Source organism: Rattus rattus, chromosome 15, assembly GCF_011064425.1.
Source record: "Rattus rattus isolate New Zealand chromosome 15, Rrattus_CSIRO_v1, whole genome shotgun sequence".
Classification (NCBI taxonomy): Eukaryota; Metazoa; Chordata; class Mammalia; order Rodentia; family Muridae; genus Rattus; species Rattus rattus.
In genome coordinates, this window is record NC_046168.1 from 40096100 (window position 1) to 40240278 (window position 144179).

Genomic DNA, 144179 nt, shown 5'->3' on the forward strand with positions numbered 1-144179 from the left:
TCTCCAACAACCTCAAGGTCTGTATCCCACCATGCTCCCTACCATGATAGCAATGGACTAAATGTCTAAAATGGTAAGGCAGCTCCAATTAAATGCTTTCCTTTGTAAGAGTTGTGATGGTCATGGTGTTTCTTCATAGCAACAGAGCACCAACTAAGACAATAGCTAAGATGGTGTTGTATAGGCTTATAGGTAAAAGTGGCTGTACTTTATTGATTAGAAAGAAGATATAAGAATGCAGAGGGTTTTAAATCTCTTCTTTGTGAGAGTTTGCTAATTTTTTTTCCGTGGAATTTAATCATGCCTTTCAATGTTCTAACTCATTTCTCTTATTTGCCTGTAATATCACTGTGCTGTCATTTGTGCAGTCACCTTTTCTACCTATCACACCATTTATTTATGTCTTATTTCAGACACTTTTCATTCTAAAGAGAGTGAACTTCTTGGCTCTTGTCCTTTTTTATCTTTCTTTGTTCCATGTCTTATACGTCTACGAACATTCATAACATTTTCATATTCTGCTGTACTTCTGATGTTCTGCTCTCATAAGATCTGGCCTTAGCTCATTGCTTTTCATTCCTCTGCTCTCTCCCTAGTGGTACTACAAAAATAACCATTGTAGGCCCGCTAGCCCTACTCTCTTTTTTCAACATTTCTCTCTTATATGCATAAAATGAACATGTCCAACAGATGGTGCAAAAGCCCTAGTCCAGAAAGGAGATAAATTTTCAGTGGCTGTGGTGGAACGGAGACCCTATGCATTAAAACTAAAATAGCTTCAAAGTAAAACAGACTCCTCGCTATTTTAAGGGTTTACCATTAGGGAAGGGTATGTTTCTGAAAGACCAGGAATATGTCAACATGTACACAGTTAAGAAATGCCCATCCCAGTTGGGGATTTAGCTCAGTGGTAGAGCGCTTGCCTAGCAAGTGCAAGTCCCTGGGTTCGGTCCTCAGCTCTGGAAAAAAAAAAAAAAAAAAGGACAAAGTAACAAAAGAAATGCCCATCCCTGACAGGTAAGATTCATTAGCCTGTTATTGTACAGTTAAAGAGGAGACATTCTAAAATAAGTACAGAATATGTGTAATAAAGCCAGAGGAGGCTTCAGAGTGACATATCTGCATAGCGGAATAACGGGGGCAAACCAGAAAATTGAACATTTCACCATGAGCTACTGTCCCATCTTAGTCAAAATTCGACTTACTATCATAAAATTAGATGACAAATGGGAGCAAGGGTGCATGGAAAGATGAGTCTTACATACCGCTGGTGGTAAAATAAACTGAGGTAGTCACAATATAAGTCAATATGGAACTTCCATATGTCTCAGTTATAGCACAGTTTGATATACCCCCAAAGACCAAGTCAACATACTACAGAAATACTTATACATTCATGTTTATAGTATACTATCTGTAACAGCCAGGAAATCAAACCAACTAAGATGTCCATCAGCATATCGAATTGTTTGTAGCCATAAATAAAGACATATTCATTCAAAGAGTTAGACAGAACAATTTGCAAATTCATCTGGAATAACAAAAAACCCAGGATAGCTAAAACTATTCTGAACAATAAAAGGACTTCAGGGGGAATCACTATCCCTGAACTCAAGCAGTATTACAGAGCAATAGTGATAAAAACTGCATGGTATTGGTACAGAGACAGACAGATAGATCAATGGAACAGAATTGAAGACCCAGAAATGAACCCACACACCTATGGGCACTTGATTTTTGACAAAGGAGCCAAAACCATTCAATGGAAAAAAGATAGCATTTTCAGCAAATGGTACTGGTTCAACGGGAGGTCAACATGTAGAAGAATGCAGATCGATCCATGCTTATCACTCTGTACAAAGCTTAAGTCCAAGTGGATCAAGGACCTCCACATCAAACCAGATACACTCAAACTAATAGAAGAAAAACTAGGGCAGCATCTCGAACACATGGGCACTAGAAAAAATTTCCTGAACAAAACACCAATGGCTTATGCTCTAAGATCAAGAATTGACAAATGGGATCTCATAAAACTGCAAAGCTTTTGTAAGGCAAAGGACACTGTGCTTAGGACAAAACGGCAACCAACAGATTGGGAAAAGATCTTTACCAATCTACAACAGATAGAGGGCTTATATCCAAAATATACAAAGAACTCAAGAAGTTAGACCACAGGGAGACAAATAACCCTATTAAAAAATGGGGTTCAGAACTAAACAAAGAATTCACAGCTGAGGAATGACGAATGGCTGAGAAACACCTAAAGAAATGTTCAACATCTTTAGTCATAAGGGAAATGCAAATCAAAACAACCCTGAGATTTCACCTCACACCAGTCAGAATGGCTAAGATCAAAAACTCAGGTGACAACAAATGCTGGCAAGGATGTGGAGAAAGAGGAACACTCCTCCATTGTTGGTGGGATTGCAGACTGGTACAACCATTCTGGAAATCAGTCTGGAGGTTCCTCAGAGAATTGGACATTGAACTACCTGAGGATCCAGCTATACCTCACTTGGGCATATAACCAAAAGATGCCCCAACATATAAAAAAGACATGTGCTCCACTATGTTCATAGCAGCCTTATTTATAATAGCCAGAAGCTGGAAAGAACCCAGATGCCATTCAACAGAGGAATGGATACAGAAAATGTGGTACATCTACACAATGGAATATTACTCAGCTATCAAAAACAATGACTTTATGAAATTCATAGACAAATGGTTGGAACTGGAAAATATCATCCTGAGTGAGCTAACCCAATCACAGAAAAACACACATGGTATGCACTCATTGATAAGTGGCTATTAGCCCAAATGCTTGAATTACCCTAGATGCATAGAACACATGAAACTGAAGATGGATGATCAAAATGTGAATGCTTCACTCCTTCTTTAAAAGGGGAACAAGAATACCCTTGGCAGGGAATAGAGAGGCAAAGATTAAAACAGAGACAGAAGGAACACCCATTCTGAGCCTGCCCCACATGTGGCTCATACATATACAGCCACCCAATTAGACAAGATGGATGAATCAAAGAAGTGCAGGCCGACAGGAACCGAATGTAGATCTCTCCTGAGAGACACAGCCAGAATACAGCAAATACAGAGGCGAATGCTAGCAGCAAACCACTGAACTGAGAACGGGACCCCCGTTGAAGGAATCAGAGAAAGGACTGGAAGAGCTTGAAGGGGCTTGAGACCCCATATGAACAACAATGCCAAGCAACCAGAGCTTCCAGGGATTAAGCCACTACCCAAAGACTATACATGGACTGACCCTGGGCTCCAACCTCATAGGTAGCAATGAATAGCCTAGTAAGATCACCAGTGGAAGGCGAAGCCCTTGGTCCTGCTAAGACTGAACCCCCAGTGAACTTGATTGTTGGGGGAGGGCGGCAATGGGGGAGGATAGGGAGGGAACACCCTTAAAGAAGGGAGGGGAGGGATCAGGGGATGTTGGCCGGAAACCAGGAAAGAGAATGACATTCGAAATGTAAATAAGAAATACTCATGTTAATAAAAAAAGAAAAGAAAAAAAAAGAAAGACATATTCATGATATTTGCTAGAAAATATATGGAAATTAAAATAATTCAGTTAGGTGAAATAAGTCAGACTCAAAACTACATATAGAAGCTGGATTTCTCTCATAGAGAAAGCATGAATTTAAAAAAGGTGTGTGTGTGTGTGTGTGTGTGTGTGTGTGTGTGTGTATGTGTGTGTGTGTGTTGAAACTAGAAAGGAGACCATTCGAGGAGAAGGGAAGATCATAAGGGAAAAGGGGAAAGAGAGAGTAAGCGTATAAGAACAATGGGGGGTCCTTGTGGCAAAGGCTTTCTTTCTTGCTCAGATAGTCTTTCACTCAGAGTCATTGCTAGACACACAAAACATACAGGAAATCCAGGACACAACGAGAAGATCAAACCTAAGGATAATAGGTGTAGAAGAAAGCAAAGACTCCCAATTTAAAGGGCCAGTAAATATCTTCAACAAAATTATAGAAGAAAACTTCCCTAACCTTAAGAAAGAGATGCCCATAAATATACAAGAAGCCTACAGAACTCCAAATAGATTGGGCCAGAAAAGAAATTCCTCCCATCATATAATAGTTAAAACACCAAATGCACAAAAAAAAAAGAAAAAAAAAGAAAGAATATTAAAAGCAGTAAGGGAAAAGGGTCAAGTAACATATAAAGGCAGACCTATCAGGATTACACCAGACTTCTCACCAGAGACTATGAAAGCCAGTAGATCCTGGGCAGATGTCATACAGACCCTAAGAGAACACAAATGCCAGCCCAGGCTAATATATCCAGCAAAACTCTCAATTAACATAGATGTAGCAACCAAGATATTCCATGACCAAACCAAATTTACACAATATCTTTCTTTCTTTTTTTTTTTTATTAACTTGAGTATTTTTTTTTTTTTTTTTTTTGGTTCTTTTTTTTCGAGCTGGGGACCAACCCAGGGCCTTATGCCTAGGCAAGTGCTCTACCACTGAGCTAAATCCCCAACCCCAACTTGAGTATTTCTTATATACATTTTGAGTGTTATTCCCTTTCCCGGTTTCCGGGCAAACATCCCCCTTCCCCCTCCCCTTCCTTATGGGTGTTCCCCTCCCAACCCTCCCCCCATTGCCGCCTTCCCCCCAACAGTCTAGTTCACTGGGGGTTCAGTCTTAGCAGGACCCAGGGCTTCCCCTTCCACTGGTGCTCTTACTAGGATATTCATTGCTACCTATGAGGTCAGAGTCCAGGGTCAGTCCATGTATAGTCTTTAGGTAGTGGCTTAGTCCCTGCAACCTCTGGTTGCTTGGCATTGTTGTACATATGGGGTCTCGAGCCCCTTCAAGCTCTTCCAGTTCTTTCTCTGATTCCTTCAACGGGGGTCCTATTCTCAGTTCAGTGGTTTGCTGCTGGCATTCGCCTCTGTATTTGCTGTATTCTGGCTGTGTCTCTCAGGAGCGATCTACATCCGGCTCCTGTTGGTCTGCACTTCTTTGCTTCATCCATCTTGTCTAATTGGGTGGCTGTATATGTATGGGCCACATGTGTGGCAGGCTCTGAATGGGTTTCCTTCAGTCTCTGTTTTAATCTTTGCCTCTCTATTCCCTGCCAAGGGTATTCTTGTTCCCCTTTTAAAGAAGGAGTGAAGCATTCACATTTTGATCATCCGTCTTGAGTTTCATTTGTTCTATGCATCTAGGGTAATTCAAGCATTTGGGCTAATAGCCACTTATCAATGAGTGCATACCATGTGTGTTTTTCTGTGATTGGGTTAGCTCACTCAGGATGATATTTTCCAGTGAACCCCATTTTTTAATAGGGTTATTTGTCTCTCTGCGGTCTAACTTCTTGAGTTCTTTGTATATTTTGGATATAAGGCCTCTATCTGTTGTAGGATTGCTGAGGATCTTTTCCCAATCTGTTGGTTGCCGTTTTGTCCTAAGCACAGTGTCCTTTGCCTTACAAAAGCTTTGCAGTTTTATGAGATCCCATTTGTCAATTCTTGATCTTAGAGCATAAGCCATTGGTGTTTTGTTCAGGAAATTTTTTCCAGTGCCCATGTGTTCCAGATGCTTCCCTAGTTTTTCTTCTATTAGTTTGAGGGTGTCTGGTTTGATGTGGAGGTCCTTGATCCACTTGGACTTAAGCTTTGTACAGAGTGATAAGCATGGATCGATCTGCATTCTTCTACATGCTGACCTCCAGTTGAACCAGCACCATTTGTTGAAAATGCTATCCTTTTTCCATTGAATGGTTTTGGCTCCTTTGTCAAAAATCAAGTGCCCATAGGTGTGTGGGTTCATTTCTGGGTCTTCAATTCTATTCCATTGGTCTATCTGTCTGTCTCTGTACCAATAGCATGCAGTTTTTATCACTATTGCTCTGTAATACTGCTTGAGTTCAGGGATAGTGATTCCCCCTGAAGTCCTTTTTATTGTTGAGGATAGTTTTAGCTATCCTGGGTTTTGTTATTCCAGATGAATTTGCAAATTGTTCTGTCTAACTCTTTGAAGAATTGGTTTGGTATTTTGATGGGGATTGCATTGAATCTGTAGATCGCTTTTGGTAAAATGGCCATTTTAATATATTAATCCTGCCAATCCATGAGAATGGGAGATCTTTCCATCTTCTGAGGTCTTCTTCAATTTCTTTCTTCAGTGTCTTGAAGTTCTTATTGTACAGATCTTTTACTTGCTTGGTTAAAGTCACACCGAGGTATTTTATATTCTTTGGGACTATTATAAAGGGTGTCGTTTCCCTAATTTCTTTCTCGGCTTGTTTCTCTTTTGTGTAGAGGAAGGCTACTTATTTATTTGAGTTAATTTTATACCCAGCCACTTTGCTGAAGTTGTTTATCAGCTTTAGTAGTTCTCTGGTGGAACTTTTGGGATCACTTAAATATACTATCATATCATCTGCAAATAGTGATATTTTGATTTCTTCTTTTTCCGATCTGTATCCCTTGACCTCCTTTTTGTTGTCTGATTGCTCTGGCTAGAACTTCAAGAACTATATTGAATAAGTAGGAGAGAGTGGGCAGCCTTGTCTAGTCCCTGATTTTAGTGGGATTGTTTCAAGTTTTCTCCATTTAGTTTAATGTTAGCTACTGGTTTGTTGTATATGGCTTTTACTATGTTTAGGGATGGGCCTTGATTTCCTATTCTTTCCAGGACTTTTATCATGAAGGGGTGTTGAATTTTGTCAAATGCTTTCTCAGCATCTAATGAAATGATCATGTGGTTTTGTTCTTTCACTTTGTTTATATAATGGATCACATTGATGGTTTTCCGTATATTAAACCATCCCTGCATCCCTGGGATGAAGCCTACTTGATCATGGTGGATGATTGTTTTGATGTGCTCTTGGATTCGGTTTGCCAGAATTTTATTGAGTATTTTTAAGTGATATTCATAAGGGAAATTGGTCTGAAGTTCTCTTTCTTTGTTGGGTCTTTGTGTGGTTTAGGTATAAGAGTAATTGTGGATTCATAGAAGGAATTCGGTAGTGCTCCATCTGTTTCAATTTTGTGGAACAGTTTGGATAATATTGGTATGAGGTCTTCTATGAAGGTCTGATAGAATTCTGCACTAAACCCGTCTGGCCCTGGGCTCTTTTTGGTTGGGAGACCTTTAATGACTGCTTCTATTTCCTTAGGAGTTATGGGGTTGTTTAACTGGTTTAACTGTTCTTGATTTAACTTCGGTACCTGGTATCTGTCTAGGAAATTGTCCATTTCCTGCAGATTTTCCAGTTTTGTTGAATATAGGCTTTTATAGTAAGATCTGATGATTTTTTGAATTTCCTCTGAATCTGTAGTTATGTCTCCCTTTTCATTTCTGATTTTGTTAATTTGGACAGACTCTCTGTGTCCTCTCAATAGTCTGGCTAAGGGTTTATCTATCTTGTTGATTTTCTCAAAGAACCAACTTTTGGTTCTGTTGATTCTTTCTATGGTCCTTTTGTTTCTACTTGGTTGATTTCAGCTCTGAGTTTGATTATTTCCTGCCTTCTACTCCTCCTGGGTGTATTTGCTTCTTTTGTTCTAGAGCTTTTAGGTGTGCTGTCAAGCTGCTGACATATGCTCTTTCCTGTTTTTTCTTTCAGGCACTCTGCCATGAGTTTTCCCTTAGCACAGCTTTCATTGTGTCCCATAAGTTTGGGTATGTTGTACCTTCATTTTCATTAAATTCTAAAAAGTTTTTAATTTCTTTTTTATTTCTTCCTTGACCAGGTTATCATTGAGTAGAGCATTGTTCAATTTCCATATGTGGGCATTCTTCCTTATTGTTATTGAAGACCAGTTTTAGGCCGTGGTGGTCCGATAGCACGCATGGGATTATTTCTATCTTTTCTGTATCTGTTGAGGCCTGCTTTTGACCAATTATATGGTCAATTTTGGAGAAAGTACCATGAGGAGCTGAGAAGAAGGTATATCCTTTTGCTTTAGGATAGACTGTTCTACAAATATCTGTTAAGTCCATTTGGCTCATGACTTCTCTTAGTCTGTCACGTCTCTGTTTAATTTCTGTTTCCATGATCTGTCCATTGATGAGAGTGGGGTGTTGAAATCTCCTACTATTATTGTGTGAGGTGCAATGTGTTTTGAGCTTTAGTAAGGTTTCTTTTACGTATGTAGGTGCCCTTGTATTTGGGCATAGATATTTAGGATTGAGAGTTCAGCTTGGTGATATGAAGTGTCCTTCCTTATCTTTTTTGATGACTTTTAGTTGAAAATTGATTTTATTTGATATTAGAATGGCTACTCCAGCTTGCTTCTTCTGACCATTTGCTTGGAAAGTTGTTTTCCAGCCTTTCACTCTGAGGTAGTGTCTGTCTTTGTCTCTGAGGTGTGTTTCCTGTAGGCAGCAAAATGAAGGTCCTCGTTGCGTATCCAGTTTGTTAATCTATGTCTTCTTATTGGGGAGTTGAGGCCATTGATGTTGAGAGATATTAAGAAATAGTGATTATTGCTTCCTGTTATATTCATATTTGGATGTGTTATGTTTGTGTGCTTTTCTTCTCTTTGTTTTGTTGCCAAGACGATTAGTTTCTTGCCTCTTCTTGGGTATAGCTTGCCTCCTTATGTTGGGCTTTACCATTTATTATCTTTTGTATGGCTGGATTTGTAGAAAGATATTTGTAAATTTGGTTTTGTCATGGAATATCTTGGTTTCTCCATCTATGTTAATTACGTAGTTTGCAGGATACAGTAACCTGGGCTGGCATTTGTGTTCTCTTAGGGTCTGTATGACATCAGTCCAGGATCTTCTGGCCTTATAGTTTCTGGCTTAAAAAGTCTGGTGTGATTCTGATAGGTCTGCCTTTATATGTTACTTGACCTTTTTCCCTTACTGCTTTTAATATTCTTTATTTTGTGTGTTTGGTGTTTTGACTATTATGTGACGGGATGTTTCTTTTTTGGTACAATCTATTTGTAGTTCTGTAGGCTTCTTGTATGTTTATGGGCATCTCTTTCTATAGGTTAGGGAAGTTTTCTTCTATGATTTTGTTGAAGATATTTACTGGTCCTTTGAGTTGGGAGTCTTCACTCTCTTCTACACCTATTATCCTTAGGTTTGATCTTCTCATTGAGTCCTGGATTTCCTGTATGTTTTGGACCAGTAGCTTTTTCCGCTTTACATTCTCTTTGACAGTTGAGTCAATGATTTCTATTGAATCTTCTGCTCCTGAGATTCTCTCTTCTCATCTCTTGTATTCTGTTGGTGAAGCTTGTATCTATAGCTCCTTGTCTCTTCTTTTGGTTTTCTATATCCAGGGTTGTTTCCATGTGTTCTTTCTTGATTGCTTCTATTTCCATTTTTAATTCCTTCATCTGTTTGATTGTGTTTTCCTGGAATTCTTTCAGGGATTTTTGTGTCTCCTCTCTATGGGCTTCTACTTGTTTATTTATGTTTTCCTGGAATTCTTTCAGGCATTTTTGCGATTCCTCTCTGTAGGCTTCTACTTGTTTATTAATGTTTTCCTGTGTTTCTCTAAGGGAGTTCTTCATGTCTTTCTTGAAGTCTCCAGCATCATGATCAAATATGATTTTGAAACTAGATCTTGCTTTTCTGGTGTATTTGGATATTCTATGTTTGTTTTGATGGGAGAACTGGGCTCCGATGGTGCCATGTAGTCTTGGTTTCTGTTGCTTGGGTTCCTGCGCTTGCCTCTCGCCATCAGATTATCTCTAGTGTTACTTTGTTCTGCTATTTCTGACAGTGGCTAGACTGTCCTATAAGCCTGTGTGTCAGGAGTGCTGTAGACCTGTTCTCCTGTTTTCTTTCAGCCTGTTATGGGGACAGAGTGTTCTGCTTTCGGGCGTGTAGTTTTTCCTCTCTACAGGTCTTCAGCTGTTCCTGTGGGCCTGTGTCTTGAGTTCACCAGGCAGGTCACTTGCAGCAGAAAAGTTGGTCTTACCTGTGGTCCCGAGGCTCAAGTTCGCTCGCGGGGTGCTGCCCACGAGCTCTCTGTGGCGGCAGCAACCAGGAAGATCTGCGCCGCCGTTTCCGGGAGCTTCAGTGCACCAGGGTTCCAGATGGAGTTTGGTGTTTTCCTCTGGAATCAGTAATGTGTGCAGAGTGCAGTCTCTTCTGGTTTCCCAGGCGTGTCTGCCTCTCTGAAGGTTTAGCTCTCCCTCCCACGGGATTTGGGTCACACAATATCTTTCTATAAATCAAGCCCTACAAAGGATAGTAGATGGAAAATTCCAACACAAGGAAGGAAAATACACCCTAAAAAATGCAAAACCAAAAGAAGAGATAAACACAAACATAATTCCACCTCTAACAACAAAAATAACAGGACACGACAATCACTATTCCTTAATATCTCTTAACATCAATGGACTCAATCCCCCGAAAAAAAAGTCATAGACTAACAGAGTGGATATGTAAAGATGACCCAGGATTTTGCTGCATACAAGAAACATGCCTCAGAGACAAAGACAGGCACTACCACAGAATAAAAGGCTGGAAAACAACTTTCAAAGCAAATATTCCGAAGAAACAAGCTGGAATAGCCATTTTAATATCAAATAAAATCAACTTTCAACCAAAAGTTGTCAAAAATGATAAGGAAGGACACTCAATATTCATAAAAGGAAAAATCCATCAAGATGAACTCTCAGTCCTGAATAACTGTGCTCTAAATGCAAGGGCATCTACATACATAAAAGAAACCTTACTAAAGTTCAAAGCACACATTGCACCTCACAAAATAATAGTAGGAGATTTGAACACCTCACTCTCATCAAGAACAGATCATGGAAACAGAAACTAAACAGAGATATAGAGAAACTGAAGTTATGAACCAAATGTATTTAACAGATATTTTTAGAACATTTCATCCTAAGACAAAAGAATATAACTTCTCAGGACCTCGTGGTGCCTTCTCCAAAATTGACCATACAATCTATCACAAAACAGGCCTCAACAAATACAAGAAGGTTGAAATAATTCCATGCATCCTATCAGATCACAACAGACTAAGGTTGGTCTTCAATAACAACAATAGTGACAGAAAGTCCATACATACATGGAAGTTGAACAATGCTCTACTCAATGATAACTTGGTCAAGGAAGAAATAAAGAAAGAAATTAAAGACATTTTAGACTTTAATGAAAATGAAGGCACAATATACCCAAACTTATGGGACTCAATGAAAGCAGTGCTCAGAGGAAAACTCATAGCTCTGAGTGCCTCCAAAAAGAAACTGGAGAGAGCATACATTAGCAGCTTGACAGCACACCTAACAGCTCTAGAACAAAAAGAAGCAAATACACTCAAGAGGAATAGAAGGCAGGAAATAATCAAACTCAGGGCTGAAATCAACCAAGTTCAAACAAAAAGAACTATACAAAGAATCAACAAAACAAGGAGGTGGTTCTTGGAGAAAATCAACAAGATAGATAAACCCTTAGCCAGACTAACCAGAGGGCATAGAGAGTGTATCCAAATTAACACAATCAGAAATGAAAAGGAAGACATAACTACAGAATCTGAGGAAATTCAAAAAATTATCAGATCCTACTACAAAAGTCTATAGTCAACAAAACTGGAAAATCTGGAGGAAAGGGACAATTTTCTAGACAAATACCAGGTAGCAAGTTAAAACAGGATCAGATAAACCATCTAAACAATCCCATAACTCCTAAAGAAATAGAAGCATTTATTAAAAGTCTTCCAACCAAAAAGAGCCCAGGACCAGATGAATTTAGTGCAGAATTCTATCAGACCTTCATGGAAGACCTCATATCAATACTGTCAAAACTATTCCACAAAATAGAAATAGAAGGAGCACTACCCAAGTCCTTCTATGAAGCCACAATTACACTTCTACCTAAACCACACAAAGACCAAACCAAAAAAAGAAAACTTCAGACCAATTTCCCTTATGAATATCGATGCAAAAAAAAAACAAACCCTCAATAAAATTCTCGCAAACCAAATCCAAGAACACTTCAAAATGATCATCCATCATGATCAAGTAGGCTTCATCCCAGGGATGCAGGGATGGTTCAACATATGGAAATCATCAACATAATCCACTATGTAAACAAACTCAAAGAAAAAAACCACACAATCACTTTATTAGATGCTGAGAAAGCATTTGACAAAATTCAACACCCCTTCATGATAAAAGTCTTGAAAAGATCAGGAGTTCAAGGACCATACCTAAACATAGTAAAAGGAATATACAGCAAACAGTAGCAAACATTAAACTAAATAGAGAGAAACTTGAAGCAATCCCACTAAAATCAGAGACTAGACAAGGCTGCCCACTCTCTCCCTACTTATACAATATAGTTCTTGAAGTTCTAGCCAGAGCAATCAGACAACAAAAGAAGGTCAAAGGGATACAAATTGGAGAGGAAGAATCAAAATACCATTATCCACAGATGATATGATAGTATCCTTAAGTGACCCCAAAAGTTCCACCAGAGAACTACTAAAGCTGATAAACAACTTCAGCAAAGTGGCTGGGTATAAAATTAACTCAAACAAATAGTAGCCTTCCTCTACTCAAAGAATAAACAGGCTGAGAAAGAAATTAGGGAAATGATACCCTTCACAATAGTCCCAAATAATATAAAATACCTTGGTGTGACTCTAACCAAGCAAGTGAAAGATCTGTATGACAAGAACTTCAAGTCTCTGAAGAAAGAAATTGAAGAAGATCTCAGAAGATGGAAAGATCTCCCATGCTCATGGATTGGCAGGACTAATATAGAAGAAATAGCCATTTTACCAAAAGCAATCTACAGATCCAATGCAATCCCCATCAAAATTCCAACTCAATTCTTCATAGAGTTAGAAAGAGCAATTTGCAAATTCATTTGGAATAACAAAAAAACCCATGATAGCTAAAACTATCCTCAACAATAAAAGAACTTCTGGGGAAATCACCATCCCTGACCTCAAGGAGTATCACAGAGCAATAGTGATAAAAACTGTATAGTATTGGTACAGAGACAGACAGATAGACCAGTGGAATAGAATTGAAGACCCAGAAATGAACCCACACACCTATGGTCACTTGATCTTTGACAAAGGAGCTAAAACCATCCAGTGGAAGAAAGATAGTATTTTCAACAAATGGTGCTGGTTCAACTGGAAGTCAGCATGTAAAAGAATGCAGATCAATCCATGCTTATCACCCTGTACAAAGCTTAAGTCCAAATGGATCAAGGACATCCACATCAAACCAGATACACTCAAACTAATAGAAGAAAAAGTGGGGAAGCATCTCGAACACATGGGCACTGTAAAAAATTTCCTGAACAAAACACCAATGGCTTATGCTCTAAGATCAAGAATCAGCAAATGGGACCTCATAAAACTGCAAAGCTTCTGTTAGGCAAAGGACACTGTCATTAGCACAAAATGGCAACCAACAGACTGGGAAAAGACCTTTATCAATCCTACATCTGATAGAGGGCTAATATCCAAAATATACAAAGAACTCAAGAAGTTAGACTCTAGAGAGCCAAATAATCCTTTTAAAAATGGGGTTCAGAGCTAAACAAAGAATTCACAGCTGAGGAATGCCGAATGCCTGAGAAACACCTAAAGAAATGTTCAACATCCTTAGTTGTCAGGGAAATGCAAATCAAAACAACCTTGAAATTCCACCTCACACCAGTCAGAATGTCTAAAACTCAGGTGAGAACAGATGCTGGCGAGGATGTGGAGAAAGAGGAACACTCCTCCATCGTTGGTGGGATTGCAGACTGGTACAACCATTCTGGAAATCAGTCTGGAGGTTCCTCAGAGAATTGGACATTGAACTACCTGAGGACCCAGCTATACCTTTTCTGTGCATATTCCCAAAGGATGCTCCAACATACAACAAAGACACATAATAATATAATATCCAGAAGCTGGAAAGAACCCAGATGCCCTTCAACAGAGCAATGGATACAGAACATATAGTACACATACACAGTGGAGTACTACTCAGCTGTCAAAAGCAATGACTTCATGAACTTCATAGGCAAATGGATGGAAGTGGAAAATATCATCCTGAGTGAAGTAACACAATCACAGTAAAACACACATGGTATGCACTCACTGATGAGTGCATATTAGCCCCAAAGCTTGAATTACCCAAGATATAATCCACAGACCACATGAAGCTCAAAAAGGTCGAACAAAGTGCAAATCCTTCAGTCCTTCTTGGAAGAGGGAACAAACATATTCATAGGAGGGGATATGGAGACAATGTTTGGAGCAGAGACTGAAGGAATGGTCTTTCAGAGCCTGCCCAACCTGGTTATACAGTCCATATATATATGTAACCACCAAAACTAGATAATATTGCTGATGCCAAGAACTGCATGGTGACAGGAGCCTGATATAGCTGTCTTCTGTGAGGTACAGCCAGAACATGACAAATACAGAAGTGAATGCTAGCAGCCAACCATTGAACTGAGAACAGGGTCCCCTTGGAGCAATTAGAGAGAGGATTGAAGGAGCTTAAGGGGCTTTCAACCCCATAAGAACAACAATACCAACCAACCAGAACTCCCAGGGACTAAATCACTACCCAAAGACTACACAAGGACAGCCTCATGGCTCCAGCTGAGAGCTACATATGTAGCCAAGAATAGCCTTGTTGGGTACCAATTGAAGGAGAAGCCCTGGGTCCTGTCAAAGCTGGACCCCCCCAGTGTAGGGAAATATGAGGGGGTTGGTTGGGGAGGGGAAACACTCGTATAGAAGAAGGGGAAGGGATGGAATAGGGGGCTTATGGCCAGGAAACCGGGAAAAGGAATAACATTTGAAATGTAAATAGAAAATACCCGATTAAAAAAGGAAAAGGATTCTTTGGGCAAGTATATATTAAATGTAGAAAAACATATACAATGCAAAACAAAATCATTAGATACTTTTGAAGAAAATTATAAAACAATCTGCTTGAAATCCACCCAAAAGTTCAATAGTAATGCTTTTCAAAATTTTGACAGTAGGCAATAAATTATTAGGATTTAAGATATACTAAGTTTTTTATTTGCAATCTTGGCATCATTTAAATCCATTAAATCCATGGTTGTATGTGGCTTATAGAAGCTATACAAAACTGAGCATTCAAGCTTTCTTGAGTAACACTGGCATGTCCCTAGGTTATATTTAGGTATGAGATTTATTTATATTATCAAAAACATTGTAGGCTGCTTTCTTCATAGACTATAACTTTTAAATGCAAGTATAAGCCATTACAGAAAGTAATTTGATAGTATAAGATCACAAGTCCCACAAAAATTGATCTAAATAATGTGCATACAACAATCTATTTAAATACAGTTACATAAACTTTCTTTTTAGGAGAGATAGGTCCGGGGTTAAGAGCACCTGTTGCTTTTGCAGAAGACATGAGTTCAGTTCCCAGCATGCCTTGGTGGTTCGTAACCATCTGTCACTTGAATTATTGTAGATATGATGTCCTCTGATGACCTCAGGCACTACATATATGTAGGTAAAACACTTGTACATATAAAAATAAAGTAAATAAATCTAAAAACAATTACTTTCAGTACAAACCCAAACCTGAAAACTATTCTTAGTTTTCCTTTCTCAGACCATGTCTGTACAAAGTCCTGCCTGTTATTTACAGTGTACTACTTGACATCATTTATTTCTGGCCAAGAGAAGATGTGTGAATTTAAAACTCTCAGATGCAGCTTCCTAACCTACAATACTACTGAGTTTGAATCTTGTTTTGTGTTGCTTTTGTGCTTTGTTTTGATTTTTGTTTTGTGAGACAGAGTTTCTCTGTGTATCCCTGGCTATACTACAACTCTCGGTGTAGACTAGGCTTGTTCTAAGAAAGCAGATGAATGATAGCTCCAAAGGTCGGTGGATTGGGCAGAAGGTAGAATGAGTGTTGAATTCTGTGTCCCCTCCTCTGTTAGCGCCTTCACATTAAGCCTGTGATTTCACTTCTAATAAAGTCAGGACATTTAATATTAGCCTGGCTTGAAGATCTAGCGGCTGACTCTCTGTGCCGGATAAACCTTCCCATTCTTTGCTTTAGGATACAAGGACTGGAAAGGCTAATAAACTTTATTTTGACTTTTCCAATTCTGCCAGCAGAGGGCACCAGAGAGCGAGCGAGCTTGCTGATTCCTTTCCGTTTGCTTCTTGCTTATATCTGCTCAGCCCCATAGTGATTTATTTTTGCCCACTTGCTTCGCCTGTTAGATTCCATTTCAAATAATTTCCCCTCAGTGTTTCGATCCATTCTTACTCCCAGATGTGGCATCAGCCCTGCTGACCACTCCTTCCTCAGAAATCTGAGTGCTCCAGGGCCCCCTCTTTGTCTTTGATTTCTAATTTGCCAAGACAGTGGAGCCAACCAATTCCCCCAAGGACTAGACCACGGCCATGGCCCATATGAGCCCTTGAGTAGCTGAGGTAGTCCAGCTTTCTTTCGCTGTGGCATTCCCACTGGGACAGCGAGCTGCTTGCACCTTGTAGCTCCTACCATGATATCCTCTCGCTTCGTCCATTGGTCTTTGCCATTTCAGCTCTCCTCTACTAATCCCTTACGTTGAGTTCTCAGACAGCAGACAGGTATCTGAGTTCCTAATCCGACTCTTACTGATGCAAGAGAGCCTCAAGAAAAGAGTGTGCACTTGGGCTAGACCTTTGCTTTAGTGTGGGACATAACTCTGTTGCCTAGTGTCATTATAAGGTGTCTAGATAGGAAGAGAAGATTTGGAGGTCATAGAGGATGGACCGTCACAATCTGCCTGGAATCCCATCATCCCTTTCCCTGGTAACACAGCGGTTTTAAGGGAAGCATCATAATCAGTGCTTCCTAAGATTTACAACGACCATAGGAAACGGTCGGAGTGTCGGGGCTTTGTTAATCCCTGTTAAGGGAAAGCCACTTCCTCCTGGTCAACAGAATGGAACGCGAGTTCTTCCTCTGTCCCTGGATGGGGGCAAACTCCTGGAAACAGAAGAAAATTCACTTCTAAAGTCCCTTAAGAGTTCATCCAACGTGGGCTGTCAGTCACCTGGCCAGGAAACCAGCCCTCAGGAAAGCTGATTTGTCTGAAGACTAGCTAAGGAGATTGGAAGATATCTATCCAGCTAGTCTATCTGGAAGATAATTATACCTTCAGCGAGACAGTATACGTACTCATCCCAGAAGTCCTTCGCTCCATTTAGTTGCCTGAAGATCTTTACTGCTAAGCCTGCCCACTTTTCTGAATTCTAACTCAAAAAAAAAAAAACCCAAAAACCAAAAACCAAAACAAAAACTTTTCATACCTACCCATCTACCTCTTTCTTCTATACTTACCCAAATCCCGAGTATGCCTACCTTGACATCTAGATGCCCTCAACCTTTCTCGAAAGATGTCTTCCCTCCGTCTCCTCCATCATTGAACCTGTCCGTTTTCCTGCACCCTAACTCAAGGAGTGTGACTGCCACTTCTCCGTTTGTATCCCTCACCAGCTGCTGAGATCCACAGGCTGCTTACTGAAAGATCCTAGCTCGAGTCTCAGGATGGCGCGCCCCAGGAAACACCGATCCCGGACGAGCCCCCTAATGAAAGATCCCCGAAGAGAGACCCTTACTCAAGTCTTGGGAAATCGTGGACCCCAGACACAGAGAGACCATTTTGGATGTAATAAGCAAAGGTGAGGTTTATTACGGAGATCTATTACGGGGATCTCTGGGCCGACACGTATCCCACGCAGGAGACAGAGGTGTCAACCCCGACTTTTAGAAGCAAGGGGTTTTTATAGGGTGAGGAACAGGGGAAGGGGGAGAGTTGGCGAGGCTATAAGTGATTGGCTCATTCAAACATAGCAGTGAGATCACAACACAGCAGAAGAGTACGTGCTGACTGGGGCGTTCGGGTTTTTAGAAGCCAGGGCCTTATCAGGGTTTGAAGGACACCTGGTTAAGGTGTGACTCTGAGTAAGCTGGGGGAGGTGCCCTCCTGCCAAATGGTTTATGAGTCAGTCTTGATAGCTTGGGCTGGTTCCTGCATTCCTTTTCTTTATCTTTATGGCCTGTCAGTCCTGGCTGCAGGGCGGGCCCCGCCCTGCCTGGACAGTGTTTAGCCCTGAGTCTGTGGATTTTGAAACTTACTCTTTTAATTTTATATTTTTAAACCTTAAATCTGTATAATTTTCCTTTCACTTACCCTGATATTTTTCAATCAAAATATAATAAAATGATATCCAAAATTCCTCCTGGGTCCTTTCAGTAAAACTTATTACTCACAAAGGGAACCCCGAATTCCTTAGCATTCCTTAGTAGCAGCAGCAGCAGCAGTAGCTTTAATCAATCAACACATGGTGGGATACAGGGAGAAGCAGACATCTGCAGCATTTGTGGGATGTAGGTTCCAAGACCTCACAGACACAAAGACATATTTAAATCAATTGTGTGGACTGCCATAGCATTCTCATGCAAACTATACACCTCTTTACTATTTAAATTATCTCTAGGTGTTGCTTGTAAAATGGAGTCTCTCAGAGTAAGACTCATGGGGGTTGGGAGGCAGCAAATCCCAGTTTTAGATAATATAGGGAAGCTTAGGACCAGGCAAAGCCTGACCTCAGAACTCCCAATCATGAATTTTGTGCCTTCAAAAAATGTGAACTAAAGGAGGCTGGCGATATGGCTCAGAGATTGAGGGCTCTTGGGAGTTTTCTTGTCCTGAGAACTGGGGTTCAGTTCCTAGTACCCACATAGAGGCTCATGCTGTCTATAACTCCAGTTTCAGGGGCTCCAACCAGTGCTCTCTTCTGGCCTCTATGAGCGTGCACACAGTATACATCTGTACATATACATGCAAGCAAAATAAAATGGGAACTAAATGAACCTCACTTTATACAAGTAGCAAGTTGTGGACATGTTGTAGCAACATGAAAGAACTAAGCAACTCTAAGGTATTAATCCCTAAGGAAGCCCTGAGACCTTGTTGTGCCAGGGAAATGTTAGTGATCCCCCCAAAACACACACAGGAGCCAATCTGATGCAACTCACAATACGGTCTTTATTCAAGCTAGCTTGCCCCCATCCTCAATGCAGTACCGTCATGCAGGATGGTTTTGGTGGTAGGGAGCCCCAAACTTCTATTCGGGCAAGGCTTTATAGTAAGCAGCAAGCAGGGGATATGTGTGTAGGCATCTAATTAGAAAGCTACTGTGGCCTTTAACAATATTGTCTGGTGCTGGGTGTCAGATCATAAATTAAATTTCTGTTTTCCTGGGCAGTAGTGGTCATTAGGCAGGGGGTGGGCTTGTAACCTGGGGTTGCAGGTTTGTTGGGGGAAATAATCTGGAGTTGCTGATATTGTTGAGGGTGTAACTTGGAAATGCTCGTCTTGTTGGGAATTAGTCTAGAGACTGTGGCTAGGCTTGGGTTTGTTGGAGTAGCAACTTGGAAACTAATGTTAAGTGCTAGCCTGTTAGTTTACTTGAGTTCAAACTTAGGTCAGGTTCTCTAAAATGGAGTCTGAATTTAAAAGATTCAGCATCTCAACCTCAGGCTCAGTCTTCAGGCAGCTGGTGCAGCAAATCCAGGAATAGTCTTGTAGCTTCAGTTATGGCCTGTGGTCTGGTCCCAGCGATCTGAATCCCAAACCAAGGGAGTGCCTCAGAGTTTGAGGCAAGATGGCCTCCAAAGCTAAAAGCTTTGCGCTGAATCAGGGTAAAGACAGCAACAATCAGAGCCTACACATCAATCAATCCCTTTTCAACACCATTGTGTATGGCAGCAAGCAGAGCAGAGTCTGGAGGATGGAAGAAAGAGTCTGCCTTTCCCTTCCAGCCTGGGAGCATCATGGATGTGTGCATCTCTTCAACCATGCTGGGCTGACCATCAATGAGCCTGATGGACGTCATTTCAAGTTCTCCAACTACCTCAACATAGAGGCCATCAACTACATAGAAGCAGATGGCTACCTCACGATCAAGTCCGTGGCCTATGAGAGAAGCCAGACAGCTAGCCCAGAGCCTCCCAAAGAGGCAGTTGCCTCTGCTCCCCACAACCCCACGCAGAAGAAATCCTGTGTTTCTGTAGTAGCTCTATGATAGTCTATTAAGATGCATCATTGCAATGTAAATTAAATTCACAGCTCTGTCAAGTCTCCAGTGTGAGAATTAGGGCAGTGGTTGAGAAGTGGAGAGGTTCTGAAACTTGGAATAAGGATTCACGCATTGAGCTGTCTGTTTTTTGTTGGTGTGTGTGTGTGTGTGTGTGTGTGTGTGTGTGTGTTTGTTTGTTTTTATTTTTCATGTTCCCAATATTTGTTTAACAAACCTAGAATTTAGATCTCTTTGTTAAAGGAACAGAATATTAGTATGATTTATTTTGTTTGTCTTTAATCCACAGGAATAGATACTACCTAGCAGGGATGTGCGTTTTAGTGGCGATAATCCTGTACAGAGCATGCTCAGTGTAATCTGCAGGAAGTGCTTGCTGAAGTGTATTGTGTCCTGCCGATGATATCATTTGCCAGATTCATTATACCACTTATAACTAGTTAGGTCATGATCTCTCTCTCTCTCTCTCTCTCTCTCTCTCCCTTCCTTCCTAAAATAAATATTTTTCTCTATGCTTTGGGGTTTGGCTGGTGGCGATGAAGGAGACTATCAACCTTTTGAAGAGACTAGAGCCATTTGTTCTCCATTACAGAGTATTCCTAGAATGATCTCCAAAGTGAAGCTTGAGATTTATGAGGATTATTCCTTCTCCTGAGAATCCGTGGAATTAACAGCTGTGTTTATCTCAAATGAGATAAGCTAAAATTAAGGGACCTTATCAGAATGATATAGTGATCACTGCATGGGTAGAAATCCCAGCATCCTACAGATCCCATAGTTAGTTAAAGCCACCACTTCTGTCCTCTGGCATGTACTTCCAAGCTTTCAGGCCTAGAACCCTCATCTATTCAAAAGGGCCACTTTCTTCAGGCTAGAAGCAGACGTGACAGCTGCTTCCCATTCTGCTCAGCTTTAAGTGTGTGAGAGGGAAAGAAAAGCTCCATCTCCTGCTATTCCTTTTCCATAGAAATCAAGAGAACTAGAGTATAGTTCAGCTCAAGACAGGAAGGTTTCACACACATACACACACACACACACACACACACACACACACACACAAAACTTAAAACGTAAAAATCTTTCTGAAAGAAATCAAGTCAAAATAACTTTTATTCATTTCCTTACATTTTCTCCAGAAAGGAAGGTGGTAAAGGGGTGGCAAGCCAGTGGATGCTGCCAGGTAGACACCCAGCACAGAAGTTTTATTAGCATCCATTAAAACATATTAGTCTCACTAATGCACTGCTGTATGCAAGGTGCTGTACAATTACATCTTCTGGGTTTGTAAAGGGGTTCATATCAGTTATGAGAGTTAGCCTTATGCCATTTAAGCATTACTATGGAGTAGAATAAATCGGGTCATCAGCACAATGACTCTATGTTGCTTTCATTGCACAAATACACAAAACATTCTCCAGAAAATTTAGAGACATTTTACGTTCTAGTAATGTAAAATGTTACAAATTTCAAATCAACATTTGACTGTGTAACGACTTACTGTTTATTTTGCATTTGTGTAGTGTTATTTTTTAATAATTATGTGTGTGTCCTGTGACATGTACATGGATGAAGTGGCAGACCATGACCTATTTTTCTTTCCATTCCTAATCTATTCCTCTGTTCTGTTCACTGGTTCTGTTTGCTTTTTGACTCCTCTTTCTGTCCCTGCCCCACCCCCATGATTCCTCTCATTAACAAAGTCACCAAAAACAAACTTTGAAGTTTCTAGTTTTGTCTGGAAGTTTTAAAGACTTTTCATAGACAGTATATTCATTAATCTTTATGATACTACTGTGAGGCAGGTAGGAGATAAGCAATTTTTTACCCTCATTCTGGAAAAACACCAACAAAAATGAAAAAAAGAAGCATTACAGTTTCTGAAGCAGGAGCGATATACTTTGTGGTTCCATTTTTTTCATCAACAAAACTAAGCTCATTCCGTGTGTCTCAGTGGCGCAGTGACTCTGTAAAGTCCATGGGACCCCATTGCAAGTGGGTTCAACATGGCCAAGTGAATTTCTGCTTCTGCATACAAAATGATGAGAAAGAAATGCTCTGTGATCCAACATTTGGTTCTCTTTATGTGGAATTTTTCCTTAGACCAGATGATTAGTCTACAACCATTAGTGTCCTTGACCTCAGGCACTCTGAAAAGAGTGTCCTCCACAGGGGAATAGACAGAGCCTCGGGGCAGAGCTTTTATCCCCCCCCCCCAGAGTGATCCTGATGGCATTTTGCAGATTCTACATTTGTCTTTTTGCGATACCATCAATGGTGCAGGCACTGCTGGAGAGAAGTATATATGTGCGTGGCGGGGGGGGGGGGGGGGGGGGGGGGGGGAGTGACACTGTCTGACTGACTGTTTTGCTTTGTGGCATTTGAAAGTGTCTACTCCTTTTTCAAACATGACTTAATTTGGCTTTCTTTGGTGGAGTTGCATCCTAATGGATCTCATTTATTTCTGGCTTCTGTTTCTTTGTACTGCCTTGTGTTCTCACCAGTCTTTCATTTTTAAACTAGTAATAAGGCATAGTGTGTTTCAGGTCTTGATTTCCATCAGGAGAGAACCTGCTCCCCATGGATGCTACTGATTTCATGCCCACTGGCTTTCACTTCATCAGAGTAAGTGATGCTTTCTTAGGTCAATCTGGTTTTGTTTGTTTGTTTGTTGTTTTTAACAAAGCAGTTGAAATCATTTCAGTGGTGTTCTTGCTCAATGGGTAGCAGAAGTTAGTGCGGATATATGGCAGTGTTGACAAAATCCTCAGCAATCATGGATCCTTGGGGCAAGACATGAAATCAGGAAGGACATGACTCTCTCTGAGTAGGGAACCGGACTGAAATAAAAGAAGCTGAGTGGGTTTTCCAGAGTCGCCGAACACTGAAGACAGAACAGTGAGTAAACAAGATGGTAAGATGCAGAAGCCGCAAATTACGTGTTTTTCCGAAGCCACTCAACCACCCTGGCAATTCTCTTCTTGTTTTTCTGATTCTCCACCTTCATTTCCTGTAATTTGGCATGAGCCGAAATCCTCTGGTGCTCCTCCAACACAGTGCTGAGGAACTGCTGCAACTGAAAGGATAGAGACAACTGATCAGCGCCACCAGACTTCTCACCGGCACAAAGAAGACAGAGTTCACGGAAAACAGGAAAATCACTTTGCAAAGAGGCAATGATGGTTGACAGAAGTAGCTGTGTAGACCTCCAGCATGTATCCCTGGAGAGGCTGTGACTGAGGCAGTGTGATTATGACTATACTTCCCCAGAAGGGTGACATGTCAACTAGAAGGAGTACAGTAAGAACTTGGTCTTACTATTTTCTCTATTTCCAAATTACATCAAAACTCTCACCAAATATTGCAAAAGATTTGTGATCCGAGACATAGTGAGACCCTTCTGTCTTTCAAGGGAACTTGGCAGCTTCTGAGAGCAATACCAATTCTTATATCTGTATAGATGTTATTCTTCACTTCTGAATGTTTTAGTCAAATTGGCATTGTCTATAGATGACATGATCTTTTATTTATCAGAAAAATAAACAATTCAGTGAAGTTTCAGGATAGAAAATTAATATGAAAAGATCAGTACAATTGGGCTGGAAAATTAGCTCATTTGGCAAAGTGTTTGCCCATGCAACCATGAGGATCTGAGTTAAATTCCCTCATTAAAAACGGGGCATGGTGGTATACTGTAGATGTGATTCCAGGTTCTAGTTGGTAAAGTTGCTGGCAGCCAATGGCTGGGCTGGGAGACAGAGGCAGGGCTTTAGATTCCCAGGCAAGGGAACCAAGGGAAGAAGGTTTAGTACATGCTGAGAAAGCAGGAGGATCAGGCTTGAGACTGACAGGAGAGAAAGCATTCAATCACAGAAGAGCAGGGAAGAGTAGCCCCAGGGCCCCCACATCTCCTATTTGGTCTAAGGTAGCAAAGACTTGGAATGTAGATTTTAATAAGTAATAATTCAGGAGTATCAGAGGGGAGGTGTTAGCAAAGTGGAAGTTTGGGAGTGGCCCAGACATTGACCTGATTTTTTTTTTAAGATTTATTTATTTATTTATTTATTTATTTATTTATTTATTTATTTTATATAAGTACACTGTAGCTGTCTTCAGACACACCAGAAGAGGGCATCAGATCTCATTACAATTAATACATTAATTAGCTGATTAATACATATTAAATATGAGGCTGTGTGTGTGTGTGTGTGTGTGTGTGTGTGTGTGTGTGTGTGTGTGTGTTTCATTGAAGAATCCAGAGCTTTGGGGTAGGTAGCAAGGAACTCATGCCATCACTGCCAGGGACTAGAGTGGCTTAATCAACTACAGCTATAGACAATGAGAGGCCACTGTGTGAAACTGTGGAAATGAAGCCTGGATTGTGACAGAGATCCCAAGAGATTAGAAGTCTTAGAGCTAAGGAGACTGTCAGACATGGAGTGGAGCCAGTCTGAGAGTGAGAAGTGTATTGTAGGCAAGTGAAAGGACAGAACCACCTAACCCATTTGATGCTGGACATGAGCTATATGATTTAGAGTTTGCCCTGCTGGGTGACTGCTTTTCTTTGGTCCACTCATTCCTCACTGTGTCCCAACTCCTCTCTTTTGTAATGATACTGCATATTCTGTGTCATTGTATGTTGGACTCATGTAATTTGAATTTGCTTTTACAAGACATTACCAGTAAGAGAATGCCTTGAATCTGAGAAGAGATGTTGTATGTTGAACTCTTAATAGTATTAACTGAAAGACAATGGGGAAATCTGAAGTTAGCCTAAATACATTTTGTGTTAAGTCACAAGCCTGTGGGAAACAGGGTGTGGAAATGAGAATAGCCTTCATAGGCTCATAAGTTTGAATATTTGGTCACCAGTTGAGGGAACTGTTTGGAAAGGATTAGGAGGTGTGGCCTTGTTAGAGGTATGTTGCTGGAAGTGGGCTTTGAGATTTCCAAAGCTTAGGCCATTTCCAGTTAGGTCTCACTCTGCCTTGTATGTGTGGATTGTGAGCTCTTTTTTTTTTCTTTTCTTTTCTTTTCTTTTTTTCAGAGCTGGGGACTGAACCCAGGGCCTTGCGCTTGCTAGGCAAGTGCTCTACCACTGAGCTAAATCCCCAACCCTGGATTGTGAGCTCTTAGCTAACACCACTACTACTGTGCTCCCTGCCAGGACGGGTAAGGACTCTCTCTAAAGTTGGCAAGCCCCCAGTAAACTCTTCTGTGTAAGTAGCTTCAGTCATGATGTCTTATTAGAGCATCAGAAAAGAAACTAAGACATACGTAATTAAGGGAGTGGCTCTGATGAAGTTGCTAAGTATCTGGAACAGACTTTAGAATTCACCAACACCCATACTTATTGACTCCCTCGGTAATACTGAAATACTGAATACTGAAAGCCCATTGTTTGAAATATTTGATGGGCTTGCTGGAGGAAAAAGGAACTTTAGTGACTGTACACATAACTTTTGACAGTTTTTTAGGAAAATAATACTGGCTGGTTGTTTCTAGCATTTTTAGATAAGCTGATAAAGGAAAAGAATGGATTGTATGATAAAAATTAATCAATTTCTTATATCTCCAGATACAGTGACAAAGGAAAATAATGAACACTGGTAAAATTACTCAACTTACAGCATCTACAGATACAGTAGCAAGAAAAAAAATGAACCCAGTGATACAATTGACTGGCTCTAGATGCACAGACACAATCTAAAAGTTTCTTATGTCCTCGAAACGAATCTTCTCTCCAGAAGCCATAGAGCTCAAATTGCAGAAAAGAAAACCAAAGCTCTCATTATAAGACTGGTTGAATGACAACAAAATCCAGCATTGGAATTTGATACCCAACTTTGGAGGGTGTCAGCAGTTTAAGAAAGGACATTGATTGGTAAGGAAAAGGATCATGTAACATGGGCTGGGGATGTGTTAGGGGACCCTACTGAGGCTGAGGACATTGAACTTCAGATTCTGAAGTGCTGAAAAGTGTGACAGTGGGCCTATATTTACAGACTCCATTGGTCTTACCATGTTCTCCATCATCCTGAAGTTGCTGGCCTAATAGAATGATGTAATGGCCTTTTGGAGACACAGTTACAGCAGCAATTAAGTGACAGTAGCCAGGAAGGCTGGAGCAAGATTCTCCACACAGCAGTGAATGATTTGAAGCCACATCCAATACATGGTATGATTTCTCCCATAGCCATTGTTCATAGATTTAGAAACTACGGGGTGGAAAAGTAACTGGTTGCGTTAGCTAACATCTTACTGACCTGCTAGGGAACCTTTTCATTCCTTAAGTTCTGCTAGCCTAGAATTTTTGGTTCCAGATGGAGGAGCACTCCTGCCTGGGGAGGCAGCAAACATCACAAGGATCTAGAAGTTCAGACTTCCCCAGCCATTGTGGGCTTCCGAAGCCCTTAAGCCAGCAAGCTATTACTGGGTGATTGGTTCAGACCGCTAAGGAGAACTGGATTGCTCCTGTACAATGGAGGTAAGATTATTTCTGGAGTGAAAGAAATCCTCAACCTTCCCAATGTTGCGACCTTTTAATGCAGTTCCTCACCCTGTGATGGACATTTTGTTGCTACTTCATAACTGTAACTTTGCTACTGTAATGTATTGTAAATATCTGATATGCAAGACTTCTGATATGCAATCTGGCTGCTTTAGAAAAACCCAACTGATACAATACCAATAGCACTAATGAAGCATAGAGAGACGATTCAGATAAGCACACGAATTTTAATCTTACCAAGTCAACTTACAACGAAAGCGCTTACCAAATGTCGTTGAACTTCACAACACTTTCCGTACTTACCTCCATAACCTGCTGATCTGTGCTGACAGTCCTCCCTAAGATGGACACTAGAGTGTTCAGCGATTGTGGTCCATACCTGCAAAGCAAGGAGGAGCTGCTCAGTGAGCAACAGTACCTGGAAAGAAGCTGCATGTTTCAGCAATAGATACATAGCCTCATTGATATCATCTTCCCAAATCTAAGGGAAACCATGCATGAATTTGTGCAGCTTTACCTTTAAGTAGGAAATCTGTTATGCAGATAACTACTAACACTAAAGAAATACTTATATACACTGTTTTGTGCAATAATGTTTGCAGTTTTATTTAAATATTAATATATTTCTTTATAACAACAATTGTAGGCACCTATTCTGTGGTCAGTTAGAATTCATAGACAATGTCTCAAAGCAAACAAACTTTATAAGGATGTATATAAATAAGTAAATGCTGTCCCTCACCAAAGAATAGTCAATATGGAATAAATTTCAAAACCCACTGACTAAAATGCTTTGTGGTATGCTTAAAGTTATGTTTGTGTATTTTCTGGCATGTGCATCTCTATATTTGGACAGTCTCAAGATGTCTTGGTACCATGATTGCTTTAGCTCCATTTAGAAAACAAATATTGTAAAGTGTTACAAAGAAAGAACAGATACATACCGATACAAAGTACTGCTGTAGTAGGGGGGAGAGGGAAGGACTGACTTTTGGATGCATTAAAAAAGAAAGAAAAATTGAAATAAGATTATTATAGTGGGTTGAATAAGAAATTACTTTGGTAGCTAACATACATCCTTTTAAACTCTCAGAGGAGGATAAAGACAGGAAAGAGAAGTAGAGAAATCAAATGAGGGTTTACTCTTACTAAAATGCCATCAAGAGGAAGGGCTTTGATTTCTTTCCTTCGTGATGTATTATTGGTGGCCAAGTTCTGCATTCAAACCAACTGCATTTTTGGATTACAAGGGAAAACTTTAGGCTGTATCGAACACAATAGCTGCCATTTCACATAGCACAAAATCAAACCCTAAGTGTCAATTAGTAGACAGACAACAGACCAGTATTGTTTAGCTTGCAATTGAGATGACAGAGGTGGAAAACATTGTCTCTTACATCTCTCTCTTTCTCCTGGGATAACTGGTCTATCAGAAAATGTGTAATTAAGTGGTATTAGCATATTACTAGGTTCAGAAGGGCTATGCCTATATGATGCTAGGTAGCCGAAAACTCTGGGTTTCTTTCTTGGAAACTTTATAAAAATTGTTGCAGCTGTGCCTTTGAATCTAGTTTATCATGAAGATTTGCAACATAACTATGTTCAATGCCTACTATAACTTCAATAAGCCATAGATATTCTGATATATAAAGACCTAAGAGTGCATTCCTTTGCCATTTAATTGTATATGTTTTCATCATTAATTTGAACTTCAGCTTTCAACAATTCATAATTGCATTGTTTATTCAGAAAAACCATTAGCAAAATTGAATAAGACTTCCAATATAAATTAAACACTAGAAACAAATGTGTTCAATTTGTAAAACAAATTTAATTGAGTATACAGTATGCTTTGGAGTAGACTGTGCAAAAGAAGTAAACTAATTCTATTTGCCATAAATATAACATATTTTATGAATAAAATATAAAAGTAATGAAGCCATGCATTAAAAGTTTATGCACTTACAATTCTACAAACTTCATGGAGATAATGAGCCTCATTTAGAAGTTTTTTTGTTTTTTTGTTGTTGTTGCTCTTGCTTTTTTAAGGAATTCTTTATATGTTTTATTTAATTACTTACATTTGTTAATTAAATCAGTCGTGAAGTAATCAACACTTTAGAGAGTAGAATTTAAGTCTTACTAGGAAGTTGCCAATACTTTTCTATTCTCTAAAGGCAAGAAAAATTCTTGTAAGGAATAAAACTTATGCATGTAGGCCTTTTACATTAAAAGCAATCTTTTTCATTATTAAGGCCCTCGAGGTAGGAGACAGATTCAGAGCAGAGAAAAATTGCACAAGTATTGGAAAAATATCATTGTGTGCCTTTGGCTTGCACCTAATTTTTCTTACACTCAACATCACTATGACACATGTGTCAGAATGACTGAACCAACAGTTTCTTAATTTTGAAGTGAGAAATCTGTTCCGATAGAAACACGCTCTCATGCTGTACTTTCCAGTCTAGAGGCTTCCACTGGTTAAGGAGGTGCCCACGTGAGTCAGGCATCACAGCAAGACAAGAGTGCTCTCCAACGCCCAGGTGACACCATGTATTTATTTCTGGGATTAGTGAGTTGTTTAAAGCAATTTTGAAGTTTGAATTCACACCTGAGCTTTGCATGAGTCAGCAAATTAATCAAGGGACTAGTTTAGATCCATCAGTGTTGCCCATTAACTTCTGTATCCTGATGAAGATGGTCTTTAGCTGGGCTGTTCAAATAGGGCAGCTTCTAGTTACATTGGACTCTTCAAACAGGGATAATAGAACTGGCAAACTGGATTTTAATTTTTGAAAATGTTGATTAATGGAAGTGTAAACATCTACATGTTAGCTAGTGGCTATCAAATTAAGCAAGGTTATGGGTTTGATTTTGCCTGTTTGTCAGTTCGTCAGGGTCTTACATTGTAGCCCAGACTGGCTTGGAATTCATTATGTAGCTCAGGTTTACTGTGAAGTCATGGCAATCTTCCTGCTTCAGTCTACCAAGGGCTGGGATCACAACTCACACAATTGAGTGTGAGGTACCACACTCAATTCGGCTGTATATAATTTTAAAGACAGTATGAACTGGGCCCCTGTTAAACTTAGAGTCATTTGGGAAACCAGTAAAAGGTAGAGACTTTCTTTTACCAGTTTTCAAGGGGCAGGTGTGCTTTGGAGTTGACATGCTTAGTAGCCACTCTGCCAAGTCTTAGAGTCAGTTGCTCAAGCTCATTTGGCTGCGTGGATTGTACTAGGGGTGAGAGGCACAAGCTCACTATGAACCATGACAATGCATACTGTCCTTAACATCTATAAGTGGTTTAAGTGCACAGTGGCCAGATGATGCTGAACACGTAGCCTTGGGGATATCTGTGATCCTTTGCCTTCCTCAGCACCCAGTTGTTTGTCAGAAGGAGTGCAGACTATGACAGGCATGGGTGACAAGGTGCATTCTCAGACCAATCATGACTGGTCCTAGGGGACTCTGTTTGTGTTTATTATTTAATTATTTATCAATTGGTGATGGTGGTGACTGAACCCAGAACCTCATCTATGCTAAGGAAGAATATATGTGTTTATGCGCGCGCGCGCGCGTGTGTGTGTGTGTGTATACATATGTATGCATACATATAATACGTATATGTGTATATGTATGTGTGTTCAAATTAGGAATTCATTAGGAATATATATATTATATAACATCTTACATATCATATCAACCCTAGTCAAGAGGCAGAGCAAGTAACCAGCTGATGGGGAATATACATAAGTAAACAGAAAGGAGGGACTTGAGACAGCGTGGAGAAGGAGCATTTTCTTCTGGGAAGTCAGTGGAGTAAGGTCAGCTGGGCGTTTTCTCTGCCTCTCTGAGCTAGCAGATTTTCACACTACCATTCCACTCCTGAGTGTTCATTGGTAAAATTGAATGGTTAAAAATTTTGTTTTTAAAACAAGTATTTGTTAAAGCCTTGGTGATAGGCTTCATGAAACACATTAATGGATGGGGTATTTCCATACCAAAATTATGACTTACTCAATTTAATGTTCCTTAAGAGAAACTTCTTGATGGATATAATTAGGCAACTGAGATAGATAATAGTATATGCAATCCATTTTCATACAGGAAGCCAAAATTAAGGGTAAGTGGTCTTGGATGTTTTCTAGTTAGTGGTGAGACAAACTGCAAGAAAGGTCATCAATTTTTCAGTGAGTGAAAGAACTCTTCTGACATTAGGCTGAAGGTGAATTCCTGGGGGACCATACACAGTGGCAATAGCCTATAATGTTTAGGGTACCGATTGGAGCCCACTGACCAACACTTTGAAAGGAGAGAACCCATACGCAGCACTGGGCTTTTGACTTGATAGCTTATGGCTCCTGCACTGTTTCCCCTTTGTAGAGAGGCCTACATACATGCACCATATCAGCAGCACTAAGTGGACTCAGTGAGTTACAAAAGAAAATGAACCTATGAAATTGAGAGGGAATTGTGTGTGTGTGTGTGTGTGTGTGTGTGTGTGTGTGTGTGTGTAACAGAGGAGGAGGAAATGAGGGATGGGCTTGATCAAAAAACATCAGACCCTTGTTTGAAATTATCAAACAATAGAAACTATCCAAGTTATATGCTCTGGTAAAAATAGGAAATAAAGATAGATAGTGAGTTAAATGAAAGTGAGGTCCTAGGGGGTAAGAAGAGGGGATAGGGAACCCAGAGGGGAAACTGGGAAAGGAGATAACATTTGATATGTAAATAAATAAAATATCCAATAAAAGAAAAGAAAAAAAGAAAAGTGAGGTCCTGGGCCCCTTCTTACCTTTCATACACAGCTACCCAATTGTTGATTAGAAAGTCCTTTGCAACGTACCAGCCAACTTCAGATTCTGCTACAACCTCTATTAAATTTGTTTCGTTAAAACGGGAGGGAAACACAGTGATGTCATACTCCATAAATCTATGAGAGTCCAATTGTAAAACAAAAATAAGCTTTAGAATCCTAGGAAAAGTTAAATTTGCATGGAATTTTAAAAGCTCGTGGTTCTAAGTCATTGCACAGATATGTTTGTTTCTTATTTTTTTTTCTCTCTCCCTTTAGATATGGATTATGTTTGACCAGCAAGAATGTCCGAGGTAAGTTGATCATCTCACCTGTTAAGTGTCCTCGGATCTTTACTACAGCCCATTGCATGGACAAGATGGAACAAGTCCTCCTGCTCCTCGGTTTTATTGATGTAAAGATTAAACAAAAAGTCCCAGTCCTTATTGCTTCCCAGAGCAATGGCATTGCATAAAACCACCTTTTCGATCTGAGGAGGTATTCTGAAAGGCACAAGAGGAAAAGACATTCCCTGTAGTAGTTCAGAAACACAGTTATCCAAGGAATCATACTCAGAGGCATAAATCTAGTAGTATCACTTGATAGCTGAACTATAAAGATAGAAGGGAGAAATCTAAAGAAGCGAGTAAGGGAGCCATCATTAGCTTCATGCTGAGACTCATCCATTTGGCTGCGTTTTCAAGGAACTAATTTATAAACATCATAGCATCCATCAATAAGGTGGTTTGGTCTTGTGCTTCTATCACATTTCCTTAGAGTTCATCTGAGGTGGTAAACGAAAGGCAATGAAGTCCCAAACACCAAAGTCTCAGCAGTTAATGAGACTGAAAACTCAGATGGGGTGGGAGGCTTCCTGTCCATCTACCCCACTCCCACCCTCCCACCCTGCTTAAACATTCTTGTTGGAGAAACAAAATCCATATAGAAAGGGAGAGAAAAAAATCTATATATTCGTAGCTATAACATTAGCAAGGCAATCCTAAAGGGCAATCTACTAAGATATAATACAAGCACAGACCATGCAATCTGTAAATGCTCAGTGAGAAAACACGATGGTAGCAAAAGGCTGTGATCTCAATGAGTTCTAATCTCTTGTCATGCCCAGAACTGACTTAGATAATCCGAAAAGAAATTGAGGAGCTCAATGGAGTGAGAGCAGAAATAATCCCTCCCAACTATCAGAACACCGCCAAGGATGAGAAACTACAGGCTTTGACACAGGAGTTGGGCAAAGAGAGCTACAACGAAGCTCTTACGCAGTCTCTGGATGAGCCATCCATTTTCTGAAGAGCTCTCTGGACAGCTGGAGACAGTCTTCAAGACCCAACCAACAGGCAGTTTCAAAAAACTTTTTCAGTGGTAGTCTTGAAGGAAAAGTCAAAGCGAAGTGGTTAACTTTGAATTATCACTTTCATTTATTCTGCTTCCAAGAATGTGTTTCACAAAACAATGAGAATTTTAAAACATCCCCTAGTACCATCAGTTTTCTTTTTAAAAATAGTTTTTATGATGACAAACATATTAACGATTCAGGAAAGCATTTTCAGAGAGGTCCTTGGGCACCAGCAAGTTCCTAAAAATAGTATTTTTTTTTTTACAAAATTAGAAATAAATTATTCCCATCATTCATCAACCTTAAAGACACATGAGTGCATATATACTATACATCTGTTGTCAATTTACTTTCTCCCTCTTTTACAAAAATTCTATTATGGATTAGAAATATCTGTGGGGTATCTGATCTAATATGCTGAAAAATAGCATGCTTTCTCTATCCAAAAAAAGATTTTCTCCCTCCTATGAAATTTGTTTTCCCTTGCTAAGCATCCGAACCCTCCTCTATCAATTACTGTGTGTGTCCAAAGACAGAAGGGTTTGTTTTATTTTTATAGCTAAGCAAGGGTCTGCATTACTGTTCAAATCAAGGTCAAAGAAAGGCTCTGAACAACAATGAGCCCAAGGACGTCCTGTTTTGTTGTGTGTCTTGCTAAAGTCATCAAGTTTGGGGTCTGGGCGAAAGAAGCCAGACTGATTTTCAAGTCGTTAGAAAATACCAGTTCAACACTCTTTTGTTCCACCCTCTAGTTTCCATGGAGTGTGGCCTGGACTTGGTGATGAGCAGATTTGGGATGTGCGTGGGTGGAGGTCCCTTGACAGATCCTCTTAGATATTTGTTTATGAGTTCACTCCCTCTCTCCACCCAACTCAACCTTGGGCTAGCTGCAAAAAGATGGGATTCTGTGAAATTCTGCCTGGCCCAGGGTGTTACCAAATGAAAGCTTTTTCACTCTGCTTTAGGAGAGCCTAGAATGTATCTGGTTAATATGTGTGCTGCCTCGTTGAGTGCATTTGTGCTCACCTGTCCAATCACACAATTTACCTCTGACACACTATTTACTTGCCAATCCAGTTCTAGATAGACTTCTAGTTGTAGACTATGGCACTAACTTCTACTGTCTCAGCAGGGTACTACAACTGAGTAAGAATGATCATATTTGTGTGTATTTTTATTTCTTGTTTGGTTTGGTTGATTGAATTTTAATGTTTCTAGAAGTTGTAGCTATAGATGGTGGCTACCACCAACCTCCAAATCTAGACTTCCAACATATATACACAAACATAACAGAGGACCACAGACTCATGCTTCCTTTCAGCTTCTTCCTAAGTCACCATGAAAAAGTACTTGCTCCCTCTAGGATAGTCATTTATAGCAATTAAACATGATCATATGTAAGTAACTGAACAGTATTATTGTCAACCTAGTTCCTATTTACATAATCGTATAATTTTTGCTAACAATAAATAGAGAAATGTTAAGTAACCAGTTAGAAATGAGTAGTCTGAATGGACCCCATCCCTTAACCTTCATTCCTTGTGTCCCCAGTAACACATTAATTTTGTATTGATGGATGAAGGAAGTAGAAGTATTACAATTGTCCATCTGTAATTTAAGGTATTATATCATACGAAGGAGAGAGGGGCGAAAGTAACAGGGCTTTGATGCTCATCCATTAAGAATGTTGTTTCTTCCTGGTAAAACGTATATTTTTATAAATTTTTTATTCGAATCTTTTAAATCTACTCTGATATATGAGTTTTAGCCAAAAAAGTGGGATAAGAGCTCTCTGCTCCTCCCTAATCCAGAGACAGCTGCATCTTCTCATGCAGTGCCAGCCTCATCCGATGGGACAAGATGGTGAAGGTCAGTGTGAATGGATTTGGTCATATTAGGCACCTGATTTCCAGGGCTGCCTTCTGCTTGGCATCTGGCAAAGTGGAGATTGTTGCCATCAGTGATCCCTTCATTGACCGCAACTACATGGTCTCCATGTTCCAGTATGACTCTACCCCTGGCAAATTCAATGGCACAGTCAAGACTGAGAATGGGAAGCTTGTCATCAAGAGGAAGCCCATCACCATCTTCCAGGAGTGAGATCCCCCAACATCAAATGGGGTGATGCTGGTGCTGAGTATGTCGTGGAGTCTACTGGTGTCTTCACTGCCATGGAGAAGGTCAGGGCCCACTTGAAGGGTAGGACCAAAAGGGCCATCATCTCTGCCCCTTCAGCTAATGCTCCCATATTTGTGATGGGTGTGAACCACAAGAAATATGACAACTCACTCAAGATAGTAATGCATTCTGCACCACCAACTGCTTAGCACCCTGGCCAAGGTCATCCATGGCAACTTTGGCATTGTGGAAGGGATCATGACCACAGTCCATGCCATCACTGCCACTCAGAAGACTGTGGATGGCCCCTCTGGAAAGCTGTGGCGTGATGGCCGTGGGGCAGCCCAGACCATCATCCCTGCATTCACTGGTGCTGTCAAGGCTATGGGCAAGGTCATCCCAGAGCTGAACAAGAAGCTCACTAGCATGGCCTTCTGTGTTCCTACCCGCCAATGTATCCACTGTAGATCTGACATGCCGCCTGGAGAAACCTGCCAAGTATGATGACATCAAGAAGGTGGTGAAGCAGGCATCTGAGGGCCCACTAAAGGGCATCCTGGGCTACACTGAGGACCAGGTTGTCTCTTGCGACTTCAACAGCAACTCCCCCTCTTCCACCTTTGATGCTGAGGCTGGTATTGCTCTCAATGATAACTTTGTAAAGCTCTTTTCCTGGTGTGACAATGAATATGGCTACAGCAACAGGATGATGGACCTCATGGCCTACATGGCCTCCAAGGAGTATCTCCTCCTGGACCATCTCCCTCACAAGGATACTGAGAGCAAGAGAGAGGCCCTTGGTTGCTAAGGAGTCCCCATCACAACTTAACCCCCAAAACTGAGCATCCTTTACAATTTCCATCCCAGACCTCCATAATAGCAGGAGGGGCCTAGGGAGATCTACCTACTCTCTTGAATACAATCAATAAAGTTTGTTGCATCCACAAAAAATGGGATAAGAGTTGTCTCTAGCCCTACCTAGAAATATGACCTTATAAATGGCAAGAAAAATTCCTATCCAGCAGGAGGCTTTTTGGTAAGAACAAAAATACATCATTCACTTCTCCCTTGAGTATTAATCCATTATGATATTATAGTAATGCTGGTCATAAGAAAATGACCCCTCAGATAAGGTATCTTATATGTGCACACACATGTGCACTGAAGATTAATATCACAAGCTATTGCTTCCTCTGAGGACACACATAGTTTACCAAGGCTGGAATTATTCTAAAATAGCATATAAACTCTCTCAGTAGTTGGTACTAAGATTTTAGCTATTAAAAAAAGATTCTCTTCACAAATATGGAAGCCAATCTACTGTTGTTTTATTCAGTTATGACCGCTTAAAAATACTTACAGAGATAAAAAGTTGTCTTGTAATGATGCCATATTTTCTCGAATTATAGCTGAATAAATAGTCCATATTGAGTTAAGTCTCTTCAGGAAATACTTCTATAAACCACACAAAAAAAAGGTTACTATTAGTTCTGGCACACAATACGGAATCCCAGTGTATTATTATTTATCTGAAAGATATTATAGAGATATGACACTTTTTTAGACCTGGTCTTTGTTACTAAATATACTTATTTATTTTTAAACTTCTCCAGGCTACTGCCTCACACATGAAGCAGTTTGTAACTATACCAGTGAGTATGAATGTGAGGTATGTATAGGGCCTGGCACAGATGAGAGCCTACCAAACATTAACAATTACTGTTATTTGTTCTCCAAATGTATCAGCTGGTAAATATGAGGCTACAAAATCAGGCATTCATTAACCTTACTAAGAACCAACTAGATGCTATCACTTCACTGAAACTCTCTGAGTCAGTATAACTGTCAGTTTGTACAGACTTGGCCAAAAATAGTCACCAGCAGCTAGCAACCCTCCTGGAAGTCAGCTTCCCAGCATCCACTGAAGCTTCCCACATTACTTTGGATAATAGAAAAAAAGAGGGCCTGGACTCTGAGGTGTTTACAACAGCACCCTCAGAGTGACCTGGAAACTCATTGGCAGTCATCACTCTCAGGTCTACTTGTGGACCTTGACTGACCAAAGGGTTGCTAAATGTCTTACTCTGACATCTTTAGTCCAAATCCTATTCAATTCTACTGATGGGAATTTTCCCTTTTATTTTCCCTCATTGAAGATGACATGTCACTGTTTCATTCATAAATGCTAATTTCCATCTTTATCTTCTTGACAACCACAGCAGCTTTGAAACTTTTACTTTTTCTGGAATGTATTTCCCAGGTTGAAATTGCTGATCTCATAGACCTGAACATTAGGTAACATTAATGCACATGGGATTGGTAAGATACTGATTTCTTGCCTACAAATAAATTTGAGAAGTTGTTCCTAATAAATACTACTTTTCTATAAAAGAAATGTCATTTATACCCCCCATGGAGGATTTTTGTTTTGTTTTGTCTTGTTCAGATATATTCTAAGTTCACCAGGAATGAAAAACCCTGACAATCTTCTCCCTTACTCAACTCCAAGACCAGGTCTATGGCTAATGTGTTTCCATCTAAGAATAATCAGTTGTAGCTACAAAGAAATAAATCACCAAACATCTGGAATGAATAGAACATTGCCTTTGGAAAGGCCTGTCCCACAGATGCTGGCCAGAACATAGAAAGAGGAAAGAAGAATGGATTTAAAAGCCACATAACCAAGCACGAAATCACCTTCAATAATGGGTATAAATAATAGTTCTTCACATCATAAACAACTTCTCTGTTTATCAAGTTCACCAAGACTTCAAACCACACTAGGATTTCATCTTCTTTGGCAATGTACTTGGTCAAATCAAGTGCAGTCTCAATCTCGATGTAATTGTTTCTGTTTGGTTAAAAAAAAAACACACACACACATACACTCAAAAAACCTTGACCTGCTGAAGGATTTTTCTCTCTTTCCGTATCTGCTCTGTTTCTCAATGTCTAACTTCAACAAAATGTGAAAACAACCCAAGCAGAAGGGTAGTAATGGTCCCATCATAGTTCTACCAGAAAACTCAACCAATGCTGCAAGGCTTCCATGTCCATTTGGTTCATTCAGGCATGAGAAGCTGTAGAAAGCCCAGGCCAAATGCTGAGTGACAGAATATGATTATGATGTATTCTTACAACAATATAAATTCCATCCAGCAGGCATCAATCATTAGCATTTTTAGCCTAATGCTCTGCCAGTTGCTGGTGGGCAGAGAAGCCAGTGTGTGACATTGCAGTTGCCTACAGCTAAGGGCTTCAGTGCAGAGTCTAGCTGGCACCTAGGAAGTTGAGGAGGGTGTCTCATAAAGTATAATGACTACTGATAATAAAGTTCCCAAAGCAAAAACACCAGGGGGACAGGAGAAGTCAGAGAAAGCCTCAAGGGGTAAAAAAAAACCCTTAAGAAGAGCAGCAATAGCCATGTATGATGGAAAAGAGAGAGAGGGCAGCACAGGACAAAGGGGGAACACTGGGGAGCACTGTGATGGGCTGGCAAAGCCAACAGGCAGGACATTCTGTGTCTGGTGAGAGGTGAGGCTAGTGGATCAGGTCATTCTGGGTCTAGTGAGAGACAAAGAGAATGGATCAGGTTTGAATCCAAAGAGATCATTGCAAATCAAAATAGAGAAGTTTAGATTTCTTGGGAAGTAAATCTATTTTTAAAGCACCCAAAATAATGTGAGAGAGTTGATATCTAGAACTTGTACGGTTACAATGCTAAAGTCATACTGGAACTCAAGGGAACTAAAGGCTAAAGGCTAAGGCAAAAGGCCAGCAGAGAGATGACGGAAGTGGTGGAGTATGTAAGTAGTAAAATTGGGAAGCTAGGGACTCAGAAGCTATTAATTACCAAGGACAAAGAGATATGACATGATGAGGGCCAAGCATGAGATGGGATAATAAGGATGCCACTAGGCTTTCAAGTTTTGGCAATGGGAGAATAGGGATATATGTCACACACACACACACACACACACACACACACACACACACACACAGAGAGAGAGAGCGACAAAGATACCAAAAGGAAGATGCACATAGAGATTGATTGACTAATTAATTAATAGCAGGGACATTTAGAGACAAAAATAAAATTTGGTGGTTAAGATAACAAAATGACTACAGGATAAATACAAGGCAAGGGAGAAAAGAGGGCGCAATGCCCATTTAGAACTGAGCATCTTCCATTTTAGCCCCTTAGCATCTTACTGAGCCTTGTTCCTAAAACAATCACTTAAGTTATAAGATGGAATGAGTCACACAAAGGAAGGAAGAAAACACAAACATGACTGTGCTTAAGAATGCTCACAGTGTCAGGAGGAAGTAAAGCCAGAAAATCAAGTGTTTGTGTCAAAGCGTCAAGAAGCAAAAAAAAAAATAGTTCTCAGAGGATATGGACAGCCATATCCAAGTCATAGTGATTCTAGAGGGGTGTTTCAGCTAAGCACTGAGCAACAGGTGTCAGAGGAGACAATCAGTAAAGAAATGACAAATACTCAATACATATCAGGCATAACTCAGGGCACACTAGGTAATTATATATTTATATATATACTATATATGCATATATGTGTGTATACATGTATATGCACACAAATATATATATATTCTTTAATTTTACTGCCTGAAAACTTAAATCCTGAAAATATAATAATATTTCTAGTTTTTTTTACATTCTTTTGCTTGTTTTTATTTCAGTTTTTGAGACAAGGTCTCCCTATATAGCTCATAATCTCCCATCTTTGAACTCTTAATCATACCAGCCTTTATAACAAAAGAATGAGATTATAATGACTGTAAAAGTTAAGTTGATTCAGTTTATAAATTACAAATTATATTTTCTGTATTATACCTCTTTATGCAAATGATATTTATTTAGCCGGATATCCTAGCATACTGATACTTGTGAAGGCTTATGCTGATAGGTGGGCTCTGTGGCCCAATGGCTAGCACATTGGATTTATTCTTTTTTTCTTTTCTTTTATTGGATATTTTCTTTATTTACATTTCAAATGTTATCCTCTTTCTGGGTTTTCCCTCCAGAACACCCCATCACATCCCCCCACCCCTTGCTTCCATGAGGGTGCTCTTCCACCCACCCACCCATTCCCTCCCACTTCCCCACTCTGGGATTCCCCTATACTGGGGCATTGAGCCTTCCCAGGACCAAGGATCTCTCCTCCCATTGATGCTCAACAAGGCCCATTCTGTGCTATGATAGTTCTAGTTTTAGTGGCATGGCTTATACTAGTCTAGTACATACATATAGAATTTATAATTCTGCAGTGTATCAAAACATAACGCAGATATCCTTACTGTTAGCCATCACCTTTGAGTAACTTCAAAATCTCAGGTTTTAGTTTACATCTATGCAATGACAATTTATGCTGTAAAATTTCTCTAAGAGTATAAAATTTGTCCCTAATCTTGTTTTGTTGTTTGTTTTAATTTCTGTCTTGCGGTCTCACAGCAATGCCCCTGCCTCAGACTCCCAAGAGCTGAGTTACAGGTTTAAACAACCATTTCCCTCTTTTGATCTAATCTTAATCAGTTAAGGCCTTTGCATGGTAAAGAATCAATTTCATAGTCACAAGGCTGTGACTTTTATAAAGTTCTCAAGACGTCCCCTGTAACAGTGAGAGTAGAAAAGACACTTACTTAGACAAGGCAAAAGCATCGCTCACCAGCTGCAGCCTGTTAATGACAGGAATGGCCTGCAGAAAGAAACCCAAACATGCTCAAGAAAAGGGGAAGACATTTGCGAAAGGACAACTTCAAGATCATCATAGCCTAAAAGTCCCTTCCTAAGAAATTTGTCTCATAAGTAGAGAAATAGTGGCTACTAAGAACCACCCATAATGTGTGCTTTTGATAACAGATCCTTCTGATATCAATTATAATCTTAATCATGGCAGACAGTTTACTAAACACTCCCCTAAAACATACCATGTTAAAAAACATAGTTCTTAACTGAGGTTTAAATGCTTCTCCGAAGGAGAATGTATATAGTGAATGCTATTGCAATACAATATCTTACTGATTTTCAGGAAAATTTTGGCATAGCAGAAAGGAAATAAATTTTATATAGCACGATTTTTGTAATATTTATTATTAATATCATTACTTACTAAGATTATTTTAAATGGGCACTCAAGCGGCAGGTCCCCTGCGGTCTAGACACTGTCGGGATCTGAAGGGACCAGATCAAAAGCTCCCTGCACCCAAATCCTGTGGGAGGGAAAGCTAAACCTACAGAGGAGCAGACACGCCTGGGAAGCCAGAAGAGACTACACTCTGCCCACATTTCTAACTCAAGAGGAAAACACCTAATGCCATCTGGGACCCTGGTGCATGGGGTCTCCGGGAAAAGGCAGCCCAGGCTCTCCTGGTTGGCGCCCTCACGGAGAGCTCAAAAGCAGCCCCCCACAAGCAACTTGAGCCTTGGGACCACAGGTAAGACCAACTTTTCTGCTCCAAGCGACCTGCCTGGTGGACTCAGGACACATGCCCACAGGAACAGCAGAAGACCAGTAGACAGGAAAGACTACACGCCCAAAAACAGAACACTCTGTTCCTATAACTGGCTGAAAGAAAACAGGAAAACAGGTCTACAGCACTCCTGACACACAGGCCTATAGGATGGTCTAGCCACTGTTAGAAATAGCAGAGAAAGGTAACACCAGAGACAACCTGATGGTGAGAGGCAAACGCAGGAACCCAAGCAACAGAAACAAGACTGCATGGCATCATCAGAGCCCAATTCTCCCACCAAAGCAAACACTGAATAACCAAACACACCAAAAAAGCAAGACCTAGATTTAAAATCATATTTGATCATGATGCTGAAGGACTTCAAGAAAGACATGAAGAACTCCCTTAGAGAAACACAGGAAAACATAAACAAGTAGAAGCCTATAGAGAGGAATCACAAAAATCCCTGAAAGAATTCCAGGAAAACACAATCAAACAGTTGAAGGAATTAAAAATAAAAATAGAAGCAATAAAGAAACACCCTGGATATAGAAAACCAAAGGAAGAGACAAGGAGCCATAGATACAAGCATCACCAACAGAATACAAGAGATAGAAGAGAGAATCTCAGGAGCAGAAGATTCCATAAAGAGCATCAACATAACGGTCAAAGATAATTTAAAACGGAAAAAGCTACTGGTCCAAAACATACAGGAAATCCAGGACTCAATGAGAAGATCAAACCTAAGGATAATAGGTATAGAAGAGAGTGAAGACTCCCAGCTCAAAGGACCAGTAAATATCTTCAGCAAAATCATAGAAGAAAACTTCCCTAACCTAAAGAAAGAGATGCCCATAAACATACAAGAAGCCTACAGAACTCCAAATAGATTAGACGAGAAAAGAAAATCCTCCTGTCACATAATAGTCAAAACAGCAAATGGACAAAATAAAGAAAGAATATTAAAAGCAGTAAGGGAAAAAGGTCAAGTAACATATAAAGGCAGACCTATCAGAATCAAACCAACCTTCTCACCAGAGACTATGAAAGCCAGAAGATCCTGGACAGATGTCATACAGACCCTAAGGGAACACAAATGCTAGCGCAGCTTACTGAATCCTGCAAAACTCTCAATTTACATAAATGGAGAAACCAAGATATTCCATGACGAAACCAAATTTACACAATATCTTTCTACAAATCCAGCGCTACAAAGGATAATAGATGGTAAAGCCCAACATAAGGAGGCAAGCTACACCCTAGAAAAAGCAAGAAACTAATTGTCTTGGCAACAAAACAAAGAGAAGAAAAGCACACAAACATAATCTCAGATCCAAATATGAATATAACAGGAAGCAATAATCACTATTCCATAATATCTCTCAACATCAATCGTCTCAACTCCCCAATAAAAAGACATAGATTAACAAACTGGATAGGCAATGAGGACCCTGAATTCTGCTGCCTACAGGAAACAAACCTCAAACACAAAGACAGACACTACCTCAGAGTGAAAGGCTGGAAAACAACTTTCCAAGCAAATGGTCAGAAGAAGCAAGCTGGAGTAGCCATTCTAATATGGAATAAAATTGATTTTCACCTAAAAGTCATCAAAAAAGATAAGGAAGGACACTTCATATTCATCAAAGGAAAAATACACCAAAATGAATTCTCAATCCTAAATATCCATGCTCCACATACAAGGGCACCTACAAACATAAAAAAACCTTACTAAAGCTCAAAGCACACATTGCACCTCACACAATAATAGTAGGAGATTTCAGCACCCCACTCTCACCAATGGACAGATCATGGAAACAGAAATTAAACAGAGACGTAGACAGACTAAGAGAAGTCAGGAACCAAATGGACATAACAGATATTTATAGAACATTCTATCCTAAAACAAAAGGATATACCTTCTTCTCAACACCTCATGGTACTTTCTCCAAAATTGACCATATAATTGGTCATAAAACAGGCCTCAACAGATACAGAAAGATAGAAATAATCCCAGGCATCCTATCAGACCACCACAGGCTAAAGCTGGTCTTCAATAAAAATAAGGGAAGATTGCCCACATATACATGGAAGTTGAACAATGTTCTACTCAATGATAACCTTGTCAAGGAAGAAATAAAGAAAGAAATTAAAGACTTCTTAGAATTTAATGAAAATGAAGGTACAACATATCCAAACTTATGGGACACAATGAAAGCTGTGCTAAGAGGAAAACTCATAGCTCTGAGTGTCTGCAGAAAGAAACAGGAGAGAGCATATGTCAGCAGCTTGACAGCACACCTAAAAGCTCTAGAACAAAAAGAAGCAAATACACCCAGGAGGAGTAGAAGGCAGGAAATAATAAAACAGAGCTGAAATCAACCAAGTAGAAACAAAAAGGACCATAGAAAGAATCAAAAGAACCAAAGTCAACAAGATAGATAAAGATAGATAAACCCTTAGCCAGACTAACGAAAGGACACAGAGAGTCTGTCCAAATTAACAAAATCAGAAATGAAAAGGGAGACATAACTACAGAATCAGAGGAAATTCAAAAAATCATCAGATCCTACTACAAAAGCCTATATTCAACAAAACTTGAAAATCTGCAGAAAATGGACAATTTCCTAGACAGATACCAGGTACAGAAGTTAAATCAGGAACAGATAAACCATTTAAACAACCCCATAACTCCTAAAGAAATAGAAGCAGTCATTAAAGGTCTCCCAACCAAAAAGAGCCCAGGTCCAGACGGGTTCAGTGCAGAATTCTATCAGACCTTCATAGAAGACCCCATACCAATACTATCCAAACTATTCCACAAAATTGAAACAGATAGAGCGCTACCGAATTCCTTCTATGAAGCCACAATTACTCTTATACCTAAACCACACAAAGACCCAACAAAGAAAGAGAACTTCAGACCAATTTCCCTTATAAATATCGACGCAAAAATACTCAATAAAATTGTGACAAACCGAATCCAAGAGCACATCAAAACAATCATCCATCATGATCAAGTAGGCTTCATCCCAGGCATGCAGGGATGGTTTAATATACGGAAAACTGTCAACATGAACCATTGTATAAACAAAGTGAAAGAACAAAACCACATGATCATTTCATTAGATGCTGAGAAAACATTTGACAAAATTCAACACCCCTTCATGATAAAAGTCCTGGAAAGAATAGGAATTCAAGGCCCATCCCTAAACATAGTAAAAGCCATATACAGCAAACCAGTTGCTAACATTAAACTAAATGGAGAGAAACTTGAAGCAATCCCACTAAAATCAGCGACTAGACAAGGCTGCCCACTCTCTCCCTACTTATTCAATAGAGTTCTTGAAGTTCTAGCCAGAGCAATCAGACAACAAAAGGAGATCAAGGGGATACAGATTGGAAAAGAAGAAGTCAAAATATCACTATGTGCAGATGATATGATAGTATATTTAAGTGATCCCAAAAGTTCCACCAGAGAACTACTAAAGCTGATAAACAACTTCAGCAAAGTGGCTGGGTATAAAATTAACTCAAATAAATAAGTAGCCTTCCTCTACACAAAAGAGAAACAAGCCGAGAAAGAAATTAGGGAAACGACACCTTTCATGATAGTCCCAAATAATATAAAATAACTCGGTGTGACTTTAACCAAGCAAGTAAAAGATCTGTACAATAAGAACTTCAAACCTCTGAAGAGAGAAATTGAAGAAGACCTCAGAAGATGGAAAGATCTCCCATGCTCTGGATTGGCAGGACTAATATACTAAAAATGGCGTTTTACCAAAAGTGATATACAGATTCAATGCAATCCCCATCAAAATACCAATCCAATTCTTCAGAGAGTTAGACAGAACAATTTGCAAAGTCATCTGGAATAACAACAAACCCAGGATAGCTAAAACTATCCTCAACAAGAAAAGGATTTCTGGGGGAATCACTATCCCTGAACTCAAGCAGTATTACAGAGCAATAGTGATTTAAAAAAAAACTGCATGGTATTGGTACAGAGACAGACAGATAGACTAGTGGAATAGAATTGAAGACCCAGAAATGAATCCACACACCTATGGTCACTTGATTTTTGACAAAGGAGCCAAATCCATCCAATGGAAAAAGGATAGCATTTTCAGCAAATGGTGCTGGTTCAACTGGAGGTCAACATGTAGAAGAATGCAGATCGATCCATGCTTATCACCCTGTACAAAGTTTAAGTCCAAGTGGATCAAGGACCTCCACATCAAACCAGATACACTCAAACTAATAGAAGAAAAAAAATGGGGAAGCATCTCGAACACATTTGCACTGGAGAAAATTTCCTGAACAAAACACCAATGGCTTATGCTCTAAGATCAAGAACCGACAAATGGAATCTCATAAAACTGCAAAGCTTCTGTAAGGCAAAGGACACTGTGCTTAGGACAAATCGGAAACCAACAGATTGGGAAAAGATCTTTACCAATCCTACAACTGATAAAGGGCTTATATTCAAAATATACAAAGAACTCAATAAGTTAGACTACAGGGAGACAAATAACCCTATTAAAAATGGGGTTCAGAGCTAAACAAAGAATTCACAGCTGAGGAATGCTGAATGGCTGAGAAACACCTAAGAAATGTTCAACATCTTTAGTCATAAGGGAAAGGCAAATCAAAACAACCCTGAGATTCTACCTCACACCAGTGAGAATGGCTACGATCAAAAACTCAGGTGACAACAGATGCTGGCCAGGGTGTGGAGAAAGAGGAACACTCCTCCATTGTTGGTGGGATTGCAGACTGGTACAGCCATTCTGCAAATCAGTCTGGAGGTTCCTCAGAAAATTGGACATTGAATTACCTGAGGACCCAGCTATACCTCTCTTGGGCATATACCCAAAAGATGCCCCAACATATAACAAAGACACATGCTCCACTATGTTCATAGCAGCCTTATTTATAATAGCCAGAAGCTGGAAAGAACCCAGATGCCCTTCAACAGAGGAATGGTTACAGAAAATGTGGTACATCTACACAATGGAATATTACTCAGCTATCAAAAACAATGACTTTATGACATTCATAGACAAATGGATGGAACTGGAAAATATCATCTTGATTGAGGTAACTCAATTACAGAAAAACACACATTGATAAGTGGTTATTAGCCCAAATGCTTGAATTACCCTAGATGCACAGAACACATGAAACTCAAGAAGGATGACCAAAATGCGAACGTTTCACTCCTTCTTTAAAAGGGGAACAAGAATAGCCTTGGCAGGGAATAGGGAGGCAAAGTTTACAACAGAGGCAGAAGGAACACCCATTCAGAGCCTGTCCCACATGTGGCCCATACACATACAGCCACCCAATTAGATAAGATGTATGAAACAAAGAAGTGCAGGCAGACAGGAACCGGATGTAGATCTCTCCTGAGCGACACATCCAGAATACAGCAAATACATAGGTGAATGTCAGGAGCAATCCCTGAACTGAGAATGGGACCCCTGTTGAAGGAATCAGAGAAAGGACTGGAAGAGCTTGACGGGGCTCGAGATCCCATATGAACAACAATGCCAAGCAACCAGAGCTTCCAGGGACTAAGCCACTACCCAAAGACTGACCCTGGGCTCCAACCTCATAGGTAGCAATGACTACCCTAGTAAGAGCACCAGTGGAAGGGAAGCCCTTGGTCCTGCCAAGACTGAACCGCCAGTGAACGTGATTGTTGGGGGGAGGATAGTAATGGGGGGAGGATGGGGAGGGGAACACACATATAGAAAGGGATGTGAAGGGGTTGGGGGATGTTGGACTGGAAACTGGGAAAGGGAATAACAATTGAAATGTAAATAAGAAATACTCAAGGTAATAAAGAAAAAAAACAAAAAACAAAAACAAAAAAACAAAAAAAACAGATAAAAAAGAAAATATTAAAAAAAATGGGGTTCAGAGCTAAACAAAGAATTCACAGCTAAGGAATGCCCAATGGCTGAGAAACACCTAAAGAAGTTCAACATGTTTAGTCATAAGGGAAATGCAAATCAAACCACCCTGATATTTCACCTCACACCAGTGAGAATGGCTAAGATAAAAAACTCAGGTTACAGCAAATCCTAGCGAGGATGTGGAGAAAGAGGAACACTCCTCCATTGTTGGTGGGATTGCAGACTGGTACAACCATCCTGGAAATCAGTCTGGAGGTTCCTCAGAAAATTGGACATTGAACACCTGAGGACCCAGCTATACCTCTCTTGGGCATATACCCAAAAGATGCCCCAACATATAAAAAAGACACGTGCTCCAATATGTTCATAGCAGCCTTATTTATAATAGCCAGAAGCTGGAAAGAACCCAGATGCCCTTCAACAGAGGAATGGTTACAGAAAATGTGGTACATCTACACAATGGAATATTACTCAGCTATCAAAAACAATGACTTTATGACATTCATAGACAAATGGATGGAACTGGAACATATCATCCTGAGTAAGGTAACCCAATCATAGAAAAACACACATGGTATGCACTCATTGATAAGTGGCTATTAGCCCAAATGCTTGAATTACCCTAGATGCACAGAACACATGAAACTCAAGAAGGATGACCAAAATGCGAACGCTTCACTCCTCCTTTAAAAGGGGAACACGAATACCCTTGGCAGGGAATAGGGAGGCAAAGTTTAGAACAGAGGCTGAAGGAACACCCATTCAGAGCCTGCCCCACATGTGGCCCATACATATACAGCCACCAAACTAGATAAGATGGATGAAGCAAAGAAGTGCAGGCCAACAGGAACCGGATGTAGATCTCTCCTGAGAGACACAGCCAGAATACAGCAAATACATAGGTGAATGCCATCATTAATCCACTGAACTGAGAATGGGACCACCGTTGAAGGAATCTTAGAGAGGACTGAAAGAGCTTGAAGGGGCTTGAGACCCCATATGAACAACAATGCCAACCAACCAGAGGTTCCAGGGACTAAACCATTACCCAAAGACTATACATGGACTGACCCTGGACTCCAAATGCATACGTAGCAATGAATAGCCTAGTAAGAGCACCAGTGGAAGGGGAAGCCCTTGGTCCTGCCAAGACTGAACCCCCAGTGAATGTGATTGTTGGGAGGAGGGTGGTTATGGGGGAAGGATGGGGAGGGGAAGCCCATATAGAAGGGGAGGGGGAGGGTTAGGGGGATGTTGGCCTGGAAACTGGGAAAGGGAATAACAATTTAAATGTAAACAAGAAATACCCAAGTTAATAAAGATTTAAAAAAAAGATTATTTTAAATGGAATTTGCACTCTCAAGATTTCACTAATGTGACCTCATATTTCTGGAGAGGCAAAAACCAGTGGCCAGGCTAAGTCTACAGGCCTCTGTCTGACTGTGTCAACACTGACAGTTTGCAAACTTTGATCTTAGCTTAAGTCCTCCAAGGCACCCGAAGCCTCTAGTCATCCCTCTAGCACCTCCCAGCACCTTCATGGATTTGCTCCAAGGGAAGTTCTCTTCCCAGCACTTCTGATCACTGGAGTACAATTCTAATTTTCCCTTACTTAGCTAATAGTCTCATGTCACCAAGGCAGGTAGAAAACTGACATTTTCTACATACATTTGAAGCACACACAGTTTGTTTTATTTTCTCACCAACTGTGCTGCAGAAACAGTTTAATTAGGTGTTTTGATAAATCTACCTACAATGATGTCAAGGGAAGACTAAGAATTAAGTTAGTCTGAAAGGGGTTTAGGAGGGAATATGGTAAGCTGCTTTTATTGCATTATTAAAAATCTCAATAACATTTTCTTAAGTTATTGAACATATTCTGAGTGTCTGTGTCTGGACCCCATTAAACATAAGACATTATCTAACCTTGCCTTCACAGGGACACTTCAAGGTTAACCTTAAACCTCAAGGTAAGATTAGTGTTTAACAACCATTCAATAGATGAGGCAGTAGTAGTAGTAGTAGTAGTAGTAGTAGTAGTAGTAGTAGTAGTAGTGGTGGTGGTGGTGGTGGTGGTGGTGGTGGTGGTGGTAGTTAAATGCCAGTCTGCAATCACACTTTAGGCCAATGAGGAGCAAAACAGTAAACCGAAGTCTCCTGAACCATAGCCCAAACTCTGGGTCAGCGTGGCAAACACTCTCCTCGTCTGCAAAGGCTGCTGTGTCTCCAACAAAGAAACGCAGGACAGCTTTTACGCCAGCCAAGGGAACTGCCCAAGGTTCCACATGGGGTCGTGCAGACTCCTAAGCCAACATCCCTCTCTACTCATGCATTTGATGACACCAATCAACTAAAGTCTGACTGGTGTGACCTCAACTTTCCACCATGCACAGATCTCACCATCATCTACAGGTTTTAAAAAACGATGTAAAGTGACAGTGGGCTCTTGGTGTTTCATAAATTAAATCCATCCCTCTGAGTGAGAAGAATATATTTTAGGAATTAAAAAAAATCAGTAATTTTTAGCACATAGTAGGTACCTGTTGTGAGCTTAGGAACCCTAGGTGCATCTTTACCTACACAGTTTCTAGTGTGTGTGATGAATTCAACAAATGCTTTCATTGTAATGTGAAAAATGGAACTGAACATTAAAGTAATTTAGAAAACATATTCGTAAACTTATTTTGGAAAATCAAAAAATATGTTCAGAGATGCACATTCAACCAAAATCAGCCCTCCCTAGGAATGAGAGAACTGTCTCCATCATGGGTGGTGGAGAAGGGGCTGGTGGGATTAAGGCTTTCCATCAGAAAGCACACCCTTCAAATGATGACAGCTGACACTTGATCAAACACCAAATCCAGCCCATACCTTAGGATCCTTTTCAAGTTGTTGATTTAACTTCTTCCAGCCCAACTTGTCATAATTAACTCTGTAATACCCAGTCACATTGAAGTTTAAGATCACCCAGTCACTGTCAGAATCTGAAAGTTTCATCCCAGGAAATGTCGCTACCAAAAAAAAAAGAAAAAAAAACAAACAAAAAATGTTCTTAAATAGATTCCAATATTTTTTATATATATATAATGCATTCACACTTCTAAACAATAAGCTAATAGAATTAAAATTAAGATCGCTGTTAGGTATATATTGATCTGCCAAATAACTAAATTTTTATAAATGATGACTTTTAATTTGAAGTGTTATCTTTAAAGCTCTGTATTTAACAATCAGGTTTCCAAAAACTCAACATTTTAACAAAATTTCTATCTCTGTTTTTACACATATATATGAAGATATATACATACATGCATGCATATGCATATAATATATTCACTTGTAAATAAAAATGTGTATATTTACTTACTGCTGCTTTTATCTAGCCAGACTAAAGGTTGTGTGATTCCATTTTTCATCCAAAAAATTGGGACAATCCATGTACTATATTTTGGAAGAATAGAAAAGAATTAGCTATTTTCACACACAAGAAGATACACTCAGCCCAAATTAAAGACTTGCTGAGATAGCAGCTCTGCGAGTCTACAGTCAATCCCAGAGAGCACTTGGGGCTTTGCTGTCGGGTAACTCCCTGCAGTTTCTGCTAGCCCCGCTTGCTTTGACTCTCTACTCACAGCCCTCTTGCTGTATCTTACTGGCTGACTTCTTAGAGCATAGGCCGTTACTGAGTCTTTCTTCTGACTGAAGCGATAAAGGACCGATTTTACTAAATTACAGCCACCTGGCCTCACTCTGGGCCACACAAATGCTTGAGGGGGACCTAAATCTGTCCATGGCTAGAGAGGTGAAGGGTAATTCAAAAAGGAAAAGCTTGCCAACATTTTAAAATGCTTCTCAGTCTCGAACTTTCTCTCCTTTTGAAACACATTCACAGGCATCAGCCCAAATTGTGTTTACCGAACATCTGTCTACCTTTTCCTCCTACACGGGTAAACAAGAACTGGATGAATCATCTGACAGTAAGGACTGCATTAGTCTTTAGAAAAGACACACAGTTCAGGTAATTGTTTCTGATTTTCTTCTAGTTCTCACATCTGGCATTTCCCCTTTAGCTGTAAGTCCACATGCATAAGACTCTGCTCGCTTCTCAAAGTCTTGGAATGCTATAGTGCCTTAGGTTTCTCTCCCCAGTGGGTTTGAAGAAAGAGTATTTGGTTTGTAGTTGCTATTGTTTGTGGTGTGTGTGTGTGTGTGTGTGTGTGTGTGTGTGTGTGTGTGTGTGTGTAATGTGGGAAGTGGCATGGTCACAAGTGGCATGCTCAGAGGACAACTTTGTAGAGTTAGTTCTTCCCTCTTTCTACCTTTAATATGGATTTGAAGAATCAAACTCATGTCGTCAAGCTTGTGGGCAAACCTCTGGGCCATGTTGCCAGCCCCTTGAAATTTTTTATAGTGTTTGAAAATTATTATTCATGCCGATATCTACCACAATGAGAGGTAAGAGTCAAAATTATCTCAAATGTTAACAAATGAGGGGGAGAACTTGAGTAACTCATTAGGTCTGTCTAACGGACAATGAGGAACACATAGAATTCCAATGCTCTGGTTACTCAGTTGACACCAAGTCCCAAGGCAGGGGCACATGTTAGTCCCTTATTGTAGGCGTCTGCCTCACGTGCCCTGCCATGCCTTCAGGGAGTCACCCAGAAGGACCTCACGTGCCCAGCAAGTGATAGACGCCCTCACTGCTGACTGCTTTCTACCTCACCATTGCTCAACCCCAAGCCCGGTGACGATAGAGGAATGAGATGACCTACTTGTGGCTCAGAAGAGTCTGATTTTCAACCCTTTCAAGATAAAATGGCTCTTGTTTAACAACGCCCGTAGACGCATTTAATGTGATGACCGGAAAGCCGCTCTGGTGTGTCCAGCTGTCCATTATACGTTTTACTGTTGCTGGCAAATGAATTATACTCTGCTCATCTATGGCCTGGTTAAAAAAATTATCACAAAACAGATGTGGGTTATTAGCAAAACCTTCTGAAGCAGCAGTCTCCCCCAAAGATACGAAATATTCAGCCTCTCCCTGTTGTATATACCAATCCTCAGCACTGGATATCCAGAACTGTTTATCTCTATAGGGCTTTCCTCTGGTATCTGAGAGGGGACTTTTTTCAGCACACCCAAAGAATCCCCAGATGCTAATGCCCCTTATATAAAATAGTTCTGCGTATACTATGTAAGCCATGTACATGAGTACCACAAATCATCTACAGACAGCTCGTCACACATATAACAGTGCAAATGGTATGAGAACATAATATTTATTACAGTGTGTTCTTTGGAGAATAATGGCTCTAGAAAAGACCATATATGTTTATTACAAACAGAGCATTTTCTATTTCCCATCTGGGATTGGTTGAACATATAGATAATGAACAACAAACACAGAGCACTGACAACATGAATGGTTCTTTACTCAGTCATCCACTTATTTATTAAGCACATATTTATGGACGTAATAGCCACCCTCTACATAGAAATACAATGAAGACTAAAGAAACACTTCATACTTAAGGGTATTTTTATAAATAGGGAAAAGCTCTGTTCCTGTGGTTTCAGTCATTCACTTACAGTCCCCTGATCTAGGACTGTAAAAGACAAAATTGTGGAAATCAGTCTGGAGGTTCCTCAGAAAATTGGACATTGAACTACCTGAGGATCCAGCTATACCTCTCTTGGGCATATACCCAAAAGATGCCCCAACATATAAAAAAGACACGTGCTCCACTATGTTCATAGCAGCCTTATTTATAATAGCCAGAAGCTGGAAAGAACCCAGATGCCCTTCAACAGAGGAATGGTACAAAAAATGTGGTACATCTACACAATGGAATATTACTCAGCTATCAAAAACAATGATTTTATGAAATTCATAGGCAAATGGTTGGAACTGGAAAATATCATCTTGAGTGAGGTAACCCAATCACAGGAAAACACACATGGTATGCACTCATTGATAAGTGGCTATTAGCCCAAATGCTTGAATTACCCTAGATGCCTAGAACACATGAAACTCAAGACGGATGATCAAAATGTGAATGCTTCACTCCTTCTTTAAAAGGGGAACAAGAATACTCTTGGCAGGTAATAGAGAGGCAAAGATTAAAACAGAGACAGAAGGAACACCCATTCAGAACCTGTCCCACATGTGGCCCATACCTATACAGCCACCCAATTAGACAAGATGGATGAAGCAAAGAAGTACAGGCAGACAGGAGCCGGATGTAGATCTCTCCTGAGAGACACAGCCAGAATACAGCAAATACAGAGGCGAATGCTAGCAGCAAACCACTGAACTGAGAATAGGACCCCCGTTGAAGGAATCAGAGAAAGAACTGGAAGAGCTTGAAGGGGCCTGAGACCCCATATGAACAACAATGCCAAGCAACCAGAGCTTCCAGGGACTAAGCCACTACCTAAAGACTATACATGGACTGACCCTGGACTCTGACCTCATAGGTAGCATTGAATATCCTAGTAAGATCACCAGTGGAAGGGGAAGCCCTGGGTCCTGCTAAGACTGAACCCCCAGTGAATGTGATTGTTGTGGGGAGGGCGGCAATGGGGGGAGGATGGGGAGGGGAACACCCATAAAGAGGGGGAGGGGGAGGGGTTAGGGGGGATGTTGGCCCAGAAACCGGGAAAGGGAATAACACTCGAAATGTAAATAAGAAATACTCATGTTAATAAAAAAGAAAAGCAGATATTAGTATAGAAAACTTAAAACAAATGGATGCATCTCTTGATATATGTGACCTACCAAAGTTAAATCATTATTAAATAAACACTTTTAGCCTACAAAGCTAAAAAAAGAAAAAAAAGAAGTGTCTCGAAGAAGGACAATTACCATTTGAATGTGTCTCCAAAGATCATCTTGCTCAGCATTGGAATAAGAAAATGTCTCCAAATAAGACTGTGAAAACAGAGGAATTGAGGTTAAAGCAACAGCATGCCAACGTAATTTATGTCTGATGTCCCTCTGTTAAGTCCCTTAGCAACTCACCTTAAGTGCGTTGATGAACAAGTGCTGGCTCAGGAAACCGGCAAGCATCCAAGCCATGCATGCTCCCTAGGACACACAAATCTGTCATGAGCTGAATTCAGTATTTACACATGAACACACTATTTTTTTTTTTATAAATGCTGTTGCACGCTATGCTTTTATTGCAATTTGTACCTGAGTTTCCGGTTCAGATTAGCCCCAGGTATGTTAATAAAATAGTAGACTGTCACTAAGGAAGTAAAGAGTGACCAGATGCCCTGTATGGAAAGGGTTGGGATACACAAACACTTTTAAATTATGATATTGCTTGTAAGAATAAAATTCTACAAAACAGAAGTTTGGATCTGGGGAGATGACTGAATCAGTAAAGTGCCCAATATCTAATATGACCTCATTAATATTTGCTAAGTGAAATCTGACTTTAAGGCATTTTCTGACATCTATTAGTCAATAAAATTCAAGTTACTTTAATCCATAGTTTTAAGTATGGAGTACTTTACAGTCCCTGGAACCCACTCTACACAACTCTCTGGATGAGAACAGAAGAAAACAGGAATGTGCTTGTACCTTCTTGTAAGTATATATGTCAAAGAGTCTGTTTATTTCTCTGGTTTCTGTGAAATTTTCCACTGGAGTGGACACAGCTCTAGACTCCAGGCTATGATCGTCTTCAAGGACGTCATGTAAAACGGTTAAAAAAAAGATCATATTCTATAAAGGAAAAGATTAAGCCACATTAACTTCCAAGGGTTACAGAAATACAAAATCCAGCATTCCTGAGATAGCTTATAAAACTTGCATTGCAACAGGGAAATAATAAGGAAAATGTCTGAATTGCAATATTCCTCAAACATCAGAATTCCTTGAGTGACAAAACACTAGAGACTATCTTCTTTCCTGTTCTTTATCTTTTATTTTGAATTTTAAGAAGTTAATTACAGGAGAGTATGGTCCCTAAGAACCCTGTATTTCTCATGAAGATAGGTTCTCAATATCATCTCTATGTAGAGACAAGCCATTAGATTGTATGTTGAACACATGTGTATTCACAAAAAATACATACGAGGTTTATACATTGACAAGAATGTGGACATAATAACTTATAACTGGAAAAAACCCACAGACTAGATACAGTGTCTGTAGTTCATGTATTCTGAGATAGCGGCTCGCTCATTACACTGTACTGAGAGTTACAGGACTGTTCAAGATACTGGCTTTTCCTCGGGCTCATGGCAAGAATGATTTTTTCTGATTCGAAGCTAGAAAGAAAACTAATATACAGACAAGGAGAAATTTGGGATGGGAAAAAACCCAGCAGAGTTTAGAAGTCATTGTACTGACGAGTCTTCTGCACTCAGGTGAGTGGACCAGCTCCAGCAGTCACATGAAGCCTAAAATCCTGACTTCTTGGAATTCCAAGTTGACTGTCTCATGCCACACATGACATCAACATCAGGTAAACATTCAAATTCTGCTCTAATTACACATGTTAACGTTCTGATCAACTCCTTCATACTCCTAGCTTAAGTTTTGATTGGAAATACCATTAATTGTCTTCATATTTATAGCTATTTGTCTTGTTACTGTGAAAAAACTATACTGCCAAAGGCAAAGTAAAGAAGAATGCATTTGTTTTGGTGTATGGTTCAACATAGCAGAGACATCCCAGCAGCAGGAGCTAAGGCAGCTGGCTAAATTCCCTGTATAGTCAGGAAGCAGAGAGCAATAGATATACGTGTTCAGTTTACTTTCTCATCTTAATTCAGTCAGGCCCCTAGGCCATGATATTGCACATAGTTCCACTTTAATTAAACTACTTTAGAGAATCTAGACAGTAATAATAGATAATATCCTAAGCTAGATAAAAGGTACACCCAAAGTCAATATTACATATGCTGATATATAACTTTATATATACTCATATCATCTACAATCACTGCCAAAAGCCATCAAAAAATTGGCTTGAGTCTAGACTGTGTGTCAACTTGACAATCAGTATTAACTATCTCAAAGCTATTGCCAAAAAGAATCTGATCTTCTAAAATGAGAAGCCTATAACATAGAGTAATGTGTCATCGACTTGGTTATTTGAAATGGTGCCTCACTGTATAGCCCAGGTTGTTTGATTTGTTCATTTTAATTGGAACCCTCCTGCCTCAAATTCCTAAATAGCTGAGGTGGCAGGTGTAGTAAGTTACCATGTCTGGGCATGTCTGAAATTTTGATGGAAAACGACTTGGCTGGAGATTGTGGAAAAATCATGTTGATCTGGCTAGTATCCTGTACTCTAATATCTATAGGATGTTGAATGGTGTGATGGTTTGAATGTTTTTGGCCCAGGGAGTAGCACTATTAGGAGGTGTGACCTTGTTGGAGTAGGTGTGGTCTTGTTGGAGTAGATGTGTTTTTGTGGGCATGGGCTTTAAGACCCTGGTTCTAGCTGCCCAGAAGCCAGTCTTTTCCTAGCAGCCTTCATATGAAGATGTAGAACTCTCAGCTCCTCCTGCATTGGATGCTGTTATGCTGCTGCCTTGATGATAATGGACTGAACCTCTGAAACTGTAAGCCAGCCCCAATAAATGTTGTCCTTATAAGAGTTGCCTCAGCTATGGTGTCTGTTCACAGCAGTAAAACCCTAACTAAGACAAATGATAAAGCTCTCTTGTTAGTAACTAGATAATCATACTCCATATAGCAAGAATTTAGAAGTCTCTGCACATGTCTGAGCCTATTCATAAAGCATAGGTTTTTATTAGTGTTCCTGAGAGTGTCTCACTTTGGTCAATGTGTCAGAGCCATGATGGAGAAAATTTAAATCTTCCATAATTTATGCCCCAAGATAATCACCTCTACAGTGCATTAATATAATTCTTCCCAATGTTTCTTATTTATCTAGTCCCATAATAGTAAAAATGTTCTACTTTGTTCCTCAAATCATTTTGAATTTCTGTTACTTCTTCTTTATAACTGCACCCTACAACAACTGTCGTATTATAATGGAACAGAAGACAAACTGGAAAGAAAAAACAACCCAAACTTAGTTTGGTCAAGTCACAGATGGGTTTCTTCTTTTCCAAGAATAGCAGATGAAATTTATATGAAAAGCAACGTGTTATTATAGTAAATGAATCAGGAGCTATCAAGACAGGGGACCATCCACCATTTTCTTCTTAACCTCTCCTCAGTTCTTTCACTCATGCAAGTCACCAAAGGTATGTTTGATCTTCGGTTTTATTATCTCAAAGCAGGGAAAACAAACGCATTTTCACTTCATTGTTTTAAAGACAATTAATTTACAGGTTTTTGGTTTGGTTTGATTTGGTTTGGTTTGGTTTGGTTTGGTTTTTCAGCAAAATTCCCAGTAAAGAAAGCCTGCTCTGTAGGAGTTAACCACTTAGGCTATTTAGCTTCATCATTTGATGTGTCTTCAGGACTTAACAAACTACACATGTGAAACTGTATCTGCACATGACGGTGTACTGAAGGACAGTTGTCACACAGAATGTAGCAGATGTCCAGTAACCCATTCATTGACGTCGTGAAACTCCTCTTAGCTCACATGTTCAACTGTAAATCTCAGTTCGTGGTGGTAAGAAAGACAAACTAAGGGTTCAGGGGTCAGTGATGGAGCCCTTTCTAATTTCTGTGAGGCCTGGGGTCTATGGTCAGACCATGTTTAAAACAGGAGGAAGTTGCTGTTGGCCCCATCACCAAGCCTACTATTTTCCTGTACTCGGCAGAAAACAAAAGACAAAGAAGTCACAAAGTAACAAATGCCAGAGCTGGAGCTCTAGATGCTGAAAAACCCATGGGTTTTGAAGAGCTAGAGAATGGAAAATCCAGCTTTCTCACTGTACAGGCTGGTTTTGTGTGTCAACTGGACACAAGCAGAAGTTATCACAGAGAAAGGAGACTCAGTTGAGGAAATGCCTCCATGAGATCCAGCTGTAAGGCTGCCACACCTGCCACCTGCCACCTGTCTCCTGTCTCATCAGTCATCTGCCTCACCAGCCACCAGCCACACCAGCATTAGAAATGCCCCTACACAGTTGATGATATGGTTCCGCAGGTAAATGACACTTGCCCTCAAGGCTAATGACCTGAGTTTGATCCCTCACACGCACAAGTTGGAAGGAGAGAATGGACTCCCACTAAGCGTTCCTTGTCCTCCATATGTATACTTTGATATATGCAGACTGCCACACACAGTAATATGTAAATAAATACCAAATTTTTAAGACAAAAGCAGTTTTGGTATAAATATCAAACAAAAGTAGTAAGAAAGAAGCTTGTAAGAGGAAAGCATGGAAGGCAACATGGCTCACCTTTGACGAGAGTTTTAGTAATTCAGTAGTGATTAGATTTGTCTGTGTTTTATAAAAAAGATTTATAACAATGACTATGCATTGGTTTTAATTAATAATTTAATAATTAAGGGGAACTGTTTACAATGAGAAGATCAAACCTAAGGATAATAGGTATAGAAGAGATTGAAGACTCCCAACTCAAAGGACCAGTAAATATCTTCAACAAAATAGAGAAGAAAACTTCCCTAACCTAAAGAAAGAAATGCCCATAAACATACAAGAAGCCTACAGAACTTCAAATAGATTGGACCAAAAAAGAAACCCCTCCCGTCACATAATAGTCAAAACACCAAATGCACACAAAAAAAGAAAGAATATTAAAATCAGTAAGAGAAAAAGTCAAGTAACATATAAAGGCAGACCTATCGGAATTACACCAGACTTCTCACCAGACACTATGAAATACAGAAGATCCTGGACAGATGTCATATAGACCCTAAGAGAAGAGAAATGCCAGCCCAGGTTACTGTATCCAGCAAAACTCTCAATTAACATGGATGAAGAAACCAAGATATTCCATGACAAAACCAAATATACACAATATCTTTCCACAAATCCAGCCCTACAAAGGATAATAAATGGTAAAGCCCAAGATAAGGAGGCAAGCTACACCTTAGAAAAAGCAAGAAACTAATTGTTTTACAACAAAACAAAGGGAAGACAAGCACACAAATGTAATCTCACATCCAAACATGAATATAAGAGGAAGCAACAATAACTATTCCTTAATATCTCTCAACATCAATGGACTCAATTCCCCAATAAAAAGGTACAGATTAACAAACTGGATACACAATGAGGACCCACCATTTTGCTGCCTATGGGAAAAACATCTCAGAGACAAAGACAGACACTACCTCAGAGTAAAAGGCTGGAAAACAAATTTCCAAGCAAATGGTCTCAAGAAGCAAACTGGAGTAGCCATTCTAATATCAAATAAAATCAATTGTCAACGAAAGTCATCAAAAAAGATAAGGAAGGGCACTTCATATTCATCAAGGGAAAAATCCACCAAGATGAACTCGCAATCCTAAATATCTATGCTCCAAATACAAGGGCACCTACATACATAAAAGACACCTTACTAAAGATCAAAGCACACATTGCACCTCACACAATAATAGTAGGAGATTTCAACACCCCACTCTCATCAATGGACAGATCATGGAAACAGAAATTAAACAGAGACATAGACAGACTAAGAGAAATCATGAACCAAATGGACTTAACAGATATTTATAGAACAGTCTATCCTAAAACAAAAGGATATACCTTCTTCTCAACGCCTCATGGTACTTTCTCCAAAATTGACCATATAATTGGTCATAAAACAGGCCTCAATAGATACAGAAAGACAGAAATAATCCCATGTGTCCTATCAGACCACCATGGGCTAAAGCTGGTCTTCAATAACAATAAGGGAAGAATGCCCACATATACATGGAAGTTGAACAATGCTCTACCCAACGATAACTGGTCAAGGAAGAAATAAAGAAAGAAATTAAAGACTTCTTAGAATTTTATGAAGATACAACATACCCAAACTTATGGGACACAATGAAAGCTGTGCTAAGAGGAAAACTCATAGCTCTGAGTGTCTGCAGAAAGAAACAGGAGAGAGCATATGTCAGCAGCTTGACAGCACACCTAAAAGCTCTAGAACAAAAAGAAGCAAATACACCCAGGAGGAGTAGAAGGCAGGAAATAATCAAACTCAGAGTTGAAATCAATCAAGTAGAAACAAAAACGACTATACAAAGAATCAACAGAACCAAAAGCTGGTTCTTTGAGAAAATCAACAAGATAGATAAACCCTTAGCCAGACTAACAAGAGGACACAGAGAGTGTGTCCAAATTAACAAAATCAGAAATGAAAAGGGAGACATAACTACAGAATCAGAGGAAATTCAAAAAATCATCAGATCCTACTACAAAAGCCTATATTCAACAAAACTTGAAAATCTGCAGGAAATGGACAATTTCCTAAACAGATACCAGGTACAGAAGTTAAATCAGGAACAGATAAACCATTTAAACAACCCCATAACTCCTAAAGAAATAGAAGCAGTTATTAAAGGTCTTTCAAGCAAAAGGAGCCCCAGTCCAGACGGGTTCAGTGCAGAATTCTATCAGACCTCCATAGAAGACCTCATACTAATACTATCCAAACTATTCCACAAAATTGAAACAGATGGAGCACTACTGAATTCCTTCTATGAAGCCACAATTACTCTTATACCTAAACCACACAAAGACCCAACAAAGAAAGAGAACTTCAGACCAATTTCCCTTATGAATATCGACGCAAAGATACCCAATAAAATTCTGGCAAACTGAATCCAAGAACACACCAAAACAATCATCTAACATGATCAAGCCGGCTTCATCCCAGGCATGCAGGGATGGTTTAATATATGGAAAACCATCAACATAATCACTATATAAATAAAGTGAAAGAATAAAACCACATGATCATTTCATTAGATGATGAGAAAGCATTTGACAAAATTCAACACCCCTTCATGTAAAAGTCCTGGAAAGAATAGGAATTCAAGGCCCATACCTGAACATAGTAAAAGCCATATACAGCAAACCAGTAGCTAACATTAAACTAAATGAAGAGAAACTTGAAGCAATCCCACTAAAATCAAGGACTAGAGAAGGCTGCCCACTTTCTCCCTACTTATTCAACATAGTTCTTGAAGTTCTAGCCAGAGAAATCAGACAACAAAAGGAAATCAAGGGGATACAGATTGGAAAGGAAGAAGTCAAAAATATCACTATTTGCAGATGATATGATCGTATACTTATGTGATCCCAAAAGTTCCACCAGAGAACTACTAAACCTGATAAACACCTTCAGCAAAGTGGCTGGGTATAAAATTAACTCAAATAAATCAGTAGCCTTCCTCTACACAAAAGAGAAACAAGCCGAGAAAGAAATTAGGGAAACGACACCCTTTATAATAGTCCCAAAGAATATAAAATACCTCGGCGTGATATGAACCAAGCAAGTAAAAGATCTGTATGATAAGAACTTCAAGCCTCTGAAGAAAGAAATTGAAGAAGATCTCAGAAGATGGAAAGATCTCCCACGCTCATGGATTGGCAGGATTAATATAGTAAAAATGTCCATTTTACCAAAAGAGATCTACAGATTCAATGCAATCCCCATCAAAATTCCAACCAAATTCTTCATAGAGTTAGACAGAACAATTTGCAAATTCTTTTGGAATAACAAAAAACCCAGGATAGCTAAAACTATCCTCAAGAATAAAAGCACTTCCGGGGGAATCACTATCCCTGAACTCAAGCAGTATTACAGAGCAATAGTGACAAAAACTGTATGGTATTGGTACAGAGACAGACGGATAGACCAGTGGAATAGAACTGAAAACCCAGAAATGAACCCACACACCTATGGTCACTTGATTATTGACAAAGGAGCCAAAACCATCCAATGGAAAAAAGATAGCATTTTCAGCAAATGGTGCTAGTTCAACTGGAGGTCAACATGTAGAAGAATGCATATCGATCCATTCTTATCACTCTGTACAAAGCTTAAGTCCAAGTGGATCAAGGACCTCCACATCAAACCAGATACACTCAAACTAATAGAAGAAAAAGTGGGGAAGAATCTCGAACACATGGGCACTGGAGAAAATTTCCTTAACAAAACACTAATGGCTTGTGCTCTAAGATCAAGGATCGACAAATGGGATCTCATAAAACTGCAAAGCTTCTGTAAGGCAAAGGACACTGTTGTTAGGACAAAACAGCAACCAACAGATTGGGAAAAGATCTTTACCAATCCTACAACAGATAGAGGCCTTATATCCAAAATATACAAAGAACTCAATAAGTTAGACAGCAGGGAGACGAATAACCCTTTTAAAAAATGGGGTTCAGAGCTAAACAAAGAATTCACAGCTGAGGAATGCTGAATGGCTGAGAAGCACCTAAAGAAATGTCCAACATCTTTAGTCATAAGGGAAATGCAAATCAAAACAACCCTGAGATTTCACCTCACACCAGTGAGAATGGCTAAGATAAAAAACTCAGGTGACAGCAAATCTTAGCGAGGATGTGGAGAAAGACGAACACTCCTCCGTTGTTGGTGGGATTGCAGACTGGTACAACCATCCTGGAAATCAGTCTGGAGGTTCCTCAGAAAATTGGACATTGAACTACCTGAGGACCCAGCTATACCTCTCTTGGGCATATACCCAAAAGATGTCCCAACATATAAAAAAGACACATGCTCCACTATGTTCATAGCAGACTTATTTATAATAACCAGAAGCTGGAAAGAAACCAGATGTCCTTCAACAGAGGAATGGATACAGAAAATGTGGTACATCTACACAATGGAATATTACTCAGCTATCAAAAACAATGACATTATGACATTCATAGGCAAATGGATAGAATTGGAAAATATCATCCTGAGTGAGTTAACCCAGCCATAGAAAAACACATATGGTATGTATCATTGATAAGTGGATATTAGCCCAAATGCTCGAATTACCCTAAATGCACAGAACACATGAAACATCAAGAAGGATAACCTAAATGTGAATGCTTCATTCCTTCTTTAAAAGGGGAACAGGAATACCCTTGGGAAGGAATATGGAGGCAAAGTTTAGAACAGAGGCTGAAGGAACACCCATTCAGAGCCTGTCCCGCATGTGGCCCATACATATACAGCCACCAAACTAGATAAGATGGATGAAGCAAAGAAGTGCAGACTGACAGGAGCCAGATGTAGATCTGTCCTGAGAGACACAGCCAGAATAAGGCAAATACATTGGCAAATGCCAGCAGCAAACCACTGAACTGAGAATTGGACCCCCGCTGAAGGAATCAGAGAAAGGACTGAAAGAGCTTGAAGGGGCTTGAGACCCCGTATGAACAAAAATGACAACCAACCAGAGCTTCCAGGGACTAAGCCACTACCCAAAGACTATGCATGGACTGACCCTGGGCTCCAACCTCATAGGTAGCAATGAATAGCCTAGAAAGAGCACCAGTGGAAGAGGAAGCCCTTGGTCCTGCCAAGACTGAACCCCCAGTGAACAGGATTGTTGGGGGGAGGGCTGTAATGGGGGGAGAATGGGAAGGGGAACACCCATATAAAAGGGGAGGGGGGTGGGGTTAGGTGAATGTTGGCCTGGAAACTGGGAAAGGTAATAACAAATGAAATGTAAATAAGAAATACCCAATTTAATAAAGATGGAGGGAAAAAAGGGGGGGAAGTGTTTAAATTACTTACCCTTGGAACATTGGGATAGAAGTAGTTAATTAGTCCAACTTCAAAATATGATGCAAAGCCCTCATTGAGCCAGATATTGTTCCACCAACTCATGGTCACCAGGTTTCCAAACCACTTTTGGAGATGTGAGGGAGAAGAAGATATTTCTGAAATTTAAGTCATCCATATTGCAAATACACATGAAGGAGGCGCGAGGCCAAGAGGAGGTACGCGTTGTTCACCAACAATAACAAAACCTGAAAATCAGACTCCCTAGTATTCCTTGCTATTTTCACATGATCAGCTATTCGTTTATTCATTTCTCAGAAGTGACTGCCTCACCTCTGGTGTTTGCTCTAAAGCTGGCATTTAAGCCCAAGGCTGGCTAGCTGAACCTATAAACTGTTGGCCCTGCCCACGAGCTGTGTTTAGTTCAATGAAGCTGAAGTGGAGCTAGGCTCTCACCCCTGCTATAACTGCACCCTACACTATAACTATGACTTCGCCGTAAGTAGATGCTATGTTTTAGATTGTAATTTGATACATACCATGTATATATCACTCAAGCAAGTGTATGCTCTGCAATGTGTTGCAGCTGCGATAACTTTCTATTCAAGGTAAACCAGGCAACAAAACATATGGATGCCTCTGGGAAGAAAATTACTACTCCCCAAACCAGTAAATCTATGTCCTGGTATCTAAATTCTTACAGCAGCTGTTAGCACCTTGTGTGTTTTTAAAAATGTCACTTAGGTAACAATAAGAAACGACACTTGGAAGAACTGATCCAAACTCATGGGCTTCGGTGGACTGAGTCATCAGGGTGTTATTTTGTCCTTTAAAGTGTATGGAGTCACACGAATTAAAGAAAATATCACTGTCATACTTAAGATTATTTCTTGAGTGGCATATTTGTGTTAATGGAACAGAGACTTAAAGGCAGATGCGAGATTCTCCATCAAGTCAAATGTCTAGACTTTTATGATCACAATATGAGAAGCCCACAGAGCTGATAATGTGTGTCCTATCTACAGCTTCTGCGGATGCAACTGGAGCCCTCATCTGTTCCTCACCAACACACTGGCTGCATCCATCAAACCTCTTCCCAGAATAAAATTAAATACCTTCTCCACACCTCAACGGCTTGGACTCAGCTGGACTAGCACCACATAGGCCCTCCCCCGTTTTAGGCCCAGTTATACATTTCAAGAGATGCTCCCCTACTCACCCAAATTTGGTGTGCGGCTGGTATTTCTGGGTTCTGCTGCTTTGAGGAAAACAGTTGGAAAATACCTCCCTGTGACATAAGAATATTTCACCACACACCTGGTGCCCAACCTCATGGGAGAGGATGCTCAGAATCATTGCTCTTTTCTCTGGCAGGTCATCGTCTAGTTCCAGGAGCAAGGATGCGTCAAATATCAACAGTCCCCAGTTTTCCATTGCACCGTTGACAAAAGTAGGCAAGGCAATTATATCTACGTGGGTTTAAGTAGGAAAAAAATTAAATCATCTTATATAATATAGAATTGTTTTAGGGAAAAATCAAGCCCAAGTGAAACCATCAGGTTACTGAAAAATAAAGAGAAAAGGTGTAACCTGAGTAAAGAGAAAATATTTTTTAAGAACATGACATTGAAGATAGAAGTCATAAAATAGGTTATTGTGACTATATGAAAATCATAGAAAGATCAAATTCTTGTGAGAACAGACTCAGGCTCAAAATCTAGAAAGTTCTCAGAAGTCAACAATAAGTAGACAACATGAGGTAAATCCGTGAAGAATTGCCCCACCACTGTGCCCTGGTTCTTTCCTGCCTTCATGGGACATTTACCTCAGAACATGCACCAGACTTAGTAGCCTTAGGTGACATTGCCCATCCCTCTTAACTGTTCCTCCTCACACTCACCCCACCACAAACCCATACACTCCTTCGATTCCTTTTGTTGACCCAATATTCCCTCTGCTAACTGACCCTGTTTACTATCTCAGGAAACCTTCTACTCAAAAGATGGATTCTATCAACACTTGGAGTCTGGCCCTGAGAGCTGTAAGAAGCTATTTCTTACAGATACTGATGACTAATTTTAAATTCCTGAAATCATCTTTTTGTGTGTGTGTGTGTGTGTGTGTGTGTGTGTGTGTGTGTTTGCATGTGTGTACTTGTCTGTGTATCTCTCTCTCTGTATCTCTCTCTGTCTCTCTCTCTCTCTCTCTCTCTCTCTCTCTCTCTCTCTCTCTCTCTCTCTCTCTCTCTCCCTGGGGTGGTGATGGGGTGGTGGTGGTGGAGTGAGTGTATGGCATCAAGCATGCGAAGATCAGAAGACAACCCATGGGAGTCAGTTCTCTCCTACTTTGTGAATCCTCGAGGCTGAGCTTGGGTTGTCAGGCTAAGCAGCAAGACATTTATCCACTGAACCACCTTGCTAGCCCCCTCCTAATAACTATTTTTAAAACATAAAAATAAAAGTCATTAGGAGCAAAGGCATCGAGGTTTTAAAAAACAAATTATCATCATTGATTCTCACATGGTGCAGCACTGTATTATACAAACATTTAACTAATTGTTTCAAAATAACAAAAGAAGTAACCATGGGTCTAACACTTAACCCTTTAGAACTGGCTGGGAAGATTTTCAACTTTATGCCCTGCTTCCCATCACATCTTGAATTTACTATTTGTTTTGGAAAGATTATTTATTCTATTTTGCTTCATCATATAAAGTCACATTTATGTTTTAAACTGTAGAAAAGGTGCTTCACTTTTGTTGCTGTATAGAATTCTACTGTGTAAATATATCACTATTCTTACTATTCATCAATCCTTCCACCAAAGTCTATTTTTGTCTGAGGTGACAAATAGGAAAGGCAGAATCATCCGGTTAAGTTAAAAACATCCCAAGTAGTACAAAGTGCAAATGGTGTGAAAAGCCCAGAGGATGTAAGAGAGGACAGAGACTGTGCTAGTTGGGAACTGCCTACCTCTGTCTTAGGTTGGTACATCATTGTAAAAACACGGTCAGCATTCAGACTATATCTCATGGCAATAGGAGGCTGCCGGGAAGTTTCAAAGAGGGCTCTAACATGACCAGTTAGATTCAAGGATCCTGGCTTCACATAGGAGGAGGACATGTTAGAGGGTGACCCCACCCAGAGACTGTCTGGAAAGGATGCTGGTGATGTACACCAGGGGAAAGTAGAGTGGGTGGCAGTAAGTAGCTGGGGGAAAGGGGAATAAATTGTCTCCTTGAATGGACAGGATGCCATGCAAGAATAAGGGTGACTCTGGACTCCTCACCTAATGAGCATAAAAGGTTTTCATTGTTGATGATGGTGGCGGGTCTTTTTAATACTAGCAAGAACTAGCTACCTTAGGCACCTACAGCATGGGAAAGCTGGGAAGTTGTTTTGCAAGGCTGCTGTCTCCAGCCGCTTATGTGACAGGCAAATTGGGGTGTCTGACCTGGCTTAGGCTGCTTCTCAGCCCTTTGCTTTTTGTTCCCCCAAACTAAAATGCTTGAGCAGCAGAGAGACTCTGTGGATCATCACAGCACAAATATTTTCTCCCTACCTTCTTCTGCCATCTGCTTGTAGAGGCAGAGCATGGTGTTCCCAGGATTTCAGAAACATGTTGAAAGAATGAAATAAATTTACACAACACACACAATTTAAAGAGAAGAAAAACCACATTGAGCCTTTATAGACATACCATCCAGACCTATGAGAGATAAAGTTTTTACATAAGTCTTCAAGGATCATATTATATACACACATGATTCCACTTTTTATGAGGAATTCTACAGATGAAACAAGTACTAGCTCAATGAGTCACAGCTCAACTCTACCTAAGATCTTACTAGGGGAACCTGGAATAAGTCATATAAGCGCACTGCCTGAAAACACTAGCACTGACCAGAACCACCACAGAGAAGAACTATAGAACATTTTTAGCCCAGTCTAGAGAAGGAGAAGCTGGTCACCCACAAGGGAGCTGTCATGCAAATGGTCTAGACCCACAAGATACATAGCTCCAGACAGAGAAAGCACAAACAGATCTTTGTGTTTTGAAAGGTATATAACACCATAGTGAATGGTCATGAGGCTAACTCCAAAATAAAAGCTATATGGCTCCAATACACCCCCGAATGCTCATCAGTGCAGCATGTGATCTCAACTTGGGGCCTGTGAAACAGAATATCTTGCATTGAGATTCTTTAAATGCCTCACCTGTTTTTGGAAGCGGATAACTGATATTAAACAAATCTTCCAGAAATGAGAAGACGGGGCCTGTGTGGTTTGCAGCAAAGTCTAAATATCCATCTGCAATGTCATCTTTCCGGGCCCAGACGCGTATCTAAGTTAAACAAGCAATAATTATGTAGAGCAATATTGGGATTTTAAAAAGAGTCACCCTGTCCATTCTGAGCTGCTACTGTTGAACTGAAGCCTTATAGCTTCAGAAGAAGCTATGTGCCTGTGGTGGTTGGAGAATGCCCCCCATAGTCTCATATATTTGAATATTTGGTCCCCAACTGGTAGAACTGTTTGGGAGGAATTAGGTCTGTCTAATTGAGGTGTGTCACTGTGGGGTGGGATCTGATGTTTCAACAGACTGGCAGCATTCCCAGTGTTCTGTCTTTGCTGCCTGCTTATGGATGAAGATGTGAACGCCCAGCTGTTCTATCAGTTATAATGTTTAGTTACAGTGAAAGAAAAGCAGCCAAGACAGTGCTTATAATGTCTAAGCTCATATACACACTGAGAAAATCCCAGAAGACAAAGCATTAACTGACCACCCCACCCCAGGAGTATGTAACATCAACTTTTACTTTGAAAATCTATAATGGCTGGTCAAACGGGAAGCTGTATGTAGAAGAAAGAAAGTAGGTTCCTGTCTGTCACCCTGCACAAAACACAGTTTCAAATGGAACAAGAATATCAACATAACAAACAACTGGGGTAGCAGAAGGGGTTTGCAACCCCATAAGAAGAACACAATATCAACCAACCAGAACCCCCAGAGCTCCCAGGAATGAAACCATTATCCCAAGAGAATATCCCAGGAATGAACCCATGGCTCCATCGGCATATGTAGCAGAGGATGGCCCTAACAGACATCAATGGGAGGAAAGGCCATTGGTCCTGCCAAGGCTCCATGTCCCAGTGTGGGGGATGTCAGGACATGGAGGTTGGAGGGAGTGGGTGGGTGGGTATCACCCTCATAGAAGCAGGGGGAGATAGCGGATTTCTGGAGGGGAAACCAGGAAATGGTATAACATTTAAAATGTAAATTAAAATGCAATTAAAAAAAGAATATCAACACAGACAAGATACTATGAATCCCATTGAAAACAAAATAAGGAAGGGCTTGAACTTCTTGGCACAAGAAGAGATTTCTGAACAGGACACTGATAACATAGATATTAACAATTAATAAATGGAACCCATGATGCTCAAAAGTTTCTGTATAGAAAGCAATCATTCTATTGTCTAGCAAAGCAGCAGCCTACAGAATAGGAAGAACGTTTGCCAATTATACATCTGACACAGGGCTGGTATCTAAAATATACAAAGAACTTAGTAAACTGAGCATCAAGAAAACAAATGACTCAATTTTAAAATGGGGTATAGAATTAGAGAGCTCTCAAAAGATGAGAAAGTGGCTGGGAAATGTTTTTAAATAGTTGAGACTTTATTCTAATAGCTTTAACCACAGTGCTTGTCAAAATGATAACTAAAATGAAGTATAACTGATTACTAATGGGGCATTAAAAAACGGTAAGAGGCTCCACGATGCCAAATAAAACCAGTTCTGAGATTTCCCAAGATAAACGTAACAGCTTCAGCTTCTTTAGTGTTTCAAAATACAAAAGAAAAAAGTAGAAGTCGTCTTTCGATAGCAACTCGGACTCTTGCAGGCTAAAGGAGGAAGCTACTTCACACATGGAGATAGGGGTTCTCCAGAACGTGGCTCTAGACTGACCCGACCCTCCCGGCTTGCATGCACTCTTGCCGGTGAGACCCAGGCCTCCTCCCAGCATATCTAAGAGTAAACTGGGTATGCAAGCCCGCATCTGGCTCAGTCATACACCAAGTACAGGCCGGGTCCTGCACACCACCAGTATATTCCCTGACCATGTGAGCACAAAGTACAGGCACAATGCTATGGGATACAGGTGACCTAAAGACAGGGGAATTACCGGACTCTACTGTGACCATACAGCAGATCGTGATTTGTCTGTCACCTTCTCTGCCGTTCCCACAGGGTAACAGGTGATCTGAAGGACTAGCATTCCCATTTAGGCCGTAACTACAAAACTTACACTAGGCATAGTCTCTGTTCTGTGTGTTCAGGTGTTCTTGTCCTGTATTTTGTCCTGAGTTTGGGTTAAAAAACAACCACCAAAGGGACATGCACATCAGTCTACAACCCAATGGCTCCCGGAGGCCAAGTGCCTCTATAACCCAAATCTCTTCTCAGTACTGCCAGTGAATTGAATCCGTTTTACAGTTAAAAAAAAATTGCATAGAACACCAGAAACAGCCTCAGTGGAAACAGAAACTATTTACATTAAATTAAAACCTAGCTTCAGGCTGTGTCTGGACATGTCCAGTATAGTGCGTTGCACACTGTAACCAACCCATAAAGACAGCTTCTGGCACTCTCAACCACAGAGCGAGGACAGCGGAGGGCAGAGAAGGGGAAGTGAGAGGGTGGGAGCGACCTGGTTCACCGGAGCTGATTGGACAGCAGGTTCACTTCTGGCTCCGGAGCTGATTGGGCAGCCAGTCCCCTCTGGTGGTGCAGATGGCCCGAGTGTAGTGTAGAGTCTGTGATTTAGGCTGCATTTGTGACATTGGGGAGCTCCTACTTGATGGCAAACTCAACGGCATCCTGGAGCTCACCTTCAGCTAGCGTCCCGGTGAGATCTTTACGGGCTTCACGCCCACACACTCTCTGTCTTTGCCATCATTTTGAAGATCAAGCCTTGGGTGTTCTGGAAGAAGTGGTGGACCTTGTCCTGGCCTCCTGCATCCCACACAACGAAGCTGAGGTTCTTGTACTCAACGGTCTCCACGTTGAAATCAATAGTAGGAGTTGTGGTCACGATGTTGCCTAACTTCAGTTCGTATAGAGTTGTTGTCCTCCTGTAGCATCCAGGCCCACCGTGGGAACGCACATTTCTATTTTGCCGAATCGGCCCTTGAAGAGGTTTTTAAAGCTATTCCCCATGTCTGAGGATAGGTAGAAGCAGTACTGGCCAGAGACCTCCATAGAGGCAGCTCCCAGCCAAGGATTGGTTTTGTTCCCACAGGATATTGGCACTGACTGAGAAAATTTTTAAATGGGAGTGGAGAAAGATTATTTCATACAAAATATATTGTATGAAAATATTAAATAATAAAAAGCAATAAAAGTAATCTTTAAAAATGTATCATTCTGCAATTTCTGAATGATCCTGTGCATTCTAGGTAAAAGAATATCTTGAACCCTTCTTTTCATTTTAAAAACTTTCCAGTGATTCAAAATAGAACAGTGTTAGGAGTGATGGCATTCTGTATGACCAAATGTAAATCTTGGAAATTGTAATGGCTTAATAATTTAAATTCAATATTATTTAACCTATGTCGTTTTCAATAATGATTAAGTCCTCTCATTTTAAAAGTCTATATGAGTCTTATAATTTTAAACCCTTTGAAGTGAGTGCATTACAGTCTCACTCCTTTGCAATGACAGTACCAAGTTAGCTGGGAAAAGGCACCTCTGCCATTTAAGGTCCTTTCCAGGGGAACAGGCTGTTGTCTAGCACTGGAGAATGTACCCATGTGGCTTTCCCGACTTTGCTCCTGTTCCAACCCACAGAGCTATAGAGATGCAGAAGCACTGTGTGATCTACAACATTTCCCTGTGAGCAAAGTTTAATAGAATTAAGAACTGTCAGTGCTGATATTAAGGAAGATGCACAAAAATGAAACTCCTTAGGTCAAAAGATTTGGGAATGGCAAAGTCTATCCTCATGTGAATTCTATTAACTTAAAAAAGCACTCTCTGCAGATTGTTATCCAAAAGGCTAACAAAATAATAATTAGTCATAATAGTGATAATAATTAATAATAGTAGTAGTAAAAAAATAATACAGCACAATACAGGCACATGCTTTCCAGGAACAGATTCATCTCACTATGCTTTCATTTCTGCTGGAAAGTTTGTCTTGAATTATGTGAATTTTTAATTATGTGAGAGTTTGGGAACATTCCTTATTCACAAAATACAGCCACCTGTTTTTGAGGCACTGGCCTGGATTCCCTCACTGATTTCTTCATCCCCCGTGCTACAGAGGCCCTATTTAGTAGAGAGAAAAGAAATGGCTTCAGGCCTTGGATCTGCCTTTTCACTAGATTTACAGCTTCTGAGGCCAAAGTTGGGAAGCCACTCAGCTGAATGGAGGTAGTGCTGTTTGAACTGTAGTCTTTTGCAAAATAATATCGTCAATGATTCCTTCCATGCTCATAAAACTTCCAGTTTATGAATCTCCTCCCACAAATGACTATTCTGCATGCCCAAAGCAAGACAAATGACAGAAATTTCATATTGCAGTATGTGTGTGTGTGTGTGTGTGTGTGTGTGTGTGTGTGTGTGTGTGTGTGTGTGTGTGTGTGTGTTGGGGAGTGTATTCCCTATAAGGGGGCAAGAAACACTGGCCAATTGGGACCATTTTGGATGTAGCAGTAATGTTCCTTGAAAATCACACCTTCCCGCCTGTGAGTTCTAATAGTCCTCACTGGACATGGTAGCACTAGAGATCAGACAGCAATGTTGTGCATGTAACCATACTGCCCAAGTCTACCAAGTTAGCCATTTCCAACCCTGTAGTGCATCCTCCGTTTATTCTCATGCATCATAGAACCACGCCCTCTTACTGAATGGGTAATTTGGGGATAAGCTGGATGCTATTCCAAGCTTGCATTTTGTTTACCTCACAACACACAGTAGATTGACTCACTTTGTAGTGCCTAGCCATGGCCAAGCACAGCATTCCACTGATGAACTCAACTCAAAATCTCATTTTCTGGCCAACAGCATTACTTTCTCTTGTTCTTTTCCTGTTTCTATGGCAACAGGCATTCTTGATAATAGGCATTTGGGAATGGACTGATTTCATCTTTTCACAAGAATTGCTAATAGAGAAGAGGATTGCAGACTATTTGGAGTGGGTGTGAGGGACCACCTTGGGTCTCTCATTAGTTGTGAGAAAGGAGGGGTCTGCTTCTTCTCGGTAGGCTCAAATCGTGCTTCTAGATCATGCCTACGCAGATTCACTGATCTATGGCATGGTTTCATATGGGGCCAGTGTTACATCTGTGAGTGTCAAGGATCTCCTAGTAATTATTCAGCAAGAGAAACAGGGCTTGGAGCCAGCAGCTCAAGAAGATGATAAGCTGTTCTTTGCAGCCAATACTGTATTCGTGATCCATTAGACTGGAGTACTGGAGTAGTACTTTGGCTGTTTCTCCCCCAACGATAAGCTTGGCTCACCACCAGTTGTCTTGTCTCCATATGTCAATGGTATGTGCCTGGAAGATATCAGGCCAGCCCGAGGGGTGCTTAGCTGCACAGCTTGATCTTTCTCACCCAGCGAAGCCAAGAAAATCAGAAAGAACCAGGCATAAGGCGTTGACCTTAGTTACAGCTACATTCTCCTAGTAGGGAGTAAGCAAGTATGGAAAACACTGTCATGACAACCATGATACTATACTGTCATGAGAATACAACTAGACGGAAACTACAAACTTAAGGACAAAGTCTGCTCACTTCCCTTGACATGACTCTGGGGAAGTATTATATACCCAGAGCTGTGAGACACCCTGTGGGCCTTGCTCCCAAATAGGGATGATGATGAAACTGCACACGCCATTCCAGTGACTACAGTTGTACCTGGCTAGGGCTAATGTCTGCTTTTATTGGTCAGTCTCGGGCCCATCCTGGTCGCTAAACATTCCAAATCTGACCCAGCATGCAACATATCACTCAGGGCTAGTTCAGCCACTCTGTTCAGTCCTTCAGTCTAAGAAAGCAGCAACAGGGGAACTGGAAGTGGGTGCTTTGAATCTGCCTTAAAGACTGTGTTTCCATAGAAACCGTTACTAGCAGGAAAATGTATGTCTTACCCTTACACACACACATACACACACACTTTTTTCTTTTAGTTTAGTGAAAAGGGAGGAAACAGAATCTCACTATGTAGCCCAGGTTGGCCTCAAATTCATGACCCTTTGTCTCTCAGGTGCTGGCTGAGATTACAAGAGTATGCTACAACACCCAACTTGTTATATCACATTCTGCAAAGCCACATTTCCCATAGGACTTGGCAGGGAGAAGCAAGACATGACAGTTGGTTATAGTTATGAGGTACACTAGGCAAACAACATGTAGCTATAACCTTGTTCCTTATCTGCAGGGTCTTCTCTACTCACCTCCTTGCCTTTCTCGGTTCTGCTGACATAGTCGAAGTCACATACAACAAGTGCAACTAAGTACGTTGGCATGCGGGGTGTGGTGTGGAACGAAGTGACAGTCCATCTGCTCCCATTCACATCGATTCTGTCAGACTGACCTGGGGGGATATTTTAGTCAAATCACTGTAAACCTAGATTATATGCAACCTAGTAATAATTTACCAAAACAGTTGTCTAAGCCATTCCTTCCTAGTTATTCCCTATAGTCTAGTAGATTGAGTTTCCTCTCTAAGCCATCAGCACTCCATCAGGTCACTGTGAACCATCATCATCCCAGGATCCAAACACAAAGTTAGCAATAAAGAGATAAAAATGTTAATTGCCCTGAAATAATCACACTATGACACAAAATAGGAAAAATTCTCATACTATTTAAAAGCATTTACACGTTAAATGCACACATTTACAGAAGTCAACACTGAGCATCTTACTCAGATGTTCTTCATCTTGTCTTTTCATTAAACCTGGAGTTCCCCGGTTCAGCAAGCCCCTGGGAACCCCCTGTGTCTGCTTCCCCAACAATGAGATTACAGTTGCAGTCCTCCGTATCAGTGCCGGAGATCAAACTCAAATTCTCATTCTTGCACGGCAAGCATTTACTCACTGGGCCATCTCCCAAGTCCCCACATCAATTTTCAAGTATTTTCTATTGTAATGATAACTACTGCAATATTATCATTACCTACCATACATATAAACCAAATCACCACACTTTGTCCCATAAATGTTATAATAATTTGATAATAATTATAATATTTTTAAATAAATAAAGTACAATTGAAGGATACAGGGACAGGATCTTAGCTGGAATCAGCATCCTGAGTTTTGAGAGCTTAACTGAATGTCCAACCCATGAGTATTCAATCTACATCCTCTCTTTCCACCTACTTCTATTTTCTAGTGGAAAATGCTTCTCACAGAACTTCATCTAGAGCTGTCTGAGTCCAGAGTGAATCAGAAACTGCAATTCCACTTTATCAGGGTTCAGAGGGGTCAGCAGCAGCAGCAGCAGTGACCTGGAGCCTAAAGCTGAAATTACAAACTCAGATGTTGCTGAGGGCCAGTCAGCTGATGTGTTACGGGATAGTGTATAGTAAGAGCAAGACTGAGGTGTTTATGGTGTCTGAGTCCCAGTCTGCAAGCAGCTACCCCTTCTCAGCTTTCATTTATTAAAGTCATGTAAGTGCTACACGTCCAGTGTTAATGGAGTATAAGAGTTACCATGGAAACATAGGGCTTGATTTCTATATAATATCTCTGGATTTTTAAAAGTTAGAAACCAACATGGTTAATATAAGAAAGTCACCCAAAGTAAATAGAACACATTGGTGTCTCAGTTCAGATGAAGGGCACCAGCCCCTTATTAACAAGGACCCGTGGTAGGAGCAGTAATTGATGGGCAGGCAAAAGTGTCAGTGTGTAGATGCAATGTCATGCCCTCAGCTTTCCACACAGAAAGAATAGGGATTTATGTTCTCTAAGTGTAAGGGTCAATACTTGTCTCCATAGTTACAATAGATGAAGGCTGCTAACACACTGCTTAGAGAAGCTGGCATGGAAGCTAACGTTTTCGTGTTTATACAATGACAGGAAGCATTACTTACCTAGCTGTGGCATATTGGAAAGAGCCACATACCCAGGATGGTGGATAATTGTAATATTAAAAGTTGCCTTTAGAGCTGGCTCATCAAAACAGGGGAAAACATGCCTGGCAAATGTTGGTTCCATTTGAGTTGCTATCAGGGCTCTGAAATACATTTTGGGGGGAAATTATTCACTTTTTGTCTTAGATCAATGGAAGAAAATATACAGGCACACACACACACACACACATACACACACACACACACATACACACACACACACACACACACATACACACACACACACACACACACTGCTTCCTACTGCATCTTAGGGTTCTTGTAAACCCTAAAATAAAAAAACTGATCCCTGTAACTTTCAACCTCAAAATAATTTTTGTCACATTGAATCATAAACCTCTTATAAGCAAGTGAGGAACAAGCATAAACATGGAATGTTAGTCTTTGGAAAGCCGGGATGGCTTCGTTGAGAATAGTCTGTTGCTTTCATCTGTCACCAAAGGGTGAGCCAGTCTGAAGAATGTCTTTGTTTTCTCTTTTCTCAAATGTTTCCTCTTCTTTCTAATTGAAAACTTACAGTTCTATTTTGGACACCTCTGGGGGTAAACCATATGGGTATGTGCCAACTGAACATTATGTCCCTCAGTTACAGATAGACTGGCTACAGCCCTACTGTGGCTTCTCCTACTTCCGTGGAAAAATACAAAGACTAGCATACTGTCATGGTGCCCTGGAGATTCATGGCAGAAAGCTTAGGGACCAAACCCCATGATGTCAGGTTCACCTCAGTCACATCCTGTCTGAGTCTCTGAAGAGCTTGGGTCTCAGCAAACAGCTTTCTCCTCAGTCTTGTTATTTTATTTGCTAACACTCAATGACCTGGAGACCTGGCCGTAGAGGACAAGAGTGAATGTGAACTTCCCTTTCAACTGAGGTCCTTACTGTCTGTCATATGTTGACTCTTGCTTCAGGCACCATTCCTAGATAAATAAAGGTAAACCAGCACAACCATCCCAAGAGTGCCACCCATTCCTCATCTCACACAGATCTCTCCTCCACAGCAAAAGAGCCTCTTTGCTTACCTGTAAATTTTTACACAGCTCTAGGAGGGACACACAAGTAGTTGAGACATTCAGAAACCTCTCTCTCTCTCTCTCTCTCTCTCTCTCTCTCTCTCTCTCTCTCACACACACACACACACACACACACACACACACACACACACACACACACACACACAAACACAAATAAGTGAACCATCTCACAGAGGTCCATTGAGGATGTCCAAACTTTACTGACAAAGCTATAATTAGCAGCTAGTCTGTTTGTCCTGAGTATTTCCCTCATTTTATTATAGCCTTGCTTGTGCAGGCTAAAGGAAGCTTGTGGTTTCACAGTAGCCTGGTCATTCCGCCACCAACTGAAGAGTTCTGGGCAAGTCACATAATGGCACTTAGTTCTCTGTGTGGAGAATGTGGCACTCTACGTTGCTACTTGAGCTCACACATGATGTCATGTCTTATCAGTGAGCAACTTGACAACAAACCTCCAGTGCTCCCTGGAAAGTCTTATTCAACATTGATGCCATTTATAAGTTACAGGCAGGTTTATCATCATTAGTAACAAACTCAATTCCAAAAAGTCCAGAATTATACCTGATTACAAACTGAATACAAGTCATTGTTCGATCTCTAATTAGAAACTACCGGGAGTTCTGTTTTGTTTTGTTTTGTTTTTTAAACTTGTGTCATTTACAACAGAAGACCGACTGCACAGCTTTGGGATTGCTATAAAATATAGGAATCTTTATTAATATATACAAAAGGCCTTTAAATAGTGTTACAGTGCTGCATAGACAAGCAAAAATGCCTGTTCTATTATTTGGGTTGCCGTGTTTGAGAGGAGACACAATGTTGAACAGAGAACTCAGTCACCTGAGTTCTCTACTGAGATGAGCAGAACAAACTATACTTTTCAAAGCCTTAAAAAACTTAAAGAAAAGTGTTTAAAGCCTCTAGACACCTATGGGAATAGAATGTGTGATTGGAGTTATTTGATCTTAATGACCAGTTGGGTCTCTAAAACCATGAGTCTGGGGGATGATGGTGAAAAGGAGGACTAAACACATCTAACAAGATGAGGATAAAGCCTTTGGGGTGGCCCTGATTAAGCCACCAGGAGCTGGTAGGAGGGATCCTCTCAAGGGTTCATCAATGCCTCCTGGGAAGTCGATCCCTTGAAACTAGAATGCTTTGGACTGATGGCAACATATTAGTACAAAGAGAATACTATGAAGGGAAAAGGCACAGCTCACTATGGAGTACATATTTGGGTACCCGGAGAGCCGAATCCTGAGCATGAACCAAAGAAAGAGATGTTGGACAGCAGCTCCTCTGCCCCACACAAAGTTTATGAATCTTAAGGAGGTTGCAAGACAGGCAATAGGAAGACCATTAGACTCTTAGCGGAAGCAAGATGAGTTTGGTTATGAGTGGGGAATAGCAACTTAGAGGGCTGAAACTGTAACAAGCCAAGCCACAGCAGATGCTTCCACGTCCATGACTTAAGTCTCTAGAGAAAGGAACGAAATCCTCAGGAGTTTTCAGCATCTATTTACCTGCCTGATTTTACACAAACAGTTCGAGAAAATTCCCTACAAAGTCAGAACCATTTGGCTCTCAATCTTAACTGCAAAGGCCAGAGGCAGGCAACAGCAACATAATCCTGCTATACCACATCTGAGAGTCACACACTGAGTGCCTTTGCCTTCCTTTTCCCTCTGCCCACGGAGAGAGAAGTGGTCCAGCCTTCAGAGCACAAGAGGGTCCACCACTCTTCCCTTCGAGTCTTATGGAAACATTCAATAATGGTGTCCTTTAAGTCTGTGTTTAGTGTGGTCAACTGGTGCAGGAATTACAGAAGGGGAATTTGCCTCCTAGTGGCTCAGCCTAGGGATCTTCCCCCATCTTGCTCTAGAATCATGGCTTCATCACGCTCTGGGACTGGAAGAGAGATTTGTAGCCAAGATCTGCGCACTTGGTAGTAAGCCTATTTCCATAGGAAAGATATCGACTGTGTGTACTCAGTAAAACATTTTATTCCAAATTATTTTATGAACTCCATATGGCTACATCTCCCTTAACAAGTAATAAATAGCAGAGCTGGTCAGAGATTAAGTAAAATTCTTCAAGAGTGATAATGACCCAATCCTTAAATAGTTTTACAGCATACACCCAGAAATCAAAATGTTTAGTAGAGCCACATACATGTTCAACCACTGGACTGTGTCCCATGAATTATGTTTGTTTATTGCTCGTGTAAGAGAATCTGAAAACTATAGTTTTCACCAGGCAACAAAATATAATAGCTTCAAAAATCCACCCTGCAGAAAAATGATGCCAAATTAGGTTATGAAGTTCTTCAAAGTAAATGCCTTGAGATTAGGAGGTCTCTCTTTGAGCAGCTCAAGTATAGGAGGACATAGGAGATCCAGGGAGAGATCATGAGCCCAAGAACAGAACTTTTAGCAAGCAGTAGGTGGTGTTTGCCAAGCCTCGAATGCTGTCAGGGAGTTGGAAGGAGGCACCCAGCTCTAACCTTGAGCTAGTGGAGAGGAGATTCTCAAAAACAGCATGAATATTTCTTAAAGCTGACAGAATTAAAGCTGGTGTTCATTCACCCTGAAAGTAACTGAAACTAACCCAGAGTCAGGACTCTGCTCCTACCCACTGAGGACCTAAGAGGTAACTGAAGAGCTGGCTGCTTTGGAAGCAGAGCCAGAAGTGGGCTGCTGCCTCCAGAAGCATGGTGATCCTAGGCAAGGAAGGATGACTACGCCGAAGCAGAACTGGGACACTGTGAACCATAACGGGCACTTTTTTGGGTCTTATCCAGTAGAGCCACCTAGAAGGGGATAAAGCAGCTTAAGAACGCATTAGATGATGGCTGGAATGAGGAAGCAGTGAAGTAAGTAACCACCTCAGCAGAGCAATAAGATAATCTCCAGCTAAGTCAAGGGATGTGTGGGAACAGGACAAATGACATAGAAAGCTAGGAAGTGTCAAAAGAGATGCATGTGTCAGGAAAATGAGGCATCAACTAGGCAGTGAGCAAGTGGCAAGAAGATGAGTTCGAGTAAAAAGCACCTACTGTGGACTCTTCTTCTGGTGCCTGTCTTACCAGACACCTGTGATGTCTGACCAGCACCTATTTACATGGACAAGGAGTGGAACCCAGATGTCCTTCAATAAAGGAATGGATATAGAAAATGTGGTACATTTACACAATGGAGTACTACTCAGTTATTAAAAACAATGACTTCTTGAAAGTTTTAGACAAATGGATGGGACTAGAAAATATCCTGAATGAGATAACACAATCACAAAAAAACATACATTATATGCACTCACTGATAAGTGGATATTAGCTCAAAAGCTCGAATTACCCAAGATACAATTCACAGACCACATGAAGCTCAAGAAGAAGAACCAAAGTATGGATGCTTTAGTACTTCTTAGAAGGGGAACAAAATACTCACAGGAGGAAATATGGAGACAAAATATGGTACACAGACTGAAGAAAAGGTCATCCAGAGACTGCCACACATGGGGATCCATCCCACATGCAGTCACCAAACCCAGTCACTATTGGGGATGCCAAGAGGTACATGCTGCAGGAACCTGATACAGCTGTTTCCTGACAAAAACAGAGGCAGATACTCACAGCCAACCATTGGACTGAGAATGGGGTCCTCAGTGGGGGAGGTAGAGAAAGGACTGAGATAGCTGAGGGGATTTGCAAACCCATAAGAAGAACAACAATATCAACCAAACAGACACCCCCAAGAGCTCCCAGGGACTAAACCACCACCCAAGAGTACATAGGGATGGATGGACCAATGGCACCAGCAGAGGATGGCCTTGTTGGGTGTCAATGGGAAGGGAGGCCCCTGATTCTGTGAAGGCCCCAGTGTAGGGGAATTCCAGGGCAGGGAGGCAGGAGGGAGTGGGTGGGTGGGGTAGTACCCTCATGGAGGCAGGGGGCAGGGAGATGGGATAGGGAGTTTCTGGAGGGGAAACCAGGAAGGGGGATAACATTTGAATGTAAATAAATCCAATAAGAATGGAAAAAACTAAACATGGAACTATATCAGCTTCATAGGAGAAAAAGTTAGAAAGGTAATTCCACCCACTAAACCATGACAGTGGGAAAATCAAAGCTGTTTTTACTACATCATGCATTTGGGATATGCTAATCACATTTGATTTCCTAAAGGTATGGCATGATAGCAAAATCACCTCCCAGAAAAACCATTGGTCACACAAAGTGCAAGTTCAACACCTACCCCAGCAATAACATCGTTTCCTTCCTCCCTCTCCATCAACGTCGTCGTGTGCCTGGTACTACAGCTCACTGACCTTGTCTTGAGACATGCACATTCCTTCCCAGTATTGCTCAATTTTCTGTTTTGAAAGTGTGTCAGACTCTAGGCATTGTGTCAGCTTTCTTAGTGTAAGAGGCAAGACTTCAAGGAAGTCTTTTAACATCCCAAGTTCACTCTGCCTAATTTTGATCATGTTACTGTCTCCTTTCTCTGACAGCAATAAAGGTGTGGATTTTCTACAACTCTTCTGTAAATTCCTTCCCTGGAGCCTCCTCATTGCCTTTCTCTAAGTTCCTGTCAGCTACCTCTCATCTTTTATCTGGTGAATACCATGACCAAAATGCAAGAATATTCCCAAGAATTCAAGAGCATGGTTATATATTTGTTCTCATCAAGTTAAGGAGTGGGGGCCAGCCAGGTGGATCAGTAGGTTAAGATGCTAGTGGCCAAGACAGCTGACTTTAGTTTGATCCCCAGGACCCAGAGGTAGAAGGGGAAACAAAACTCTCAAAAGTTGTCTCCTGAGCTTCATAGACACAAACACACGCACAGAGTGAATAAATGTAACTTTTAGAAGAAGCAACTTCAAGTAACTTAAAAGTAAAAGGAACTTGTAAAAGCTTGCCATCTTAACTTACAGATGTGAACTCTCATTCCCTAGGAACTTAGAAGAGCGATGCCAGAATCAATGCTTCCACTTCCATATTCTAAAGGTATGAAATAATCAGGATGAAAATAGTGAAGCATACTTATGAATAAAACCTGTCTAAAGGTAATTAATGTTTTTGAGACAGGGTCTTGCTACACAGCCCTGGCTGGCCTTGAACCCACAGAGGTCTGCCCACTTCTGTTTCCTGAGTGCCGGGATTAATAGCATGTATCACCACACCTAGCTCTGAAAGCTAATTAAGGAAGACTTACATAACGGAGCAGTTGGAAGATAATGTCTGAGTGAACTAAAGAGTGAAGCACAGTTGTAGAGCTGCTCTCTGTTTGCAAACAAGAAGTTGCAAGGGATCATCAAGTACTTCCAGTGTCTATCTAACCAATAATTGCAGCAAAAAACAAACAAACAAAAACAAAAACAAAAAAACCACTATTTAATGGCTAAAAACCCATTTAAAGGCTAAAAGAGAAAGACCTGACAATGCCAAATGTTGGCAAAAAAAACAGAGCAACCAGGATTCTCTGGTACTATTGATGAAAATTGCAAGTGGTCAAATGCCTTGGAAAATAAATTTTTGCATTTTTCAAACATCTATCTACTATGTTATACAGCGGGTCTACCTTTGATACAGTATAGAAAGAAGTAAGTTTACATAAGATTGGTGTTTGGATATTTCTGGAAGATTTCTTTGTAATAGAATTTTTTGTAGTAGATTTCTTTGTAATACTGGAAATAATCTAAATATCTTATAAATGTGTTTGAGAACAAATGGAAACTTATTTTTAATATTATGACATGTAGGTTAACAACAAATGGGTAGTAAAAGATGCATTGTGGAAACATCAGGCTTTAGAAAGCTGGAGTAGGAAGACTGGAAAAGGCTGGTGTAGAGTGGACCCTGCCCTGAACAGTCTTTCAAAAACTGCTGTGGGCAGTTCAAGAAGAATCTAGAACTTCTTTTTATTTCCATTAATTAATTTTTTTATTCACTTCACATCTGATCATAGTCCCCCTTCTTCCTCTCCTCCTAATCCCATCCTTACAAATCTCACCCCTCATTAACACAGCCTCTACTCAGAGAAGGGGAAGTCCCCTGTGGGTAACACCTGCCCTGGAACATCCAGTCACAGCAGAGCTAAGAGCATCCTCTCACAGAGGTCAAGTCTACTTAGGGGGATGGGATCCAATGGCAGGCAACAGAGTCAGAGAACCTCTCGCTCCAAAAGTTAGGGAACCCACATGAAGACCAAGCTATACATCTGCTACAAATGTGCAGGGGGCCTAGGCTCAGCCCCTAAATGCTCTTTGGTTGGTGGTTCAGTCTCTGTGAGCCCCCATGGACCCAAGCTAGTTGATTCTGTTGTCCTGCCTGCTAGATGGGCAGGGATAAAGATGGAGCAGAGACTGAGGGAATGACCAACCAATGACTGCCCCAATTTGAGACCCATCTCATGGGAGAGAACCAACCATGAGACTATTAATCATACTCTGCTATGATTGTAGACAGGAGCCTGGGATCTGGAATTTCTAATGAACGTTTGTACTTTACTTTTGTTCATTTTCTGAGAGTTAAAATTTAAGATCTCCCTCCCTCCCTCCCTACCCCCACCCCTCTCTGGGGCCTAGGGGAATGGCCCAGTGGTTAAAGAGCACTTGTTACTGTGTTCGATCCTTAACATCCATACAGTGGTCCACAGGCACCAGTAACTCCAGTTCCAGGGCATCTGGCGCCCTCTTCTGGCCTCCATGGGTATCACACACTCATGGTGCACAGTGCAACGCATTTGAACATACAATGAAAATAAATGTCTTTAAAAAAAAAAAATCTCTCCCCAAAAGCCTACTTATGCTATAACAGAAGTAAGTCACCATAGCAGCTGGAATTGTTTTCCTCAGCACATGCCTGCAATTCCAGCGCCTGGAAAGATGAGGCAGGAGGACAGTGACTTGGGGCAAGTTTAAACTGAAAAGCAAGAACCTGCTTCAAAAGGCAAATTAAAAAAATTTCCCACAAAGTTAGACACTGCCTTTCTAGCATTCGTCGTCACCCCACATTCATATACTCATCTACAAGGAACAGAAACAGAACATGATGCCCAGTACTCTTGAACTGGTGGGACTAACTTTACCCTCAGGATGGTATTTCATAAAGGGTTTCTTTAGTCCTTTAAAAATGGCCAGAGTCAAGTTTTAGCTATTCTGGATTTTAGAATGTTTGGTTGACTCATGTAATAGTAAATACCACAAAAAAACCAAAACAAAACCCAGAAACAAAAACAAAACCCCACAGGTTTTAATAATGAAGCAGCCATCATCACAGACTGAACAAGTGGGTTCCCTATAGGAACATAATTTTCATCTTCCACAACAGATTCCAAAGGTCAGAAACCCTTGTGCAAAGTGGAGTTGGTAGCACAATGTCTTATGGAGTTTTCAACAATTGCTTAAAAGCCACGATTAAACAATGCTATAACTCAGGTGTGTGTGATGAACTACTACTGGTAGGCTATCACCAAACTTTACCTCCAGAATTCAGAAGTGTAAAACAAACTGTCTTAGACCAATTTCTTCACACTCTGAGATTTACACTCATGACACAGAAAAAAAGCAAGCTCATCAATTAGAGACTCTTCACTGTTACTGTGTAAATCAATCTTGTAAGTCAGTTCAAAACCCAAACTTCTCTTCAAGACTTACTAGTTCTTCAGGATACAAAAATCCAAGATGCATCTTTCTACTCCAAAATGTCATGGTGAAAAAGAAAAAGGAGAATTCTCAAAAAGAGAAGAGTTTGCCTCCTGGCCAGATTCATGTGACTGTGTTTTCTGGATGGGTGTGACATGAATTGCTGCCTCACAGTAACCAAGGCTCAGTAGTTTTCAATGATGCTAAGACCCTCTTCTGTACTCCTATGTGTTCAGTCCCTTGCCAGAGTCTGGCTAAACTCCCTTTAAAGCCATTGTGGACGGTCACATCTATAGTATCCACCGCAATATTTACTTTTATTCTTGACATGGTGTAGCTATCCAGCCAATACCCTCCACCCTTTAGACTCCTTAGACCTACAACGCAGTGTTTAGGGTCCATGACCTAAGACACTTGTATTCTGTGAATTAGAAACCACACTCTTTCTAGTGTCAGGCTGACAAGGCTCCCACAGAATTGCTTTGCCTGTACTCCTACATGGTTCCTGGATTAATCTGGCCTCAGGGTCAATCTACCGGCAATATGGAGAATACAAAGACTCCTCCCTTGCTTATGGTAGGAACAGTTCTGAGCTGTGGGAACTATTGTTTGCTAGGGCTTCATCTGATCTCACATCCTATGTTGACTTTCTTCCCAGTCTACATCTCTTCTATTCCTGGGAATACTTTCCAAGAAATTGCTTTTAGGGCACAAGAGAGATGGCTCACAGGCTACCTTTCCAGAGGACCTGGGTTTGATTCCCAGCACTAAGACAGTTAGCTGTCTCTAACCTAGGAGATCAGATGTACTCCATGGCTTCTGTAGGCACCAGGCAAGCTTATGGCCGCAGACATATGTGCAGGCAAAGCATGCTTACACATTAAAAATAATTTTAAAAAGAAATGAGTTTCCCATGAAAATTTGTGTGAGTTCATGCCCTTGACAAACATACTTGCTCTCTCCATTTTCACTCTCTCTCTCCTCCATGCCTTCCTCTCTACAGTAAAGAGGCTCGACAACCTCATCATTCAGTAACCTTTTAACTCAAAGAACAGAAATCCAAGGCTGCATAAATATACTCAAAATCATTCAATATAATTCACTATGTTAAGATGCTAAAGAAGAAAAAGTATATCACAAAAGATATGTGAAAAAATATTTCATAAAATCTAACAACTGTTCATAAAAATTATCACATGAAATATGTAAAGAACTCAAGAAAGTAGGCATCAACCAACCAAATAATCCAATCAAAAATGGGGTGCAGATCTAAAGAGAGAATTCTCAGCAGAGGAACCTCAACTGGCCAAAAAAACAATGAAATATTCAACATGATTGAGGGACACAGAGGGGATAGGAACTCCACAGGAAGACCAAGAGTCAACTGGCCTGGACCCTTGGGGGCTCCCAGAGGCAGGACCATCCACTAACTCGCATTCATAGGCTGGACCTACCCCTCACATGTGTGGCAGATGTGGCGTTCAGTCTTCATGTGGGTCTCCAACAACTGGAGTGGAGGCTGTCCCTGAATCTGTTGTCTGCCTCCAGATCCTGTTCCCGTAACTGGACTGCTTTGCCTGACCTCAGTGGGGGAGGATATGCCTCGTCTTGTGTGACTTGATGTGCCTGGTGGAGTGATGCTCTGGGCAGCCTCCCAGTTCTCAGAGAAAAAGAAGAGGGTAGGTGGAGGGGCTGTGTGTGTGTTGCAGGGGCGGGGGGGACTGAGATAGGTATTTGATAGTGAGTAAATAAAAACATAAATAAATACATTGGAAAAGAAAATTAATGTTCAACATCCTTAGGCATCAGGGAAATGCAAATCAAAATGACTCTGAGAGTCCATTTTATATGTCAGAATGGCTAAGACCAAAAGGACAAGTTTTGCGAGTGAGGATGTGGAGCAAGGGGAACACTCTTCCATTGCTGGTGAGAGCTCAAATGTGTATAGCTACTATGGAAATAAATATGACTTTTCAGAAAATTAGGGCTTGATCTACCTCAAGACACAGCTATGCCACTCCTGGGCATGTAACCAAAGGACACTCCATCCAACACAAGGACACTGGCTCAACTATGTTCTCAGCAGCTTTTTTGAAAATAGTCAGAAACTGGAAACAACCCAGATGTCCCTCGACAGAAGAGTGGATACAGAAAATGTGGTACATTTACACAACGGATACCCAGCAGTTATAAACAATGACATCATGAAACTTGCAGGCAAATGGATGGAACTAGAAAGGATTATCCTGAGTGAGGTAACCCAGAACCAGAAAGACAAACATCATACATACTCACTGATAAGTGGATGTTAGCTAGTCATGGTAAGGGCTAGTCATGCTACAATCCACACACTCAGAGAGGCTAAATAACCAGGAGGGCTTTAGGGATGACACACATATCTCCCTGGGAAGCAGAAATAGAATAGATTTTCCAGGGGAACTGGAGGCAGGTGGGTGTGGGGACAGGTGTGGGATAGGAGGAATGGAGGAAGAACATAGAGGGGAAACAAGTGGACCTAGAGGTCATTTTGGGGGTGAAATAAAAACCTAGTGTAATGAGAACTCCATGGAATCTATGAGGGTGATTCTAGCAAAGACTCCCAATAATGGGGGATATGGAGCCTGAACCCTCCATCTCCTATAACCAGGCAAGGCTTCCATGGCACCACAAAACCTTCAACCTACTATCTGTCTGTCCTGCAAGATGTGCTGGGGTAAAGGTGACATAGAATTTGTGGGTATGGCTAACCAATAACTTGTGCAACTTGAGACTCATTCCATGAGAGTGAGCTCTTGCCTGACACTGCCTTGGGAGCCAGGAACTAGAGCCTGGATGCCCAAAGACTTCGGATAGAACCAAACATGACTGGTTAAAAAATCAACAAAATGATGCCTAATGACCCTGTGCTAGTGGGACGGGAGCCTAACATAATCATCAGAGAGGCTTGATCCAGCAACTGATGGGAGCAGTTGTGGAGACACACAGTCAAGCATTAGGTGGAACTTGGGGAATCCTCAGTAAGATAGAGAGGAAGGGTTGTAGGAACCAGTGTGGTTGAGGACCCCACAAGAGCATACCCTACAGAATCAACTAACCTGGGGCGAGAGGAGCTCACAGAGACTGAACCAGAAGTCATGGAGTACGAAGGGGTCTGACCTAGGTCCTCTGCGTACGTTACGGCTGTTTAACTTGGTGTTCCTGTGGGAGTTGCCTGCTTTTGGGTTTGGGACCCTTTCCTCCTACTAGGATGCCTTGCCAAGTTTTAATATGAGGGGTTGTACCTAGTCTTATTGCAATATGATATCCCCTGTTTGGTTGGTATTCCTGAGATAGCTGTTCCTTGGAGGGAAGTGGATCTGGGGCCAATGGGAGGTAGGGAAGGGGACTGGATGGAGAGGAGGGAGGAGAAACTGTGGTCGAGATGTAACTTATGAGAGAAGACTAAATAAGAAAGAGAAGCATAGAAAGAACAGAATGTCCTCAACTTGGCAACTTACATAAACATCTACACCATCATATAAAACTAAAACTTTGTACCTATTATTTGAACCCCCCCCCTTCCACTTCCCAGGCCCTTGCATTTTCCTACCTGACAACCTTCTTAGACTCCTATATATCAGAACTTGGCAACTTCCGTGTCTGGAAAACAAGGAGCCTAGGTTAAGCTGACCTACCTCTAGTCAGCACCACTGTTCTTTAATAAGCTTCTCCTGTCTCATCACATTAGCACAGTGTTCTAAAGCTAACTGATTCCAGGGATAGAAGAACAGCCTCAGACAGGCTCAGCAGACAAGCCCAGGGCCTGGTCTGTTCCCACAGATTACTGGACCACCAGCCACCATTATGACCCCAGCTTCAAGCATATTTTTTGTTTTGGGTCTAGAAACGGAGGCAGAACAACTTGTTCTTAAAAAAAACTCCAATTCTAGATCCCTCTCTGTTTCCTGTTGTACAATAGGAAAATGGACTGGCTCTCTCCTCTCCCATATCAGCTTACCTAGACAGAACAGAGAGACAGGACAGGTTAGTCCCTACCAGAACAGAGAGGAGAAAGGAAGGGTCCAGCAAACAAGCCAAGGTGTGTGGACAGTGAAACCTCTGGCCAGCGTGCCCTGTAAGACTGTAAGACAGGTTCTGTTATGCCAAACTGTTCTCGGTGTAGTATACTTGGTTCTTACATAATTCTTAAGAGAAAACTTCAAGTTGTTTTTCAAGAATTAATGCACTGACACAGGAGGAAAAGTGAACACATCGCTCTTTAAAAGTTAAGATGACATAACTGCTAAAGGGGCTTACTAAACTTGTTTAAGACCTTTGAAACTTCTAAAAAAAAATCTTGTTAGAGGTGGTTTACCAATGTGGTTCCTGCCCCTGCACCCCCAGCATCCAAAAACATTTCCTCTAATTCAGGGCAATATACACGAAGTTGTGCAAACTACAAATGAGTGAATGAAGGAAGTTATTATCCAGTTTTCACAATATTGGCAGGTTTTCAGTAGTGTGACCTCAGAACACTGCAAGAGAAGATTCTTGAGCAGTGGCTGGAAACACCCCCTGTCAGAGAAATTACCGAAAGTGAGTATAAGAAGAACATATGTACAGTTATGTGGGATCGAATCCCAGCAGAGGAATCCCAGAAGGGTGTGACTCAGAAGCTTGGTAGAAGGCATCATATGTCACAGATTGTCAGCAAAAGGAGATGTGAGTCCTGATGGTGGTGGGACAGATAATTGAATTGCTATTCTGAAGTTTAGTAAAACTAAACACACAGAAAAGGATACGGGAACAGGCAACCCCACTGTGGGTGTGTTGCAGAGCCACAGCTCTCTGGGTTGGTTGGAGCTAGGCAGAGCAAAGCTGAGAGCTCAGAGTTCCTAGCAGAGAACTTAGAGCAAGGAAAGATACTTCGAGCTTCCTTACTTTAAGGCTAGAAGCACTGGATGGTTCTGATCCCTTTGGTGGGGAGTAGATTCAAACAGGTGTGTTTCTGGGATCTCTTGGTCATTAGAAGTTATTGATCCAAGTACCAATCTTTAAGAAGGGAATCAATCATTTGTTTAGAGGGCTAAAATGTTCCGGGATAGAGAAAGGCTTTCTCTTAAAACAACAACAAAACGGAAAAACTTTGAGGTGAAAACAACTTCCACGTGGGCTAATTGCATGGTAAGAAGCAGAGTTGAAAAGTAAGCAGAGGAGAGACCTGGGTCTCAATGTCTTCATTCCTAGCAGAGTTTCAGAGGAGGGGAAAGAAGGAAGCCTTCACCTCTAGGAGAGGAGAAAATGTATTTCTGAGAAGATGCATCACATGGATGAACAGTGTGGGCAGGGATGCATGCAGAACTGAGCCATAAGCCCTTACCTGAGCTCGTCCTCGTCAGTGTAGAGGTTCAGAAAGAGCCCCTCTGAGCCTTCCTGAAGCACCTGGCCAGAGAAGTCGAAATTCAGCTCATAACTGCTACCTGGATCCAAGGATTGGCCCAGATCCAGCACCACATATTGCATGTCCAGCGCAAACCACACATTCTCCAAGGGCACACGGCCTACAGTGGCGTTCCTAGTGTCCGGAGCCAGCGGACCCCACACTTCCACTTGCTTGTAATTCAGAAAGAAGCTGTGCAGCAACAATCTCGAGGTGGCCACTGTGCAGCGAACAGTGATGTTCACGCGACCCGTGAAGGTCAAACTCGGTGTGGACAGGTTATCAGGCTGCAGCCGGGGCCACAGCTCTAGATCATAGTGAAGTGGGACAAGCCAGGGAGGAAGGCGCAGATGATCCCAGGGCCCCGACGGAGGTCTCCAGTCCTGGGAGGTCCCCACCGTGGACTCATGTGCCCGGGTTGGCTGTGTCCACTCCTGGCCGCCGGGAGGCGACAATGATGTGTCCTTCACCCGGTGGCTATCCAGCTCCGAAGACTGGACGTGCGCGCAGCTGCCATACAAGGCAGCCAGAACCACAAGCGCCAGCAGGAGCACCGCTGTCAGCCCGGCCAGCAGCAGGGCCACCCCGCGGCTCACATATATGCCGGAGCTGAAAGGGGGGCTCATGGTCGGAGATTGGGGTAGGAGAGATCGGAGACTAGAGACAGAGACAGCGGATTAAACCCAGGACTGGATGTGCAACGATGGGACCCCTTCCCAGTCCCTCCTCCCTTGTTCTGTCCCTCCTCCTCTAGGAGTTTGAGAAGACTAGAACTGAAGAAAGCGCCTGGGACCATGGTTTTCCCCTCCCCTAACCAGATCCAGATCCCTGCCTACCTACCACCAGAGACTGGGAGGAAGGGCGGACCCCTCACCAGGGAGCACTCCCCTTTGGTCCTTGCGGGGAGGCACCGTCAAACCAAGCTCCCATCTGAACGTCATCGACGGTTTTTTATTTGTTTGTTTATTTGTTGTTGTTTTGGATTAGTGGCTGAGTAAAAATGGGTCAGGTTCCTGGGGGGAGGGGTGCGATTTTGAAGATGCTCTCTAAACTGAGTCTGCAAGGAGCGTCCAAGACGCTGTAACAAACGTCTGAACCAAAGTTGGTGTTCCCCCAAGTCGCGTTCAGATTAAACTGGGTACGCACGCTGCTCAGACAGCTAGCGTGAGTTTAGGGGTTTTGCTGGATCTGGGGGACTAAAATCAAGTCAAACAAACAAACAAAAGCTGGGAGCAGGGTGCGGCATCTAGCCAGTGGAAAGGCGGGAAGCGAGTGGACTGACTTTTAGGTCTGAGACTGTGCCAGGAGCACGATTTGGGTCTCTGCTTTCACACGAGGCAAAAGGAACTCCCGGCTTCTAAGATCCGATCATCTCAAGCGAAGAAGATAAAGCTATCTCTCCAGGGGCTGAATTGTTTTCTGGTGGTGCGCTAACTAAAGAGTCCCTTGGCACGCCAGGCATCTGTTTGCTATTTAGCCTGTGTGCCTGGGCGGGTTCTCTGCCTGTGCACGGAATCTTGTCTTGGCTCTGCAGGCACAGGAGTGCAAGCTGCTGGGCAAACGAGGAATGCCATGATTAAGATCTGTTCATGCTGAAGATACATTTCAAAGTATCCAGTCTTTAAGCAACTTCTTTTTCCCGCCAGAGTTGTTGGGGGTGGGGAGCTGGGGAGAGCTTCTGCCTGGCAGCTGTAACTGAGGATTAGCGGTCTTGTTTTGCCTTTAATTCTCCCAGTGATGAAATCCTTTCAACTGAGAGTGGATGGCACTGAAGCTTGCGGGAAATGTGTTTCCTCCTTCCTCCAACTGAAACCAATCAAATCAACACCACTAAAACGCGGAGGTGGAAGTCAATTTGACAGTAAACTCATAAAGATGTCCTGTCATCTGTGGGCCAGTCTCCAGCTCCTTGGTTGACTTTGTTTCTTCAGAAAAGAGAAAATCGTGTTTAAAAAGTAATCGTGACCATGTGCCTGATTCTCAGAAGATCCTGGGTGAAGATGAGAAGAAGCTCCCTCTCTACCTTCACAGTCACACTGCTGGTATTTCCATCTAAGGTCGCATGGCTTAAGTCATCAGGCAGAAATTGTGACTGAGCTAGTTAATTGATCAACTAATAATTAACTACATTGGTTTACCCTCCCCAATTCTCTCTCTCACCCTCACTCCCCAGGCTAGATAAGCTCTAATCTTGAGGCACTTCTGCAGTTTAACGTGATTGCTAAGGCATAACTGCCAAATGCCTGGGTACAGTTAAAGAGGATGCTTTACACACACACACACACACACACACACACACACACACACACACACACGGGGGGGAGGGAGATAGAGACATACACACAGGGAGGCAGACAGAGAGAGAAACAGAAATGGAGAAATAGAAAGCCTAACAGACAGACAGACAGACACATAGAGACAGGGACAGACAGATGAAGAGAATGAGAGACAGAGAAATAGAGAGAGACACAGAGAGAATTAGAGACAGATATATAGAGATAGAAACAGAAAGACAGATGCAGACATACAGACAAACAGGCAAAGAGGCAGAGACAGAGAGACAAAAAGACAGAGACACACCTAGAGAAGAGAGAGACAGGGAGATTAAAAAGAGAGAGAGAGAATCCTAGGATTACAGGCATAGACACAATAGCCAGCTCCCTCTAATTTGTATGTGCACATTATCATGGACATTATATTTGATGTTTCTAAGTGATATTAATGGTTTCAATTTATACCAACTTAATTCAGAGAATATAAAGATTCTGGTCCTATTTAGAGCTACCCATCTCTTTTGGTAATTTCATAGATTATATCTTTACCTGTGCAAAATAATAAAACTTCATAAAAAGCAGTGGAATTGAAAGCAACAGTTTAAAATCTCCCAACTAAAAAAGTTCTAGTCCATATGGATTCAATGGAGGATTTGACCAGAATCTCAAAGGACTAACAGTAGAGTACCTCAAAATATTCATAAATTAAGAATGGGAAGAACATTTCTGAAATATTTTTATGAAGTCAATATTACCCCAATACCAAAACCAGATGAAAGCCCAACAGCAGAAGAGAACAAAACTTCAGCCTGATCCCAGATCAACATTGATGCAACAATTCTCATGAATTCCCACAGCCTGAACTCCAGTACACAGCCAAAAGTCCATTCACCATGATCAAGTTCACTCTACTCCATAGGTTCAGGGAAGAGTCAACAGGTATAAATCAGAAAAGGTTACAAATCATGTAAGTGGGCTAAAGATACAGATTCAATGTGATTACAAACAAAATTATTCAAAGAAATAGAAAAAATGAAATTAATACAGAAATTAAAATAATCTGGATCGATAAGGCAATCTTGAGCAAAGAGAATACTGGTGGAGATGTCACCCTACCTGATTTCAAGTTTTACTACTCAGCATAGCAATAGAAACAGCATTGTAGTGGAACAAAAATAGACACATAGATCAATGGCTTTGAAGAGAGGACCCAGACATGGGACCATGCACCTAAAGCCATCTGATAGTTTTGCAGATGCCAAAAATACACACTGGGAAAGGTGGTGGTTTAAATATGCTTGACTCAGGGAGTGGCACTATTAATATAGATGCCTTGTTGGAGAAAGTGTGTCCCTCTGGGAGTTGGGCTTTGAGATCCTACTCCTAGCCACATGGAAGACAATCTGTCCCTGGCTTCCTTCAGATGAAGATGTAGAACTCTCAGCTACTCCTGCACCATGCCAGCCTGGATGCTGCCATGTTCCCACCTTAATGATAATGGACTCTGAACCTGTAAGCCAGCCCCAGTTAAATGTCCTCTATAAGATTTGCCTTGGTCATGGTGTCTCTTCACATCAGTAAGACCCTAACAAAGATGGAAGTGGGCACTGCATAGCCACAGCAACACATGGTTTTGGGAAAACTGGATATCTACACCACACAGAAATAAACTCAAAAAAACAGATTAAGAATCTCAGTACAGAATCTGAAAGTTTCCATCCATTTTAGGTAAAAGTAGAGATAGTACATTTCAGCACACTAGCTAAGTAAGGACTTTCTGACAGGACTCTGATTGTTTAGCAACAAATCAACCATCAACAAATCAACAAATGAGACTTCAGGTAATTATAATTTTTTTGCAGCAGTAAATGCTGGTGAGTAAAGAAACAACCTATGGGAGAGAAAATGTGCTCGCTATTCATGTGTGTTGGTTAGTGTTTGTCAGTTGACGCGAGCTAGAGTCATCTGGGGGAAAGGAACCTCAATTGAGAAAAGTTCCCCCACCAGACCAGCCCGTGCATCCTTTCTTGATTGATAACAGATGCAAGAGAGTCCAGCTCACCACAGATGATATCACCCTTAGGCAGCTGACCCTGAGCACTGTAAGAAGGCAGGCTGAGCAAACCATGAGGAGCAATCCAGTAAGCAGCACTCCTCCATGGCCTCTGCATCAGCTCCCGTCTCCATGTGCCTGCTGGAGTTCCTCATTTCCCTCAGGAATGGATAGTGAACTGAAGGTTATAAGGTAGAGTAAGCCTACGTTTCTTTTTTCATGGTGTTTATCAGAGCATTAGAAACCCTAAGACAGATACTGGTGCCAGGTGTGTTGAGTATTACTATGACAGACCTGGCCATGACTGGGTAAGGATTGTAGAAACTTGGAAAGTTAATTCTGAGGGCAGTGCAGATGACAGAGGCCTGCCTGGCTTGTGAAGTTTCAGGGGGAAGTCTGAGAGTCCCTTAAAGATTTTATTGAAGATATTTTGAAATAAGAAGCTGTGACTCCTCCTTATGAATGGTTGGTTCCAGAGGGCCCCCCATCCCCAAAATATATGCTGTTACCATGGCACTAGGTTGCCTGTCAGAACTAAATGGTAAGATTATGTTGCTGAAAACACCATACACATTACAGGACATAGAGAAATCAAGCTGGGATTAAGGTATCTCTCACAGAGCCTGAAGGCACCATGCAAGCCACTTGGAGAGAAAAGTCATCCATGGTATTACGTCGCAGTGGTGGACCCTGCATGCTATAATACAGACCTACCAGGTAAGATGCTCCCACTGTACAATAGTGGCCTGACTTAGGTGAGTAAAGCAACTGCTCTGTGGTTGGGTTTGAGACTTACTCCACAGGACTGTAAACCTAGTCCAAAGTCCCTGGGTGGGGAGTTCATAAGTCCTAGGGAAGAATTTTCTACTGTTGTTTGCTAAATGGGTATGTCAAAGTATATTCTAAATATTTATGTTCCCCATAGGTTAATGCTGCTCTCAATCTTAGTCAAAGAGAATTCTTTGTGCAGTGAGTGGGCAGTGATTAATATAGTCATGAGACACATAACTGGTCAAACTTATTGCAATGACTGTTGAAGAATTCTCAGTCCCAAAGAAGATTTCTCCCTCCTCTCCCCCTCTATCTGCCTGCCCCCCCCCCCCCCCGGCACACACACACACAGCTCAGACAGTATTGCAGAAGAGGGAGAGACAGGAAGAATACGAGAGCCTCGGGATTTGAAAGAGCACTGTAAATGCTATCTTTTGCACATGGTGCAGTCATTGCCCTTCCTCAGAGTAGCTGTGGTTACCTGTACAGAACCTCCCAAGAAACCACTCATGAGGCCCCACACATCTCTGTGGAGCTATGGACAGTTAATGGCTACTGAGGAAGGAGGAGTCATCTTTCTTCAGTGGTGTAGTCACTGGCAAATTGAACATGCTCTTACAAAACTCCCAACCATGCTCATGCAAGTGATCCTGACTAAGCATGAGGAGTCAAAAAGAAAGAAGGAGTTAAGCAACACTGGGAGAGGTGGGAGAGGGTAAAAGAAAAGGGTCTGTTCTGTATACAACAATAAAACAGTCAGATGTAAAAAAGGCCAGGCACAGAATACTATTCTAATGGCATAAATCTGAAAAGGCATTCTCATTCAGGCAAAGAGTGGAACAGAAATCACCAGGAACCTGAAGGAGTGGAAGAGAACTCTGTTGTTTAACAAATACAGAAGTTTTGTTGGAGATGACGAAAGGTTTTAGGTACAGATTTTAGTGACACACAGCATCATGGATGTATTTAATGTGGTACTGAATTGTTCACCTAGCAATGATTAAAATTCTCACTTTACCACAAAAGTACTGTAAATTTAGTAAACTATAAGTTACTAAGGCCGAAGGGTATACGGACACATTGGCTTCACTTTACATTAGACTCACACGGTTTACTTCAGTGAATGTCTGTGGGTACCCATATCTAGGGCTTCGGAATATAACATTTGAAATGCTAAGAAAAAATAATGACTTCTTTCAAAGAAATATATTGGAATAAAAGACTAGAAGAAACTTTTAAAACATTTTTTAAATGTTTTTCAACCATTTGTATTTCATCTTTTGGGGACTCAAATTTCATGCCTCTTTTTTTCTTTTTTTCTTTTTTTAAATTTTTCTTGGATATTTTATGTATTTACCTTTCAAATGTTATCCCTTTCCTCCCTCTCCCTTACCCCCACCCTTCCTCCTGCTTGTATGAGGATGCTCCCATTCCCACCCACTCACTCCAACCTCAACACCCTGGTATCCCCTACATTGGGGAAATGAGCCTTCACAGGACCAAGGACTTTTCCTCCCATGGATGCTGGACAATGCCATCCTCTGCCACATATGTGGCTGGAGTCATGTGTCCTTCCATGTGTACTCATTGGTTGCTGGTTTAGTCCCTGGGAGCTCTGGTGGGATTTGGTTGGTTGGCATTGTTGTTCTTCCTATGGTGTTGCAAACCCCTTCAGCCCTTCCATCTTTTCTCTAACTCCTCCATTGGGGTCCCCTTGTTCAGTCCAATGGTTAGCTGCAACCATCCTCATCTGTATCAGTAAGGCCCTGGTAGAGCCTCTCAGGAAACATCCATACCAGGCTCCTGTCAGCAAGCACTTCTTGGCTTCAGCAATAGTGACTGGGTTTGGTGGCTAAATATGGGATGGATCCCCAGGAGGGGCAGTCTCTGGATGGCCTTTCCCTCAGTCTCTGCTCCACTCTTTGTCCCTGTATTTCCTCCCATGAGTGTTTTGTTCTCTCTTCTAAAAAAGAATGAAGCATCCACATTTTGGTCTTCTAGGGCTTCATGTGAGCTGTGGATTTTTTTCTTAAATATTCCAAGCTTTTGAGCTAATATTCACTTATCAGTGAGTGCCTATCATGTGCGTTCTTTTGTGACTGGGTTACCTCACTCAGGATGATATTTTCCAGTTTCATCCATTTGCCTACGAATTTCATAAAGTCATTGTTTTTGATAGCTGAGTAATATTCCATTGTGTAGATGTACCACATTTTCTGTATCCATTCCTCTATTGAAGGGCATCTGGGTTCTTTCCAGCTTCTGGCTATTATAAATATGGCTGCTATGAACACAGTGGAGTTATGCCCCGTTTTAATTTAGGTTGTTTTCTTGATGTCCTTTTGCTTGTCCTTTATACATTGTAGATATTGACCCTCAGATAGCTGGCAAAGATTTTTTCCCCAGTCTGTTGCTGTCTCTTCACTCAAAGGACAGTGTCCTTTGCTGTACACAGGTATTTTAGTTTCATGCGGTCTCATTTATTAATTGTCGGTCTTAAACCTGCCCTGCAGAGATCCTGTTCAGAAAGTCCTTTCCTGTGCCAGAGAGTTCAAGCCTATCAGAACCCGGGTGTCTGGGTTTATGTTGAGGTCCCTCATCCATTTGGAATTAGGTTTTGCCCAGGGTAAGAGAAAAGCATTTAGTTTTATTCTTCTACATGCAGCTATCCAGTCTGATTAACATAATTGGTCGAAGATGATGTCTTTCCCCCATCTGTATTGTTGGTCTCTTTGAAACACAGCAGGTGGCCACAGAAGTATGGGCTTATATGGGTGTCCCCAATTATTTTCATTTCCCAGTGCGTCTGTTTTTATGCCAGTGCCATGCTGTTTTATTATGATAGCTCTGTAGCAGTGCTTGAAATCTGGGATAGTCCTTCCTCAGTCAGGTTTTTATGTTTTGTTTTTTTAATTGTTCACAATTGTTTTAGCTATCCTAGTTTTTGTGGTGTTTCCTCATAAAACTTAAAGTTGTTTTTAGTTTCTCTGAAAATTGTTTTAGAAATTTGACGGAGATTACACTGAATCTGTAAATTTCTCTTAAGATATCCATCTTCACAATAGTAATATGTGAATGAGATGTCTCCATGAGAATGAGATGTCTTTCCATCTTCTTGTATCTTCTTTAATTTCTTTTTTAAGTGTCTTAAATTTTTCATTATACAAGTATTTTACCTGGTTGGTTTGATGTATTTCAAGATTTGTATTTTGACACTAGGGTGAATTGGATTGGTTGTTCCATTTCTTTCTCAGTATGTTTGTCATTGGAAAGCTACTGAATTGTGTGTGTGTGTGTGTGTGTGTGTGTGTGTGTGTGTGTGTGTGTGTCTTAATTTTGAATCACTGTATAGGATTTTTGGTGGAGTCTCCATGGTCTTTTATGTCTAGAATCATCTCATCAGCAAATAATGATAGTTTGACTCATTCCTCTCCTGTTTGCATCCCTTTTATCTTCTTTAGTTGTCTTACGGCTCTAGGTAAGACTTCAAACACTATATTGAACAAGAATAGGGTGGACATCCTTGTCTTATTACTGGTTTTAGTTTAAATGCTTTGACTTTTCTCCATTTTACAAGAAGCTGATATTGAAGCTTGCTGTATATCGTCTATACCATACTGAAATATGGCCCCTGTGATCCCTTTTGTCTCCAGGCCCTTTTATCATGGAATGCTACTAGAGTTGTCAAAACCCTTTTCTAGATCCAATGAGATGGTCATGTATGCTAAACTATCTCTACAAGTCTGTGGTGAAGTCAACTTGCTTGAACTCAGTGTGGTAGTACTTTATTAATAATTTTTGCATCCGTGATCATTATATATATTGGATTATCTAGATAGTTTATGTCAATTTGACACAAGCTAAAGTCGTCTTAGAGGAAAAATAAAGCAGAAACTTAAGGGTTCTTGGGAGAGTCAGTTTTGTTGGATGGTGTTTTGCTGGGGCAAACTTGTGAAAGAAAATGTCCTGAACCAGACATAAAGTGAAACAAACACATGAAAGACACATGATGAAGGAATTTTTACTAACAACAGACATGTATCGGTCTTCTTTACATGTCATAGTTGGGCTCCATTTGTCAGGATTCCATAGAGAGAAACGCACCAAAAAACTTCTGGTGGTGTGCTGCAGCTTCTTGATGCTTCCAAGGATTTGGGCTGATCAGCAAAGTAATGTCAGCTGAGATAGGCACATACTCCAAGGCAAGACACAAGCTGGGGCAAGACCCATGGAGGACACGTGATGTTTGGAGTGTGTATGAAAAGGAATCAGCAGACAGTGATGGAGGCTGAGCTTGGCGTACTTCTAGAGCTAACTGTGTAATGCTTGTGGGCCTTGTGTCTTTGCTGATCTTGCTTTGCTGAGAGAGGCACAGCCAAAAACTTCTCCTAGCATTCCTGTTGGCTCTGGTCCCTCCCGCTGACTGGAGCCAAGGTTGAGGCCTGGCTGGCTCTGCTAGGTAATGCCACCTCTGCCTCATATTTACTATCCTGACTCTACTGAACTGGACTGCTGATGTACCCATGAAGTTTTTCAGTGAATGGAACTACCACTGATAAGCTGTGAACTGAACTGCCGATTTCCAGACAACACAGATGGGACTTGCTCCAAAGAACCATTTGTAAACAGGTCCACTTTCTGGGTATCCTTTCTTTTCCACTACCTTTGGTGGGTGGTGGGCTACAAGGGAGGTTAAAGTGTTTAAGAACCATTATGAAAAATAGGATTTGAAAAAAAGTTAAAGTTACAGAGGGAACCTATGAACTCACAGAAACTGAACTACCAATATAGAATCTACCTGGGTCTGCACGAGGTTCTCTACAAATATAGCTCTCAGTTTTAGAACTTTTATCGGAGTCCCAATATGTGAATGAGTGAGTCTCTGAATCTTGTGTCTTCTCTTGGGGTTCTTTTATTTTTCTGTTGCCTTGGTTTGTTCAACTTTGATATGGTGGGCTTTGTTTTATCTTAATATATATTATTTTGTTCTCTTTGGTTGTTATGTCTTAGAAGTCTGTTCTGTTCTAATGAGAGACAGAAAGAGAGTGGATCCAGATGGGAAAGGCAGTGGGGAGAAATCTGGAGGAGTAGAGGGAGGAGGAACTTTATTCAGAGTATGTTGTATGAGAAAAAAATCTATGTTTAATAAAAGGGGAAAGAAAAGAAGAGAAAGAAATGCCTCCAGCAGATCAGGTTATAGGTAAGCCTGTAAGCCATGTTTTTAATTAATGATTAATGAGGAAGGCTGACCCCTCTGTGGGTGGCCATCCCTGGGCTGGTGGTCCTGGGTTCTATATGAAGGCAGGCTGAGCAAGCCATGAGGAAAAAGCCAGCAGCAGCACTCCTTCACGGCCTTTCCATCAGCTCCTGCCTCCAGGTCTTAGCTGAGCCCCTATCCTGATTTCCTTCCACATGATGTGGAAGTGGAAGCCTAATAAGTAAACTCTTTCCTTCCCAAGTTACCTTGGCCATGATATTTTTTATTATAGCAATAGGACTAATGAAGACAGCATATTATTTTCTTTTTGGCTGAATCTTTGATTTGGTATCAGGGTTATACTAAGCTTTGTAAAAAAGAAAAATCAGATCTGTTCTTTCATTTTTTTTTTATTTTGTAGAATAGCTTGAGGAGTATTGGTGTTAAATCTTTGAAGGTCTAGTAGAATTTTGTGCATAATCTATCTGCCCCTGGATGTTTTATTAACATATTTTTAATTACTGTCTCTATCTCATTGGATATTATGGGTCTATTTAAATTATTTACTTCACTTGAATTAACTCTGGCCAGCCATGAATACCTAGAAATTTATTAATTTCTTTTTAATTTTCCAGTTTAATGGACCATGGATTTTTAATGTACATCCTTATGATTCCCTGAACTTTCTTTCTTTTTTTTTTTTAATCTTTATGTCCCTTTATTGGAGCCAGATTCCTGACATATACAGTGATGTATTTATTAAACAGAGTCCTGTGCAGAAATTATACACTATCCATCTAGACAGATTTTTGGTTACACTTTGCCTATTGATGGAGTAGTTACATTTATAAAGTTTTATACATCAGAAAGCTTTGAATTTGACCAGGCTGTCCATGAATCATCTCTGAAAATGTGGCATCTCATTTTAGCTCTATTTTACAGCATTGAAAAGCTTATGCATCAGGTCCCTTCCTGAACACTGTTCTCCACACAATGGCGCTGGGCAGACAGCTCTTCGTCCACCCAGGTCAGAGTCACATCTGAGAGCTTCTGTTACATACCCGTGACAGCCCACCTCACCGACTGCTCACCCTGACAGCCCACCTTCTCGGTCAGTTCGCACTGCCAGTGAAGACACACCAGCAGCTGTCCTTTCATTAAGCTGTAGATGGCATTAAGGTCAGTGACAGTGGAGGCAGGTGCTGCCATGAGATCCAGGTAACTAAAGACCTAAAAAAAAAAAAAAAGCCAAATGTGAGATAAAAATCAAGGGTACAAGTCCACAGCAAGCTGTGCCCACTCAGTTACAGAGACGTTAAGACATGATTCAAATCCCTCTAACTTAGTCGACACAGCCCTGAGGTTATCCTGCAAAGTGCGTATCAAAAAATACAAAGTTAGGGAGACAAAGTTTGACATGGTGTCATTATGCAGGTCAAACTTGGAAGGTCTGTGGAGCATCTGTTCTGACAGAAAAGCATCAGGTCCTTTGTGTAACATTGATTTTATTGTAACAAAGCAACTTGTACACCGCAACATTTAAAACTAGCATCTTTTTCCTTCCAATGAAAACCAAAAAAGAGAAAAAGAAAAAAAATTAAAGATAAAAGTTACAACAGAGAATGCCAACTCCAAATAAAACCCCACAGATTCTGCTGATTCTCCCATAGAGTGGCAGGGCTCAAGTCTTCATCAGGAGAGAGTTTTAAGTATCACCTTAAACTGCAAGGATGTCTGTTAAATGTCACAATGAAACATGACAAAGGAGAAGCCATGTTGTTAGATGTGCACCTACCCCCCCACACCTCAATCCCACCCTTGCTCACGGTCTATAACCCCCCCTTTTTCTTTTTTTTTCCTTTTAATTAAACAAGAGAAAGTAGACAGATACATGTTGGTAAATGCTGTCTGTATTCACACAGAGACACAGTGTAATCTCTGAGCCCAATATACAGAGAAAAGAAAAAGTTAGAACTCTATGCACTACTACACAGGGGCCTAGCACCCTCCAGCCTCCAGCAGAGCCAAGGGAACTCAGGGGCTTTTCTTTCTTCCCACAGAGCACGTGGTGTTGAATCCACAGTTTGAGACAAGGATAAAAATGAATTTAGAACAGAAAAGTGAAGATTCTTTTCCTGTTGTATTTTGCTCAAGATATTTTCCCCCAAATTAGTTGAGAGCCATGATGTTGAGACTTCAAAAACAGGGTGACTGAGCACAGAGGGACAGGGAGGAAAGGACTGCAACTTGCTTCCAGGGACTGCATTTATTTTTTATTTAAAAAATAAAAAGCAAATGAAAAAGAAGGTTGGATCCATCGGTCTTCTGTGCTAGTCATCCTCACCTTCATCCTCTCCCTCCTCCCCTTCATCCTCATCGTCATCTTCTTCACCTTCATCCTCGTCTCCTTCTTCATCAGTATTTTCCAACCCTTCTTCCTCTTCATCATCATCATCATCCTCTGCCTCCCCTTCTTCATCATCCATATCGGGGACCAAATAGTACTGCAAGGGATTTGGCCAAATACCATCTTTGATGACCTCTCCTAACTTGTCAGCACCTGCGTCAGAGTGGTCAGTAAACCAGGTAAAGAGCTCTCTGACTCTTCATGCTGCCTCTTCCTGCTGGCCTTATTCTGTGTTTGACTTGAGCGTTTTGTCAACTCCTTTCCAGATTTCCATTTGATTTCGGTGAACTTTGAAGACAGGTCATCGTTCTCATTCAGATGAAATTCTTTGGAGAGAACTTTATTTTCAAAGTAAGGATTTTCATCAAAATAAAAATCTACTCTGTAACCTGATTTAATGTCTTCAAATTCTGTCACTTCAACTCTAGTCAAATAAAGCAGGGCTTCCTCGACTTCCTCCTCAAGCAGTACAGACACTTGTGGATGGTTGACAAATGTTGTTACCCTAAAATCTGGGATTTTGGCTATCAATTCTGACCTCTTCTGAAAAAATGGTTGGCGGAGTTTGTTATATTTTTGTTCTACTTTCAAAATTTCCTCACTGGCTTGTTCATTAAGTCTGTCTATTTCATTTTGTACTTCATCAATATGTTCAATTGCTTCTTGATGTTCATCGACCCCATCCTGATTGGAGCTCCTTTTTACTGGCTTTGGCCTTCAGTGCAGACCTGGTGCCCTCCATGATCCGACCGAGGGGTGGAGGAGCGAGCCAGCGGCTTCCCCTCAGGCCATATGTGCAGCAGCGCCTGCTTGCAGCCCTCTCATCCCCAGCCCGCGCTCACTTACTTGCCCTCCCCCTGGCTGCCTGGCACTGCCCGCAGGGCCTGACGCGGTGGCAGGCCCGGACCCATTGTGGCGAGCCCCTGGCCCGCACTGAAGGCTTGGAGGAGGCGGCAGCTCTGTGGCTTCACCAACTCGCACCCTGTGCTCCAGCTCCCTTCTAGCATGCCCTGAGCTACCTCTTACTCCACCTCCTCCCTGAACTTTCTAAATGTCTGCTGTTATTTCTCACTTGTCATCTTTTTGTTAAGATTTGTTAATCTTTTCAAAGATGTTTTATTGAATTTTTGTATTTTTCATTCATATTAATTAATTTTAGCTCTGATTTTTATTATCTCGTTATATCTTCTTTTTGGGAGGTGTTGTTTGTTCTTGTTTTTCCAAGGTTTTAATGTGCATCATTAGGTTGTTTATTTGCTATTTTTCAGTGTAAGTACTTAGTGCTGCAGACACTCTCTAGTATTCACTTCTGAATTATAGACAATCTTTCCCCAAATACAATTCTTTAATTTGATGACATCCACCCGCTCTATGATGTTTATTTTTCTTCCATCTATATGGGTATTTATGGTGCTTTTGATCTTTTTGAACTTTAATTAAAATATAACTTTAAGGTGTACTCTGTGATGTCTGATTCCTTCAGCTCAATGTTACATTAGTAAGATTCATGCATAATGGTGTGTTCAGTTTTGGATTTATTTTTACCCCATACATAGTTCGTTAATCATATCCACCAATTTTTATTCTATTATAGATGGATATACAAGTGTGGCAGTAATACTGATCATCAACCTGGTAGAGCCTAGAACCATGTTAGAGACAGACTTCGAACAATATCTATGAGGAAATAATCTAGATTGGATTTACCATGATGAGAGACTCACACTAAATGCGGGTTACCTAATTCCATGGGTTAAGTATCCCAGACTGAACAAAAGGATACAGTTAAAAAGTGGTGCCTGGTAGTATGTGCTTTGGGAGCACAGTGTTGGAGAAAAGGATCAGCAGGTCCCCGGTGCTCACTAAACAGTCAGTGGATCTGACTTGGTGAGTCAGTGAGAGATCCTGTCTCAAAACATTTCTTTTAGGAAGGTGGATGACATCTGACTTATTTTGCTTAACCCAGTTACATACATTTTTTCCACCAAACAAAATAATTTAATTCTTCTTTATGGCTGAGTACAACCCCATCATGCAGATACACATTCTCTTTATCCATTCATCTCTTGATGGAGGCTTATTCCATAACTTTAACTATTGTGAACAGTGCTTCAATAAGTTTGGTGCTATGGGCCTGTAGTCCCAGCACAGAGGTAGAGGTAGGAGGATCAGAGTTTAAAATGCAGCCAGTACATAACAAGTATGTAGCCATCCCAGTCGATCACAAAGAGTAAGTGGTGTTTCCATAAATGTGAACATGCCAGTGTTTTAGTGACATAGCTGGGTCACACAGGAGTCCTAGTCTTAAACCTTTGATCAACTTTCCTACTCATTTCATAGTGACTGGATCACTTTGTGCTCTCATCTAATATACAGCTTCCTTTTATCCCTTCTCTTCACCAGCATGTGTTGCTGTTTCTTTTCTGTTTTAAATTCCAACTTTATTGACTTATTTTCCATTTTCATTTATAGAAAGAATTTTTATTTGTTGTTATTTTTAAGTTTACATTTACTTTTTCCTACAATTTTTAAATTTACATTGCCTCCCAATTACAGCCCCCCTTTCCTCACCTCCCAGTTCCACCCATACAGGTCCCTTCCCCCCTATTTTCCCTTCCCTTCTCAGAGAAGAGGAAACCCCCTTTGGGTACCACCCTACCCTAGGATATCTAGTTGCAGCAGGACTAAGCACCTCCTCTTCCACTGAGGCCCGACTTGCTCAACTTTGTTCATAGCAGTTTTATTCGTAATAGCCAGAAACTGGAAACAACCTAGATGTCCCTCAGTGGAAATGTGGATAAAGAAAATGTGGTATGTCTCTGTTCAATGAATACTATTCAGCTATGAAGAACATAGACATCATGAAATCTGCAGGCAACTGGGTGAAACTTGAGAATATTATCCAGAATGAGATTAAGACAGACCCAGAAGGACATGTATGGTATGCACTCACTTATAGTTGGACATTAGCCATCAAGTTCAGGATGACCATGCTACAAGTCACAGCATGGATAATAAAGAAGCTGGAAATAAAGAGGGTCCATGGGAGGAAGTGTGACTCCCATTCAGATGGGGAAACAAAACAGTCATCAGAGGTGGGTGAAGAGAGGGAACTGGGTGGGAGAGGGGGTATGAAGAGGAACATGAGAATGGCAACTGGGTGTGTAGGGGGAGAGAGGGCTGGGAGTGAGAATGGAAATCAGTAGGGGGTGCATCTCTCAGACAAGCTGTTTGTTTTCTTAATGATAGTCATTTTGACTAGGTTGTATTATAGTATTAATTTCTATTTCTCTGATGGCCAAGACAAGCATTTTTCCTTGTGTTTACTGGATCTTCATCTTTTGACCACTGGTTTCCCATAAATCCATTTACTCAGCTATATGTCTTTCTTATGAACTGGCCTGTTACTGTCCTAACAAGTATTTAGCTGTGGCAAAGATGGGGTGATTGCTTCTTATCTCCAAGTGGGAAGATTTTCTGTTTATAACTATATAGATCTAGCAATAACTACAAGTTACCCCAAAATGCTGCTAATAAGTGTTGCTCCTAAATTATGTTAATTTTTTAAAGAGAGAGAGGAAGCAAGGGAGAGAGGGAGAGAGGGAAGGAGAAAGAGGGAGGCAATGTGTGTGTGTGTGTGTGTGTGTGTGTGTGTGTGTGTGTGTGTGTTATGTATATGAGTGTAGGTGCATGTATGCCATGGCATTTATGTGGAGGTCAGAAGACAGATTTGGGGAGTTGGTTCTCAGCTTTTACTGATTTGAAATAGGATTTCTCTTATTTCACCTGCTTGTTTCCTGTTCCACCCTGACGGCCCACTAGCTTCTGGCCGATTCTCCATCGTCTGCTTGTTTCCTGTTCCACCCTGACTGGCCCACTAGCTTCCAGCCGATTCTCCAGTCTCTCCTTCCCATGGTTTGTCTATGCTTTGCCCAGACACTGGCACTGTTAGGAGGTGTAGCCCTGTTGGAGTAGGTGTGTCCCTGTGGGTGTGGGCTTAAGGCCCTCATCCTAGCTGCCTGGAAGTCCGTCTTCCACTAGCAGCCTTCAGATGAACATGCAAAACTATCAGATCTCTCTGCACCATGCCTGCCTAGTTGCTGCCCTCCTCCTACCTTGATAATGGACTGAACCTCTGAACCTGTAAGCCAGCCCCAATTAAATGTTGCCCTTATAAGACTTGCCTTGGTCTTGGTGTCTGTTCACAGCAGTAAAACCCTAAGACACCATTTCACCATGGGAGTGTTAGGATTACAGATGTGTGCTACCACAGCTGGGATCTGAACTCAGACCATCAGGCTTTTACAGAAAATGATTTTACTCACAGATCCCTCTCCCCTGGCTCCCAGTGATATCATTTTTTATTCTTTCCTACTGATTCACTTTTAGCTGATTGATATTTTAGTGACAGGCTGAATGAAGGAGATTGTACTCGCGGTTATTATATTTCACAACACATCATATAGCTCCTCTCCTTTTCCATATTTACAGGTATTTGGCACAGACAGAAACCATGGCCAGGGGGCTCAATACAGCATCACACATAACACCACAGTAGATGACACGTCAGGGAAGAACAATGGCATTCAAGTGACCAAAGAGTTTACGTATGCTGTGGCATAAAATTTATGTGCTATTTTAGTTAGTGACACTGAATTAATGTATTTAAAATGAAGATAAACTTTGTCTAAATCAGCACTCTTTACTAAACTGGGAAATATGTAGTCTGGCTTTGGCAGGTCATATACAATTAAAATAAGATATTTCTAAAAAGAGGAATCAATCACGATTGCTTTCTTCTCTGTAATATCCCACACACGGCCTGGTATGATTACCACAAATATGAAAAGCCCTCTAAAATCAGGAAAAGAAAACACACGAAAGAGTAAACACATCTTAGGTAAGGATACTAATGTTATGTATTAAATATGCACTCATTCCTCTCAGCTATCCGTGTTACTACATAAAAATCAAGTAAAACTTTATTTTCAGTTAAACATCTTGTTTAGTCACTTGTTTCTGTAGATGGGAGACTGAGGCAGCAGATGAGCACCTCACACAAAGTTGTCTGAACTGCTGTTGTCCTATGTTGCTGCCAAATGAATCGTGACTTGTTGGCTAAGATTTAGACATAGGAATCCCAGCAAACAATGGTTCAAACTGATCGAGTATAACTTTTTAAAACAATAATCCAGGGGCAGGTTGAATATCTAAGATGAACGGGCAGACTTCTCCCTAATGATCATCAATCAATCATGTCCAACATGGACTCATGAGTAAATATAATATATATATGTATATATATATACATATATATAAATATATATCATATACACTGGTGAGATAAGAGAGACATGCTAAACATACATATACATATAATACATATATACATGTATATATATTATATTTACTGGTGAGATAGAGAGAGACATGCTAAACCTCAGAGAACATGCTGTAGTGTTGAATCTTCCTTTTCTCCAGGGCTGTACAGAAGGCGCTCTGGGCCACTATCATTTGTCAGAGTCACATATACCTCAGGAAGCCAAGGGCAACTAGCCTTACGGAGGAACCTTCAGCTCCTGCTCTGCAGTTACTACTCAGTGCAGTTCCCAATGGTGTGAGGAGGTGCTAAGTGGCAACTGCCCTAGTATGCACCAAAGGAGGTTTCAGAGCTGTAAATCATGACAGGGATACAAAAGTAAAAGTGGAAGGTTCTGGCATCCAAGTACAGACTAGAATGCATGGCCAAGAAGTGAGTGGGTTTCTTCCTGGTTTTATTATTTCCTCACTAATGAGCTTTTCTGTGACTTAACAGAATCCAAACAAGATCAAGGATAATACAAAATGGGTTGTTCTGGTGCCTGGTTTTGTTTTAATTCTCATAATGGCAGGCATCCCACCAGCTGCCATAGGTAGACTTATAGATGGCAAGGCCAAGAGATACTGTTTTCAAGGGGATTTTACTCCCTGCTTCAAGCAACTTTTGGGGGGAGTTAATTATTCTAATCTCCACCCTAACCACCTAACCCAATTATTCCCTTGTGCTCCCCACCAAACTTCCCCAACTCCCACTCTCTCTCCACCCTGGAATCCCACTGATTTAAAACACAAAATGAACTTCCTGGTCCATTAGAACCTTCCCTTGGGTTGGATTTGACTAGCAGGAGGTACCATCATGAGAAGGCAATGAACCAAAAGGAAGCCAATTGACTGCCTCTCCCTGGCTGCCTGCTAAAAGAGTCTGTGAATACAGCACACACACACACACACACACACACACACACACACACACACACACACACACACACACACACACACCCCGTGGTTACAGCTCAGACTGAGCAGCTACCATCCACAGTCCGGCCTCCTCTGGGTTCTGGCAATGGCCTTGATCCTCAAGGTCTGAGTGCAGTAACTGTTTCTTAATGTTTGGGTAATATTTTATTTTTCATTCCCTCAATTCTTGCCATACTTCCAGGATTAGTTCACTTATTAAATTTTCTTCAATTAAGGCATGGTTCTGTCCTTCATTCTCTGCGGGACCTGATGCAGTAATTTCATCAGGAATTGTTCCAGGAAATAGACTCTCTAATAGAGTATGGGATGCTTCAGAAGGGCTGAGATGATGAGACAGGGAATGTTTCACATCGACAAAGAAGAACGTTGAACCATCAGATTCTCCTGAACATTCTTTACCAATGGATACAGCTTTCTGTTCCACCTATGACAGCCCTCTTTTGTAGAAAAAAAAATTGCCTTGCCTGGAGTTAGTTGCCTTGAAAAGGAATGTGGATTCTCATGCTTTCTCCACACCATTTCGTGCTGCTTCTGGGATTAAAATGATATCACAAAATCTCCCCCAAAGCATAAGATTTTCTCTAGAAAGAGGACATACCTAGATCCTTTACATTTCTGAAAGATTTCTTTACAAATTTGAAGAATATACACGGACATTTAAGGGAATAGTCCAAAATATGACCATCTTGAACTAAGTTGATTGTTATTAATGTGTTCATCTAAGATTCCATATTTTACATGTTGCCTGAAGGTAGGAGATTGGAATGAATTGAAACCTAAACTCTGCAGTTGCTACAATGAGCCTGTATGCCAAAACCAAACACTGACTCTCAAGCCTGGCTACAGTCAGAAACTCCTCAGGAACTATAACGATGCTTAAGTCCCATCAATGAGGTTTTATTGTAATTAGTCCCAGGTAGAGTCCAAGCATGGGTATTCTCTGAGCAGACTCTGATGTCAAAAACCACTGCTGCAGAGGAAAGAAAAAGTTAACGGAGGGGGTGTATTACACACCACCAATTCTTCTCCTAAACATATCTATAAAGTATGAGTGCTACCAAACAAGAGTATCAAGAGTCTTTAGACAAAACACATTCACCCACCAATGAGGACCACCTGACATTTAGCATACAGCTTATGGAGGGGGTGAATGCAACTCTGGGTACCCTCAGAGTGGTTCACCACTCTGACCCATCTGAAGGGGAAGCCTTTGATATTAGAGAATAACTGAAGTATGAGTGTGAACATGAACACCTGGCTCTGTGCATGGGTAAGGTGCAGTGTTGAGGTAGAACAATGACAGCTCAGAGAACAACACGCCCCATGTAAGAGTTATGTTAAGTTAGCATGTTAGCATCTTTTGGGAAATGTGACATCACATAATCAAGTAGCAGAAACACCATATCCATCACTTATTACCAAGTCCACACTACTGTCTCGGTGCCTCTTTGGCATCATTTGAGTGAAATTACAAGCAGCACAAAGGTTAGAGAGAGAGGCCATGTAATCTCAGTTACACTTGGGGTACCCCAACAGAATGAACCTAGTTCCTCAAATGTATCAGCCACCAAAAACAGAGGGAACTTGAGAAACTCAAGAAAGGCATTCTGAAGGACATCCCACTGAGACATAAGCTGAACCACATGTAAGAATTACAGAGGCTAGTGAGAGCACCAGTGGAAGGGGAAGCCCTTGGTCCTGCTAAGACTGAACCCCCAGTGAACTTGATTGTTGGGGGGAGGGCAGTAATGGGGGGAGGATGGGGAGGGGAACACCCATATAGAAGGGGAGGGGGAGAGGTTAGGGGGATGTTGGCCTGGAAACTGGGAAGGGGAATAACATTCGAAATGTAAATAAGAAATACTCAAGTTAATTAAAAAAAAAAAAGAATTACAGAGGCTTTGGAATTTCACATGTAAACATGGTAAAGCAAGCAGAGACAAACTTGCCATCCTGCAGTAATCAACCACATAACCAGAAATGAATATATACAGCAATTGTTCTCAGATATTAAACAATAGTTAATACAGGACTATCACTAGACTGAACGCAAACCAAGTATCTGTGATCACCTTGATTTCTTACCTAAAGAATTAGGTAAGACTGGAATGGATTAGAACAAGAGGAAACAGAGGTGCCTAGAGATATCAGAATGTGGAACAGCATCAGAGAAGAGCAGAACACTCACAGAAAGATGCGTAGCTCATTCCTTTCTGCCTCTCCTCCCATTTGGACCCGACCACTTTCTGTCTTGCATTAGATAACAAGTAGGTTTCTGAAGGATAGAAACGTTATAATAAGATAAAATGAAAGCTAACACATCAGAATGGGACAAAACAAACAAAAAGAAAAAGAAAAGACACAAAACCCAGATATAGATGCAGAGACCTACTTGTTTACACACTTGGGAATTCCATAAAACATTAAACCAGCATACATATGCAAGAACCTAGAAGATAAAAGGAGAGAAGAAAATTTTAAATTAAATTAAATTTAATTTAATTAAAAATATGGTAACATGTTGAGTTTTTTTCTGCTGGCATCCACTGCTGGGCATGTGCCTACCCTGAAGAGACGTGTGTTTCCCAAGTGAGGAATTCGGAGGAACTCAACTTTCATTTGCAAATGATTATCAAATGGAGACAACTTCTGGGTTATGGATGGGGCCTTGTGTACATGCCTCAGGTTCTTGGGCATCCCAACAGTGTCCAGTATGGGTACCATCTCATAGAGTGGACCTTAAGTCAAATCAGATATTGGGAAGCCGCCCCCCCCCAAAAAAAAAACCCAGACTGTTGCTAAGACTATAAGTTGTTCTCCACAAAGTGATAGTCCTTTGTAAAGACAACACCTACACAACTCGTTGAATATGGAGAAGTTGAGCGTGTCTACATCCCTATGTTAGTGACCTTGGTAAAGAAAGGTGCTTTGCATGCTGGCAAAGGAGAAACGTAAATACAACTACAAACCATTTGATCTACAATGGAGTTCTGCCTCCAAGATATGCTAGTGCAATAGCTCAAAGCTTGTGGGAACAATCAACCAATATCTAATTTGACTAGCATTGGCCTTTTTATTTGCTAGCCTGTGCTTTCTACAATGGATATATTCCTCTGCTAGTGGGTACCTCCATTTAAACTCTTTTTCTATATGTTCATGTGCATAGTTCTGGAAAGTTCTATAGTAGTTCACTTCCAGAAGACTTTTTCAAAAGGTCTTGATTATTGGTTATCCCTCCCTGTACTCCCTCCTCTACTCTGCATTATCATTCCTTCCCCCCGCCCCCACTTAACTCTGTAGGATGATGTCATTATTCAGCAAGGCAGGTCCAGGATAGCCAAAGCCTATCAATAGGTGGGAAGGAAGCACAGGCTGGGGTGGGAGGGTGGGGGTGGGGAGGGGGGTGGAGGGGTTCTAGGAGAGAGGAGGAAGAGGGAGGGGAAGGAGGAGAAGGGAAGGAGGAGGAGGAGGGGGGAGGGAAGGAGGAGAAGGAGGAGAAGGGGAGGAGGGGAGGAGGAGGAGGAGAAGGAGGAGGAAGAGGAGGAAGAGGAGGAAGAGGAGGAGGAGGAGGAGGAGGAGGAGGAGGAGGAGGAGGAGGAGGAGGCAAAAAGGAAGATGGAGACAGAGGAGGAGGATTCCAATCCAATCCGGATGGTCTAGGTCAATTTTTATCTTGTCTAGGTGGGTGGTTTCTATCTTTATTAATTGGCAGTGAATTTATTCTGTGGATGTATTGTAGATTGAGAATTTAACATATAAATCCAATTGTTAAACTACAAGTTTTTAGAGCTTTGATTTTACCAGGCTACAGGGGGTGTGAGCAAAGTTCCTGGCAGGCAGAGAGGCAACCTGTCTCAGTTCTGGAAGCTGTGATAGGCTATAAAATGCCTGGGGCTAGCGTGGCTTGGTGCCACACTAGAACCGCCCTTGGAATGCCCCACCACAGAATGTGTGTCAGACAAGATAACAATCCGCCAAGGGGACAGTGTGTGAAAGCGGCTGGCAGAGAAACAGCCGGAGAAACAGACGGAGCACGTGGCTCTGGTGGATCCTCGCGGAGTGAGAACACCGCTTTTTTAGTTTACTGCAACATAACTCCCTTTCTATTTCTGTCTCCTGTTTATATCCCTACATTTTATCTTCTTTCCACTGAAATTCTACCCCCCATGACCCCATAATAATTTCCTGACCTCTGTATGTGTCCTAAATGAAACATACACGTCTGAAGATCAAAGCTACCATTTTCAAGTGAGATAGCATATGCAACATTTGTCTTTCTGGATCTTGGTTACCTCGCTCAGGATGACTCCGTCAACTGCTTTGTGAGGTTTACAATTCCATTTTTTCTTAACAAAAAGTATTCAATAGTATAAACGAAGCACATCTTCATTGTCTATTCATCGGCTGAAGGACAGCTAGGGTGGTTGTAGGGAGCCGTATTGGATTTGGGCCTGGCCGTTTTGTGACTGTATAGCTCAAAGTGGCTATGCGACTCTTGGCCACACATACTCCTCTAAGATGACTGCCATAAAGCCTCGAGATTGTGGGACAAAAGCCTCTCCCATGAATTTACGGCACAGGAAGATAACATTCACAGATGCTTCAGCCTAAGCAAAAATCAGTTATCTCCTGAGTCAACACCCGGTGTTTCCACTGCCTGACCTCATCGTCTACCGCCTGACCTCTTTGCCTCCAGCTATCACTGCCTATATCCTCATCTCGCCCTCCTGTGTTTCACAAAGGTCATTCCCCCTACTTGAAAGCCTTAAAAGCTGTAACGTTCATCCCAATAAACGAGACCTTGACAATAGAATCTTGCTTGGTCTCCTTCTTCTCTCGACCCCCATTAGGCCTAAAGGTAGCGCCCCTTCGGAACCCTGAATAACTGGGTCCCCACTGGCGGGGGCAGGTGGTTTCCATTTCCTGGCTACTGGGAGTGTGGTAGTAATGAGCAAGGGTAAGCAAGTTATCTCTCTGATAACATAGAATCGTTTGGTTAATGCTCAGGAGTGGTAGAGCTGAATCGTGTGAAAGATTTGTTTCCAGATTTTTGAAAAACATCCACACTGTCTTCAATGGTGGCTATACCAGTTTCTACTCCCACCAGTATAGCATAAGAACTTCTCTTTCTCCATAGCCACACCAGAATTTGTCATCAGCCGCTGTTTTGACCTTGGCCATTTGACAGGAGTAAACTGGAAACTCAAAGTAGTTTTGATTAGCATTTCCCTTTAGACTAAGAGTGCCGAATATTTTTAAAAACTTTTCTTGGCCATTTACATACATTCGTTTACTTTCTCGTCCCATTGTAAAGTTCATTGTTTTTCTTGATATCTAAGTTTTGGGGGATTTTGTTATTGTTTTTCTTCTTTGTATATTCTACTTACTTCTTTGTCATACGTGCAGCTGATAAACATTTTTACCATCTGTAAGCTGCCTCTTCACTCAAATGACGGTATCTTTTGCTACATAGAAGCCTTCTAGTTTTATGTGATTCCATTTGGTCTTAATGCCTGTGCCACTGGGGTTATCTTCAAACTGTCCTTTCCTGTGAAAGAATGACATACATTATCCTCCGTCAGACTCAGGATGTTAAGTCTTGTATTGAATTTTGTCCAGGGTGAGAGACAGGTACCTGGTGGTGTTGTCCTGTATTTAGCTTTCCAGTTTGGCTAGCACATTTGTTGAAGATGCTCTTTCTGGGTTGTTTTATTAATTTATTTTGTATTATTGGTCTCTTTGTCAAAACCAGGTGGCTATAAGTAAGTGGATTTAAATTTTTTTTTCATACAGTGTATTTTGTATCATATTCTTTTCCTTCCCCCAACTCCTCCAAGATCCTCCCCGTCTCTCCCCACACTAAACTTCATGGTTTTTCTCTCTCTCAAAAACAAAAGTCAAAACAAAGAACAACCAAAAAAACCCAAACAAACAAACAAACAAACAAACAAAAAAACCACTAAAACAAAACATACACACACACACACACACACACACACACACACACACACCATGCAGTCTATTTTGTGGTGGCCTCTACTGGTCATGGGGCTTGACTTGGAATGTGGTTGATAATACCCAGTGACACTCCACTGGAGAAAACTGGCTTTCCCTTTCCCAGTGGGAATAATTGCAAACACCTTCTTGTTAGACATGGGACTTTGCATCTATGTCCCCTTCTCTGTGTTAAGATGTTGTGTGGTTTGAACTTGTGCAGGTCCTGGACATGCTGTCCCAGTTTTGTTTTGCTTAATTTATGTATGTATGCATCCTATTGTGTCTGGAAGACTCTATTTCCTTAGAGTTATCCATGACCTCTGACCCTTTTCATTTTTCCACTTTTTACACATAGATCCCGGAGCCATGGGGGAGGGGAAAATGGTATAGGGGCATCCTGATTAAGGATCAATGTTCCAAAGTTTCTTACTCTCTGCCCATTGTTCAGTTGTGAATCTTTGTGTTGATTACTATTTGTTGCAAGAAGAAACGTCTTTAATGATCGCTAAATTATGCACAGATCTATGGGTATAACAATATGTCATTAGGAGTCATTTATTTTTATGTTCTTCCAGCAGAATAACAGTAACAGGTTTTTTCCTAGACCCTTGACCTATCTAGACTCAGGTTCTTGACCACGTTAGCCATATCAGATATGGGGTCCATCTCACAGAGTGGACCTTAAATCCAATTTCTAAAATGTGCTTGGTTACTTCTGTAACATTTGTGCCACTACTGCACTAGTATATCTTGTGGTCGGCTGCTAATGCAGCTTATAGGATTTGTATCTGAATGACATTGATGGCTCTGTTTCTCCTCTAGCCATGTGCAAGTGTCCTCTAGCACTATGAATGCTAGTGAGTAGTCTTGATCCAGGTTCCTCAGTTCTAACCCACTGATCACCACGTCTGTTGTCTATGCTAGTACCAGTCTATTTGTGCTTTGTTGTAATTGTTCACTATGTTCCAGCTATCCTGGGTTTTCTGTGTTTTCTTGTGAAATTGAAGACTATTTTTCAATTTCTGTGAAGAATTGTGTTGCAGTTTTGATAAGAGATTGCATTGAAACTGTAAATAGCCACCTCTACAATAGCAATCCTATTAATCTATGAGTATGGGACATCTTTCCATTTTCTGGTATATTCTTTAGTTTCTTTTTTAAAAAAAATGTCTTTTAATTTTTATTTTACAAGTCCCTCACTTCCTTGGTTTGATTTATGCCAAGATGTTTTTGAGGCTACTATCTCCCTGTCTTAGGCAGGGTTTCTGTTCTTGCACAAAACATGACCAAGAAGCAAGTTGGGGAGGAAAGGGTTTATTCAGCTTACACTTCCACATTGCTGTTCATCAACAAAGGAAGTCAGGACTGGATCTCAAGCAGGTCAGGAAGCAGGAGCTGATGCAGAGGTCACAGAGGGATGTTACTCACTGGCTTGCTTCCCCTGACTTGCTCAGCTTGCTCTGTTATAGAACCCAGGACCACCAGCCCAGGGATGGTACCACCCACAAAGGGCTGGGCCCTCCCACCCTGATCACTAATTGAGAAAACGTCTTACAGCTGGATCTCATGGAGGCATTTCCTCAACTAAAACTCCTTTTTCTGTGATAACTCCAGCTTGTGTCAAGTTGACACACAAAACCAGCCAGTACACTCCCTGATTTCTTTTTCTTTTTAGTATATTTATTGTTTATATATCAGAAGGCTGCTGCTGCTAGGCTGCTGTGTGGCAATGTGTGTGTGTGTGTGTGTGTGTGTGTGTGTGTGTGTGTGTGTGTGTGTGTGTGTGAATTTTTATCCTGCCACTTCAAATAATGATACTTTGACTTCTTTCTTTCCTGTTTGCATCCCCATGAACTGAAGGTAAAATTTACATAGTTTCATTATTCCTAAATTGAAGACCTTAACCCTTAACTACAAATTGTTGGGAGCATTTGTATATCCTGCCATATTTCAGGCAATAAGATCAGGCAGATATTGTGATAGGGGTTTTTATGAAAGAGGCTTTCAGAGTTTGCTTAAATGCTAAAGTCAGTTGAGCTAACTAATATTTCTATTGGAAAACCAATACTGCCCATGGCCATGGTGGTCACTTCTTTATACTGTGGAGCAGTATTTGCTTGCAGTATTTAGGTGGCTCAATTCTATGTCACGGAGAGACTTTTCTGAGAAGTGAAGAAAAGCCTTCAAATATTACAACAGGCGAAACTCTTACTGATTAAACCATTTGCCCACAGCTTGATTTTCTCGGAAACTTCTGACCTTTCAGTCTTGGTATTAAACATCCTGATTTCCTCACTCAGCTAAGTTAGATGAATGCTATTCAAGGCAGCAAGCATCAAACAGCTCCCATTTTCATCCACATAAATTAATGAGATTCTCATGCTAGGGAAATCTCATGCTGTTAAGCCCTTTTTAAAAATTCTCTTTGAATGACCTCAGCTCTGAAAGCAGCCAGGGGAGCTCACAGTGTGGAATGACAGCATGGAAGCACCTTTTTTCCAACAGTTCTGTTTCCTCTCAGGTCATCGATCGATGGAAGGACTTGGTATAAAAAGGATGTTCACAGTCTGGTCTTGAGCCTCTTCCAGTTAAGGTCTGTCTGAAGACAGCCATCTTCCCCCATCTCCACAATAAATCTTTCTTCTATCTGGCATTCTCAACCTTTCTCCCATCCCTAAAGAACATAAGTCTGCTGGAATTTATCCAGTCAAAACTAACCTTGGTTTTGAAAACTCTGCTTCAAATGATCCTACCTCCAGCTAGTTTTTACGGAAATTTGGAATAAAGGAAGATACCGAGGAGACTACATTCTGAGTGTAATTATCTCTGACACTATTATATGGACCTTTGGGGTAGTCCTTGTGTATATTATCTCTCTCGGGATGTCTTTAAATTCTTTATTTTATTTAATGAGTGAGTGTTTTGCATGCATGTATGTCTGTGCACCAGATGAGTACCTGGAGCCCTTAGAGACCAGAAGATTCCCTGGAACCAGAGTTACAGACTGTGTGATGTACCATGTGGTTGATGGAAACCAAATTCAGGTCCTCTGCAAGAGCAGTAAGAACCCCTTCTGGTCTCTACTGGAAACAGGTACACATGCAGTGTATTTACATATATGCAGTGAAAATACTGATACATATAAAATAAATAATAATTATAAAAGCCAGAGAAACAAGAAATCTGTTGCAGGATTGTGCTCTCTAGATATGACAGGAAACCTATGCCCATGAAATCACAACAATTTATCTGCTTAAAGAGGACCCAAACAATGACAGCACCAGTTGACATCCCAACGTGGCTGAAGAAATTGTACCAGTGTGTGGGGAGGTGTCTGCCTTAAATAAAGAGCTATAGACCATAAAATACTGTTGAGAGAGAGAGAGAGAGAGAGAGAGAGAGAGAGAGAGAGAGAGAGAGAGAGAGAGAGAGAGGCAGTGACAGACAGAGACAGACAAAGGATAGCAGGAATGAGCTTGCTAAGCAGTGACTCAGCCCTAAGTGGTCAGTCCTAAGCACATTAGTTACTACTTTATAAAGATAAGGAAGAAGAAAGCTTTTACTTTTGCCCCATGTTTTCACCTCACTAGCAAGTCCACTCCTTCACTACACATACTTCCTCCACACTTCATTAGAACCTACTTCGTTGGGACTCCAGCATATACTGCAGATCAGCTGAGATGTCCAGCCTCATGGGCTGAAAAACTATTGGACTCTTTCGCTTTCCATTCATGGGCACAATCACTGATTTGCTGGACCACAGCCTGTAAGTCATTCTAATAAATCCCCTTTCTACAGTCATTTTATTGAGTTCTGTTACTCTAGAAAACCCTGATTAATAGGTTAACATATGGAATTGTGAGCAATGGGAGGTCCCTTTGAACTATCATTTCTAGCTATCCATTGAAAAATAAGTCTAACCAACAATATAACTAATTCTAATGTGAAGAAAAAGTATGTATTTTAAAATGTACTGTGGTACTGGGGGTCCAACCTTGAGCATACTAGGCAAGCATTCTACCAATAGGGATTGAATTTTAAATGTCCAATGCGCAATGTTAGACCAGGCGGTGAGAGCTGATGTCTCCAGTCAGCAGTCAGCAAAATGGCACACCATCAGAATACCTCTCCATTCATGCTAATTTATGGGGCTACCAATTTGTACCCATGACAGTGCTGAGCACATTTTCAGCAAATGGTGCTGGTTCAACTGGAGGTCAACATGTAGAAGATTGCAGATCGATCCATGCTTATCACCCTGTACAAAGCTTAAGTCCAAGTGGATCAAGGACCTCCACATCAAACCAGATACACTCAAACTAATAGAAGAAAAAGTGGGGAAGCATCTCGAACACATGTGCACTGGAGAAAATTCCCTGAACAAAACACTAATGGCTTATGCTCTAAGATCAAGAATCAGCAAATGGACCAATCCAATTCTTCAAAGAGTTAGACAGAACAATTTGCAAATTCATCTGGAATAACAAAAAACCCAGGATAGCTAAAACTATCCTCAACAAAAAAGGACTTCAGGGGAATCACTATCCCTGAACTCAAGCAGTATTACAGAGCAATAGTGATAAAACTGCATGGTATTGGTACAGAGACAGACAGATAGACAATGGAATAGAATTGAAGACCCAGAAATGAACCCACACACCTATGGTCACTTGATTTTTGACAAAGGAGCCAAAACCATCCAATGGAAAAAAGATAGCCTTTTCAGCAAATGGTGCTGGTTCAACTGGAGGTCAACATGTAGAAGAATGCAGATCGATCCATGCTTCTCACCCTGTACAAAGCTTAAGTCCAAGTGGATCAAGGACCTCCACATCAAACCAGACACACTCAAACTAATAGAAGAAAAACTAGGGAAGCATCTGGAACACATGGGCACTGGAAAAAATTTCCTGAACAAAACACCAATGGCTTATGCTCTAAGATCAAGAATCGAAAAATGGGATCTCATAAAACTGCAAAGCTTCTGTAAGGCAAAGGACACTGTGGTTAGGACAAAACGGCAACCAACAGATTGGGAAAAGATCTTTACCAATCCTACATCAGATAGAGGCCTTATATCCAAAATATACAAAGAACTCAAGAAGTTAGACCGCAGGGAGACAAATAACCCTATTAAAAAATGGGGTTCAGAGCTAAACAAACAATTCACAGCTGAGGAATGCCGAATGGCTGAGAAACACCTAAAGAAATGTTCAACATCTTTAGTCATAAGGGAAATGCAAATCAAAACAACCCTGAGATTCCACCTCACACCAGTGAGAATGGCTAAGATCAAAAACTCAGGTGACAGCAAATGCTGGCGAGGATGCGGAGAAAGAGGAACACTCCTCCATTGTTGGTGGGGTTGCAGACTGGTACAACCATTCTGGAAATCAGTCTGGAGGTTCCTCAGAAAATTGGACATTGAACTGAGGATCCAGCTATACCTCTCTTGGGCATATACCCAAAAGATGCCCCAACATATAAAAAAGACACGTGCTCCAATATGTTCATAGCAGCCTTATTTATAATAGCCAGAAGCTGGAAAGAACCCAGATGCCCTTCAACAGAGGAATGGATACAGAAAAATGGTACATCTACACAATGGAATATTACTCAGCTATCAAAAACAACGACTTTATGAAATTCAGAGGCAAATGGTTGAACTGGAAAATATCATCCTGAGTGAGCTAACCCAATCACAGAAAGACATACATGGTATGCACTCTCATTGATAAGTGGCTATTAGCCCAAATGCTTGAATTACTCTAGATGCCTAGAACAAATGAAACTCAAGACGGATGATCAAAATGTGAATGCTTCACTCCTTCTTTAAAAGGGGAACAAGAATACCCTTGGCAGGGAAGAGAGAGGCAAAGATTAAAACAGAGACAGAAGGAACACCCATTCAGAGCCTGCCCCACATGTGGCCCATACATATACAGCCACCCAATTAGACAAGATGGATGAAGCAAAGAAGTGCAGACTGACAGGAGCGGATGTAGATCGCCCTGAGAGACACAGCCAGAATACAGCAAATACAGAGGCGAATGCCAGCAGCAAACCACTGAACTGGAGAATAGGACCCCGTTGAAGGAATCAGAGAAAGAACTGAAGAGCTTGAAGGGGCCTGAGACCCCATATGAACAACAATGCCAAGCAACCAGAGCTTCCAGGGACTAAGCCACTACCTAAAGACTATACATGGACTGACCCTGGACTCTGACCTCATAGGTAGCAATGAATATCCTAGTAAGAGCACCAGTGGAAGGGGGAAGCCCTGGGTCCTGCTAAGACTGAACCCCAGTAAACGTGATTGTTGGGGGGAGGGCGGCAATGGGGGGAGGGTGGGAAGGGGAACACCCATAAGGAAGGGTAGGGGGGGGGAATGTTTGCCCGAAACCGGAATAAACTGAAATGTATATAAGAAATACTCAAGTTAATAAAAAAAAAAAAAAAAAGAATCAGCAAATGGGATCTCATAAAACTGCAAAGCTTCTGTAGGCAAAGGACACTGTGGTTAGGACAAAACGGCAACCAACAGATTGGGAAAAGATCTTTACCAATCCTACGACAGATAGAGGCCTTATATCCAAAATATACAAAGAACTCAAGAAGTTAGACAGCAGGGAGACAAATAACCCTATTAAAAAATGGGGATCAGAGCTAAACAAACAATTCACAGCTGAGGTATGCCGAATGGCTGAGAAGCACCTAAAGAAATGTCCAACACCCTTAGTCATAAGGGAAATGCAAATCAAAACAACTCTGAGATTCCACCTCACACCAGTCAGAATGGCTAAGATCAAAAACTCCGGCAACAGCAGATGCTGGTGAGGATGTGGAGAAAGAAGAACACTCCTCCATTGTTAGTGGGATTGCAGACTGGTACAACCATTCTGGAAATCAGTCTAGAGGTTCCTCAGAAAATTGGACATTGTACTACCTGAGGACCCAGCCATACCTCTCTTGGGCATATACCCAAAAGATGCTCCAACATATAACAAAGACACATGCTCCACTATGTTCATAGCAGCCTTATTTATAATAGTCGGAAGCTGGAAAGAACCAAGGCTAGACCCCAGTACAGGATTGTTGGGGGTAGGCCGATAATGGGGGAAGGATTGGGAGGGGAACACCCACATAGAAGGGGAGGGGAAGGGATTAGGGGGATGTTGGCCTGGAAACCAGGAAAGGAAATAACATTTGAAATGTAAATAAGAAATACCCAATTTAATAAAGATGGAGAAAAAAAAGAAAATATTCAAAAAGAAAGAAAAAAATAGTAAATGTCTCCAAATGAAAGAGGAGGAACACCTCCTTTTTATTTGTACTGTTTCATTAAGTAATGTTTAACTTTATTGGTAGGGTTAAGATGCTTATACCTATCAAATTTTTATACCTATCAAATTCTTCTGCAACTTTATTCCACTTCTTTGCTCACTTCTTCCTAAGGGTCCCTGGCTTTATTTAGATGGTAAAGAGGCTGTATTGCAAGGTAATGAAGGAGGATCTGAAGTCAAGCAACCGGGATTTCAATCCTCAGGTGAAGAGTTTTCTAGCTAAGAGTGCAAATACCCCCACAGCTCAGGGCTTCCGGGACATCATCTATAGAGAAATGACCTTAAAAATACATACAAAGGTCTTTAAAAATACAATCGTTAAGACAGCCCTAGAGAAGCTTTAACAACAGTGCAGGGCAAATAAGAAATGCTAGCTCTATCTTCTATGTGCAGGAAGCTAGGATATGGACACTAAATAAGCTGGTTCTTTTTGGAAGAAAATAGTAAGAGTGAAACTGAGGGCTCAGAAGGTAGAAGTGATTAGTAGTTAGGCCAACACACATATATTCAAAGAGAAGGTGACACCACCTCACCTGTCCACTTTGACTGGTCCTCTGTCCGTCTACTTTCGCTTTGATTGGTCCTCTGTCCATCCGCTTTCCTTCACTCCTACCTCCCACTACAGCTAAGCAACCTCAGACTGCAAAATAAAGTATACACAACCCTTCTATGTTGCAACACCACATTGTTAAAGGTCATGCAATTGAGTTACCAAAATAACTTTTTGGGAAAAGAAATCTTATAATGTTTTAAGTAAGCTTATTAATTTTTGTTGGTCTGCATTCATAACTATCCCGTGCTGCTTGCAGCTCATGAGCCACAGTCTGACCACAGCTGAAAGTTTAGACTATTTTTTAGGGATGTTTGTCTCATGTAGAAAAATGAAAGGAAATGTCTGTAAAACCAAATGGCTATCAGGAACAAGCCTCCAGCAATGAGTCGGGGAGACTGTCTTGAAAGGGGGCAGTTCATGTTCTCCTGTTTTCTATCAGTGAAAGATACCATATGGCAAGCTCAGGCCAAGGGCCAGAAGACATTTGAGAAAACACTTAGCAGGAAAAAGAGAGAGCAAAGGTTTTTCTCATTGTGGTATTAAAATACAGAATGCTGAACTAGAATGTGACAATGTTGGTAGAACACTTGTCTACAATACATGAAGCCCTGTGTTTGATCTTCAGTATTGTATAAACTGAGCATGGTGTTGCACACCTGCAATCCCAGCATTCAGAAAGCAGGAGGACAAGAAGTATAAGATCACTGTCTTAGTTGGGGTTGTATTGCTGTAAAGAGATATCATGACCATAACAACTCTAATAAAGTAAAATATTTAACTGGGGCTGGCTTATAGTTTCAGAGGTTTAGTCCATTATCATCATGGTGAAACATGATGGTGTGCAAGCAGATACGGCACTGGAGAAGGATCTAAGATCCTTAGGCAACAAAAGGAGACTATGTGCCACACTGGGAATAGCTTAAGTATAGGAGATCTCAGTACTGACCCCAAAGTGACATACTTCTTCCAATGAGGTCGCACCTACTCCAACAAGGCCACACCTCCTAATAGTGCCACTCCCTTTGGACTAAGCATTCAAACACATGAGTCTATGTGGTCATTCCTATTCAAACTACCACATTCTACTCCCTGTTCCCCATAGGTGTGTAGCCACAACATAATGGAAAATGCAAAGTTCCGTAGTCTATCACAGTCTCAACAATGTATAAAAGTTCCAAGTTCAAAGTATCTTCTGAGACTCATGCATCTTAATTGGAATCCCCTACACAATCAAAATCAAAAAAACAGATCACATACTTCTAACATCTAATGCACAGGACATACATTAACATTTCAAAACATAGGAAAGGGAGTATAGGAAGGAAATACTGGATCAAGGCAAGACCAAAAACCAGCTGGACAGACTCCAAACTCTATATCTTCATGTCTGGTGTCAAAATGCTCTTCAGATCTCCAACTCCTTTCATCTTTGTTGACTGTAGCACACTTCTTTCTCTTAGGCTGGTTCTATTCCCTGTTGTCTGCTTTCCTTAACAGGTGCTCCACAGCTCTGACATCACTAATCTCTTGGGATCTCAAAGGCAATCCAGGCTTCATCTAAACAGCTTGACACAATGGCCTCTCTGAGCCTCTATAAAGAGATAGCCTCAGCAGCTTTCCTTAGCCACAGAGGGAGATTCCACAACCCCTTTCTTCTATCCTTGACTCTAAAGCCAGAACCATGTGGCAGAAGCTATCAAGTTCTGCTTATTGGTGCTGGAACATGGCCCCTTGTTCAATTACATTGTTCACCAGTTTTTTATTTTCGATGACTTCCTTCATCGCCTAAGGTTGGCTGTCCTGGAATTTGCTTTGTAGACCAGGCTGACCTTGAACTCAGAGATATACATAACTCTGCCTCTTGACTATTAAAGGTGTGTACCAACATACCTGGATCTAAAGTGGTTTAGGTCTCTAAGTTCTTTTCACAAAATGGAAGCTTAGCTGGGTGGGATCTTGTCCGGAGGTCACCACTGCCTCTTTTCCAGTTAATATTTTAATCTGTGTGTTTCTTTTTTTTTTTTTTTTTTTTTTTTTTTTTTTTTTTTTTTTTTTTTTTTTTGGTTTTTTTTCGGAGCTGGGGACCGAACCCAGGGCCTTGCGCTTCCTAGGCAAGCACTCTACCACTGAGCTAAATCCCCAACCCCATCTGTGTGTCTCCTTAAACCCAGAATTTAGCTCCATTTCACTTCCTGCTGCCCCTTTTCTTCATGAACTACACATTTTGTATTTTTCCTTGCTAAGCTTGCTCCTTTTCATTAAAATGTTCTTCATAAGAGTGAGCATGACACAACAGAGTCTGTACTAGATGGTTTTGAGATTTCCTTTATTCATTCCAAAACTCTTCACACTCTTCACTTTGGCCTCAAGCAAACATTTTGGGTGAGGACAAAAAGCAGTCACATTAGCCAAAATATCACAAGAACAGTCTACATACTAAAATTCTCTTCTGAAATCACTTAAGCCAGGTCCCACAGTTCAAATCATCCTCAACACCACTGTCTCCTATGTTCCTACTAATGGGATAGCTCATTAAGTCTTACTTAAATAAAGCATTTCACTGCTTTCCTAATCCAAAGTCCCAAATCCACATTCCTCTAAACAAAGGCATGTCCAGGCCTATCACAGTAATACCGCAGTCCCTGGTACTAACTTCTGTCTTAGTTAGGGTTTTATCGCTGTGAAGATACACCATGACTATGACAACTCTTATAAAAAGAAACATTCAATTAGGGCTGGCTTACAGTTTCAGAGGTTCAGTCCATTATCATGGTGGGACATGGAGGTAGACAAGCAGACTTGGTACTCAAGAAGGAGCTGACATTTCTACATTTACATCCAAAGACAGTAGGGAGAGAGAGTGACACTGGGTATGGCTTGAGCATCTGAAACCTTAAAGCCCACCCTCAGTAACATACTTCCTTTAACAAAGCCACACCTACTCCTACAAGGCATTACCTCCTAGTAATGCCACCCCCTGTGGGGCATTCAAACACCTAAGTCTGTGAGGGCCATACCAATCAAACTACCACAATCATACTCAGATACATTTTGAGTTGTAGGCTAGCCTAGGTTATAGAAGACCTTGTGGGGTGGGAACTGTCTTGAGGAGATATGATAATAGAGCATTGTTGTCTTAGTTAAGGTTTTAATGCTGTAGACATTATGACCAAGGCAACTCTTATAAAAGACAACATTTAATTAGGGCTGGCTTACAGGTTCAGTGGTTCAGTCTAGTATCATCAAGGTAGAAACATGACAGTGTCCAGGCAGCCATGGCATAAGAGGAGCTGAAGAATTCTATAACTTTGATCTGAAGGTTGCTAGGAGAAGACTGTTTCACGGGAAGCTTGGAGGAGAGTCTCATTGCCCATTCCCACAGTGACATACTTCCAACAAGGCCACACTTACTCCAAGAAGGCTGCACTTCCTCATAGTACCACTCCCTGGGCCAAGCATATTCAAACCACCACAACAGGTTAATTGAAAGTTTTGAGGATGAATACTATGGGTGGAAGGGCTTAAACAGGGGATGGAGAAAGGGGATGAGGGAGATAAGGGAATGGGATAGAGGGTTAGCCAAAACAGGATGTATATGAAAAAGCCAAATGGAAACCTACTGTCTTATAACCCAACTAAAAATACATTAAGAAAAATTACTTAGAAGGGTGACACCCTACATGGCTAGATGATGCTGATTCTAGAAATCATTAAATAGATATCTGAGTACCAGCTTTGGATACCTTCCTTTGTGTTGCCAGTCAGGGAAGCCAAGAGCACCCCCCCCAAAAAAAATAAGGTCTCTTACCATTCTTCTTGATTGTTTACCAGAACTACATAATAAGACCTCATTGCTGAAGATATCACATACCCTGTTTGCAAGATTTAGAGAAACTGAGTTGAAAATGTCTTCCTGCCTAACTCACTTTCATATTGCCAAAATGGACTTCATAGTCTCCTGAAGAAGAAAATGCACCACCATTCCTAACCAGCTGTGAATTATAAGAACTTCAATAGCAACCTGACAGGCATGATGAGCCCACTTGTGCAATAGTGATATGCCTATTTTGGAGGTAACCAACCACTCTCTGCATTTGCTTTCTGGGAGACCACCCATTCCTGATACTGTCAATCCAGCCAAAAATACATGTCTTTAGAAGTTACAGGCCCTGAGGTAAACTCACCAATGCTGTTTAATTAAATTGGCACAGCATCAAAATGTCTTATAAACAGTTATGTTTGTATCCACAGGAAATTGTTACTATCAGCTTCAATCAAAGAAGCCTCTCTCTGCAGTGAATGGCAGTGGATATAGACTCATAGATGCTCCAGGTGCTGAGAATAAGTGACTGTTGAATGCTTATCCCTAAATAAGATATATAGTACCCTTCGAAGACTCAAGGAACATCATAACTGGAGGAACTGAAAGAATGTGAGAATAGGAAATAAGGGAAAGGGACTGTTTTCCTCTTCTGTTACGTCTATTTGAATTATATCATTTGACTCCAAAAGTTTCTCTGTTTGGTTTTTTCTGGGTGGCCTGTCTGTTGGTAAAAGCAGGGTGTTGAAATCCCCTCTATCTTTGTATTGTGCTTAATCTGTGTCTTTCGATCCATGAGTATTTAAAAGGTTCTTTTATTAAGAGACTGAGGGATCTGATAATAGAACATGGTTGTCTCAGTTAGGGTTTTATATGCCATGTTTCTGGGCATAACATGGCCATTGTAATCAGGAACTCACAGCAGCCACAGTTACCTGCACAGGACCAGCCCTATGAACAATCATTTTGGACGGGAGAGGGGCTTATGAAGCCCTATTCCCCACCCCTCCCCCACTATTAGTTACTTACCAGTTCTACTGGAGGGGAAGTCATTGTTTTCTGTTGTGTAGCATTGGCGAAGTCACCAGCCTCTAGTGGATATTTCCAAGCCCATGGGTCACAACAGAAAACAAAAAGATGTGACTTTGAGAAAATAGTCTGTGGTGAAGAGGGGGTTGACAGAGGTAGGAAGGAGGTAAGTGAAGGTGGAAGGTGAAAATAATTAGAATGCAATATAGATGATAGATAGATAGATAGATAGATAGATAGATAGATAGATAGATAGATAGATAGATAGGGAATAAGAAAACAGGAAGATATAAATATATATTCTAGAAGTGTGGAAAAACAAATTTAATTCCTTTAAATAAACCACCCTCTTCTAACTGAGAAAACAGTAAAGTAGAAGGTAGTTTTGCTTAAAGAAACAAGAATTTGCTGTCACATGACGTTATGACTCCGTTTTTGGTAGATCGAATCATTCTAGAGAAACTAGAGACTTTGTTTACTTTGGCAGACTAGGGTAAAACAAGCAATCTTCCAAAGTGCTCAGAATAAATTCTTTGTGGATGGAACTGAGAGATACTTGTATTAACTGACCAGGGAAACTAAGTAATATACCCTCAGGGAGAAACAGAAAAGCCAGGAGTATGGCACAGACATATTTTCATAATAATTTAATAAACAGGGGACAAGGAAATGAGAAAACAGGAAGCTATTTTGTCTTCAATGCCTCATTCATTATGTCCCAAACCTCAGGAATACTTCTCGGCTCCCTTTTACAGGGACAGAATACATTTGAGGATTTCTTTTCCCTCAGCACCTCTGAACAATGGGTTCTTAGAACTTCATTTAGCAGCTGCCTTCTTAACTATGCCTTCCATTGTTTTCAAACTCCAAGCCAGAGCCTGGTCTCTTAAGAAAAGAACCCTCTAAACTCTCATAGATCAAAAAGCCACAGATTAAGCATAATACAAAGACAGAGGTGATTTGAACACCCGTCTTTTTTTTTCCCCCTCCATCTTTATTAACTTGGGTATTTCTTGTTTACATTTCAATTGTTATTCCCTTTCCCGGTTTCTGGACCAACATCCCCCTAACCCCTTCCCCTCCCCTTCTTTATAGGTGTTCCCCTCCCCATCCTCCCCCCATTACCGCCCTCCCCCCAACAATCACGTTCACTGGAAGTTCAGTCTTGGCAAGACCAAGGGCTTCCCCTTCCACTGGTGAACACCCCTCTTTTATCAACAGACAATTCAGGAAAGAAAAAGACAGAGAAACTTTGGAGTCAAATGATGGAAATCACATAGACTGAACAGATGACTGTGGAACACCCCACTCAAACGCTGTTCTCAACAGTTCACAGAACTGTCTCCAAAATCAGCCACATAGTAGGACACTTAGTTACTCTTCAACTGCTTTAACAAAACACCAGGACCAAGGCAACTATATAAAATAAGGGGTTTAATTCGGGGCTCACAGTTTCTGGAGTTAGAGACCATCACAGTGGGGATTCTGGCAGCAAACACTCTCTCTCCTGACCTCTCCCTCTACCTATCTGCAGCTCTTCAAGGGTTCTCTGTCTTTGGAAAAGGTATCTCCATTCCCACCCAAATGCTAAAACCCCATCATGAAGATTTAGCCTTCCTGTTCCCTCCCTCTTTGTCACTGTATACATTAGAGCAATTGCCAAGTTTTATCAGCCTGGCCACCTCTCTAAGTTCTCTGTGCCTTTGACTTCCCCACTCCTGTGCCAAGTTGATATCATCCCTGCCCTAGAGCTTTAGGAAGGGCTCTTGGATCTTCTGATATGAGATTAGTTGTTCAAGCTGGGTCTTATGAACTGGACTCTTTATGACTGTAAGGATAAGGACTGTCTTAGTTGACACTTCCCTTACAGTTACTACTCCCACTTCCTGACACAGTCCACATCTACCTCATACATGTTTCATGAAAAAAAAATCAAGGAACACAAAATTTTCTAATTCAAATAAACTAGTCTACCATCTCAAACAAGCACAGCGTTGCCTCTACCCCAAATCGAAGAGCAAAGAAACATGCTAGGGAGTCTCACATGTTCTACCTGTATCATAGTCGTTATGGGTAGACATCATTAAGACCTTGGGGCAGAGAAGGGAATGTCAGTAGGGAAATCATGTGCCTTTCTGTGCAGTCAGCTTTCTGTCACTGTGAACACCCGGGATAATAAACTTACAAAGAAAAGATTTATTTGGTCTCATAGTTTGAGCCCATGATTGGTTGGTCCTATTGCCTTGGGCCTATGGTAGCATATCAAGGGTAGTGGTATATTGTATGTGCTACACAACTGCAAAATCACTAGCTCCCCTAGCCAGGAACTGGAAGACAGGAAGAGTTCTTCACCGACTCTTTCTAATGAATGAGTCCAGTGACCTAAATTTCTCTCACTAGGTCCCACCTCTTAAAGATGAGCCCTGCTCCTCAGCAGCTACCTGCTGGGGATCAATCCATTAGCAAATGGGCTTTAAGGGGAACTTCAGAGGCAAACTACAGCACTTGCCCCTGTCAGACAGCTGTTGACAGAAAAGCAATGACTCTGGTCCTATAGTACCACAGACAGGACCTACTAATATAATAATCTACATAAAATTAATCTTACTGTCCTAACTCATCTATTCATCCAATTTCCTCTAGAAGCCCTGGAATTCTTCCTAGGTTACAACCTTAGTCCACCAGGAGTGGAAGAAAAGTAAGTGGCTGGGAAGTAAAAAGCAGATTAGGATCCAGAATTCTGTATGAGGTGGAGTACTAGACTGGGGGACCTATACTGGGAAAGAACAAAATGTCTAAGTAAAGGATGTGTAGTAGCTGTCAGAGGGAAATAGTGCTTCACACACCAGTTAGGTAGAATCAGAATGTCAGACAACAACAAGTGTTGGAGAAAATTTGGGGAGCTTGAAGCCCTCAGAGTCATGCTGCTGCTTTAGGAAACAACTTGGCATTCTTAAAATGATTAGACTGTTTTCATATGAGCTAGATTTATGTATAAGAAAAATTAAAATAAGTTAATGTTTAAATAACATTATAAATTATATAACATCATTTATAAAGAAGTTATCAAAGGTCCATCAATTGATGCATGCGTTTTTAAATGTTACTTGGCCATAAAAAAGGAATAAGGTATTGTTACACATTACAACAAGGAGAAATCTTGGAAACATTCAGATAAGAAACCATTCACAAAAGGCCACATATGAAATAATTATACTCATATGAGGATATATAGAGCCAGAACATAGAACAATAGTTACTTAGGGATGAATAGAGTAAGGGAAATCATAAAGTATGAAATAAAAGGGTATAGAGTTTATCCTTGGGTTGATAAAAATATTTTTAAGTTGACAGTGCTGATTGTTTCACATATTGGCAATTTTACAGAAAAAAAGATCAAATTCTACTTTTTAACAATTTATTTTATTTGTAATTATGTATATGTGAGGGTGGGAGTGCCAGACAAGGAGACCAGAAGAGGGTGTCAGATCCCCTAGAGCTCAAGTTACAGATAGTTGTGAGCTGCCCAACATGGGTGCTAGAAACTGAAATCAGGTCCTCAGGATGCTTAACCACTGAGCCATCTCTCAGTCCTAAACCATGTGTCTTAAGTGGGTGAACTGTAAAGCACATATGTTGTATCTAAATAAAGTTGTGGTTTTGTTGTTTGTTAGGTCACCATAATGTGTCAGTTTATTATAATGGCAAGTGGAGTAGAGGAAGGGTCCAGGACTGTGCCAAGGCCATCTTCTGGTCAACAGGAAAGACCAATGGAATGGCAGAGAGGGAAGATGGGCAAAGGATGCTGGTTTAAATACTGTACCAGCTGTCACACGTGTGAACTCCGCTGTCACTAAAAGAGCCATGTGGCTTAGTGAAGTGACCAGGTAACAAAGAATGTGAAAATACCCTTCTCTTCTCAAAGGCAGTCAACTGTGGAGCGAATTTGTTTGAAAATGGCAGAAAACCACTTTGGGACCAGATCAAACACATGCCAATTCCACGTACCTTTAGAGCAGAAGAAAACTTAGCATTTTCCTTCAAGGGCTAGATGGCAGTTCATTTATGTCTTGATGCTGTTACCACAGGCCCCCTACTCTACCCCATCCCACAGGAATTCTGTCTGTAATCCTGGCTGGCTCTTAACAATGTCTGCAATCCCTGCTTTAGGTAGCTCAGACCCACTGTCCTGCATGTCAGCACTGCCTGATACTTCCCAAAATTCTATGTTCCCTTTACCAACTTCAAATGTTTGAAATACCAAGAAGATCCACATGTGAACCTAACCGGATGCAGCTTGGTCCACATCCCCTTCCTCTCCCCGTGCAGGCTGCCTTTCTGGGATTTCAAATGCTTTGTAACACTGTTCTTGGGGCTGGGGATTTAGCTCAGTGGTAGAGCACTTGCCTAGCAAGCGCAAGGCCCTGGGTTCAGATCTCAGCTCCGGAAAAAAAAAAAAAAAAAGTAACACTGTTCTTTTTATTCTAAGATATTTATATTTGTGTATCAATATCACAATTTTGTTTTTTTCTGGAATTTCCTTCTTTCAGCATTCAGTTCTTTATGACAAAAAATTCTAAGGAGAGCTGATGATGGATGGCAATTGACAAGAAAGTTAAGGTTTTCTCCTTTTACTGTGTGGATATCCAGGGATTGAACTCCACTCACAGGCTGTGGCCACCCTTAGCTGCTGAACCATCACCAGCCCTCTGAGTCTCTGCTTTCCAAAGAAGGAAGGAAGCAACACTGGAAGAGAACTATCATTTAAATGGCTTGAGTTCACAACTTAAAAATTGAAACTCGTGCTGGAGGGATGGCTCAGTGGTTAAGAGCACTGACTGCTCTTCCAGAGGTCCTGGATTCAAATCCCTGCAACCACATGGTGGCTCACAACCATCTGTAATGAGATCTGATGCCCTCTTCTGGTGTGTCTGAAGATAGCTACAGTGTACTTATATATAATAAATACATCTTAAAAAAAATTCAAACTCATCTGATTTAAATTGCACACTTGCCTCCTCCTTATAAAGGCCCCGTAAGAGAGATAATAATAAGAGATTGGCAAGTGCTAATGAGTGACCATCTGGAAAAGGTTGGTAGATGGAATAAGAGGAGAGGGTAATGGCCTATGTGAACATTCTTGGGAAAGAGGCTAGGAGACGTATTCAATGGAGAGATGAGTTTCAAAGAAGCCACACCAACCATCATGGCATTGTTCAATGGGAGAGTGGTTTCATGCTGTTCCAACTGTCACAGAATTTCCCAACGGGACAGTGGTTTCATACTCACCTGTCTCTCTTTTGTGGCCCATGATGTCATAAGGGGACCCATCATGCCTTCTTTATTGTTGTTGTTAATTCTACAACTAATTTAATTATAATATGTTTTTAATTAGAGCTGCTATGTTTTGCATGTGAAATGTTCCCCACAGGTTCACACCTTTAAACAGCTGATCCTCAGATTCTGTTGTTTTGGGGGGTGGAGAGATAGTGAGCTCTTAGGAGATAGCACCCAGCTGAGGAAGGGAGTGGTTAGAGCAGGTTTGAAAGTCATAGTCCAACCCAGCTCTGGTTCAAGGTCTCTGCTTCCTCTTAGACTATGTTACCATGATTTCCCTGCAAAAACAGACTGTTCCCTTTAAATTGAAAACCATAATAAATTTTTCTCTTCGGGTACTTCTTCGATGCATTCTGTCACAGAAAAAAGACAAAATGAATACAAAGATTCCTAAAATTTTAACTTTTCTCCTAGTGAATGTCTATGGTTGGATTTCACCCAAACTTAGATTATTTTCTCTACTATCTAGAATTCATACCAGGAAATATTTATACTTCAATAATGTTAACAATAATTTATTCACTTTATTTCAAGCTAATACAATTTTATTTTTATTTGAGATGTCTGTGACAAGTGAGAAAATGCCCAATCCTTTCTAAATCAAGGTCAAAATGATCATATAATGAGATGACACATGACCCATCTCAACAAAGCAGGATGTTTCAACTGTAAAAAGTCAACTTCCTATATTCTCTCACATGTATGTAGCCTACACTGAGATTTCTGTCATACCTAGAAGTAGAACCCTCTACATGTGACATTTGAGGAAAACATCTTGGGTCCAACTGCAGATTTGCAGCTGTGCACAGAGCACAGTCTAAGGCCCAGCTCTGTTTCCATTCTTGAATCCCCTCGTGGTGTCTACTGTACTCTTCCAGCTGCATTACCATGACTGGTCCCACAACAAGAACACTGAACTCCAAGGACACCATGTCTCCCGGATTTGCCGAGGGACTCTGCCCTGGCCTGGTTCCTGACTAGAAAAGGGCTCAGACCAGCCAAGCCACCTGAAAGAAACAGAGGTTAGCCAAGCTGACTGAAAGAAGCAGAGCCGAGTCCAGCTGCCTGGAAGAAGCTCCGACCAACTGAGGCCATTGTGAAGGACACTCTCTAGCCCACTGAGCTGCCTGAGGGCTGTGCAGTAAGCATCAGGTTCCCAGCTTCTGTGAGCTGTCACCCATGCTAGGGTGGGATTTGGGAGATGCAAAATGACTTAAAAATCATTTCTGCTCCTGTAGTCTCTCACCCGCATCCTGTAAGTAACCACATAAAGCTCATTGGCTTACTAACTAGGATTTTGGTAGTTTCATGCCTTGGTCTGTCATCCGTTTCCTATCTGAGATGAATAGTGTGATTCATGGATAACAAATACTCAACCTTTGGCAGGCACGCTAGTTACAGACCCTGTCTAGGTGCGAAGCAATTGCCATACTGTGAGTGGCGCATGATTACACTGTCTAGTAAAGCCTCCCCCAACTCCTTCCCAAGAGCCCACTCTGAGAAATCCAGACTAAAGGTTTGTTTCTTAGATATGGGCAAACTGCAAAGAACAAAGAAAGCTGTTGTAGTCAAATGTTGTAGTGGAGCTAGAGCTCAGGGACGTCTGCTGTGTGGGCAGGATCTGCTTAGCCAACCCTCACCTTTCCAAAGCAAGAATCTGGATCTCTCTTGTATCTTTCCACCTCCCCTTAGAAGCTGAGCTTTTATGCATGTGGGTTTATCTCTTGCCTTTCACTCAAATCAAGAAACTCAAAGCAGAGGGGAGTGCCTGGGGTCACTTTGTTCCATACTCAAAATGTTGGAACTATTAAGTGTGTTTGTGTTTTTTTTTCTCATAATATACAGAGCAAGGAATGTTTCAAAGTCCTTAACCCTCATCTGGTATTGGTGTCTGCTGTGGAAACATTTGTTCAGTCAAGCATCCGGCCTCTGAACACCTACCAGAACACTTTCAGATGTGTCTTTAATGAGTGGTGCTTTGGGGGCAGAGTGGAACTAAGCCAAAAGGAACTGAAGTGGATCTATTATAGCAAGTGGGACAGTTTACAAGGAGATTGTTACCAGACCAATGCAATGCATCCACAGTCTTTTGCAGAGAAGCCTATGTTCAAACGTCACTCACAGTATGGCAACTGCTTCGCACCTATTCAGGGTCTGTAGCTAGCGTGCCTGCCAAAGGCTGAGTACTTGTTATCCATGACTAGAACTGGGCCCCCATATTTGAAAGGAAACAGGACCACTCTTTGATGTCCACTGTTTTTACTCCCCCTGAATACTCTGGAGTATCATCAGCCATGATTCACTGGACTCTAGGGTTTGTTTAGCATCATCCACTCCCCATCCAGAAGGTAAGGAGCCCACACTTGATGCTTGATGCAAAACCCAAGGGGCAGGTAGGACTTATTAGGGCTGCCAGATGTTGTGGAAGCCTTGAACTTTGTTACTTTCTTTTCTCCTTCTCCTGCCCTTCCCACTCCCATGTTACAGAGACGGAAGCCTTACTAAAGAATTTAGTACAAGGCTTAGAGGAAGTAGTAAGAGATCAAGAGCATTCATCAAAACATCAGGATGTTAGTGTGCCAAGGCACAGGCCCTAGACAGCTGTCCAGATGTTTGCACTCCAAGGTCTCCTTTACTATGTTCCTTTTCTTCCTGAAGCCATAACTTCTTTCAGGATTCTGGGAACAGGGTCCTTCCTCTGAAAGATGTCTTTTCTTAACCAGAAAGAAAGAAAGAGAACTAGTTTCATTTGAATTAAACATCAATGGCTAGATGAAACAGAGTGGTGTGGGGTCTGGGATGCTGGTCTTAGAGAAAGGCCACAAAGGACAGCTCAACATAACCCAATAAGGCCACAGTTTAATCTTCTTCAGTTCCCCATGACAGAACAAGAGTTCAGAGGCTTCTGCATACCAACATTAGCTCCTACTGTCCTGGTTTTCTTTATCCTCTGGGAAGGACAGTAGTGAGACTCCTTTGTTATTCTGTGATCATTAGCTGGTAAAATAGTAAAGTGGAATTTGAGAATGCCACTGGCTCAGAGCCTCTAATATGCTAAGCTGTTGCATTCCTGGTATTATCCAAATATGGAACACAAAGCTGTCTACAGGCTTCTGTGAAGTCAGTTACTGAGTTAACTCATTGGGAACAAGATGGTAGACTACTTACCAACAGCTGTATCATACATACTTGCGTCTCAGGATGTTTATGAGTCTCCTGTTGTATGAATTGTTCATTTCTAATTGTGAGATGGAAATATGGGATGCCCTTTGTCTAAAACCTTGAAGCCCCAAACCCCAGTACTTCTCAATTATATTTGGAAGTAAGGTTGTTACAGATGTAATCAGTTTAAAAGAGGTTATTTAGAAGTAAAGTAGGCCCCCAAGCCAATATAACTGGTATTTATTAAAAGGAGGATGAATGGAGCTGGAGGGATGGCTCAGCAGTTAAGAGCACATACTGTGCCCTGAATTCAATTCCCAGCACTGACTCTAAGTAGCTCACAGCTGCTGTAACTCCAGCTCAAGGGGCTCGAACAGGAGAAGGGGCTTTCTTCTTCTGACCTCTGTTGGCACTGCATTCCCATGCACAAATCCATACATCCACCCCATCCCCCTCCCACACATATACATAATTTAAAAATAATAAAATACAGTATTTTAAGAGGTAGCATAGACTAGAACACTGCATGAACATGAAAACAGATTGAACAAAGAGTATATAAACCAAGGAAAACTACAAATGGCCAACAAACCTGCAGACACTATGGAGAGTTCTAGAACAGGACCAGAGAGTAGGGCCCAGCTAACACCTTGATGTTGAGTTTCTAGGTATTCTTCAGAACTGTAGGACAAGGTCTGTTACTGGAAAAGGCTCATGTGCAGCACTCTGTTACAGCATCTCTAGCAACTAAAAGAGAAGAGGAAGAAGTCGAGGTCTGGGGCCACAGGGTAGACCCAGTGCAGGGAGGAAGAACACTTAGAGGCTTGGGGTAGTGCTTACTTGTCAGTGAGTAAATCTATTCAGACTTTCATCCATCTATTTTACCATCAATACAACTTCTTACAAATGGTAATACTAACTATGGGTGGCAAGTCTTGGTGAAGTCATAGCCTCATACTTAAAAAGAAAAAAACAAGGGGAGCAAGACATCATCTCCTGTTGAGTTAAAGACTCCATCTACTTTGAACTGGAGTCGTAGGATAGGAATTTTATTCGCTGTTGTGATTTGAGGACCATTCTTTATTAGACACCTATTATAAGTTGCTTAGCTAGTCTAGACCATGACATTGGAAACAGAAACCTAGAATAGTTACTGTATTTACAGGAACTTACAACTTGCTTATTGGGTCCCTTGAAAAGAAACAAATTAAAGCAATTGGAACTCTGGCATGGTAGAATTGACAGAAAATAATTACTATCATTAAATTCAGGTATCAGCTTAGATAATAGGCTGTTAACAGTGCAGGGTTTCTGCTATAAGGCACACAGTTCTAAAATGCTGGGACTAACAGTTCCTATCACCTCTGTCAGCTTGTTGCCCCACGTGCTAGCTGCTCAGAGTGTTTGGAGGTTGTTAAATATAATAAATAAACAGGAGCAGTCTGTAAAGGAGGCTGACATGAAAGTATGTCTAGATATGAGGTGCATTACTATGGAAGAGCCTCAGGCATCATGGGGTCTTGAGGTGGGTCGGGGAGGAGCAGACAGAAGCAATGCAATCAATGGAGAGATAAACTCAATGGGGCCCTAAAGGGATGGCGGGACTTCTTTTGAAAATCTGGACAGGAACTTCCTAAAGAATAAAAGCAGCATTGGGGCTTGAGAGATGGCTCAGCGGTTAAGAGCACTGACTGTTCTTCCAGAGGTCCTGAGTTCAAATCCCAGCAACCACATGGTGGCTCACAACCATCTGTAATGAGATCCAATGCCCTCTTCTGGTGTGTCTGAAGACAGCTATAGTGTACTTATATATAATAAATAAATCTTTAAAAAAAAAAATGGAAAGCAGCATGGCTGGAATCAGGCAGAAGAGGAACTGGCTTTTCCCTTTCCCGGGGTCAGCGTCATTTGGGCTATAGAGTCCGAGTAGCAACCAGCCTTTTATCTGCCCCCCTTTCATTCAATTGACTGGAACGGTCAGGTGACGCTGGAGTTTTCTCTAGAACCACAGTGAAATCAAAGATGTAGAAGCATTTGACTGTGTTCCAGGAAGGAAGCACACATATGTTTCAGAGAAGGGGATGGTAAAGACAGAGTTTGCGGATATATTCATGTCACCTGGATCCCTTGGACTTTATGATGCAGTCTTCTTTATATGGTTATATACAGAGCTTCTGTTCATGTATACTTTGTTGACTGTGGGAAGTAAATTTAAACTCCAATGAACACATTGGGGTCCACGTTAACATTGGAAGAAGACTGAATGGGCGGGCCTTTGGGACATGGGTAAAGGCCCTGGGTGTACTTTTCAATCCTGTGTAATGTTTAATTTGTGAAAATGAATCAAAAGCAGCGTTAAATTATAGCAACATTTGCACTTCAGGAATGAATGTGCAACGGTATGATCCCACTCTGCAAACGCCACTTTTAAGGCTGTTAGGTAGGATTGGCATGTTTTCTTTGACCAGGTTTCTTTGACCATATTTAAATTTTTACACCCATCATCACTACAAATAAAATTCGGAGGTAAGAATTTCATTTTTATGGAAATTTTGACTTGAAAAGAAATGAATCATTTATTTTTACAATAGGCTTAGCCCACAAGTGTTTTCAGATTTGGTATCCCTAATATGGGATATGATTTGATTCTCAGCAGCAAACTCAGATATAGACCAACAGACATAGCTGAATATCTTAGCAAACGTAAATTTGAAGGTAAAAAAAGTGAGAATGAGAGTCTCTATGATAGTGGGGGATGGAGGAAAGTCTCTTTAATGACCAGCCTTGTGAAGCAGTGTTCCGCAAGTCTGTCTCAGGGGTCTCTGACCCATGCCTTTAACAATGGCAACAACAAAAGGAGGTCTAACATTTTAACCTGTTGAGGTTATATGGAGAGGCAGGTATCAGAAATTGGGACCTCTCAAGTCTCAGCACAGCCTGATTCTTAACTCTGTCCCAGAGAACTGCAGAGAGGTGGAGACTGATTAGAGCTGTAGGATCTAGCCTACAGGTTCCAGGCCATTTTCTAACTGAAGTGAGAATCTCTTTCAGCTGTGCGCCGAGAACTGACTCTTCTGGAACTCTACCGTATCCCTTTCTACTAGTGATGTCAGTGTTTGTGTGCTTCTTACCATCTCAATCTTGATAATTTTAACTGTTTCTATTTGGTTTCTAGAAATCCATGTTTGTGAACGTTAGGGTAGTCAGCTGTTTCATCAACTTCTCTGTAGCCTGTTGCATTTCCCTGACTACTGAGGGCATATGGATGTGGACCAGGCCCATAAATATTAGCTGTGCACTGACCCTTTCTAGCAAAATCTAAAGGGAAATCTGCGTTGTGAGGAAAGCATGTCTGACTGACAGGAAATGAGTGGGAAAGGGTGAGGCTAAAACGTAGGAACAACAGGTCTTCCCAGAAGGAGTGGAACCTGCCAGGGACACATCAGGACATGAGGCCTGCCAGGAACATGATGCACTTTTGAGCCCCTCAGGAGATAGAATACTCCAAACGGTCACTTGTGAGTGAGAATGGCCACAGCTCCAGAGGCCAGGACAAGTTCCGATCTCCTAGCTGATTAAGCTGGGAAATCCTGAGGGATGGAAATATAGTCGTACAATTCCAGGAAGCAGCTCCAACATCTGCTGCATGAGTTCCTGGGTTCAACGTGAGGTTCTACCAAGCCAACTGGCAAGTGATGCTCTTCTTCCAGCCCAAGTCACAAGAATCTTACAAATCCAAATTCACCTTGCATTCTCTCTTCCTTCAGAAAGCTGTTTTTCTTATTGAGTTTTGTTTTTCTTCCACTTGGCTTTTATCCAGAAGTACTTTAAAGCTTCAATTTAGATAGGTACTTCTATAGTGCTGACACTATAGATAGTCTGATGTGACCATGGAAACCACAGTTAGGGGAATGCATGGGATAGAAATAGGATGCTATGTTGTTATTTATAACCAGAGTCAGCGTTCTGTTTTGCCCAGTGTCTGTGTATGGAGAAAGGAGGGTTCTTTTAAAAAGGAAGTCACGCCTCATAGCTCAGACTATCCTGGAACCTCCTAGGTAGCCCAGGTTGACTTCAAATTTCCAGTCCTTCCACCTCAACCTGTTATCACATTCAGCTACGCTTGAGTTTCAGGGAGATGACACTGCCATTCCTTTTCCACTTGGTTTCTATAAGTCCTTGGTTATAAAAAAAAAAAAAAGTCTGCATATTCCCATGACCATGAGTGTCTCAAGGTACTGTGGATACCTTGTAAGCAATGCCAGTCACCTCCCCCTCAGCTCACACTCCTTTACCTGAATCTCATTTCATGGTCCTTTACAGACTCTGCAGACTTTGACTTGCAAATAGCCAGTTGACTTCCTTAAACTACGGTCTGCATCTTGTCTTCTTTCATTCCTAGTCTCAGAGATGGATTTTTACTAAGCCCCTAAGAATTTTGACCATTTGTGATTATCTGTGACAAACAATTTCCCATAGTCAGTGTGGACAGTGTACAGTGGGCTCCCACTGCCCCTACTAGTACAATCTTCTCAGCATGTGTCTCTGAGCGGGACAAGTGGTTCATTCAATCCCCAAGTGCATGATTTCCTGAAAACTTGGGCTAGCCACACAGGTTAATTAAAACACCAGCACACATGCCCACCACATAACAGATATCCAAAATGATGTCAACGAGAGATAGAAGTGTTTGGAAATTTTCTGCCCACTGGTTGATTTGTTTGGGTTGTTCTGGAATTTTGATTTGTACTACTAGTCTATAGTCTTCTACCCTGGCACATAGGAAAAAGAATGCAGGAGAAAAAAGGCATCATCTGTGGGAACCAAACTCTCCCGATGACCTTTGCTGTTTATCGTTGGATTTGTGCTTTTCAAAAACCCTTGGACCCTCTTTTGTATGTTTACTGACATGCTTCAATTTGAATTTCAAGTGACGGTTTAGTGAAAGTCATTATGTGACAGAAGAGCTGGGGGCCACTTTGCAATCCCTGAAGTGCTCTGCACACAGCCTTGTAGACTGATATTTCAGAAATGTGTATTTCCCAAATTTAGAAGAATTCTGAAAAGCTGAATGTGAATTCAATTTTAATACGCTAAAAACACATGAATTTAAAGGAATACAGCATGGAATCACTTCTCCAAAATGAGTACTTCCTGGTTTAGATAAACCAGGTTTCACAATTTTGTCAGGCTTCCTTATGGCTGAGTATGACGGCCTTCTCCCATTCCTTACCTGCTACAGGAAGAAGCTAAAATTCAAGATTCAAGATTAACATCCTGAGGTCATAGAACCTAATTTTAGGAACTGATACTTGGCTATTTTCTCTGCTTTGGTGTGCAAATGAAAGGTGTCTTTTTCAGCCAGATGCCAGTCAAATGCACAGCTTGTGTGCAGAAAGGGGCTTATAACCTCTCAGGTCACCTTGCAGGAGAGACTGGCAAGAAGGTGATGGTAGCCAGGGTTATACCCCAACCAGGAACTGTGTAGTTTACCTCTTGTCTTCTATTCAAATCTAAAGGTCAGGACCCTGAAGACAGACGGGAAAGTCAGAGCAGTCCTGAGACTTCTGTGTTCCTTTTCCTAAAGTGACATTGACTTACTCTCATTCTGCTTTTCGTGGTTACTTGTTTAAAGAGAGAGGTCAAGCCTGGCTCTTAAAGGGTCTGAGAGGGTTGAGGTTGAGCCTAACTCCAGTAACATAGCTATCATTCATCATTGATTCTCATCTCCATCCCTGCCTTACCCTTTACTCACTGTCTGTCTGTCTGTCTGTCTGTCTGTCTGTCGTGTGTTAGGGGTAGGACTCACACCATGGCACACGAGAAGTCAGGGGACACTTTTAGGACCCCTAGACAGGGTCAGGCTTCACAGTAAGCGCTCTTGCCTGCTAAGCAATCTCACCACACTATCCCCATACCTCTTGAGTTACTTTTTGTGATCTATGTTTTTTCTGCTCCATGTCATTTTCTTCTCAAAACTAGATTTACCCAAGCTTTTCATTGACCTTTCTTTTTCCTTCTTCCTCTTCTCTCTTGTGACTCTTCTATGGTATGTTTCTTCTCATTCATCTCTTTCAAGCCCTATATGTTCTTTTATCCCCTTTTCTTAAACTGTTTAAATATTCCTGTCAATTCTCTAAGTTCTTAGAGAAATCAACATATCCTAAATTCCCTTTGAAATGACAGATGACTTTCTCAAGCTTCTGGATTCCTTTCCATGTGCCTTCCAGTGCATTTTGCTCTTTTCTGCTCTCTTCCTTTCTGTGGTAATATCTACTTGCTCTGTGCTCCATCCTAATAGTCCTTTATTGTAGCTGAGGCCAAGGGTGGAAAGGGATGGGGAGGTCATAAAGTAGCCCTCAGCTTTATTTCAGGTTAATATCAACTGGACAAAGGAAATGAGAGGGGAGGTCATTAGTTGCTGGTGTTTAAAGAGCAATATGGTAGCCTAAGCTCTTCGTTAAGTGGAGAGTTCTCAAATTCACATGATCAAGTAGAAGGAATGGCTGTGACACATCAGCAGAGGGGCAGGTAGCTTCACTTTCTTATGTGGTGGGAAGCTTTGCCTAGAAACATTCCCTGCTTCTCTCCTGGGCAAGCCGTGTTCTTGGGTCTAATCACAATAAGCAGAGATCTTCCTAGATAGACTTCTTCACCATGTAAGTTGATTTCAGGAAAATGTTTTCAGTCAAAGATCTTAGAAAGCAAGGTTAGTTTTCGTCTTCTTCCCTGGTTTGACTGCACAGTATTTCAAGTGCCCTTTGGAGTTTGTGGCCTGGGCTTTTGACCATGACATTATGTTATGGAAGATGGAAAGGTGATTTGATGTTTTGTTTTGTTTTTCAGTGTTTTTTTTTGGGGGGGGGCAGACTCTTTTTGTTTCTGTTCTACTAGAGATTTCTGTGAATTTTTAAGAACTATAGTGTAAAATGCTTTGATTACACATTACTGGAATAGCCAAGGGGTTTCTAAGTCTTTTTTCCCTAACCCCTTCTCTGAATTGGCAAAGGCAGACAACCCAACAGTGAATGAACGTCATTTATCAAATGGTCAACATTAGTGTGTCTGTGTACTCGTGTACTCAACAGACCCAACAGGATGCCTATCTTCAGAGCCTAATTTGCATTACAACATTCTTCCCCTTCCCCCTCCCTTCCTCCCTCTAGCTACCGTCCTGAAAGCCCTATTCACCTGTCTCTTCTCCTTCATCCAGGTAAGCTAATATATGAGTAGCCTTGAAGTAGGTGCTTTTGCTTTCTGATATTTTATAATTTTTCACTTCGTGAAAGTGGATTAACAAAGACAATGGAGGCTGGATAGATGGCTCTGTAGTTCTGAGTGCTTTCTGCTCTTCTAGGGGACCTAAGTTCAGTTCCCAGCATCCACATCAGGCAGCTCACAACTTCCTGCGGGAGCAGCTCAAGCTCCAGTGCATATGGCTTTTCTAGCCCCACAAGGGCATATGAACTCATGCCTACTCGAACACACACAAACACGATAAAAGTAAATCTTTAAACAGGGAGAATGGGCTGTTTAGAAGGGATATTACCAAATTATTTCTATTTAACAGTAAATACTGATTCCTGGGTTAAAAACTGATAACTGACAAACCAGAGAGGAACAGGGCAGCTTCCTGCCTGTGTTGTACACGGAAACTGAATTCCCAACAATTTGTTGTTTATTTTGCTTTTTTGTGACAGGGTCTTAGCAACCCTGGCTGGCCTTGAACTTTCTAGGCAGCCAAAGCTACTCTTGAACTACT

General features: G+C 41.2%; 1 protein-coding gene and 2 pseudogenes across 1 annotated transcript; 1 reads left to right on the forward strand and 2 right to left on the reverse strand.

The window, feature by feature from the left end:
* The first annotated feature begins 19582 nt into the window (after positions 1–19582).
* On the forward strand, positions 19583–20070 carry LOC116884363 (annotated as a pseudogene).
* Positions 20071–22906: 2836 nt separating this feature from the next.
* On the reverse strand, positions 22907–90804 carry Lvrn (laeverin). The gene is made up of 20 exons (XM_032885696.1): positions 90119–90804; positions 76025–76167; positions 74379–74518; positions 68130–68256; positions 65230–65381; positions 63925–64038; positions 54853–54996; positions 54286–54351; positions 54130–54195; positions 52037–52209; positions 50629–50702; positions 50133–50272; positions 40525–40580; positions 37561–37714; positions 36224–36318; positions 32669–32776; positions 31724–31894; positions 31392–31529; positions 26894–26969; positions 22907–23155 (listed from the first exon to the last, which is right to left on the reverse strand). Exons 1-20 carry the CDS (start codon positions 90802–90804, stop codon positions 23015–23017), a joined length of 2964 nt encoding a protein of 987 aa, XP_032741587.1. The 3' UTR covers positions 22907–23014.
* Positions 90805–96837: 6033 nt separating this feature from the next.
* Positions 96838–103790, reverse strand: LOC116884860 (annotated as a pseudogene).
* Positions 103791–144179: the final 40389 nt, after the last annotated feature.

Bases quoted from the DNA above. Each gene is read 5' to 3' on its own strand.
- Lvrn (XM_032885696.1), bottom strand. From the start codon at position 90,804: ATGAGCCCCCCTTTCAGCTCCGGCATATATGTGAGCCGCGGGGTGGCC. The intron at 74,519-76,024 runs GTAAGTAATGCT...ATATCCCCCCAG, and splicing joins TTCCAATATGCCACAGCTAG to GTCAGTCTGACAGAATCGAT. The intron at 31,895-32,668 runs GTAAGAGCTTCG...TGTGCCTTTCAG, and splicing joins ATGGCTCATCCAGAGACTGC to AATACCTCCTCAGATCGAAA.